The following is a 110,148-nucleotide window of genomic DNA, read 5'->3' on the forward strand; positions in this document are numbered from 1 at the left end:
TCCATTTGAGCTTTAGTGTTTTGGCATATGTAGCTGTTACCTTTCGGCCTGCAAAGCTTTCTTTCATGTGAATCTGAACTTCATGAAGCGCAAGTGCACGAATAAATCTTTTAATTAAATAGGAATTCTCTCTCTCGCTCGCCGATGCTATTGAATCCGCAGCTGTTAGTCAATTCCAATAGGAAACTAAAGTTTCACACTCCTGGAAATATAACATTGTCAACATGAGAAGGAAATCAAGGAATCCATTGATGCAGACACTTATCATCCATTGATGCAGTGGAATACATATACAACAAGTGCAAATACTTTGAAATAAAGTACTCTGGTAATGTGTCAAATAAATTAAAAACCTACACAATTTTAAAGGATAAGTGTTGGACTACACAACTTTGACCAATTGAAATTGTTTTTATCATTCAGTTCGATTATTCATATATATGGGTCCAAATGGAAATCAAATTAGCCTTTGCTTTTTAAGTTCTCATTTTGTTTTCTTTATAGTTATTACAGATTATTTCATCAATTTGGTTATAAGGTGATATCATCCATTGCATAAAATCTAGCCTAGCAATTTGATGCCATGAATGCAATTCAATGTCAAAACACGAGAATAACAAAATCAAAGAATTGGAAACGGAAAAGGGAGTAAGTGTGCTACCTAGCAGAGCCAAGAACGTAGACACCGATGCCGACAAAGATGGAGATGCCAAAATAGAATATTATTGTTTGATTTCAATTTGAAAAAACAAAAACATCACAACTCCTAACTTATAAAGTGATAATCAAGAAGGAACATAATTGAACTACTTGCTCATTACTATCCCAAATACTAATTTTATTCAACAAAGCGCTCATATAAGACATAAGCTCAAATGGGACAATATAGAATCCACCTAAATCATAGACTAAAAAGTCATGCTTACAAGAAACAAAATCAATAACTAACACCAAAAAACTAAAGAAGTAAAGCCAACAAAACAGAACCAATCTATAATCCAAAAAACTAAAGAAGTAAAGCCAACAAAACAGAACCAATCTATAATACTATAAACGAAACACAAAACCTGCAACTAGACTACACATAACCAATCTAATAAAGTGATTCAAATCAGAACAACACATTAATATTAGACAATCTCAGAGGTACTATGAAGTGAGTTATTAAGAATTTAAGAACTGTTTCATAACAAGATTCAGAACAACACCTTATTATTAGACAATCATCAGACCAACTAACAAGGGGATAGAAAGGGCCGAGATGAGTTCTACATCTAAAAATGACCTTTAAGTATATTAACGACCAATTGCAATATTAGACCAAATACATCAAATCATTATAAAAAAGGGATTTTGTTACTCACTTACTTGTAAGCGATTGAGACGGTGAAGGAAAGACTGCAATCGAAACGGCAAAAGGAGGATGACAAGCTAACGTGAGCGAGACAGTCAAGAGGAATCAACACGATATAGCAAGAAATCGTTCTTGATAATTACAGAGACGAAACAGCGCCATACAGAGAGGGATACGAGTAGTTAGGGACTAGGGTTCGTGAGTAGTTAGGGTTCGTGAGTAGTTAGGGTTCGTGAGTGTTAAAGGGTTTCTGAGAGAGAGATTCGAGTGGTGAAGGGTTTCAATCGTGTGAGTAGTGTTCTGGATTAAGGGTAGGTAAGGGTTTCAATTGTGGTGAATGGTTTCAGGTGAATAAGTGTTATGGGTTCGTGAAAGAGAAGAAGTATGAATTCGATGATGATGATGAGGGAAGAGGGTGGTTCAAACAATTTGGGGTTTTAGGGTTCAATTTAAGTGAGGTGAACAAGAGAGTGACTTAGGTGTGGTTTATTGTGGAGTTCGTTTATTGCGTAAACAATTTCAATGGTTTGGCTTTATTTTTTGTCTAGTTATTAGTAATATTTGATTTTTTTTTTAGTAATTTGTAAAAAAAACAACCTTGCGTCAGCTTTGCTGTCGCTAATAATCAGTCTCCAAATTGGTCTCTATAATCACTTAGCGACCGATCTAGCGACCGCAATATTAGTCGCTAATAATCGGTCTCTAATTTGGTCTCTGTAATTATTTAGCGACCGATTTAGCGACTGATTTTTTTTTTACTTTGACGCCCGAAATTCAGTCTCTAATTCGGTCTCTATAGCGACCGAATTATTTCGGTCGCTAAATCGGTCTCTAAAAGCGAATTTTCTAGTAGTGAACGGCTGAAAAATCATGATTTTTTTAGTATGAAATGAAAAAAATAGTGAAATTTCATGAAAAATTATGAAACATTTAATAGTCATATTTTAGTAATTAATCAAATACAATTTAGTATAGGAATTAAGGTTTTAATTAATAAAACTATATTATATTGAGCCATAAATAAGTTGTACTTAGTTTAGTTTTGTCTATTTAAATTTTTTGGGGTTTATTATGCTTTATACTATACGGTTGCAGTAAACGAGTTTTTTTTCGAGTCATACTAAAAGAATCATTTAAAAAAAGGCATAGATCGGCCCATATACGGACTAACTCGTTTTAATAGCTCTGGTTAACGCAATCATAAATTCATTCTAAACATTATTCGTTATATCAAGTAATTTAGTCGGTATAAATTTTATTCTTAAAATTCATAAGTGGGATGAGCGATCGAGTTCGAACCCCAACTTACTGTATATATATAATATTGCAATGTCTCTCCCAACAAAGCTAAGTTTACCGGACCATTCTAAACGTTGTTCTAATAAACTATATATTTTTGAATAAATTGAGTCAAATGTCAGCCACAAGTATATGAAAAAGGCATAGATATTTTTTGGTTACATAAAAAACTAAAAAGACATACAGATATTTTAATGTTACGTGGGTTTGGTTTTTTGGCCTATATAAAGGGATAGCACAAGCTTTGGCTAGGCACAAACCGTAGAGAAGTGAATAGAGAAATGACGATGACGAGCAGCATGAATGAATCAGAAGCTAAGCTGGACATGAGAAGAACTGCAAATTATAAACCCAACATTTGGAAAGATGATTTTCTGCAGTCTCTTGCAAGTAAATATGAAGTGAGATATATTACTTTTCTTATTTAATTTCTTGGCAGTAAATATGAAGTGATATACGGAGTATATTACTTTTCTTATTTAATTAATTTACGATATTTTAGCTAGTATGCATAACACAAATGATGTCATTTATTTTCATTATTAATAAGTATTTTTTTTCCTTTAAGGTGGATAAGTGAAATGTCCGGGGTTCGAACCTCAGCCCTTACATATAAAATATAATGTCATTACCAACTGAGTTAAGGTTACGTGGACTCATTAAGCTACCTGACAAAATAAAATACTCAAATTAAAAAAACTCAATTATAATATTTTTCTTTTTTTGACAAACTCAATTATAATATGTTAAAAATTAAAATTGTTATATTGGATATTTTTCATGATTATTCTAATTCGAACCAAAAATCTCTCCTTTACATGTGTGTGATCGAATTTATTTATTTTTTCCGATGTGTGATCGAATTTTTAAATAGTGTTTTTTTTTTGTTTTGGTTGGATAATTCGTCCCAATAAGTTTACCTCAGTTGGTATGGACATCGCATTATATGTGTAGGAGCCGGAGTTTAAACATCAAATATTCTACTTATTCACTTTTAAGATGCAATTTATAGCCACTTTACTACTTGAAAAAAAATTATCTAATTCTATCATTTCAATAGAATCATATAATTTGTTGGTCTGTACTCGATAGTTTATAAATATCCACTTACAAACAAAGATAAAACATCACTTTTTCTAATATGATATAAATCCTCAACACTAAAAAAATCATATAATAATAGAGTCAAAACACTAAAAATATACCAACTTACCATGAGTTGTCGATTTGTAAAAAAAAAAAAAGACAATGAGTTGTCCAAATAACTAGGGATTTGGGACCATTTTGGAGAAAAATCTATAAAAAAAAAACACAAAATCAATTCCTTAGAAAACAAGAAAATAAATTATGAATAGGATGTTCAACCTGCTGAGTAGACCTGACAGTCTAATTAAGATTAAATGATTCATATTTAAAATAATTTTTTTATTTAAATTATATATTTTGTTAAAGTGAAATTACAATATAATATAACATTATTAGTGTTGTATTGTTTTTTAAGTGGTTAAGTAGTTTCATATATATATTTTTATAAATATTTTGTTTTTTACGCAGAAAGAAGAATTTGCTATGCAATTAAACAAGTGGGTGATTGAAGTGAAATGCCTTTTTGTTCAAGAGTTGGACGTTTTGCAAAAATTAGAATTGGTTGATTGGATTCATAAACTAGGCCTTGCTAGTCATTTTGAGAAGGAAATAGATGAGTTTCTTCAAACTATATTTGTCTCTGCCCAAAATTTTAACAAATTTAAGGTGAAAGATAATATGCACATGTCTACTCTATGCTTCAAGCTTCTAAGGCTGCATGGTTACCATGTTTTTCCAGCAGGTTAACTCTCTCTCTCATAAAATAGGGAAACCAAAAGTGCAATTAAAATAACAATTTTTTTTACTAATGTTACAATATATTGATCTTTTAAATCGCCTACGTGGTTAACAAAATTGGATACATGAACAATTTAAGAGGGTGTCACATGAACAACTTAGACAAAATTTTACGAAAATGACGAACTTAACTATTTTAACATCAATAAAGGACTAGTTTGAAATTTTTTAAATATAAATGATCAACATAAAACTTAAAATAATCGTAAAATTTTAAGACTAAATATGTAATTAAGTCTTTCTTTAAAATAAATGTCATTTTTTAAATACACATATTTTTTCTATAGAATAACGATATCCAACTAAACAACATTGATACCTGTTGTGAATTCGGATTGAATCACACCAATAAAATAATTGATGTGTGGAGCAAATAACGATTAAGCAATCAAATAATGAGATCGGCAATAAAAATCACAAATCAAAAGATAAAGCGATAAAAGAAAAGAACACAAGAGAATTGTTTACCCAGTTCAGTCAATGTGACCTACTCTGGGGGAGAGAGCAGCTCTCCGATCCACTATCAAACTTGTTCCTTGATTATAATGAAATTCACCACAAGAGTTACAAGATTTAGAGTTTTTCCTAAATCTACCCTAAGCCCGAATTTCTTCCCGTGACCAAGAAATTCAATATGAAAGTGTTTCCCAAGGTGATAGAATGTTTCCCTAACCCTAGAGTCTTCCCAAGATGAAATCTCTCAACCCTAGCCTTTTTGTTAGCCTTTGAAACCCTAAAATCCCCTTAAAAAAGTCAGAAAACGCATAACATATATATAGGCCCGCAGACACTACGCCTGGGCGCAGCCTCCCACGCCTGGGCGTGAGCAACCTGAGTTCAGCCCAGTTTTTCACGCCTGGGCGCCAACTCCCACGCCTGGGTGTGAGCAGGCAGAGACTACCAAAACATGATTTTCTGATTTTTACATTATTTCAAGGCAATATTTAACAATACCAAATAATTATTTATGTTCTATTTAATTAGTTATGGTTTACAACCAAACCAACAAGGCAACAACCTAATTTTTGGTTATTTATGAAATTCAGATATACTAAGCAACTTCTTGGATGTGAGGGACAACTCATTTGCTAGTAATGTTAAGAATATTGTGGAGCTTCTTGAGGCCTCACATTTGGGTTTAGACGGTGAACAAATCTTAGAAGAGGCCAAAAAATTTGCAATAAATTGGCTCAAAGATGCTCTCAAGTCAACTTCAAGTTCTATCAACATAGAACTATGTGATAATAACATGGTTGTTCAAAGAGTGGTCCATGCCTTGGAGCTTCCTTCTCATTGGAGAGTACCATGGTTTGATGTGAAATGGCACATGAATCAATACCAAACTATAGAACACATGGACCCCGTTTTACTTGAACTTGCTAAGTTAAACTTCAACATTATACAAGCTAAACTTCAAAAGGAGGTCAAGGAATTATCCAGGTACATATTTTTAGCCATAAAGAGAAATGTGTCCATGTAAAATTTCAAAATTTTTATTTTGGTTTCCACAATAGTTTATATAGAGAAAAAAAAATAACTTTGCCTTTAAATTGAGCCCCTAAAAATGGGCGGTGAAATTTAGTTCCTTTGGATTAGTTGTTTTTGGGCTGATGCCGAGTTTTCAAAAATAAATAAATAAGTGGAGGTTTTATGTAATATTACCAAATATTGCATTCAAACATGAGTTTATGTGTTAAGATAAAATATTAGCAAAATATGACATCAAAGTTCGATTTTGATGTCTCGATTTTTGTTATTTTGATTTTATGAGCTTTTGGGTGTTAAAATTCATATTTAATTCATCTATAGTTTAAAAAATTTAAATTTTCTTTAATAGAGATATTTAGTGTCTTATGATGATGTCAGCAAAAAATCGCATAAAATTTTAAAAAAATATACATGAGATGACTAATTGTGGGGACTTGAAAGTCGAAAAATGTTTTGACAGGACTAAAAATAAAATTTAATAAGACTAAAAACATATTTATATTCCTATTAATTAATTATTATATACTTTAATGATTAAGACAATTAGACAACAACAAAAAAAGCTTTTTAAATAAAATAATTATTTTTAGAAGTTATTATCCTTTTTTTTTTCTTTTTTTTTGGGGTGCGCCAAGGCAAAGCAATAGTGCAACGCATTGGCGACACATGAGAAGCCCAATATCAAGCTATTGTGGTGGCTCCTCCACCTCAAAAAAGTAATTTAATATCGTGTGATCCAATGGACCACATATCAGATATTAAACTGATAAGAACAGATACTACACTTGATCTTAGCCAAAAGGCCAAGAAAGGTATGAAGTTATTATCCATTTGTTATAGTTTAAAAAATAAAAGTAAAGAATCTAAAAAACATATAAAAATGATTTTAAATGAAATTTTGTTTTGAATTCTAGAAAATCATTTTTGTTTTAAGTAATGTTGATTATAGTAAAAATCACAAAGTATCTTCTAATTTTCTTTAGCTTGATCACAAAGTTTGTTTGATCATGAACCTCACAAAAAGGATCCAAAGGTAGAGCTCGCCACTTTAAGTTAAAAAAAAAAAAAAAAAAGTTGGACATTGGCCAAATATTTTAGAGGTACATATTGAATGACATTTTTTATTAGAGACATGATTATTAGTAGTAGTACTCATATATTTGTCGTTAAAAAAAAAAAAGACATTTTTTATTCCTTAAAAATTTGGACAAATTTGTTAGTGGAATATATTTTTTTTTACTGCCGTATTACTAATCTTAATGAACTATATAATTTGTGTTTTAGGTGGTGGGAGAAACTTGGCATAAAAGAAGAGTTGCGTTTTGCACGAAATAGGTTGGTTGAAAGCTTCATGTGTGCAGCAGGGGTTGCTTTTGAGGCCAAGTATAAATCCTTGAGGAAATGGCTTACTAAAGTCATTATTTTCGTATTAGTGATTGATGATATTTATGATATCCACGCCTCATTTGAAGAACTCAACCCGTTCACAATGGCATTTCATAGGTTTGTTTTTCCCAAACCATCTATTTTTTTTATGGAGAATGTTAACTTGTGCCCTTAAGGCACATGTTAAGGAAGCAAAAATAGAAATTATTAAATGCTAATTTGTGCATTTTAACTTTTGAAGCATTAAATTTCTTGTATCATTAAATGATGAATTTCTATTTTGGTATATCTTAACATGTGCCCTAAGGGCACATGTTAACAAGACCCTTTTTTTATTAACATGAAGGAGATTATTAGTTACGTGCATACTCATAATGATAAATAAATAAAAAATAATTGAGGGACATAAAGCCTTCCAAGTAAGTCCACACAAAGTGTAGATTAACCTAAATAGAAAATTACAAACAATTGAAACAACACAAGTTTGAGGTTACATGTTCTATTTTCATGGGTTAAATATGTTTTTTATCGTCCCGTGAGCTTAACTCAGTTGGTATGAGGTTGTATTATATATACAAGGGATCGGGATTCGAACTCCGATTATCTCACTTATCCACCTTAAGGGTGGAATTTCTAGCCACTAGACAACTTGACAAAAAAATATTTTTTATTGTCCCCGTGGGCATAACTCGATTGGTAGGGACATTACATATAATGTGCAGGGATCGGGGTTTGAACCTTGATACATCAACTATTCACCTTAAATAGTGAATTTCTAGCCACCAGACTACTTTAAAAAAAATTGTTTTTTTACTTAATTTCAATAAATTTACAAAAAAATTATGGGTTACATTTTTTTTTTTAAATTATAGTGACATCTGCCTAACAAAAGTCCATGTACGACTATGTTGCTTTGTTTAATTATGATGTGTACCCTTTCTTCCTAATTCCTATATATATTTTTTCTTGTTATCACTTGGAACAATTATAAATCATGTTTATAATATAAACACAGATGGGATGCCAAAGAAATTGATGAACTTCCAGAGTACATGAAGATTTGCTTCAATGCACTTCAAGATATCACAAATGAAATTGCTTATGATATTGGAGGAGAAAAGAATTTCAATATGGTGTTACATTACCTAAAGAAAACGGTACTAATACTAAGTAATTATATACATGCTTAAATATGCAAATAATATGGATCATTTCAGTTATGGTCTCAGAACTAAAAGTGCAGGATCAAAATGAAAGTTTTTTTAAATTTAACGACCAAAATGACTCATATATTTACAGTAGTCATTTGCATATTTAAGCCTTATATATATATATATATATATATATATATATATATATATATATATATATATATATATATAACCAATGATTTTATTGTTTTAAAAATCTAAAAATCATTGAAGAAAATTAAACAATTAATTGTTGCTTATTATAATTTTTTTCCCCGAAATTTTACAGTGGATTGAGTTTTGCAAGGCCTTATACGTGGAAGCAAAGTGGTACCAAATGGGATATATTCCATCGTTGCAAGAATATTTAAACAATGCATGGATTACATCTTCAGGGCCATTAATTTTACTTCATTCATATTTTGCCACAATGTGTGAAGTAACAGATGAGATAGATGACTTTCCAGACATATATGAAGATTTGGTCTACAATGTATCTATCATCATTCGGTTGTGCAATGATCTTGGCACCGCAGTGGTAACTTTTTGTCTCATATAATAAATAAATTAGAGTGAAGAATTATTTTAGTTCCTTACAATTTTTTGACAAGTAATTAATTCAGTCTTTGATAATAAATATCAAATTAGCATCTAACACTTGTATAATTAGCTAGGGAGAAATTAGTCATTGTTTTATTATAACAGAGGATAATTTGTTTCGAATATAAATTATAGGTTTAATTGCAATTTTTGGCCACTCAAATATCATGATCGTTAGATTTTGTCCTCATTCTTTTAGGCTCTTATGTTTTTCTCCTTAGGGATTTGGTAATAGTCACCATCTCAATTTCCTCTTAAATATTCGCCAACTTAACATTATTTATTGATGTGACACATAATTTTCTAACATTTTATTAAAATTTAAACCTTAAAAAAAAAACACTAAAATGTTTGAAACCATAAATAAGGATTTTATTTGCTCTCAATTGCAGGAGTTAATTTTTGTTTTTTTTTCTTTTTAATTTTAAAGAAAGATTGAGAGTTTGGTGTCATGTTCAGTGGCGGAGCCATAAATTTTCTTTTGAGTTGGCTGTCAAAAAATTATAACATGTAAATTAAATACGAGAATCATATTGTTTTTTAATTAAAAATTGTTGTGTTTTTTTTTTGAAAAAATAGAAATTATACATTTTTAATTTTGTTATATACATAAGAAAATTAAATTTTTTAGAAAAATGTGGCTTAAGAAAAATATTGTTTTTGGAATAAGCTTAAGAAAGTTGATTTTTTTTTTTATAAAAATAAAAATAAATAAACCGAATACTTATTAATAATGACCAAACGGAACCGCTGGGCTACACTCACAAACTTGTTGATATTTTGCCCAAACGGATATATAAACTATTTTATACTACAAAAATATTATGGGTATTATGGTAATTTCCTATATTTTTGGGGTGGGTCATGGCCCGGCCGAGCCACCCTGGCTCCGCTATTGGTTATGTTAATAAACTAGCAGGCCATCCGTGCGTCCGCACGGGAGTCGCGGCGTTGCCGCTCCTCACTTGATAACATAAAATAGTAATTTATTGGGAAGTAGATTAAAAGATTGAAAAAATGAAATATATAATATTTGGTAAAAAAAATTAGAAAAGAACCATGGTAAAACTATCACAAAAAAATCTTATGTCTCCGTATTAATATTTGAATATAAATGATAATGTAGAAATTATGGAAAAATAGACTACCTTATTAATATATTAGTAAAAATATAGGCCTTGTAAAAACCACCAAAAAATTAGGTCTCTGTATTAATTATATGAGTATAAATATATCTTTTTAAAATTATTAAAAAATAGATAACCTTGTTAATATGTTAGTGAAAATATAGGTCTCACAAATATCATCAAAATAATTAGGTCACCGTATTAAATATGAGTATAACCCGTAAAATTGTAAAACAAAATAGACAACTTAATTAATAAAAGTATAAGCCCCGTAGAAATCACAAAAAAAAAATCCATATTAATATATGAGTATTTTATAGGTTCCGTAGATGTTATAAAAGAACGGACAAACGTATTAATATGAGTAAAAAACATAAGTCTCGCATAAACCACACAAAAGATCAGGTTATCGTATATTAATATATGAGTATAAATATAAGTTCACAAAAAATAGTTAAAAACTGAAAATTTTATTAATAGGAGTAAAAATATAAGCCCTGCATACGTGTATGATATAAACTGTTGTTGTTTTGTTTGGCATACCTTGTGCCAATCAGGACTCATTATTAATAATAAAATTCATTTTAGTTTATTCAAAAAAAAAAAACACAGGCACCGCAGAAATCACACAAAAGATTATATCTTCTGTTAATGCATGAGTATAAATATATGTCAAGAATGAGCAATCTTATTAATATATTAATAAAAAAAAATATGTCTCGTAAAAATGAACAAAATAATTAGGTCCTTGTATTAATATTTGATCTAGTATAACCCGCAAAATTATAAAAAAATAAACAACTTTATTAATATATGATTAAAATTATAAGTCTCGTAGAAATAAAAAAAAAGTTTATCTTATTAATTCATAAGTATAAATATATATAGGTCCTACATAAATTATTAAAGAACATGAAATCTTATTAATAAGAGAAAAAATATATGCCACTTTTTGCTTTTTCATAGACGTCCCACAACAACAACATAGTAAACCCTACTTTTTACTTTTTATTCTTGTTCATCTTCCAAAGAGGGGTGATTTTGGATCAATTTTTATCTGAAATCACCCCCTTTTGATTGTTTTATATTTTTTTATTTAAATAATTGATTTTCACACATTCTTATGTTTCATTTGAGTTTTCTTTTGTTGTTCTTGTCTGATGTTGTTTTAATCCCGTCTTAGTGCAGAGTTTTTTGTCTTGAGTTCGCGTATTGGTACGGTGTTCGGTTTAATTCTGTTGTAGTACGATGTTTGTTTTGTTCAGATTTGCATATTTGCTTCGATTCAGATTCAGTGCAGATTCACACGTACTCTACTTACTTGAATAAATGAATATTGTTTGTTATTAGTCTAAAAAAAAGAGGAAAAACATAGGTCCCGTAGAATTCACACGAAAGATTATGTCTCCATATTAATATATGACTATAACTCGTAAAATTTTAAAAAAAATAAACAACTTTACTAATATATGAGTAAAAATATAAGACCCGTAGATATATCCAAAAAAATTAGGTTCCCGTATTAATATGAATATAACCCGAAAAATTATTAAAAAAAAATAGGCAACATAATATTTTAGTCCTTTTTTTTTCTCCAATAATTTTCTTCCGCATAGAAAAATCTCATAAGAACGAAAGTCATATCTTTCTCGTTATATCTTTATTGTGTGATTTGTTTATGGTTTTGTTTCTCTGGTTCTTTGTAAACTTTTGTAGTCTACATCGGTACGTCTTGTGTTGGGGAGGTTGTCTATGTTAATATATCTCATTTTGGTTTGTTAAAAAAAATATTAGTCCTTATATCAACAACAAAAAATCTTTCAAAAAAAAAAACTTCTAAAAAATGTCATTTATTTTTCAACTATTTTCAACTTTGTATTTAATTTTTTGTGTTTTTTTTAAATTAAATATATCATTCACGCGCAACTGTAGAGAATAATCCTCTTGAGGTAACTGACAATTTTTATTGAATAAACACTCTAAAGAAAAAAAGAATAAACACTCCCTCTTTCTTCTTTTAACTTAACTCATATTGATTATAGGTTGGTTCCAAAAATATAACAAATTAATTCATATGGCTTAGTGGTAAATGTAATAAGAAGTGTAACTAAAAGGTTAAGGGTTCGAATCCTACTAAGAAAATTTTTAGCATTTTTCTACTAACTTTTTTTAATAAAGACACAAAATAACTCTGAATTGATTATGTGTCAAAAAATAAAAAAGGGGCAAATTGGGAATTTCATATGTATGTTCTTTTCTTATATAGTAGATTTTCAACTATTTTTAACATTGTATTTAATTTTTAGGGTTTTTTTTTAAACTAAATATATCATTCACGCGCAACTGTAGAGAATAATCTTCTTGAGGTAACTGACAATTTTTATTGAATAAACATTCTTATTATAAAAAAGAAAAAAAAAATAAACACTTCCCCTTTCTTCTTTTAACCTAACTCATATTGATTATAGGTTGGTTCCAAAAATATAACAAATTAATTCATATGGCTTAGTGGTAACTGTAATAAGAAGTGTAACTAAAAGATTAAGGGTTCGAATCCTACTAAGAAATTTTTTAGCATTTTTCTACTAACTTTTTTTAATAAAGACACAAAATAACCCTGAATTGATTATGTGTCAAAAAATGAAAAGGGGGCAAATTGGGAATTTCATATGTATGTTCTTTTCTTATATAGTAGATGATGTCACTTCAACCTAAAGTTTTTTTGAAAAAATAACTATGAGAGGACTACCAAATTTTAAAGGAGGAGAACATAAGGGGCAAATATCACTCTTTAAGAAAATAGGGTCAAAATTACACAATCACAATACTTACGAAGTCAAAAGTGCAAATTAAATAAGCTCAAAAACTATAATTTAAGTTAGTTTAAATTGCACTTATGACCTCTTAATTTTCACAAACTTGCGATTTTGATCCATAACTTTTAAAATAGCACTTGTGTCCCCTAACTTTTACAAACTTGTGATTTTAACCCCCTGACCAAGTCGACGCAAATGTGACAAGCCATGTTAATGTGGCATATGTGTCATTGAGCACACGGCAAAACATTATGACGTAGCATATTCGAGTTACTTAGCATATGTACATTGACTTTATCAAAATTAGTGGGGTTACCCTTTAACTTATTTCTTTGGATATCCTTAAATTATAGAAAAATTAATATAGAACTTGTTATGCAACAGGCTGAAAGGGAAAGGGGTGATGCTGCTTCGTCAATTATATGCTACATGAATGAAATGAATGTTTCAGAAGAAGAAGCAAGAAAACATATACAAGACATTATAAACAGTGCATGGAGAAAGATTAATGGACACTGTTCAACTCCAATTTCTTGGATGGGACCATTTTTTAATCAAGCCAAAAATGCAGCACGTGTGGCCCATACTCTTTACCTAAATGGCGATGGGTTTGGTATACAAGATCGAGATATCAAAAAACACATTTTATCACTTGTTGTTGAACCTTTCTAAGGTTTTAAGATTTGCAAATCAGCATTTTAGTGGATGTATTGCATTAGAATTTGAGAATATTTTTAGATTTTTCTATGATAAAAAGTGCTTTGTGTTTAATATTCAAGAATTTAATGTAGATTATCTTTTAGTAAATATGTAGATTTTGGTCAATTCTGTCTATTTGTAAGTATTGGGTTTTTGAGATTGGCTAAAATTTTGCAAAAGCCAACCAGCCAGATGCTGGATCGCGATGCTGTAGCATCATCGTACAGCATCCTGATACTCTGTTTTGCGCAGAATTTCTTTTTCAAATCAAAGGAAGATTTAAGTCGTTTTTATATTTAAGCATGTGCGACTATTCAAGACGTGGCTTGTTCTACAAGTTTTCCTGAAGGCGGTTTGAGAATTATTATTGAAAACAAAAATATAACTTGTTATATTTTTGAAAATAATAATTTATATTTTTTTTTGTTTTTGTTTGGCCACACATGAAACAAAACAAATTATATTTCTGGAAATAATATAGGGTTGGCCGCAATTCTACAGCTGTACATGTCTGAAGACCTAACTTGGACATCAAGACAATTGAAGACTATAAATATGTGAAGCCTCAAGCCTTTACAACTCATGTATTCTAAACCGTGTTGTTTACAAAGTGTGAGTTTTTAAGGTTTAGAGTTTGTGTCTTTTGTCAGCCTTTCTTGTGTCAATTTGATGCAAGTTTAGGACTGTGTTTTGTGTTGTTTATTGTAAGCTACTCCTAAGCTTTGAAGCACGGAGTTAGTGTGTGTGATTCACTCATAAGCTTTTAAGCAAGAGTGTGGTCTAGTTTCTAGGAGAGTGTCTCCATCTTGATCGTTATTATTGACAGCAACATGGTACGTGTTGTTAGAGGGAATTTGGGACGGGGTCTCATTATCTAAGAGGTTCTTAGGTAGGATTGCACGGGTAGTGTCTAGGCGAGAAGTCAAGTACCGGGTGTTGGTCGAGGGCTTTGAACTAGAGCTATTATAGTGGACTCATTCCTGGATTGGTATCCCCCAGAGTAGGTGACGTTGCACTGAACTGGGTTAACAACTATCTGTGTTATTTATTATTCTGTAATTTATTTATTTATTTACTGTGTTCTGCGACTGTCTTGCTGCAACATATGTTATAGCATTTTGTGCAGCATTGTGTTCACTGCGTGCCAGATTTCAGTAAGAGTGAATTTCATCCTGAAAATTAAGAGAAGGTTTTGATCGTAGAATTTATTTTTATTCTGGAACTTATTGTCTAACTTGTGTTTACTATAAATATATGCAACAAAATGATTAGTAAAAAAAAAAATGCAACAAAATGATTTTGTAAGAAAAACGTTTTATTAACTTGATCGTACAAGGAATACTCAAAACCCAAAATAACAATACAATTCAATTACATCGTAAACAAGTGAGTGGATTCGTCCTCAAATTAGCAAAAACGTAATTCTTGTTTTCAAACGACAAATGATATATGTTTAATCCTCTCTATCATCTTCACTATATTAGCCGTTTTTGTTAAAAAAGGACCAAAAAAATCATTTCGCTCCAACTTAAGGCACCAAGCCATGGCTAATCATATTCAATGAGGCGCTTTCTTATTATTCTTACTTTTGCAAACATCTTTATAGAGAAGAATATTATCAATCAGTTCCACTATAAGAAATAATATTTTTTTTAGAGGATCAAAAGTCCACGGAAAACACCATCGTTTCCTCAAAAATGTCATTTTTAAGGACTTTTCCTGGGAACAAAGATTGCCAAAAAAAACTGGTCAAAACTAATGCTTCATACTTTATGAGTTGACTTCCTCTAAGCGTATCTGTGTGCTTACAAGAAGCTCCAAAAACATTAAATAACTACAAGAAAAACCAAGCAATATCACCTTACTTTTTTGCGACCACTTCAAGTGTCAATTGGAATTGGTGAGCAAAACAATGAACATAGAACGTACAATTATTTTCTTTTATAATCAAACTTTTGAGTTATATTTTGCAACTAGCTCCATCATATCCTTATGCACGAACTCTTGACAAGTTGAATTATATTTTGCAAACAATGACTCTAATGCTAATTTTAAAGAAACCAAGAAACCGCTCAATGATGTTTCGTTTCTTGTCTACATAACGTAAAACAACAATCATTTTCTCCATAATTCATCAGTTAAAATGGAGAACAAATCATCATCACCACAAAATGCCAACCCAACTTCAATAAAAGAAGAATAATGTCATCTGTTGTGTTAAATTGAATATGATATTATCTTTTAATGATGTATGATTGTTTGCTAATAGCAACTTAATTCAATATGTTGTTTCTGATTCATTAGTGCATTACATTTTCTCGAATTTTTTTTTATAGACGAAATGGTAAAGTCGTTATAAATTCGAGGGAGTCGGGGTTCGAATTTGAAAATTCGTGTCACAAATGTAGATAAAGAGCCACTCCTGTTTTTCTTTTTCTAATTTGAAAATTCATGTGACAAATGCATCTCAACCTTCGTGTTCTCCAATCTCATATCTCATAAGATAACAACATAAACAAAATGCAACATCTTTTGATGCACTATACATATATTCCAACCAAATATCGAAAATTCAAAAAACCATTAACAATTAAAGTTACCAAAAAAACCCAAATTTTTGTTACGGGAAATTATGCTCATTTGGATGACAATTGTATTAATTAGTTTTTTCGGTAGATAAATGAAATGACAAAACAACCATTATAAACTCACACACAGATAAGTGAATGAGTTGAGGTTTAAACCCCAGATATTATATTGAACCTAATTAACAATTTCTCCATTTTTTTTGTCGGTTGAGCTACGAAAATATTCTTGAAAATAAAAATATTTATTTTTATATATTACAAGTGAAGATTCATTCTCTTCTCTCGTAGTATATTGACCACAAGAACGCTTTGTCTATCACTCGGTTCCCGCTATTATAGGGGACGCTTGAAAGTTTCTTTACATCCCTCATATTGTTTTTCTTTAATTAATAAAAAATAAAATAGAAACAAGAATAACAATAATAACAATGATAGTCATAGAAAGAAGAAACTGATTGTGAAGCTTAGTGAGTGTGTATAGAACAATGGAGAAATACTTAAGAGAGAACTTTTTCGTGCAACCCAAGCGACCACCGGAAGACGCTCTTCGCCGATGGAGATCCGCTGTCTCTGTTGTCAAGAATCCCCGTCGCCGCTTCCGATGGGTTGCCAACCTCGCACAACGCGCGGACGCAGACCAAAAACGCAAGAAGTTACAGGTCATTATTTCATCATTCAATTTTCCATTTCATTAAATAAAACATAAAATATTTTTCTTTGATCATTGTTTATTTTTTGATCCAATTTAGTATGGATTCCACATTCCAAATCTGTTTCTGTTAGAGATCTCAAAATCTAATTAGTTATAGTTTTTTTTTTGTTCCTGTCTCCTTAGAAATCAAGGACACAGTAGTACAACCCTATAGAACAGATCCTGTTCAAGTAAGGTCGTAATTAGTTATAGTTTTAATTGATTTCAAATTTAATTTAAAATTGTTTGTGATAAATGCGGAGCCCAACAAATTGCTATTAAGGCCAATTCAGAGCTACATCGCTGTCACTAGAAGGAAAAAAAAGTAAATATTTGTTCATTATCAATTTTTTTTTAACCAAATAAACTTAATTGAATTGAATTATATTGTAACGAGTTTGCGCACATAAGAACATGTCATTACATCGACAAAAGCAGTTAGCAACTATGTGTGGAGCCGATATCCATGAAAAAACTGGCGTCCACATTGCATTTGATCCATCCAATTGGCGGTTGAATCAACCAAATTATGTCCTATGTCCCTGGCTAACGTATCATGCAAGAACGCACTTGGTTGACGTCATACAAAAAATGCAATTTAGCCAAGAATTTATCACAATCATTAATTTATCATTTTCTACAAAATCTCTCTAAATGATATAAGTGCAAAATTATATCAAGTCATTTATTTGTAATGTATTCGTTCTTTATTTTTTGTTTCACATTGATAATTTATCATTATAAATGTGAACTTTTTTCACACGTATAATTTATCTTTATAAATGTGAACAAATAAGTTTTTATCTTATTTATTTAAAACATATTTGTCATTTATCTTCTTTTTCTTACACAAGTTTTTCATCTATATAAACATGCACAAGTTAATCTTTTTTGAAAAAAAATAAAAATTATTAAAAAATTGATGAAGTGGCAAGCCATATAGGATTATTTTTATTTAATTTTTATTTTAAATTATATTTCAATTGTTAAATTATATATTATAATATAATATTATAGGATAATTACACATAATATTTCCTTGTATGATATAATTGAAAATTTAAAAAAATCAAAATCCTTAATAAACCCTAAATTTACTATACTTCTTGTACGCTATTTTTTGTACAATCTTCTGGTAAACTCCAAAATTGAAATCCCCACCTCTTAAAGTCTTAATAAACCCTAAATTTACTAAACTTAAGTTTTATTTTAGGTTTAATTTAATGTTTTTTTTTTCAATGGGAATCGAACTCAAATTCTTTCGAACAATTTAATGACAGATGCATTATTTTAGGAAGAAATGGATTGCTGTCATTTATGTCTAAACGTGAACATAGGAGTTTTTACTATGAGTATCAATTTGGTTAGCTCAATCTTAGGAGATGTTATTATGAGTCTCTTGTATATATTTGCATAGTGCACTATATGAAAAGCATCAGAGCAATTTTTTGTCATAGGTTCATTTACTATTCATCTTAAGGGAAGCTCGTTAACCATTTGAGTCTAATATCTTGGTTTGTTTAATTAAATATTTCAAACCGTTCACATGAGCTCAAGGTTTTATTTTTAATCAAGTGCCCAAGTTTTGAACACTTTATTATGGTACTAGCGGCCAGACAGGGCGCATTCCGCGCCTATCTGTGTTTATTATGTAAATTTATGTCGGAAAAAAAAAAAACATGGTTTATGTTATAGTAAGTTTGTTAATAAAAGATTAATTTGCTGCTAAAAAAACATGTCTTATGTTATAGTGAATTTGTTAATAAAAAAAATTTTCTACTAAAAAAAAATCAAGGGTATTGTTGGTATTATGAAAAAATCGACACTATAATTTTTTGTATCCTCTTTAAATATAGGTATAGATAAATAAATAAATAAGATAAAAATACGTTTGGTTTACAAAAAAAAAATAAAAATAAAAAATTAACTCGTGAACGTTTATAAAAGATAAAGGACACGTAAAAGAAATGATGAATATGTTACAAAATAAAAAAGTTGTACAAAAAAAAATAAGAGATTAATTGGGGCATGTCTATGAAGATAACAGATTCACATAAAAGAAGAAACAAAATAAAGTAAGAATTTGTTACTAATAAAGATTCTAATTTTACCTACTTTAAAAGATTTCTATATTTTTGTCACTACTTTCATGAGTTCCTCCACTTCAAAGCTCTCTCCTCTCCAAACTCAAAATCAAAGTCTCCCTGCTGTGCTACTTGACTACTTGTTTAACGATCGGTACATGTCCATAAGTAACCGACCATTAATTGAAACTAAACGATAGAACTGTTACAATGTTCCGATTATCAAGTTTTACTAATAAAAAGGTTTGTGGTTTTTTTTTCTCCTTTGCTTTTGTTGCGTGATATAATTGTGAATTTGGTATATAGTAACAATGACTAAGATCAAGTGTAGTATCTGTTCTTATCAGTTTAACATCTGATATGTAGCTTGTTGAGTTGCACGATATTAAATTATTTTTTTGAGGGGAAGATGTCACCAGAGTAACTTGCCTTTGGGTTTCTCCCGTGTAGCCAATGTGTTTCACTATTGCATTGGCTAGTGCATGCCACTTAAATAAAAAATAAAAAAATATATATATTTGTTCATATGCCATATTTCAATCTGTGTTCTGATCTAAATCACATCAACATGATGTTTTAAGCTGATTATAACAGATGTTCTAGTCATTAGATATTTGTAGCAAAATACTACTTATTCTCTATTATAACTTATAGCACTATCAAATTTTGGGTCAACTCATTAAATAAATTGTTATCACAGCCATTATTTCAGTCCAAGCGGTTTAAAATTTGATAATAAAAGCATTATAACAATTTTTAGTTTTACTTTTTATTGGTACAAAAGCATAATGACAATTTTGTTTTGGAAGATTATGACTTTTTTTCAGTCACACTCACACTTCAAGTTGCTCCTGCTTATGAAAAAAGTTTAGTCTGGAGGGAAAAATTCATCTTATGTGCCCCACAAATTCCCCAGATTCCCCACAAAGATTAGTCTCCGCTAACAGTTGTCGAAACTTCGTACCTATAACATGGTAATCTAAACAAAAAAGGTCATCAGCTGATGAAATATTGAGTCAAATAATTTCTTGGTAGCAAAGTTTAATTTTTTTTTTTTATGAGACATTATTTATGATAAAGTTGAACAATAATATTACATGTGCAAAGAAATTATACTTCATAAAATAAGAAGAAGAAAACATACATGAATTGAATGCCATGAGCTTATATTCCCTTATAAACGTTGCATGACATGCATTTATAATCTGTTTTTCTAACACATTATGCATATATATGCTTTAAATTATCTTGACCAGGAAAAGATTCGAGTGGCTCTTTATGTACAAAAAGCAGCATTGCATTTTATAACTGGTAAACTACATTCAATAGCTTTCAATTCATTTAACTTTTTTTCGCTCGTTTTGTTTTGTTCTGTTCTGTACTGTTTTTGTTACACTTTTCCTTTCCTTCTTTTTCACATTCAGCTGGAAGCCGACCAACCGGTAAATACATGCTCTCCAAAGAGACTCAAGAAGCAGGTTTCGGAATTGAACCGGATGAATTAGCATCCATCATTAGATCCCACGACACTAAATGTTTAGATCAACATGAAGGAGTTGAAGGATTAGCAAAAGCTGTCCGTGTATCGTTTAAAGAAGGTGTTAATTCGAGCGACATAAAACATAGACAAGCTATTTATGGTCATAATCGTCATACCGAGAAACCCTCAAGGAGTTTTTGGATGTTTGTTTGGGATGCAATGCAAGACTTAACACTAAACATCCTTATTCTATGTTCTGTAGTTTCAATTGTTGTTGGAATCTTAACAGAAGGTTTTCCTAAAGGTATGTATGATGGAGTTGGGATCATACTATGTATTATTTTAGTGGTTCTTGTCACTTCAATAAGTGATTATAAACAGTCTTTGCAATTTAAGGATTTGGATAAAGAGAAGAAAAATGTCGGCATACATGTTACAAGAGATAGTAGAAGACAAACGGTTTCGATTCATGATCTAGTCGTTGGAGATATAGTTCATCTCGCAATCGGAGACATAGTTCCTGCTGATGGAATATTCATATCAGGTTTTAGTTTATTGATTGATGAATCGTGTTTATCCGGTGAGAGTGAAGCCGTGAATGTTGATCAACAAAAGCCTTTTCTTCTATCTGGAACCACGGTTCAAGACGGTTCTGCTAAGATGCTAGTGACATCGGTCGGAATGAGGACAGAATGGGGAAGATTGATGGAAACTTTGAATGAAGGTGGTGATGATGAGACACCTCTTCAAGTGAAACTAAATGGTGTTGCTACACTTATTGGAAAAATAGGGTTAGGTTTTGCATTGTTAACATTTTTGGTTCTTACCGGTAGGTTTTTGTTGCAGAAAATATCTCACGATAGTATCACTAAATGGTCTCTAAATGATGCATCTAAGCTTCTCAATTTCTTTGCAACTGCTGTTATTATAATAGTTGTCGCTGTTCCTGAGGGTTTGCCTTTAGCAGTTACATTAAGTCTGGCATTCGCAATGAAGAAATTAATGAATGATAAGGCGCTAGTTAGGCACTTATCGGCATGTGAAACAATGGGATCTGCTGGCTGTATTTGCACTGATAAAACTGGAACATTGACTACAAATCAAATGGTTGTCGACAAGATATGGATTTGCGAACAAAATAAGGCGATTAAAGGCAGCAATCGTGATGATAATGTATTAAAGAACTCGATTTCGGAGGAGATATTTGATCTCTTTTTGCAGTCAATATTTCAGAATACTGCCTCAGAGGTTGTTAAAGGTGAAGATGGAAAGACCAAGGTCGTCGGTACTCCAACAGAATCAGCATTGCTTGGATTTGGTTTGATTTTAGGAGGTGATTCTAAGTTTTACAATGACAAGTATAAGATAGTTAAGGTTGAACCGTTCAATTCAACCCGAAAAAAGATGTCAGTTCTTGTTTCTCTTAGCAATAACAAAACTAGAGCATTTTGTAAAGGAGCATCAGAAATAGTGGTTAAAATGTGTGACAAAGTTGTTAATTCAAAAGGTAAAGTTGTTGATTTGAATGAACAACAAAGAAATAGCATCAATGAAGTTATTAATAGTTTTGCTTCCGAAGCACTGAGAACACTCTGCATAGCTTTTACGGATATTGAAGGAGGCTCTGATGGTAATAACACTATTCCCGAGGATAAATATACTTTAATCGCTATTATTGGGATCAAGGATCCCGTAAGACCCGGAGTTAAAGAAGCTGTGAAGACTTGTTTGGAAGCTGGAATTACTGTTAGAATGGTTACTGGTGATAATATAAACACCGCTAAAGCTATAGCTAGAGAATGCGGTATTTTGACAGATGGATTGGCCATCGAAGGACCAGATTTTCGTAACAAGACTCAGCAAGAATTGGAACGGATCATACCTAAATTGCAGGTTGTGTTACCGTTCTTTGTATCTAATTTATTTAATTTCTAGAGTGAAAATTCATTTTAGTCTCTGCAAAAAACACTCGGTACGATTTTAAAAGTGTCTCGCACGGACTTACCAGCTCCAGACATATTATATTAGTCCCTAACAAAACTTTAAACACTCAAAATAGTTTTTGACAATGCAACTATTGTTCTGATTTTCTAATCTTAAGAATCCATATGTAAACTTTTTTCTGATTTTCTACTTTTTATGGAACATTTATATATGGTTGGTCAATGTTTGTAGGTAATGGCTAGATCTTTGCCACTTGATAAGCACACCTTGGTGACCCATTTGAGGAAAGACTTTAATGAAGTTGTAGCAGTAACAGGAGATGGGACCAATGATGCTCCAGCATTGCATGAAGCTGATATTGGATTTGCTATGGGTATTGCTGGAACAGAGGTTTGTCACATGCTTAATCCTTAACTCATATAGTTTATTATCTTTTGTTGTTGTTTTTAAGAATAATGTCAGAACAGGACCACCCCCACCCTTTACTTTAGAGCACATTTAGCATCTGATTCTAGATAGTGGACTTCCGATCACTATTACAACTGACGTATCTGATCTGTATTATAGATCAGATACATAAATTATTCAATGAATTTAAAAAATGGTTTTTGGTTATAATAGTGATCCGAGGTTATTGGTTTAATTAGCCAACAAACAATGAAGGCCGATACGCATACTGCATGCGACATACCAGACAAAAGAACATTGACAAGATAATAATTTAAGAAAATAAAAGTAATTGAATGTAGCTAAATATGCTAGTGTCATATCAATGTAAGAAACCGATACATGTCAAAGACATGACTTCGATCAAAAGTCTAGGTGCTACATAGATTGTAATGTTAGGAATTTTCAAAATATGTTTGGTAATCACTTTATTGGTTGAGAATAATTGTTAAACTTCATCTTGTCCAGGTTGCAAAAGAGAATGCAGATGTAATTGTAATGGATGATAACTTCGCAACAATTGTCAATGTTACGAAATGGGGGCGTTCCGTTTATATTAACATACAAAAGTTTGTCCAGTTCCAGTTAACGGTTAATGTCGTAGCTCTCTTGCTAAATTTTGTTTCAGCTTGTGTATCAGGTACTACATAATACTCTCTCTAGTCCCTTTTATACGTTAGGTTCATTGAATAACTGTAAATCTGATACATCAATTATTCAATTAATCACAGGTTCTGCTCCTCTTACTGCTGTTCAAATGCTTTGGGTAAACATGATTATGGACACATTAGGTGCATTGGCATTGGCAACAGAACCACCACATGATGGATTAATGAAGAGACCACCTATTGGAAAAAATGCAAAGTTCATCACTGCAGTTATGTGGAGGAATATCATTGGTCAAAGTCTTTATCAAACTATTGTTCTTTTGATTCTGAAATTTCGTGGCGAACAAATTCTTAATCTCAAAGGACCTGATGCTGCCACTATTCTTAATACTGTCATTTTCAACACCTTTGTGTTTTGCCAGGTATTTCATTACTTAACTTCTTGTTTGAATTTTATTTACTAACCCTGTTGTAGATCATGAATACACTATGAAGCACGGACACAGACACGACAGATATTGAAATTTAATACTTACTTCAATTCCATATTGAAATTTAACAGGTATTCAACGAGGTAAATAGTCGTGACATGGAAAAGATAAATGTATTCCAAGGCCTATTCAGTAGCTGGATTTTTCTGATGGTAATAGCCGGAACAGTTTGTTTTCAAGTCATAATAGTCGAGTTTCTTGGTACTTTTGCTCAAACAGTGCCGCTGTGTCGTGACTTATGGTTAACAAGTGTGATGATTGGTGCTGTAAGTTTAGTAGTAGCTGTTGTTTTGAAGTGCATTCCTGTTCCTGTCAAGAATTACGTCGCACCGCGTCATGACGGTTATGAGCGGCTCCCAACTGGACCAGAGTTAGCATGAATGAATATGAAAGATAGTTCAGATCACTATTATTTGCTTACATGCATTCTTTTAAACCCTTTCATGTCTCCAATTCAGGAAAAATTTTGTTTTTTTAGTCAAAACATTAGTTTGATAGTAAACATATACAGGAGCTAAATCCATTAATTTGATTTTTTTTTTTTTTTTTTTGCTTTCAATATACGTTAATTTACAGGAGCTAAATCCATTAATTTAACAGTTATGAGGCACCTATAATTTCATCACTTTTTATGTGATAGCTAATGGTTATTGGATACAAATTTAGTTACATTGTTCATTGAATTAAACTAATTTGGTAACAACGTGGACAGCCGTGGGCGGCCATTGTTGCTACCCGCACGGTCTTGATACGTGGCACTTGCTTGCGCTCAAGTGCTCGTACAATGACCGGGATGCCCTCTGAGGGATGTATCTTGGGAGGACTTGATCGCCTTTCGCGGTTCTTTTCTAACGTTCCGCCTTGAGAAAAACAGATAAGTTTTGAAGGGGATCAAGGAAAATTATATGACCCCTATGAACACAGAACTTGGAAATGGGGTTGAAGGGCCCATTGTGATTGATGAAACCAAACTCATGAACCAGGCCCAAGAGAAACGCAAGTCCAAGAAGCCTTAAATAAGGTTGAAGGTTGCAAAAGAAAATCTAAAAAAAAATAAAAATCATATTCTTCCCCAACTATTTCACTTCCCCAACTGTCACAAGTTTGTATATGGTTTTTTAAGTTTCAAATCGATGGTTTTCTTTTGGAGCATAACATATATTTATGATTGAGAGCACCCAGAGAAAGAAAATCATAGATTTGAAGCTTGAAATTCATATACAAAATATGGTAAAATGACTAAAATGTCTTGAAAAAAGATAAAAGACTAAATTGTTACTTAAAATTAAATTAAGGGACCAATAGGATAATTTTACCTAATTTTTTAAAGTTAATTATGGTGAAACTTTGAATGCAAGAAATCCTATTTCATATTAGATCCACAATATTTATTTGTTGTTTTGGTTGATCCATAATATAAAACAAAAAATGGTTGTCAAAAATGAAGGAAAAGAAAAACAATGGTTGTGTTACTGTCATTGAGAAAATGTTAAATATGTATGTTGTGTAGTCATCAAATTTTGAAAGCAACTAACGTCTTAACATCTCAAAACCAATCAACCAGATAGCAATAGCATGACGGCTTGTGCTTATCCAGCAATATTGGTTTTTCATTTTTCCCATTTGAAAATTTCTACAGTTTTCAACATCACTTTTGCAGTAAAAAAACCACACGTTTAAAGTTTAATATTGACCTTTGCATATTTAATTATCACAAACACCTAGGATTCTTGAAACTTGAATGAAGTAAAATGGAGGAGAAATAAATCGAAGTAACTCACACGGACTGTGTCACTCACACAAACTCCTAAAGATTCCAGTAAATTTACTGCCCACTTTTGTCATACGTGTGGGCATCTACCCTTACTTTTAGATCTGTTCATGTCCTTTGTTGTCATCATGAAAAGTTATAGGGAAATTATATTTAATTTTAGGGGAAATAGTCATTTTAGTCCATGAATGTGCAACTCGCTGTCATTCTAGTCCCTGACCGAAGAAAAAATACAAAATAGTCTCTGATTCTGCAATCTGTTAGTCATTTTAGTCCTTAACGTTAAAAATGACCGTTAACTTTACAAAAAAACTGATGTGGCATTTTTTTGGGGACACATGACATGTTGACTAGACATTAGTTGAACAAGTGGACTGATGATATGGCGAGGGACCAAAACGACAATACGAGGGACCAAAATGACAATATATTTTTTTTCACTTCTTCAAAATGTTCACCTTTACCTTTAGCTGTAGAAGCTACTCAAATTCATGAAAGCAAAGGCTCAAAATTAAGCAATGGTAGGAAAAAAAAAAAATAGGATTTGGTGGCAAAGTTGGAATTATCTTTGGTCACTCGTAAAACTAACATGATTAGAGCCAATTGTTTATGCTCTCAACTACACCCAATTTTTATTGATGATTTTTTAAAAAATTTGGGTTTAAAATTATGGATTTTATTGATAAATATATGAAGAAGGAGTGAGAGGAAGAAGATGAAGAAATGAAAAGAAAAAAAAAATATTGTCATTTTGGTCCCTTGTATTGTCATCTTCGTCCCTAGCCATATCATCATATCACTTGTCCAATTTATGTCTACTCAGCGTGCCACGTGTCTCCAAAAAGATGTCACATCAGCTTTTTTGTAAAGTTAACAGTCATTTTTAACGTCAGAGACTATTTTGTATTTTTTCTTTGGTCAAGGACTAAAATGACAGTGAGTTGCACATTGAGGGACTAAAATGACTATTTCCCCTTAATTTTATCTTTTACTAATAAAGATTCTTATTTGTGTCATAACTATAACGTAACTATCATAAATATTATTGAAGTGAACGAAGTTCGAATTTCGGATTTCACGTTTCTCTATATTTAAATATGATAGTCTATCATTAGACTTCTTGACAAAAAAAAAAAAACAAAGATTCTTCTCTTAAATTAATTAAATAATTGATCATAAATCAAATACTATATCATCAATTATTTGATCTATGATTGATTAAATATATATGTTATTTAATAAATTTGTGGGGATCGAATCGCGATCATCCCTACCAAGTTCAACGTCAATCATCAATGAACCAAAACTCTACTTATATTTTAAATTAGTATAATATTGGTACAAAATTTTCGCTGTTATTAGTAATGACTAATCTCCGTCAAAAAATTATGAAATATATAATATAAAATTTCTCCTACCAACCGAATTTTTTCATTCTTATAACTTATAAGCCAAGAATTCAACTTTTAATCACATGTTTAAAAGTTTTACAACTTAAACTAATTTATTATCAATTTTTTACTAAAATCAAAATCTATGGTGTCACTCACATGGTAGGGTGCTGGTGAGTAGGACCATACACAAACACAACCTGGCATTTTATAAATATGTATGGCCCATTTGCAATGTCAGCAACCCCATGTGATGTTGTGTTTTGTGGGCCTCCATATTTCCTCTCTAATAATGGCAAAATATAGACAGACCCCACTAAATATACACAAATTGAAGGAAAATAATTGTAGGAATAAAGAGACAAATTCTCCTTTAAAATCAAAAAGCTCATAATAGTAAGAGGCAAATAGACCCAATTTTTTAGTCTAAAAAAACTCACTTTTAATTCTTGTTTATAAAATCTTTACTCTTTTCTGTCTGGTAAATGGTAATATAACTCCAACATACTAACATCATCATAGATAAAATTCTCCACTTTTTAACTTTAATCTCAACTAATAATAAGATTAACAATTTTACATGATTATCTTATCCCCTCTTGAATCTCAAACTCATATAGTCATATATTACTCATTGGTTTGGTGATTTGAATCATCTAGCCTTGTAGTTAACATCTCTTCATTTACTTTTTTACCACTCCAGCTATACAAAGGGCTTGAAATTATGGTACCTTGTGTAACAACATAGGACTAAACAATCTGGACTAGGTTTGTGTGAAGTCTAAGATTTTGACCGCACTACGGTCAGCCACAGCCACATCTGAATAGTCCGATCTTGATCAGATAGTTCAGATTTTAAATTTGAAGTTTAGGTTTAAAATATAAACCGTCTGGATGTGCTAACTACATGCGGTCACACTGCACTAAGACCAGATCCCTAACAATCTACACTACAGCATCAACCACCAAGAGGTGAGTTCCTAAGACACAGATTGATTAACTAAGATACTTTTATGTGTTATTTAATATAATTTTTTACCCTGTGGTTCAGCTACTACTGAGATATATGAGAGAAAGAAAATGGTACAATAATTGCTAAGAAAAGAAAGGGAAATGGCATGTCCCACTTCCTTTACTGAAACTGCTTTTTTACGTATGGATTTTGTATGGTAGTAAGTAGTATAGTATTGATGATTGATGGTGATGGTGTTGGCATCTTTGTTGATGTTGTGATTCTCTACAAGATTTGTTGTTGGATGTCAATGTTTCTTTAATCATCTTTTGCTTCATTTTCCTGTAAACATTGTACACAAAACAATACAAAACCGACTTCCAAATTTAATAACACTAAATAACAAAAATAACTTGAAGACACTATACAAAATTACAATATTAATTAGACCAATTAATAGTTCTTAAAACCTTTGATCTAGTCCTTAATCCATAGTTCTCAAAGTATATAATAACTTATTTCATTAATTCTTAAAGTATACGAAAATCCGTCCTGATTGGCCCTAACATAATAAACGTGGGGCCTCACAGGATGAATTTTTATTACTTTATCGGAAGATAGATACTAAATTGATGGTTTATTGTTAATAGAAAGATCGAAAGTGAATGAATTTTACCTGAACATAGAGAAAACTAAATGCCGATCGGTCCACCGGTACCGGCAAACATCCCAATAGTTCCATGGCCAGAAGAGAACCTAAGTTCAAATTTAAAAGCAATTAATATATTATCAAAGTTGAAACAAAAATTTATGGAAGCTGAAATTTATTGATGATGTATGTACCTTGGTAGTTGGCAGTTAAAGGATTTAAAAGTGCCCATATCAAGAGTAGATGCTGATGTAGGATGTAATTTACTAGTTCCAAATTTAGAGTTAGTAGATGCATCTGAATCAATGGTCTCATAAGTTCCATTAGAGAATGGTGCTACTAAGTCATTTCCAATAGCTTTGGTAGGTGAAGCAAAAGGGCTATCAGGAAGATTATGCTCTAAGTCCAAACTGCATTTATTCATGATAAATAATTTAAATATAAAGCCCCTTTAATTTTAATGATGATTGAAGTTAGAAAAAATTGGTAAAAAAACCTGAATAAATGACAGAACTTTTTTGTATTTGGCATGGACTATAAAGAGGAATTTTATGCAAAAAAAGTGCTTACTATTATGGTTACCCTTTTAAGAAGTTTTACTTAATCTAAATGAAAAAACAAGTTCTATTTCTATACCATTCTTGTAAATCAAGCTCTTCATCTTGACTTGAGCTTTGTTTGCCATTTCCATTGCTTTCACTATTTCCATTCTCTCCATTGGCCACCACTTCCTTGCCGATATAACCGTTGACCGATTGTTGACCGGCAGAAACCGAAGCAGTGGTAGTACTAGCTGGAACATAACTTGAACCATTCTCTGAAATTAAAAACAGTATGAATCTCAATAATTCAGTTAAAATGCAGTTTCTTGCAAATTGCGACGAAAAGGAACCGAAAACGGAATAGGAATAGAAGAAGAAATACCCTCAGGGGACTCCGAGCTTCTGTGGAAAGGAAGGACAAGACTATGATTGAACATGTTAGGTGATTGAGTAGGTGAAGGAATTGGACTTCCGGTGGAAAGTGCGCGGTGATGTTGCTTCTTGATGTCGAGAAGTTGCAAACACATTAGTCTCCTACTTTGCAGCTCAAGAGCTTGCTGTAAATCAGCTTCCTCTAGCTTTCTTCTCCACAACATGTCTTGAGTGTTATAGAACATTCTTCCACCTAAATAACATAGAAAAGAAAAAACACCCCACATGTTAATTAAGGGGAGTTAGGTTTGAGTTTGACTTAAGCAAATCTTAATTAGTTAATTAAAGCATTAATTAACCTACCAAGTTGAAGATCATATTGGTCTCTAGCATCAAGTCCAGTAGGAGTGCCACAAGGTGAAAATTCTCTATCAATCTGCTGCTGCAGCTGCTTCCTGCAAACCACAAGAATCATTATGAGCAAAGTTCAAAGCATGTTTTAGACTATAAAAGACTAATAGGCTATTACGGACTCTGAAACGGACACTGACAAGTCGACAGTGGTAATGTCAAAAACATAAGAGAAGGTGAATGTACATACTTGTCTGGAATTTTTCCCTTCTCCTTGTAAGGCTTAACAAGTACACGAGCATCGCAAACAAAATGAGGGTTTCCTTTAGATAAAATGAGCTTCACCGTCTCGGCATAAACAAAGGTAACAAAGCCAAACATACGTTTCTGTTGATATGGAATCCTTACATCTTGAACAGGACCATAAATACTTCAACAAAAGTTCAAAACAAAAAGTTTAGTAATTTTTGCTTTTGCTAAAACAATGCTGCAGTATTATTCACCAAACTGAGTAAAGAACAAAACCTGAAGTAATTGGAAACATCTTCCTCTCTAAAAGTACTATCAGCTGGGAAAGTCAAGTAGATCTGTCTAGAAGCTGGATTAATCATTCCAGTAGGACTATTCAAAGAAAAATCAGTTCTTTCAAGTCTTGATCTTCCAAATTTGTGCAAATCCTCACTCATCATTAGAGCTGCAGCTGCTGCCCTGCAATAATTATATCATCATCAAAATTCAGCAGCTTTAAAAACACATGATTGAAATTGAAAAATAATGACAATAGTAGTACTATATAGTATATACTCCCTCCAGTCTTATATATAATTAAGCAAAAATTCATTTTTCAGGTTCATTGAATACCTGATCTATCTAGGACTAGATACATTAGTTATTCAATGAACCTGAAAAATGAATTTCTACTTATATAAGAGACAATAGAGAGAGAGGGAGTAGTTTTTTGTGTACCTTTGAGTATCATTTTGTTGCTGCTGTAAAAGGAAATTCATGCACTTTGGTGAGTAAGGGAAAGAGTTAGAGGCCATGAGTTGAGAAGCAGCAGCCAATCTTTGTTGATGAGTAGATTTAGATCTCAAGAGTTCATGATGATGACACTGATCCATCATCTCAACCTTGTTAGGAGAACCAACAATTGTAGCAGAACCACCATCAACATCACCATGAAGAAACCTACAACTAGTACCATTTTTACAGTACCCTCTAGCAAAATAAAGACAAGGTTTCCATCCTAAACCAGAATTTGGATCCTCAGAACCTAAACAAGCATCATTGACAGAACAACTTCTTCTATGAAGAGAATTACCTCCATAACCATATGAAGGAAAAAGAGTACTAGAATCAGAACCATCATTCAAGAAAGAAAGTTGGTCTTGAAGTTGAAAATCATCAACTGGATCTGAACTTCCATTTGGATAAAAAGGTGAAGTATTTGAAGAAGACCCTATAACTAAATTGTTAGGACTCATAATCAAATCATCATGGTTTTGATATTCAGACATAGTAGCTCCTCCCCAAGAAGGGTTTGGTATGGTTAAAGAAGGAGGAAGATTGAAACCATTACTAAGCCTTGAAGAAGTTGAATTTTGTCTTGAAAGGAAAGGTGATGGTGATGGAGGAGTTGAACTTGAAGGTGTTGGTGATGAATTATTAGAACAAGATAGTCCTAACTCTTTTCTAGCTTTGAAAATCACTGTATGAATAAGTGATTCTGGACCAAATGCTAATCTTATCATTTCTTTCTCACCATGATCTTGAATCAAAAGTACTCCCATGATTTTTGATGCATTTTCAGGGTCCATGTTTTGGATCCTTGAAAACACTATCCTAGTAGCTTCATAACCATCCATGATGATGAATGATGATACTTGGTTTTTTTGTTCAAGTTTTGGTTCAAGAACAAACTATAATAAACTATCCTTAAAAAAAAAAAAAAAACAAAGTTTTATTTCTCACTCTTATTGCTATTACAAGTAAAGCTTGTTAATTTCTCAACCACAAATAAGCCCTACCTACCAAGTTGAGATGAGTATGTTACTTTCTTTCTTTCATATATTCCTGCAAAGCATAACAAAAGAAAGTTAAAGAAGAAAAAGGAGAAGGAGAAGAAGTAGGAAAGTGAAGTGTTAAAAGTAGTATTCTCGTGTGGTTGATTAATAGGAGACTAATAATAACCTGTGATAAAAGGAAAGTGAAAAAAAAAAGACATAATAATACTAATAAGATGGTGGTTGAATTTCTCTATAAAAAGAAGCAATGAGTACAATAGCTTGTACAAACAGAAAAAGAAACAAAACAAAAAACAATAATATTTCACTTAACCATTTTTCTAAATCTTGAAATCCAAGTGTGTTATACATGAAAGGATGATAAATAAACTTTGTTTGTTTGTTACTATATTTGAAGAGAGTTTAGTTTTCACTCACTCATAGAAAATGATTGTGTTGTGTGTGTATTTACTACAAAAGATAGACCACCGGTTTGTTTGCAGAGGGAAGCAGGAGGAGCAGAAGAAGAACCATCAATTGCCTGCCTGCCTCTCACAGAGTACCTCCTGCTGCTGGGTGGGTTTTTATGGGGGTCTGTTATGGGAAGTGAAGTTGAAAGCTTAGCCGTTTCAATGTTATGTTGCCATTTATTTATCTTTCTTTGGGCCACTCCAAGATTTTCTTCTCTCTCTCTCACTTTAATTATAAGAATAAAAAAAAATTATAAGAATAAAAATTATTTTTTAAATGTAACCAAAAAAAATAATTATTTTTTAAGTTCATTGTATAACTAATTTATTTATCTTATCTTATAAAATAATTAGATACATTAGTTATACAATAAATTTAAAAAATAAATATTTTTTTTTATAATAGAGACTTAGAGGGAATAGTTAACTAGTCGTTCTATTCTATTTTATTATTACATGAGTGGATTTGATTTGTAGAAAAGATGTGACACTATTAGTCTATTTGGTTTAGCGGTGGGTGGACAATTGTCACGTCCCAATGACATATTACCGTGATTTTATAAAAGTTGTGAATTGCAGCTCCGACCAAATGTGCGGCTAGCTATACCGTGAAAATAAACATATGTTTTATAGAATAATTTACTTCAATAGTTGTAGTGTACTTAATTTTAAAATTAGGATAATATTAACCTATGTCCCGCTCTATCTCCCCCCATCCCCCTCCCCTAATATTTATATTCATAAAAACCCACAACAGGTAGCTGAAAGCTTAGCCGGTCTTGGGCACGATTTGGTTTTGTAGGAAAGATGCGACACTATTAGCCTATTTGGTTTAGCGGTGGTTGGACAATTCTACGTCCCAATGACATATTACCGTGATTTTATAGAAGCCGTGAATTGCAGCTTCGGCTAAACGTGCGGCTATACAGTGAAAATAAATATATGCTATATAGAATAACTTACTTCAATTGTTGTGGTGTACTTAACTTAATTTTAAAATTAGGATACTATTAACATATGTTCCACTCTATATCCCTCGTCCCCGTAATATTTATATTCATAAAAACCCACAACAGGTAGCTGAAAGCTTAGCCGGTCTTGGGCAATTGCACCATGCTCTACAAGACCCCGCTATAAGAGTTTTTATGGGTTCTGTAGTGGGAAGTGAAGTTGAAAGCTTAGCTGGTCTTGGGCAATTGCACCATGCCCTATAAGACCGACCCTTTCTATTTTTTTGGGCTCCAAATTACGGTTCATTGATAGTAGAAATTTTTTATCTCAAACTCTTATATTTTGTTTTCAGGTTTGTTAAAATAAACATTCTTTCATAAAAGTTTAACCTATGGACAATAAATGACAGATTTTGCTACGAATTTTGGACATTTGGTGAGAATTTTGGTTTGTCTCTACAAGTTAAATTTTCTTGTAACTTAAGTGCAAACCAGAATTAGAAAGAAAAAATAAATAAAGTTTTCAGGTAAAGAACACTGAACCGGATTAATTGAAAAAAATCGATATAGATAAAATAAGCTCTATTCTATATATAAATTTTGGACTTTTAGTGATAATTTTTGTCTATTGCTACAAGTAAAATTTCTAAGAACGAGCTAATCAGAATTGTTATCATCCAATTTCTAATACATGGCCCCATTAGGCCTAAATCTAAAAATCTCTAGGGTTTGATAATTTCCAATTTATCTTAAACTTAAGATGCATGCGAGAAATATTTTTACAATGTTCAAAACAACTGAAATTTGCTCTCTGTTATTTTTTTAAGAAAATCTCCATAGTTTCTGTTTTGAACAAACTCGAGTTTTGTCCGGGGAGATTAAAGAGAGGGTGAGAACTCACAGTGGAAGGATTGTTCCGAACTGAAGGTCAGAATGAGCGTTGGAGGTGACTGGTATCTGCAGAAAACACTTCAACGTCTTAATTAATATAAGTTTGAGGTGGAGGTAGAAGTTAGAGCAATGCACACCTTATGAAGTTGTGAATGATTGTATATATAGGCCAATTGATGTGGTGTTGGGTCGGTAGATGTTACATTGAGCTTGGTCAACCCAAAAATCCAATCGAGAACAATTTCCACCTATTTTTATTGAATTTTTTGAAAAAAGATTTGATTCTTTTTCTCAAAACATTAACATAAGGATTTAATTGATATGAACCGGCGATGTAAAATAATTTTACACTGTCAACCAATATCAATCATGTTTTCCGTCGCATCACCTCAATTCACCCCACTTTCTTGATATGACATGGCAAAATAATGATTGTTTATTGGACGATGGTGTAAAACTATTTTACACCGTCGGTACATATCAATTAAACTCTTAACATAAATATAATGTTTTTTATATAATAACAGAAATACTATAATTGTTTTGAGAACTTTAAGCAAAAAAAATAAAAAATTGAGCTCATAAAATGGCAAACAGTCCAAAAATTAAAACAAGCATAATTAATTAAAAAGAAAAACCAATCATAGTAAATCATAATATAAACTAAATAAATCAAATTTTTAATACTATTTTCGGTCCTAATTATAGAAAAAAAAATTCATTTTTTAGATATATTAAAAAAGGGTCTTGCTAACGAGTGCCCCTGGGGCACTCTTTAAGCATTCCATTTAAAGAAATTTTTTATTCAAAAAGTCTAACACTACAATTTCCAATACGTTAATTTTATGCATTCCGATAAAAATTCTATAAAAAACTTACTATTTAAGGATTTAAAGAATACCCAAAGACACTATTTAACATTTGCCATTAAAAAAATTACGTATCTAATCTATATTATTATCTAGATACATAAAAAAAAAATACTAATGGTAACCAAAAGAAGTACAGTATAATATGTGAAACTAGTTGGCACTTGCATAAGAATGGTCCTACTTGTCATTTGTTTTGTCCTTGGAACTTCTGACATTGTTCTCTAGCATCATCTATCTCTCTAGTTTAAATATTTTGAGATTTATTTATTCATTTCCCGAGTGAGCAGTACAGAACATCTTTACTTCAGTGCTAACTGCTAACCTCTGAGTTTGGTCCTCACGCTCTCAACAGTGACATCTCTCTCATAGCGTCCGTGGGAGGGACCCATTCACCATAACATCATCATCAAATCAATTCATCGATCTTGCATAAACATGTTCATGGAGATTGAGTAACACGCTCCCTCATATTTTTGTATTGATTGGGTCATCATATGTGTACTGTTGAGTCAATGCCACCCCAATCAAAGACCCACTCCAGCTCTCTTCTCTCCCCCCTTCACTTGTACTGTACTACTTATTTTGTCTCATCATACAAAACCAATTTAACAACCAAGATTATATGGAATTGGATTAGTTTCCTTTTTAGAGTGAGTAGTTATTAAATTAAAGGGTAAAAATGGAATAAAGTGTAAAAAGCTATAAGTTCAAACGCTACTTAAAATAGCATTTGGAAAAAAAAAATTATAAATTAATAAGAAGAAAATCTTGTTACCAAATACCTCTAATTTTTTGAAACAAGCTTATAAACTCATATAATAAGCTATAAGCTAGCTTATTTGTATTACCAAACATACCCTTAATAATCATTCTAATCTCTGACTTTGTAAAACATTTTTAAATAGGTCTATGAATTTGTGAATATTTTAAAAAGTTCATTGACTTTATAAATCTCAATTTCGCCCGTGTACTTAGCTACCTACTATCAATTTAATTGCTAGTATACTTTTAAAAGGATTAATGTGAATAGAATTTGACAGAATTAGAAGTCTTTTAAAAACATTAAGAAAATCATAGACCTAGTCTCCTAGAAAGGTAAGACCAATTCGGTGGTTTGTTTCGAAAATGTAAGTTACTTTGACATTTTTACGCATATTAATAAGGAATTGCTAATTTTTGTGAATGTTGTAAAAAATTACTATAATATTATTCCTCTCCTTCACATAATATTTAAAATTTTGTAAAAAAAAAAAACTTAATAGTATCTTCTCATTTTTCTCTCATTGATATGCGTAAAAACATACATGAGAAAGTTAAAACAAAATATGAAAAAAGAGAATAAAAATGATAATTTAGAAAGATCAACAATAATTATACATTAATATTGTAAAACGACTTATATTTTGGAACAAATACTTTTCCCTTGGAATGGAGGGAATAACATCTTATTATGGAGTAAGATGTAAGATGAAGAGAGAGGCTGTTCTTTTGATGGAAGAAAATCACAAATGAATGATAAGAGCATCCACAATGGAGCACTCTATTTTTGAGTACTTAAATGGTCTCACATAGACACATCATCAATTTATTATTTTTTTAATAATAGTACCTAATAGGTACTAAACCTCTCTAATGGAGCATTTCTTAAAAAGTTCTAAAATTGGTCCCATCAATAACTCCACATCATTAAAATTTGAAATTTAATTTAAAATAATATTGCCAAATTAATTTTTTTTGAATATATTAAATAAAGTGGGTCCCATAAAAAGAAGATAGAGAGAGTTCTTATATTAGAAGTGGTACCTATTAGGTACTAAAATGTGTTGTGCTCCAATGATAGTATCTAATAAGTACCATGAATACCTAATAGATACTACACCATTGGAGATGGTCTAATACTGATTTGTACAGGGATAAGAGGAGGAGTGTATATAGCTGCTGCTGCATTTTGCTTTATCACTTGTCGTTTTTTAGGTGCCCACTAAGAAAATGATGACTCAACGCTGCTCCTTACCTTCTTTTATATTTTAACTTAATATTATTTTTATTATATCTTTGAATCCAAACATCCAATTTGCACTAGAAAAAATTCGGTTTCTGCGAATCGAATTTTTCTGCGAAGGCAAAATTGGAATATTGGGGGTATAAAAGAATCACAGGGGGTCGGGAGAAAAAGCATCAACATTGAAATGATAAAGAAATTACGAAATTGCAGAAGGATAAGAGCATAGTTTTGACTTAAGTCAGTTAGATGAAATCTTGCCTCCAGAAGTGTGGTTTTCTGGCTCTTAGACCCCTTCCTCAAGTTGGGCTGCTTATCATTAGTAGGCCCAATAGTAGTAGTTTTGTTCGATCAATGGGATCTCTAGGCCCGTATCGTTGCCTCGGTCTCCAAAAACAACCTTGTCCTCGAGGTTGAGCTCCGAGTAGGTTTCCTTGATCACCTGAGCATCTTCCCGAGCGGCTTCTAAAGCTTGCAACTCTTCCCACTGAATATGCAGTTTCTTGCATATCCTTGTTGCAGTCTACAACTTCCTAGTGTCAATTATCTGAGTAGGGCGAAGAGCGCCGAAGGGATATCTATGTCCCTATCAAATTTAAAGTTCTTTTTTCAGAAAAGAAAAAAAAAAGTATTAATTGAACATTCTTTTCATTAGTTTTATTTATGCTTTTGAATTATTTGCAGATTTGATCTCTTACATTCTATTCGAAATACATCAATTTGGTCCCTAACATTTTAATAACACAAACTAAATTAATGAATTTTATATACTCGAAAGACTACTTAGGTGGCATGGAAGCTCGATTCGATCTTTTTGTATGGCTAGGCACAGGAGGAAGGTTATCAATCTATTATAGTTGGTATTGTTATGTGCATAGCATGTCCTGTGATTTGGCTATAAGGATTTACCTTCATATTTGATTGAAGCTCTCCTAAGGCTTTTTTTTGAAGAAGGAAGCTCTCCTAAGGTTATCAAGAATGTAGGAACATATTCTTTGTATATAATGAAAGAGAAGTTCTTTACAAGAATATTTGTGTTTGATGGTAGTCAAGGCATCAGCACATCGGTAAGCCACGAGATACTGTCAAAAGTGTAAAATTTCTGACAGCATTCCAGCGAGCACAGAAAATATGAAAAGCACAGAAAATATGAGACTTTGATCCTCATTTCTTGATCAATTGAAAAATGAAAATTACAATTGCAATTGCAAGATTGTACTTTTATATATAGAGCTACTACGAGAAGAAGAAAACTACTCACTCAACAACTATAACTAACTCTGACCAAATTCAATAACAGAAAACTACTCCTAACTCACAAACTGGATAACTAAAGTAAAGTTATACGGATCTACACAAGATAAGTATAGACTTAAAACGATACAATAACGCCTTCTCTGAAGCTTGCCTGAACTGAATAACATGGTCTAACTTTGTTTGAGCAATTCTTGCGCAAAACCATAGCCAAACCCATAAGAGAGTAGGATTCTAAAGCTGCTGACCAAGAAGAGATGGCCGGTAAAAGACATGGCTTTGTGCGATCTTAATACGGTCTCGAGGATCGTTCATGGTCTCATCTCGCAATGCTTGAAGAATAGCCTGTACCGAAGATTCCCTGAAGATTTAAGGTCAGCAAAACCCCAGAAAAGGTTAGTTTCATAACTGAATTCGTTTTTTTTTTTTTTTAATTTTGCACGGGATAATTCTACATGGGACGAATATTAAGTGCTGTAATTTTGTTATGTATTGTTCGCATTGGGTCTTTTGTAAGCCCTCATGGTTTTGTCCGTAGTTAAAAGATGCCTTTTAACAATGGACAAAACTGTGAGATTACACATAAGACCCAAAGGGGACATTACCAAAGAATAGCGGTGAAGCAAACTACAAAGTTCGAGAAAGGTTTCCTGGAAGGTGTGAATTAATCACTTAAGCCACTAAAGCTCAGGTCAATCTGTTTTCTCATTCAAAGAGAGGAGCGTTAAACAGAACAGTAGAGAAGCAAAATTAATTACCTTAGTATAAGTATTTTATATAACATCTTCAAGATGGGGCAAAGCTCCACAGGGGCAACATGTTTGTTTTCGTCAGGATCTAAGAAATTTAAGCTGGACTGACTCAGTAGTTCATAGAATGCTTTAACAGCAGAGACTCCCTACAACAGAAAAAAATATACATCACTGATAAGAAGCAGAGTACAAACTTGAATGAAATATGCCGTCTGAAGTAACCTAAATCTTTACCTGAATCATTCCCTTGCCCTTAATGCTGTCACCCATTTCAAGGCTCAATTCTCCTTTGGCCAACTTATGTCCATACCATGCGTTACGACCTTTCAACAAGGTCACATAAGTATCGGCCAAGAGAGGGCCTGCAAGTTTCTCGGGTTCTTCTGCTATAAGATGAGTGATAAAAATCATCTCCGATGTGCAGTGAGCAAAGTAGACTGATTTGCTGGTGGCACTTTCGTTTGTTAATGCAGCTACCATCCCTGTTAAATTTATCATCAAGAATAAATAAGTTGCAAGAATTGAAAATATTAACTTATTAAGAGTGCATTTCGAATTTTCGACCATGCGACGCAACACCAGTCATCTTGTGTGCATCGCGACATGGAAACAGGACTATGTATCGTAGAATCGTACGTTCCTATGAGGGGTCGTGCGACCATGACTACCCTTTGCAACTCTAGCAATTGGGGCTTACCCTCTGTTTGATGTACTATACTTAATTCAAAATCAACAAATCTCTTCCACAGTCCACACAAACCCAAATCATCTAAGTCGAGATTCAATCATATTTTCTCCAATAGGTGCTATGCTACCCCAACTCTCTCTCAAATGCTATCATTTCTAGTCCTATCCCGTCTAGTTCTTCCATACATTTTTTTAACTTGTTAACAAAAATTGCCTGAAAAGTAGGGATTTGCTGAACCAGTAAGTCCCTACAACTGTAGGCTGTAGATAACTCATCCCTAATTTCTAACAACCAACAAATGATATTTCAGAAAAACAAATAAAATAAAATAAACTTAGTTATTTTAAGGAAAAAAAAAAAGATTATAGTAGAATGGAGCTAGCTAGGGAAGTAGAAATTCTGTAAATACCTCATCCCTCAAATCTTTTAAGCCTCCTTTAAATAAACTTGCAAATCTAGTTTACTCTTATGTTTTTTTTTTTTTGCCAAATAATTTTGGAAAAAGAAAATAGAATAAGCTAGATTTGTAAATTCATTTACAAACAAAACAAATAATTGTATGTATATATCTAATAAGGATGTATAAGAGCTAATCATTTATCATGAGCAATGCAAAATATATTCTTTTTCTCTCTTACTAAAAAAGTATGCTCTTATGAGCTTCTTCTAAGAAGTTCTCTACAATGTAACAAGGTAAACTATATTTTACCTGCTCCAATAGCATATACATTCTTTAATCCGCCCATAACTTCATGAGTAACAAGGTCACCATTATCCCACACTATAAAGTGGGGCTGCCTCAAAAACTTTGCCAATGGTTTCCTCCATTTTTCTGCTCCACATATTCGAGCATTTGCATATTCTTTGTTGTAAATCTCAGAAGCAATGTTAGGACCTCCAAGATAGAGAATATTTTCAATGGGGACACCAGCTGCAAAGCATAATATCAAAACACAATGTGGGAATTAGAATCTAAAATCACATTTAGTTGTTACAAAGATGCCACTGAAATTTAACGAAATTAAAAATTCAAGTCAAGTGCTGCGCTACGTCAGAACTATGAAGGCATATTATAAGGGAATGTACAAATTGAAAAACAGTAAATTTCATTATGCGAAGAACTCGAGCAGCATAGACCACAACATAAAGCAAATAATGAAATAAACATAAATGTATCTTACTTGCTCGGCCGATCATTAAAGTAGGTGTTATGATCCTCGGCTCAGGAACCAATTCAGCCTCCACACCCTTTGCCAAAGAAATAATGACAGGAACCGTGATTCTCTCTTTCCAATACTTACTAATTTCTTCAAACACCTCACGAGTTTCCGTTGATGGCAAGCCATTAATCACAATGTCGGCATCCCAAACAGCCTCCTGCAAGTTCGTCACAACCTTCAAAGGACAAAGAGGTGTATCAACCATATTCAAACAAAACCCATCTTTCAAAATCTCATCTGCATGAAGTACCCTATCACCTAACCTTCCTTCAACATATTTCAAATACGCACACCGCCTAATCAACCTCCTCAACACATCCTCCCTCGAATTAATCACCTCAAACAAATGCGTAGCCGTTGCCCTATCAACGGTTCTGCCCGGTCTTCTCCATATCCTAATCAAAACCTTATCTCTAAAACTACCATAAGCCTCTTGTAACATAGCTGTAAACACACTACCCCAAGCACCAGCTCCCACACCAACTATTCTCAATGGATCACCATCCACTTTCCCCATTAATCTTCGAAGCTCATCGAGTTTCTCTTCGAAATTACCATTTACACTTTGAACAGAACCATTTGAGTATCCATGATGGATCACAGATTCACTTATACCATTCATCTTAAATCCCAATGACACCAACTAAAGATCTTAAATTTAAATACCCACAACACAAATAGTTCAAAATCTCATCCAAGATTCAACCTTTATAAGAACAATTCAAAACCCAAAAACAACAATCCTCAAAAATCAAATCTTTAACTAGAATCAACCAACCCCACCAATTAAAACTAACAAAAAAGGGAAATGAAGAAGCTTCTAGAATATTTTTCTACAATTACCAATTGGGTTTGTAATGGAATTATTCAACATGCAATAAAGAAAACAAAAGGGTCACAAAATCTAGTTTAAGTTTGGCAATCTAATCTAATCTAATTAAATTAAATTCCAATAAAGAATTAAACGACAATGGAAAATGAAACAAGCAACATATGTAAGCGTGACATACAAAGCGTGAAGTTGAAACTGTTGGCAGTTGAATTTGTTTTGTTATACAAATAAATGTTTCTCGTGTCAAAAACAATGAGAACAGAAGAAACTGGTATGAGTATCTTGTCGTTTAGTACAAAGCGCAGTATTGCATTTACTGATGATGTTGAAGTCGTGTGATGATAACGAAGCTACTGCTGTTTTCACATCAAGGCTGTTACTTACCGGGACGGCAGGCTTAAATTATGAAAAAAGTAGTTAAAAAAACTTGAATTAAGTACAGTTTAACCCCTATGTTTTACTAAATTTAAATTTTAAACCTTATTTAGAATTTCACTCTTAGTTCTATATTTTTCAAAATTTTGCACCATACACTATTTGATTTCATTTTTGCTTATGTGTACAATTATTTAATTATCTTAGTCCATGTTATAAAATTATTTAAGAATCAAACCATCTCTAATGGTAATACATATTTCAATAAAAAATGGTATCTATTAGGTATTACTATTGGAGAAAACAGATTTGAGTACTGATTCTTATATAAACTTTGGTACTTGTATGTTTCAGCGAGACCTATTTGTAATAATATAGAGTTATTACTGAGATGTAGAGTTTTTAGTGAGACTCGTTTAGAATTTTATAAGAGGTGCTGAAAATGAGTGTTTATTAGGTATTATTATTTGGATAGTATGCATGAGGTTTTAAATTCAATTTTTATCGACTATATTGTAAACCCAAAAAAAAAATCAATTTAAAAAAAAAACAATTGATTACTTGATTTATGATGTTGATGATATTTTTATTTGTCAAATTAAGTTTAAATTATGAAAGGAAAAGAAGAAAATAGTGTAAGTAATCATATTTGGTGTTATAAATACTTTTTGAACCTTCCACATTAACATTAAACAACCACGTAAACTCTTTCTAATTACCAAACGACAAGAAACGAGCTCTCCCCTATTTTTCTCTCTCAATATCTTATGTGGTATGGGTGCACATCGGCTCAGTTGTTTTGAGCTGAAAATTAAAAATTAGTTAAAAATTGTAACTACTTAACTTGGACCCAATTTCTACTGCCTGCATCTTTGGTTTATTCGGGTGTTGGGCATATGGGTGATGGGTAGAGCAGGTCGGTTGTTACGTGCTAGATTGAAATCTTGTTGTTACATCCAAAACCCCGTTGATCCATAAATTCCTAATAGTTCAATACCTTGTACAAAAAGACAATAATAGATCAAGTAGATGCGAAGTAGAAATTAAAATAAATCTAAAATTTTAAAATATCTCGTTCGCATTTCATTCATCAACATCCTTCAGTATTCTAAATCGCCAAGATTTGTTTAGTAAAGTGATGTTCGCTTAGAGAATTTGCTGATGTATGTTTCCTAGAACTCTTCGACTTAACCTCACTATAGCTGACTAACGTTTCACCTTGATTTCCAAAATCCATACTTTATGACTTGGTTCGTTGTTGGTTCATCTAGCGATGTTGCCTATCCTGAAACGTTAATCCTTTCAGACTTGGCTTTTACCTTGTTATGCCTGCTTAGAAAGTATACTCGGACTCAAAACCTAAATTACTTGAAGTTCATAATCCACTTAGCTCAAAAATCCTACAAATGTGATGGAAAATAGGTGAAAGTAGTTAAACTGGCTATTTTACAAATTAAAACTTATATTTACAGTAAGTTGGGTCTTACTTCAAATTACTTGTGAGATAAGTAAATAAGAGTCCAAAATATATATGTAAAATTATTGATTTTTGGCACTTAATTATCAACTCTCTCTGACTTATAATTTTGTTTGTCCTCGAACAAAATGCATTTTCAAGTTAATTTAACTTTTAGTTCAAATTAATTTAACTACCTAACTCTCTCTCTAAAATTTATTATTGCGACTCTAAGTCAATATCATTGAAAATTTTCAAGTTTTAAGTCTAAACAAGTACTAAAATATTCACAATCAAATCATTTGTCGTCTCACATACTCATAAATATAAATCCTCTAAATTAGGATTTCTCGTTCTATTCTTACTCAATCAACATCAAACAAAAGATAAAAACAGTGTGAAGTACATACCTTGATGATTTTTATGAAGTTTTTTTTGAATCAACGTGATTTTTATGAAGTTAACTTTAGAGAAAACAAGGAAGTGGGATGATTATGACTATAAAAAAAAAAGTTTTGTCTAGGTTTTTGCAACAAAAAAACTTTTTGCTAAAAAAGAAAAACTATCAAAACAAGATTGTGGGTAATATTTGTCTATTGCATGTTATAAATAAACGGACCATGGGTGGGCCCATATAAATAAGAAGAATTTCCCTCCCACCTCAATATTTAGATGGTTTCTCTTCCAACCCCCCTCAATTCTTTTCTACCCCCCAAAAATCTAAGTTTGTCCCTTGCGGTTTGAAACATTTTTGCCAAAAAACTTTGGTTCGTATTCACCGAAGCCAAATATTAGACCATTTCGGTAACTGCAAACCGAACATTAGCGTTTTCGGTACACAAAAAACGAACGTCAGTTTGTTCGGTATCTGCGAACCGAAATGTCCTAGATTTCGGTACGTTGGTCGATGGAATTAGGCCATTTTCGGTAGAAGTTTACCGAAATAATTGTTTCGGTACCTGCGAACCGAAATGTCCCAGATTTCGGTAAGTGATTACCGAAATTTATCAGAATGTCAGCTTATTTCGGTTCGTATAAACCGCAGTACCCCAGGGGCAAAAACGAAAATTCAGGGGGTAGAAAAGAATTGAGGGGGGTTGGGAGAGAAACCATCCAATATTTATACCTTTGCCCCCTACAAACAAAACTAATTTTTAATTTTATCCTTTTTATTGTTCGACTTCACCCTTACTAAAAAAACATCCTGGTATAAAAAAAAACTTTCAGTAGCCAAAATTACAAATCAGAACACTTGATAAAATATTTTTGGTAGCAATTTTTTTGGGTGCAAATATTCAATTTAGTCAAGGTGATATTTAGGGTCTGTTTGGTAAAAATAAGCTATAAGCTAGCTGATAGCTGATAAGCTAGCTGATAGCTGAAAAGCTAGCTGATAGCTGATAGCTGAAAAGGTAGCTTATTGAAATTAAAGTGTTTGGTAAAATTAGCTTTTAAAGTGGTTATTAAATATAAAATTACATAATTGATAGTGGGTAGTTTATTTTTTAGAGTGGGTAGTTATTAAATTAAAGGGTAAAAATGGAATAGTGTAAAAAGCTATAAGCTATAAGCTCAAATGCTACTTGAAATAGCATCTGAAAAAAAGCTATAAGCTAGTACAAAAAGCTTGTTACCAAACACCTCTAATTTTTTGAAACAAGCTTATAAGCTCATATAATAAGCTATAAGCTAGCTTATTTGTGTTACCAAACAGAGCCTTAGTTTAGCTGCAGCCAAACCACCCATTTTACAAAATTAATTCGATAGACAAAAGTAAGTTTTCTGCAAATTTTCAATTTAGCCACATTGATAGAGCTTTGGAAGGAGAGCAGGGATTCATGCGGGTGCGGTGGACTTCTTTGAGAATCTGATGGCAGATGAATCAAACGTTACGTTAGGAAGATTGAAATGTGTGATGTTTTTCATGCTAAGATCTGGGGCATGTAACTCGGTTTAGACATCGCTTGGAGGGAGAATATCATTCACCTTATATTTGAGAGTGACTCAAAAATTCTTGATCTGATTAATGACAATTGCGAATTTAATAGAACTATTCCTACTTTAGCTCTGTGTATCCGTAAGCTTCTAAGTTTGAGCCGAATTGTCCAAATCAACCATACATAGTGTAAAGGCAACCAAAGTGCGGATTGTCTTGCTAACTTCAACATTTCACAATGAATTCGATGAATTTTTATGTGTCAGATGTAACACCCAAACCCACAAATAAAATAAATGTAAATAATCAATTAATTACTAATAATTAAATTTGGGTCGTTACATCAGAGACTCCCCTAAACTTCAAAGTCTTATATTTGATGATATTTTCAAAATTTACATGCCTCAAAATGTGTCTTTTTAAATTCGTAACTTTTTTCCCTTAGGTTTCTCCTCTTTAATTTATACAAAAAATAAAACTTTTTTATTACTATACAAATATGTTTTGTACCTCATCATTATATAGGTATCTAGACCAGATACAGCACTACAAGTTGCATGCATATAATATAACTAAAATGTATGTAGCCCATATTGAATTGATTCATTAGTATCTTTGCTGTCTTTCATAAGGGTAATCTCCATGTCCCTTGACGATTTTGAGGGGAGCTATAAGAATCAAGCCGCTTTTATGCATTAAGATTCCTGTCCTGAATAATTATTAAAAATGTCCCTACAAATCTAGCACGACTAGATGTTTCATTATATGGTTGCCCTATATTTTTGAACAATAACAGTATCTGTCAACTACAAGTTATAGATGTTCTGCATTTGATGAAAAATGTTAAATACTAATACTCCCATCATCCTTAATCGTAATAAAAGTTCACTTTTCAGATTCATTTCATTGAATAGTTAGTATTCACTTATCTAATAAATTTGAAAAACTGAATATTGCTTATAATTAAGGATGAATGAAATAATATATAAGTTACAAGATTCATCCATATAATGTTATATAATAGTCCTCGACATTCATAACTTTACTAATAGTTCATAACTTTACCAATTTTTATTAAATAATCAATGTTCTAAATTGACCAAGTGATCATTGACTACATGACACTTAAATTGTGTGATGTCATTGTTCACGTGACACTTAACACTCCACATCCACGTATTTAAAAGTGTTAGAAACCCGATGTAACAGAGAGACCATATTAAAAGACATTTGACAGAAATATGAATTAATTTGAGATATTAAAAGATTCCTAGACCAATTTAAAAGTGAGTCATACAAAGAGATTAATTTGGTGATTACTCTTATCTTAATTAAGTGGAAAAATCCTATGAATCACCCAAAAAGAAACTAATTGCCAATATCAAGAAATATGGAATATATTGAGTTTTGTCAATAGGTCAACCCCAAATCCAAATGTCACATGGTAAGAATATGGCTAGCTCTTTTCATGAATGGTATAAACTTTGGAGACAGCACAAATCTTCTGAACCAATGCATTGTGTTTCCTCTACGTGGAAAGATTATGCTTTATCCCATTTTGTATGGTTTTGGTGAGTGATTTTGAAGCCAGAATCCAAAAGCAACTTTCAATGGATTATGTGTATTCCCGTGAGTGATAGAAATTGGTCTAGAAGTAACTAAGCGTGTGTTTGGTTCTGCGGCGGAGAGAATTGATTTTGGCAGAATTGATTTTGTAAAATTGATTCTGGCCAAAATTGATTTTAAGCTGAAGTGGTTTATGTTTGGATATATTCATGAAAAAGTGAGTTGAACAAAAAATTTGAGTGTAAAAATCAATTCTAGAATCAGAAGCTACGATTTCTAGCTTCAAGTAGAATCAATTCTGGAAGCAGAATCAATTCTACTTTTGAGAAACCAAACAAGCCAGAATCAATTCTACACGTCCAGAATCAATTCTGGATGCTCCAGAATTGAAACCAAACATACACTAAGTATCATTCATTCACCCTCAAATTCTGACACATAATGTGGTGGAATCTTTTGAATAGTAATATATTTATCCTTTTTCTGTTAAACTTTTAATAGGATCTTTTCTTTTATAAGTGATTGGTAATTATCAATTATCAAACAAAAGGAAGAACATACATACCCCACTTAAAGTAGTTGATAAAGCAAGGATAAGAAATTCTTAATGTTATGATTCCTAGAAGTATTAAGGAATAATAATGCAAGACTAGAAAATTTTAGGGAAGGGATTATAGAAAATCTTTTGAGTGGATGTTTTGGCATATTCATTATGATATCAAATATATACATTCTTCTGAGTATATTGTCATTAAAGTCTATGATATATATTAATTTTTTAATTTTCTGAAGTCAACAAGATGTGAGTTCTCACGCCTCTAATTAATCCAACGACTTTATTTAGTTGACTCATTGTAACGACATGAATTATGTCATGACTTAAGCAATAAGAAAAGTCTAACTCAAATGACTAATCCAATAAGTAGAAGAGCTTCATAACATAAGTATCACATTGAACATTTTATTCTACTCAATGTAGAATTCCTAACAAATTATTATTGATCGCTCTTAATTATATTGGAAGTGTTACGTATGAAGTTAATTAGGATTACTTGGATTACTTGTTAGTTTATAAGCTTAGTTTGTATATAGTCATAGTTTGACTCATTTGTGGATGCCATATTTTAAGCTTTGTCAAACAAACTGTTACAATTGAATGATTATAATAAGTTTATGTTAGTTGGTCAATATGAATCCATTTAGTGGAGATAGTTCATGGATTACCATAGAAGGTGGCCTTTAATGTTAGTCAATTACTTCTATATCATTAATTTTCCAGCCATTTGTAAAAGAATTTTTTTTCCCGTGGTGTATATATTAATATTAAGTATTAACAACTATATTTACTTCTATTTCTTGTGCTTAAAGGTTGCTTGAGAGAGATATAAAATAGGGTAAATAGGTTTTTACTCCTGTAAAATACGTGAGTTTTGTGTTACCCTTTTAAAATATTTTTTTGAGATTTCCCTCTACGATGTGAAGATTCCTTGTGTTACCCCTGGTTGAACAAGTTGGCAGATGACTGGATTAGAATTTTGACATGGCGGTTACACGTGGACTTTATTTAGTTTTTATTTATTTTTTATGCCACATCAATTATTATGTTAATACATTAATTTTTTTTTTCAAAAAAGCAACAATGTTCTTGTTCTCTCAAACTCGTTCCCAGGAACCTTCCCAAAATTCATCAACAACATTAAAAAAAAAAGCGACAACAACAAAATTCATCAAATCCGTTACCATAAAACCATTCTAAAAAAACAACACATTAGAAAAAACAAATATATAAAGAACATAGATCTTGTAGAAACTCAGATTTGAAGAACAAAGAAATCAAATGAAACAGAAATCGAACATAGGTCAGGAATCGGTCGAAATCAAACACAGAAATCAAACTGAAATCGAAATCCATATATATATATTTGCAGCAGAAAATCATAAAACAAGAATGTATTTAGAAAATTGACATATAATACTCCCTCTGATTTTGAATAAAATATTGGATCAACAGAAGTTCATGTATTAAAATGTGTATTGAGCTAGCTTAACTCGATCTTACAAAATTGACTTGTAAGGTGAAGATTTCTCTCACTTAACACACTCCCTCGCGCCCAACGTTATTATGTTTGATACGCAAGTATAAATTGAGAATGGTCCATATCAGAAACCTGATAGATGGCGGCTCTGCGGATCGTGGAAGGGACTCTAATACCATCTTATAATTGAGTATTAGATTTAACTCGATCCTACAAAATCGGTTTATAAAGTAAAAATTGTCTTCGCATATAAATATATATTTAGGTTATCTCTCAATCGATGTGAGATTCTTAACAGATACTTTTATTGATCAAATCCTGAGCTGGACCATGCTGTTTGGTATGAAAATTTTCTCCTCAATATTCAATTCAGTAAATTATACATAGACAACGTTCCTAATTTACTTGGCAGACATACAAATCTAATCATTAATATTTTTATAAATCACTGTTTTTTTCCTATTTTTTCTGTACACTATCAATGGTCCTCCTTTCCAATCTACGTGGTCCTGTTTCAAACCAATCTAAGCACATAACATTTTTCATGTGTCACATGTGCCATAAGGAACATTCTAATTTCTTTTTCAAATTAATATTGATAATCAAATATGAAGGCTATTTATTAGAGTGATCATGAGGTGGTTATTGTTTTTTGAAATATTCTTTGGCCAGGAGCAAGTATTGTAAATGGGTCATAATCAAATTTTCTTTGCTTAAAAGCCTCCCATTTATTACCAAAATGGACCCTCCATTCTTCTTGTGTATTGTAGTGGGGCAAATATTGCTTTACTCCAAGATTTTCTCTTTCACAGTACTCTAAAATTCTTTTGTTTTGACTTAGTATGTGTTCTAATCCATCAGTTCCATTGGAAGAAGGTACTGCAGAGGTAAGAAATGCCACTAAGTAGAAAATATCTTCATTTGGAGTAACAACAGAACTTCTATTGTCCCACCTACAAAAAAATAATAATATATACATTATAATTCAATCATGTATTAAATTTTAATAACTATGCCACATGAATAAAATATCAGCTTAAATGCAGTTTTAGTCCCATATTTTTAAAACCAATGTTTTGTCAACCTGTTCCACAACTTTCAGTATTTTCCACCAACTAAATTTCCGAGAATTCTTCTTATGACGTGGCATTATTTTACTAATGTGACAGTGATGTGGCACGTCAAATATGATGCCACATTTTTACGACAAACCACTTCACTGTCACATTATTAATGATGATAGCACATGGTAAAAAAAAACGCCTATCATTGGAAAGGGTGGAATGCTACAGAAATTCTGAAATAGGGGACAAAAGTATGTATTCATTCCGGTTTCATATATAAGTAAAGATTCTTTTTTTATGTTCATTGAATAATTGATATATTTGGTTCATAATATGGACCAGATACATCAATTATTCAATGAATCTGAAAAAAAATAAATTTGCTTATATATGAAACCCCTACTTAAATTCTAAGTATTTTTTTTTTTTACTAAACTTAAATTCTAAGTATTGAAGGGTAAAAGATATATACTTTGATTTGTTAACTGGGTAGATAAGGACAGGGCCATTGCTTGTTTGTGTTAGGATATTCCCAAAGACATTTTCTGCAAAACTGTGTATTTTGCTTTGTGGTATAAAAAGATTGAGCCATGGATGTGGAACATCCCATAAACCTTTTGACCGCAATTTAACTTCAGATACATGCACTCTGTCTAAGAAGTCTACATATGTTACTTCTGTTAGAAAAAGGGTTGATGGAATATAGTTTAACTGTGACAAATGCCTCTCAACTTCCTGCATCAAAATAATTAAAATTGTTAGAAAACCTTTTCTAATCAAAATGCATATATAGTATACAATGAATCTGAAAAGTTGTTTTTTGGCCTCATATCTTTCATAATAGCACTTTTGACCCCTAACTTTAGCCCAATTTGCAAGAGATTGGCTCTCTAATTTAAATGGCAGTTGCATGTATTAAAATACTCCCTCTAGTCTCATATCTGATGTATTCAGTTCATATTATGGACCAGATACATCAGTTATTCAATCAATCCAATTTTTCTTCTTCTTCTTATATATAAGATCAGAGGGAGTATCTATCTATCTATCTATCTATCTATCTATCTATCTATCTATCTATCTATCTATCTATCTATCTATCTATCTATCTATCTATCTATCTATCTATCTATCTATCTATCTATCTATCTATCTATCTATCTATCTATCTATCTATCTATCTATCTATCTATCTATCTATCTATATTTTCGTAAAAATAAAGAATCTCTCAAGATTTATTTAGTTGTTGGTCACACACCTGATTTACTATATCTATTTGTTCAAAGTTGAAATATTTGGCTAATTCTAAGCAGAAGAGAGTTTTTCCATCTGAATTGAAATGACTAGCTTGAACTGGATCTTGTGGATTGAATGATGATCTCCAATTATTTAGCAAACCAGTTCTGTTTATTATAACAAATCCTTCAATGTAATCAAATGCATTTTCTTCAGATATTAATCTCTCTTGGTCTCTAGTGAATGCCGCGAAATCCGAGTATAGTACTCTAATCCATTTTACCTGATACAAACAATACAAATTTTGTTAACAAAATACTAATCAAAAGTAAATGTGCATGATTAATATATGCATTAGTGATTATTAGTAGTAGTACCATGGTTGGTGCTGGTTCAAGGAGAATTCTCGCACGCGTTATAATGCCGAATTGGCCTAGCCCTCCAAGAACACTATGAAAGAGTTCTTCATTCTGTTCTTTAGAACAGTTTAGCACATCCCCTGTTCCTGCATTCATCAAAAAGAGAAAAGATCAAAAAAAAAGAAGACAATTTTTAAATAAAAAAAATCGAAACTCATATGTAACCAATAATTAGATACTACACATTTTCTATGTCAACAAGGTCAAATAAATTATCATTCACAAAAGACAAAATAGTAGTCTCAAGCAGACAACTGATCAGCTGACTAAATAGTAGTAATTAGTATCAACTATCAAACAGACAACTCGATTGTTGAACTGAAGAACATTAAAGAGTTTAAGTAGAAGGTTCAGAGTTCAAATCCTGAAAACTAACATGACCGATTAATTTACAGGTCCTAAAAATTTTCCTACAAAGAGACAAAAATAGTAGCTGCAAACAACTATAGAATTCATCAATTTACAAACCTGTAACAATCTCAAGCTGCTGAACATTGCTAATTTGAGGACCATGCTTAAATGCTTGACCACTTACACCAGCATTAGAGAGAGTTCCACCAACAGTTAGATGCAAATAATCTGTCCATGATCTTGGTGCTAATCCATATCTTAAAGTCTCATGCAAGATATTTATCCACAATTCACCACCTGAGACATCAACATAAGAAGAATTTCCAACATGTATCTGCATTTCAGGCAACATAAGTGATTCCATGTTAATCACAATTCCTCCATGAGTTTGTGATTGTCCTTGAAGTGAATGTCCATGTCCTCTAGCTGCAACAGTGAGATAAGAACTATGTCCCATTTGCCATATATGTTTTATTGTAGTTGAAATATCAGAAACTGATTTTGGATTAAGCACTGCCATTGGATAATATTGATATCTATTACCAAAATCTTTTGAAACTTTGTTAAGACTAATTTCATCAAAACTCAAATTTCCTTTAAATGGGAGTGTTTTTAATGTAAAAGGGATGTTTGAAAGATTTGAAAGACAAAAATTAAACCTTGTAGCTAAACAACTAAGAAACAACAATATAATGAAACCTTTGAGTAATTTAATGTTGTTTTGTTGTTGTTCAAAGAAACTCATTTTGAAAGAATTAAGGTTATGTTGTTGTGTTGAGAAAGTTAAGGTTTTGGTTAGAATTTAAAGAGGTTTTTTTGTGAGTGACTAGGTCAACTGCGTATGAAGACTGACTACTTAGGAGGAATAAGAGTTTTAGGATTTTGTGGTTTGGGGTTTGTTTGTTTTAAAGACAAGAGCTAAGAAAAAGCCATCATTTAGAAGCCAAGTTGAAGTGGAAAAGTAACAACATAAAGAGATTTCATAAATCTTTCAACTTTATTTTTTTCACCATATAGTAACATAAAGGAAAGACGTGTACTTTTAAAATATTTTGTACATTTACCAATTTAAGGATAGGTTTTCCAAATTTAGAAATATAAGTCCTTGCTTGAGATACAGTGAATATATATATGTTTCTTATTTACCATTTGTATGGGTATGGAAATGGATTCCATGTAGATAACACAATAATTAGCTATAACGGAGACTATATCATCGACTATGATAGTACTGTTATGTTGTAAGGGGATAGTCGAGGGTTAGACACTATCTTTACTCAAAATTGTAAGACATTAAGTTTATGAATCTTTCATTTGATGAATGAATTAGAGCCAAGATCGATTACTTCGTGAATCTACGTATCTACTTCAAGCAGTTATAATAGACAATTTTGATCTGTATTGATAGAAAACAGATCCTCTACAATAACATAAGAGTACCTGGGTAAACCATTTGAATCAACTAGATTTCATTAAAATTATTAAACATTATTAAATTATTCAAATTATCATTGGACTCTCTCTACTGATAAAGCCACGGGAAGAATCCCTCCTATTCCTATAGTATTGGTATGGTACCCCTAACTAAGGTAGTGAGTCATACCTAGTTCACACGTATGTGGAAAATGTTGGTATGTTGAGTCCACTACGGTCAGAATGTAAACATCGCGTATCCTGCAATTAGATTGGATGAGAAGGACTCTTGTGCTATGATTTCAAGAAAAAGAAAGAATATTCAAGATTTTAAGGTCCATCAATTAATTGAAGAGTGTACTACTTGGTACTAGTACTCCCTCTCTGACCATAAAATTAAGGACCAAGATTGCCAGCTGTCTAACATTCACACTGTTTTATGCAGTAATAAAATTAGGCGGTTCATTTGAGATTAGACGGTTCAGATCATTTATAAAGTTAAGTAAACTTAAATGTATAACAGATCGAACAGTTTAGAGATGTAATTGCGTCACCAGAAAATCATTTTCCTAAAATTAACCACTCTTTTGACAAAAATAAAATGTCCTTAAGAGTTTTGTAAGACTCAAATTAATAATAAAAATTTTAACGCAACTGTATACTTAAGTTATCGATCAAACTCAAAACTTTTGTTAAATTAGAAATGACTTGGATCGTCTCATTTATGTTTGTACTTAAGTTTCCGTTCATTTGATTGAGTCCAGTCATTTAGTTAGAGGTCATTTGATTGAGTCCCTATTATAATTAGAGTTTATTCAGGACTAATTGAAATAATTAAGAGAATAAATTGGTGGGACATGGATTGGTCCAAGAAACACGTGAAGACTTATTAATTTTGATTTTGGCTATAATTGATTGGTCGTGTAGGGACCTCACTATGATAGGCTAAGAAAGAACAAAGAAAATTGAGAGAAACAAATGAAACAGAGGTACTTACGTATAAGCTCACTCAAGTATATATGCACTACTATACAATCGTAGTATCGTACTTTGGCTGATGTAACTATTATATCGAATCTTCAGTATCAAGCAATATAATTGCTTTCTTTGTTTCTATAGCTACAATATGCTTTGGGGTAGGATTACAATTATAAGCTACAATTTGCCAATTAAAAAAAAATTATAAGCTTAGTACAATTGAAATTAATCATAATTTATTGAAAATTCACACTCACAAAGTGAAGAGATTGAGGTTCGAATCTCAGTGATAACATTCAACTTTGTACTTGAAAAATACAATGCTAGCACCTCAAGTGTAAATGTTTATTTTCTATAAATAAACTATGTTTAGATTTGGTGCGTATACATCATATAGCCAATTAAGTATTTGGATCATCGCTTGTCTTTTCTGTCATGATGTTTGATTTGCGCTAATCTCAACTACTCGTTTGTGCTACCGCATGTAATGAAGGTTATTGTTTGAACGGCGAGGATCAACGTTGAACCATCTGGTCGATCGAGAAGATCCATATATATCCTTTGAATTAGACTTGCTAGTATAACTTGTAGAGCATGGCATGTCATCTTTTTACTCCCCTTTCCTCATATTATGGCCAAATCAATTAGATTGGCAAAAAGGGTTGTGATCTTCTGTAGAAATCATACTGGGTCATCGATGGGATTTATGTGGTCCTGGGAAATCTTCATTGTTCCCCATAGCAAACAATATTAATCAATTATGTTCAATATAGCATGTTGTAGCACCCATGTCACTTGTTTTTATGAAAAACCATAAACGCAATAATTGGTGATGGTGTTAGAGCATCTTTAATAGGAGCAGCATAGGGGTTTTTAATAATAATATAGGCAAATGCGTGTTCTGAGGTACTTTTTAAAACTTTAAATAATAAATTTTTATAAAATTTTGGCTTTAATGCAGTTTTGATCCCCCTATTTTGAAAAACCTGAACTTTTGATCCCCTATTTTAAAACTCAGCACTTTTGATCCCCCTATTTTAGTTTTTTGTTAGTTTTAGTCCCCCACCTCAATTTGGTCAAACTTTTGCTTATGTGTCATGCTCACTGATGACGTGACATTGTACATGTGGACAAACAATTTCCTTAGATAGTGTCCCGAGCCCCAATCTTTTGCTTCTTTGATTGCAGTGATGTAAACACGATCATCTTTAAGGAATCCCATTGCAAAACATGCATCTCTATAGGTCAAATATTGTGTGTCACCAATTTTTCTGACATCATCATAGCAAGTTGTCCACATGTACAATGTCACGTCATCAGTGAGCATGACACATTAGCAAAAGTTTGACCAAATTGAGGTGGGTGGACTAAAACTAACAAAAAACTAAAATAGGGGGATCAAAAGTGATGAGTTTTAAAATAGGGGATCAAAAGTTCAGGTTTTTCAAAATAGGGGGATCAAAACTGCATTAAAGCCTAAAATTTTTATGAAAATTTTTAAAGTCAACGTATTAGAAATTTTAGTATTTAATTTTTTTGAATAAAAAATTTATTCAAATAGAATGCTTAAAAACTATCTCGGGATACTCTTCACATGACATGTGAGGTTTTGTGTTCAGTAGATTTAGTCAAAGTTGTTTAATTAATGCACCTTAAAAATGATTTTCATAGAATTAAAGCATTAATTTCATGTATTTAAAAGAGTAAAAATGAGTATTTAAATATTTATTTTATGAGTAAAAAAAAATATTTTTATTGAATTTGTATTTGATCGATATAGTCTATCAATTTAAATTAATCAATATCGTTTATTTTTAGTAAAAAAAAATAGTAAAAAAGAGAGAGAATATGAAATATGGAATAGAGATAAATGATATTTGTGAGTTAAACAACTTATGGATTAAATAACTCATTGAACCAACTACGTCACTTTTTCAATATAACAAAAAAGTCAAATTTATTTATAATTACTTATTTTTTACCATTAAAACAAAATATATATGAGTCGTAAGAATATGACATAACATTAAAAATCCCTATCCCTAATAGTATATAAAATTTAAAATAGGGTTTTACGATAAAGAGCATACACTTGGGAGTATTTGGATGGCGTTTACTGTTAGAGAAGTTACCTACACGAGTCGCATTAGCTCATAGAGGTGTTGTAATTTCAGGTAGTGATTTAAATTGTGTATTTAGTTCAAGTTTGGTGGAGGACTTCAACCACTTATTCTTCAATTGTGTTCATGTTAGTGTTACTTGGAAGAATATTTTTGCGTGGTTGGGATTGTCTTTCAACAATCAGAGTGTAGGCTGTCATCATTTTATGCACTTTGGATCCACGGTGAAAACTAAAAAGGGAATGAAATTTCGTCATTTGATTTAGTTGGCAATAACGTGGTGTATTTGGCGAATGAGAAATATATAATATCATCTTTAGAGGTGAAGAACCAGATTTTCAAGGCCTTTTTAATCATATTAGATCTATCTTTTGGTTTTGGTTTTGGTTTTGGTTTTCAGGTAGAGCAGGACATCTTTGTGATTGTACTTTTTATGATTGGTGTAATAACCCCTTAACATGTCTTAGTAGCTTTTAAAGTGTGTTAATTGTGAATTGTAAGGGATTGAGTACCTCTTGTACTTTTTACTAATTCCATATTTTGCTTATAAAAAAAAAAAAAAAGAGCATACACTTAAAATCATAAAGTGAGTGAATCAAAATTTTACCATTAAAGATGCTCTTTGGGCAGTAATATTAATTAATCAATCTCCCAAGTGTCTTCCCTGAAATTGCAATGTGATTATTTTTACCATTTTATTTAAGTAATTTTAGTAATAAGCTATTTTATAAAAAAAAGTGATTTTTTTTTCTCCCTAAAATAAGCTATTTTATCATATTTTTTTAAGTAATTTTAGTAATGAGCACTGAACTCTTTTTATTTGTATCCTTAACTTTTAGTCTAGCCCTTTAATTTAGACTTTTTTTTTTCTTTTCTTGTTAGTACTAATAAATGTATAGAGAGTACCAGAAATGATATGTGATAATAAAAAACAAAGAAGAAAAAAAAAATGTCTTTCCTTATGTTTTTATACTCTAATATTTTTATTTTTCTTACAAAAAAAAGGTTTTGTTTATCATGCACAAAAGGAAAATATTGTCGCATCATGCACAATTGTATAGAATTTGTCACAAAATATTCATAAGTCCTAGTTCAACTGACAAAACATGTCGAAATTGTTAGGATGAACGTCATAACCGAGTTTTGAATCCCGAATCCCTCACTTGTGTGTAAATTTATATTGGTTTTTAGCTTTGTCATTTCGTCTATCTAAAAAAACGAATTTGTCACAAAATAAAATAAAAGAATATGTTAAAGTCTTACCCTCGGGCTAGTATTTGACGGCTTCCTTAGTTTGTAAGAAGTATCACACGGAATCTATTATAAGGGATACATGCATAGCATTAGCATGGAAATTGCATAATTCACGACAAGAAGAAGCAACATGATTAAGGTTGTTATAATAATAGTAGTAATACGGCTTAATGCACATGTTCAATGAACATATATTTTATATTAAGGTTGATATAATTGGAATTGGACTAAAACACACGGTTATTATTTGGGTTGGGCATGTCTAGTGTGAAAATGTGAACGCAATTAAGTTACATATATAGTCTTCTCATTTGTGTGGTAGAAAACCTAATCCTATACAAGCTATATGGCATACTTTTTAAGTGGAAAAAAGTGAATATTAAATAAAGATTAAGAGAAAAATTATTGTTAAAGTAGGGGAATTATTATGTGGGAATACTCCATAACATATATAGTAATGTAGCCATATCATGGGGCCTCTAGTGTTCATTTTATGCTTAGATTTTAGGAAGCATAATCACCTTTTTTAGGCAATGAAAATGTAAAGAATTTGTACACAAACAACTGTCATGTTTTACAACAATGGGCGGCGACAAAGAAATCATATTTTACAAAGTTAAATCATTTGATTAACAAAATATAATAAGACAAGAATGCCACGTCAGATTTGTAGTAAAAAGTTTATCTTTGCCACAAATGTTGATATGGCAAATAGGATAAGTAGGAAACAGATTGTATGCCATAGTATCAACCGTTCGATTTAAATGAATGGTCAGGATCATTTTGATGTATATATATTATAATCGTCTGATGTGAAATCATTGGACAAGATTAATTGCGCTATTTATTAACAACAGCAAATTCTGGTCCAGATAAGTGTCCATCGAATTCAAAGAAGTTATAAGACGGGAAAAGTGAATTCTAAGAAATTGTAGCGCAGTTGAAGGCATAGAAAAATAAAAAGAAAAAGGAATGGTCTAATTAAGTAAAAAATATTTTGGAAATAATTTAGAAGGATTTATTGAGAAAAAGTAAGTGGCTCTCTTTTTTTTTTTTTCTGGTACATAAGTAAGTGGCTCTCTATCATGCATATTTATGGGTGGAGTACTGCAAGAAGAACCCTACTCACTTTTCCTATCAATTCAACCCCATTTGACTCTAATTTTGTTCAAATTTCAAAAGTTGAATAAATATCGTTTTCAAATAGTAATAGAAGTGTAGTGACTTGTAAATGCTCCCAAATTTCAACACGTAAATTTCTCTCATCCCTCTAGAATGAAAATGGTCGATACTATACCTTTTGGGAATGACTTCTTGAATAGCTGTTTCTAATAGGTCAGTGTAGTGTATTCCTTCATGGGTCAATTTTACGTATGTTTATGGGCCACATTAGCATCATCTTCTCTAATGAGACTCATATCATGTGCAAGCTTTAGAAAAGGTCTATTAGGTCTAACTCCAACGACTAATACTCGAGTTGAAGCCATATATAGTACTTTCTCCGATTTTTTTTATAAGAAAATTTTTATTTTTCAGGTTCATTCAATAATTAATTTATTTGGTTTATATTATAGACCAAATACATTAGTTTTTTATTAAACCTAAAAAATTGATTATTTCTTATTAAAAGGACCAAATGAAATATATACGTTGAAGTCACAAAATATTGTAGTGGTCGACAAGTTCGCTTTCATGCATCCAATTATTTGTATCTTTGGAAAATGTAACTATGTAGAACTATAGACTTGAGCACTAAATTTTGACCAACATTTTACTAGTACTCTCCACGTGTAATCAATAAAAATGGTGAAGACTTTTGTTTCAAAAAAATAAAAAGAAATGGTCAAAACATTATGACATATTTGGCTATCAGAATTATCTCTATAAAAAGTCATTTCAAAAATATTTTTGTCATTTAAATAGAAAAAACCCAAAATAAATATAGTTGTCAATCAAAATCGACAAATAATTATGAATAATATGAAATAATCGACAACTAATCTTTAGAGTTTGGCTGTGAACGTGTCATCTTGTTGATTGTTAGGCTCATTTTGAGCTCTTATGTGCTCAGGTCTTAGGTGTGCGCCATGCTATGACCGTGCTTTGAGACAAAACACATTTTGCTTAATTAATAAGGTTCATCTGTTCTTCTCGAGCAAAAGATTGAATGTCTTGAATAATCAAGAATGAGAAAAATGAGTAAGGCTCTACCTTTTTTCAAGCAAAGGAATTAATGTTCTTGACTAAATAAGAAAAATGTATCTCAACATATTGGTACCAAATACGTATCTCAATGCAAATATATTAGATTGAAAGTTCCAAAATTACCATAGCAAACAAAAAAGTTTCATCTTTCAAAATATTGGTACCAAACAAAGTCATGGGACAAAACACCTTTTGTTTTTATTAGATTGAATGTTATTGAATATTCAAGAATGAGAAATGAGTATTTGAACATGCATCAATGCAAATATGTGAACGAAAACAAAAAAAAATAGGGTCATGTTAACATGTGCACAAAAGGCACATGTTAAGCTTCTAAATATAGCAAATTGCATTTAATGTTTGAAAAAAATTTAATGTTTAAAAAATTAAATGCACAAATTTCAATATATTATTTCTACTTTTGCTTCCTTAACATGTGCCCTTGGTGCACATGTTAACATTTTCCAAAAAAATATCATATCAAACGAAGGTTATCTTTCAACATATAACATATCAGTTTATTTTGAATGTTCTTGAAAAATTGTGTTTGATTGTCTAATAACCTCCACTCGAGAAATCAAAACATAAAAAATTGAGATATGAATAATATAACTCTTGATGTGACTTTTCATTTTCAAATTTGGGATCGAAAGCTGATCTGATTCGTGCATGAAGCCACATCAACACCAACACCTGAACCATCAACCTTCTCTTTACCCACACCAGCATGCTTTAAACTTCTGTTACAGTCCTCCATTAACAGTTCCATGAGATTTTTCGGTTTCGAAATCACGGTTGAACCTTGGGAATTAACCACCTTATTAGCATGCTAAACCTAAACATTGCTATGTTCACCAATAAAAGGTTTTGTATTTATTAAGCAGAAGATTGAATCTTATTGAATGATCAAGAATGATAAATGGGCAAGGTTCTACCTTTTTCAGTTACTATAAATCCAAGACTTACATCTATAATTATCAACACAAATCTAGTGCTATCCGGTTCTTATACCAACACCCACCAAAAAATTTCGGATTTCGCAATAGGTCTGCAGTAAAAACAAACTAACAGATACCAGATAGATATTATAAGAAATAGTTTAGACTCCAAAGAGTCGGTTTCTTTATACTTTTCTTCAGTTGATTCATTTCTTCCTTAGAGATTTCCTTTGAAACCCTTATCAGTAGGGTAATCAATCAAACACAAGGAAGTACTTCCTTTTGCATTTGAAAAATCACTTCTTATTGTAGTTGAAAAATTGCATTTAGGGCCTAGGGTCATCAAAGCACACAAGATAACATTCATGCCTTATATTATGAATGAAATTTTATATTAATATTGCATTTAAGGCAACAACTAGCTTTCACGTTAAGGCAATCCCTTACAAAAATCATGGAACAAAGTATATCCATCTTATTGTCGGATTTGGAGTTAGTGAGTGAGCTCATCCACACTTAGGGTCATAAAAAGACTATAGACACCATCCACATTATTGCATACAATACCACTAGTGACACTTTCACAATTAGGGTCATAAAAAGACTATAGACACCATCCACATTTTGAATAAAATTTCATATTAAAATTGCTTTGCTTTGAAAGCCACCATCCATGAATAAAGAATTCATAGTACATTTTCCTCAACGGTCATTGAGGCATCCATCCCTTACAAAACTTTTGTAACATTAGGGACAAGGGTAATTAAGTTCATAATGCAAAATCACTTCTAATTACAGTGCAAAATTGAACTTAGGGACTAAGGATCATCAAAGCATAATATATATGTATTCATGCATTATTATGAATAAAAATTCATAACTTTTTCTAATGGAAAAAAGGACAACGATAGAGACAATTGCTTGAGTAGCAATTAAGGCAACAACTAGCTTTCACATTCAGGGACTAGAGTCATTAAGTAATTTATACAGCATTTTTTGGGCATCAAGAAAGCATTCATAATGCATTTTCATCGAAGGTCATTGAAGCATTCATCCCTTACAAAACATATGAAACATTAGGGACAAGGGTCATTAAGTTCATAATGCAAAATCACTTTTAATTGCAGTTGCAGAATTGAATTTTGGGACTAAGGGTCATCAAAGCAGAATATATATATCCATTCATGCATTATTGTGAATAAAAATACAAAAAAAAAAAAAAATTAATAGAAAAGAGGACACCGATAGAGACAATTGCTTGAGTAACAATTAAGGCAACAACTAGCGTTTTCACATTCAGGGACTAGAGTCATTAAGTAATTTATCCAGCATTTTTTGAGCATCAAGAAATCCAATCCCTTACAAAATTTGAAGGTTCAGTTTTTTCGAAGATTAAAGGTTTTTGAATAATCAAGAAGCCCGTCGTCGTTCCCAATCCCAACAAGTATCGATTATAAATCAGATAGGACAAATATGTTGGAATGAAAATTTTAAAAACGTGCGAAACTCCATTATCGTCAGACTTTAAAACTTTCGATTAAAATATTGGTACACCAAGCAGGATCTTGGAACAGAACACTTAGCACAATTGAGGTTTTTTTTGTTTTTCTCACGCAGAAGATTGAATGTTCTTTTTTTTTTGGAAACCAGAAGATTGAATGTTCTTGAATGATCAAGAATGAGAAAAATGGGTAAAGTTATACCTTCATTCGAGCATAAGATTGATGAATGTTGTGTTAATAATGAAGAATGAGAAAATGAATCATAATGAGAAATGAGTATATCTAAAGGGATGCCAAATTAATCAACTTCAGGTTGTTTAAAATCAAACCAAATTAGAAAACTGAAAAATGAGAATTTGACCTTTGCTCACAATTGTTTAATATCTAAAGGGATGCTAGAATTTGCAATTGCAGTTGAATTACCTGAATTTGAAGGGCATTTTTAAAATCACCAATGTCTATCACCTGACAAAGCTGAAGGAGCTTATCAGAAGCAGTTTTGGAGATATCCCCATTGTTCAACTTCGCAAACAACCCACCAAGTTTCTCTGAGTTGTCTTCTATCTCCTGCTTCTTTGGTACATTTGCACGTGGACCTCCTAGTGCTTCCGATGTCTCGTTGAAAAGTCTTGTCAATGTGTTGACAATAGGCACTTGGTGTGCTGACGTGGTAAAGCAAAAATCAAAACCAAAAGATAATCAGACAAGGAACACAAGAAAAGCGAAATAAATTGTATAATTCAAGACTTATGTTTTCTGACTCAAAAAATAAACACCAGTAAATTTAGTTAGTCATTTCATTCAAAGAAAAATCCAAAATCACTGAAAAAATAAAAGAAATAGTACCAGGTACTCTTGAAGTATCAGCAGTCTGCACAGTAGGTGGTGGAGCTGCCGGTGCAGCAGCCGGTTGAACAGGTTGCGGCAGAGGGGGACGAGGAGGTTGACTTGATCCCACCCCAGGTCTTTGAACGCCAGCAGAACTAGGGATTGGCATGAATCCCATTGGATTTGAGGTAGGTGCCGCAACACGTGGCAAGTTGTGGCCATGACCCAAGTTCATTTGTGTTTTGTGATGGAGCAGGAGGCGTAGACTGGTAAGGTGGATTGGTAGGCTTGAATGGTGGATTGTTGTTTGTCTGAAATACAAAAACTTGTTTTATAACCTTGCAAGTAGTCAAAAATACTAGATAATATCATATTAGAATTTAAAGATTAACTCACATTATACAATTGAGAACCCAATGTGGGCTGGCTGATATAACTCCACGTTTTTAAGCACAGGAGGAGTTTGAGGATCAAAAGTTCTCACGGGAGGTGGTGCTACAGCAGTACTTGAGAAGTTCAACTACAAGAAAGAACGAATTAAAGATTAAAAGCAACAGGAGAAGATCATCAATAATAACTCATTCAAATTTTGTTGAGAATATAACATCCAAATCACTCAAACCTACTACTATAAAAGAAAATTGTATACAAGGAGGACTTGCTTGCTACTCAAGCCCACTAAAAGATAATAAGTGTAAGCCGGTGCATGAGCTTTCTCACTTTGTACCTTCCAATAACAAAGACAAAGCAAAAATAATTCATACACAAATAGTACCTACATGTCATAGTAGACAAGAAATTTCAAATGTACTTGTATATAAATGATATGAATGCCACGGCATGAGTTTGGACTTAAATTCCATACAACTTTTTTCCACTTCAAAACCAAACATTTGGAGTCAAAACTAACACTGAATATACGCTACATTAGTTCAGAAGTCAACAATAAATTGACCATAAGAGTGGTCAAGGGGTAAAATTCTTCACAATAAACTAGTTGTCTGTCAGTAATCAACTTAACAATAAGTATATTTTATGGAAATAATCAGGGAATTGCTGAGGCAACTTTCACACTCTAAATATATTCACTTCAGAACTAATTTGGCCAGAGTATTAAAAGGAAAAAAATATGCATCAGATGAAATTTGACCTTTGCTCATAATCTTTTACGAGTAGTTAAGGTAACTTGATGATGAACATTATGTAGGTTCACATTCTGTTTTCCCATCAATCCTAAGGACGACAACTGATAACTCAATCAAACTCATTGACCACTAAACACAACCCCATAAATATCATATCATCCAAATGTGCAACAACTGTTCCTTTTTTATGACATTTATATGATAATGTACCTGGGAGCAGGAGCATTGTACCCACTCCCATATCTAGGATCAAATGGATGTTCATAGCTATCAGGATATTGAACTCCAGGAACACAATGTGGCACTTGAGGGGATGCTGACTCCTAGCAACATATATAGTTTCAAATTGCAGAGACACTATGCTTTGCACCAAAAGAAAAATGCCAAGGAACAAAGTTAAAGTAACTACCTGATAATAATTCATATTATAATTGGAATTATCGGCCCCATAAAAGGATCCACCGTGTGATTGAGAATTTTCAAAAGCAGTGGTTTTTAAGTCTTTCTCCGCAACCATAATTAGTAAGGGGAAAAAAGTGAAGAGAAATCTAGGTGTGCAGAAAGTTTCATACACTGAACAATAAAGGAAACACTAGACAGCTGAAGTCATTGTCAGATAACCGATTATCCCAAAAGCTTAAACTGTTAGGATAGAGCCACATCAATGGTTTTATATTATTTCTAACACGCCCCCTCACGCAAGAGCCCACTTGGGCTTGAAGCGTGGATAATACATAGGCCCACCCACCATATGCTTAAATTCCACTTTTTAATTAGAAAGTGAGGGGTGCGGGGATCGAACTCTAGACAACTTAGTCATGGAGGCTCTGATACCATGTCATATAACCGATTATCCCAAAAGCTTAAGCTGTTAGGATAGAGCCACATCAATGGTTTTATATTATTTCTAACCGTCATAAAATAATAATTAATTAATTAACAAAACCATGAACATAGACTTCTCCAATTGAGAGCCCTTCATATCGAAATGATTATGTTCCTCCATCAAATGAAAATATCTGAAGAGAACTGCAGTTCTACACGGCAGATGTGACTTACACCAAATTATTTTAATAAAATAAAAATCTTTCCGAAAAGGATTTAGTAAAATTACTTGGTTTATGAACCATTAACCACTCTACTAGTTATTAACAATGTTACAAAAGTGGAAGTCCAATTTATAGTCAAAGGTCAGTAATTAAAGGGAAATTATAGAGCAAAAAACAAGAATTTTATTGGGATAGAAAGTTGCTCTAATTTGGCATGAAGCCACATTAACACCAACACCTGAACCATCAACCTTCCCCTTATCCACTAGGATGCTTTTAACTTCAGTTACAGTCCTCCACGAACAGTTCCATGAGATTTCGGTTACCAAATCACCGTTGAACCTGAACACCGCTATGTTCAGCAATAAAAGGTTTTGTATTTATCAAACAGAAGATTGAATCTTATTGAATGATCAAAAATAATAAAAATGGGTAAGGTTCTACCTTTTTTCAGTTACTAAATCCAAGACTTACATTTATAATTATCAACAGAAATCTTATACCAGTGGCAGAGCACCCACCATATTTTATCAAATTTTATCAGATATAAAACCTAATTATGGATTCCTCCATTTATCATAATGCCATATTATAAGAAATAGTTTAGACTCCTAAGAGTTGGTTTCTTTGTATTTTGCTTCAGTTGATTCGTTTCTTCCTTAGAGAATTCCTTTGAAAAATCAAACACAAGGAAACACTTTCTTTTGCATTTGCAAAATCCCTTCATACTGTAGTTGCAAAATTGCATTAAGGGACCAAGGGTCCATCGAAGCACAATATATAAGCATTTACCGACTAAGGTCAACAACTAGCTTTCACATTAAGGCATCATCCAGCATTTTTCGGCCACCCGTACAAAAATCATGGAACAAAGTTACTTTGCTTTTAAAATGACAGCAAAATGAATATATACTTCCTACCTTCTGCTAAACAAGTTAAAGACTCTAACTCCGTAATATATATTGGAAACATGGTAGCAGAGTATGTTTGATTGTAGCACGTCGCATGAAAAATATCTTATGCATACAAAAGTGGTATTCTGCTATCTCCTTCCATGGAAGCTAACTATAGGTACTTACAGTTGCCTTACACATTATACATGATAATTTTAGTTAGTAGAGATATCTTTGTCAAATTGGAATTAAAATTATAAAATAAAGCACAAAATCTCACCAATCTCACTAATTGAAATAAATCATTGAAAAAAAATAGACAAATCACAACTTGCAGTAAATCTACAAGTAAATTAAGAAAGAATCAACATTGCACATCCTAAAAGGCATCTTAAGAAATCACCTTTTTAACAGTTGTGCCCTTGTTATAATCATAGAATATGTGACTTCATCAGACTTTATCAAATGACTTGACCATAATGATGAACATAAGGTAAAAGTAGCATGCCTTTGGATAGTCTTAGATGGACACACCAAGATACTTCCATGTCAATTTTTAATCTCCAACTCACATTTACTTGCTCTGATAAACTCTGTTATAAAAAAAACAGAACTCATGCAAATAAATGGGAGAACAATACAGTGATACACTCAAAGGTCAAAAACTGAGTAATCTAATTTTGCCACTACAAAAATCACACAATTATGTTGTTTTCAATTAGTTAATGGCAGCTTACATTACTTGATAGCAACTCAATTACTCATATTTGATCTGAAATGTTGTTGTCAACAATGATCTGCAAACGAAATTCTCTTTAATAGCTCTATTGCTTCCTTTTTCATCACAATCATGATTCCACCCCCAAGTACTTAATCAGTGTTTATCTGGTGATACTTATTAAGTTCAATTTATTAAGGCAACAACTAACTTTTTCACATTCAGGGACTAGAGTCATTAAGTAATTTATTCAGCATTTTTTGGACATCAAGAAATCCAATCCCATACAAAATTACTTTTCCATTATGAATAAAGAATTCATAATGCATTTCCCTCAAAGGTCATTGAGGCATCCATTCTTTACAAAACTTATGTAACATTAGAGACAAGCGTCATTAAGTTCATAATGCAAAATCACTTCTAATTGCAGTTGCAAAATTGAATTTAGGGACTAAGGGTCATCAAAGCAGAATATATATTCATTCATGCATTATTATGAATAAAAATTCATAATATTTTTTAATAGAAAACCGGACACCGATAGAGACAATTTCTTGAGTAGCAATTAAGGTAACAACTAGCTTTCACATACAGTGACATTTAATCTCTTACAAAAATTGAAGGTTCATTTTTTTCCGAAGCAGAAGATTGAAAGTTCGACAACCCATCATCATTACCAATAGGTATTGATTATAAAGCAAATCGGGCAAATATGTTGGAATGAAGTTTCCAATAAGCAGAAGATTGAAAGTTATTGGGACAGAACACGTTTCATCAATTAAAGTTTCCTGTTTTCAAGCAGAAATTGAATGTTCTTGAAATATCAAGAATTAAAAAATCAGCATCACAACATGTATCGATCGTAAACATGATATTGGCACAGAACACATTTTTGCACAATTAAGGTTTTTTTTTTGTTTTTCTCAAGCAGAAGATTGAATGTTCTTGAATGATCAAGAATGAGAAGAATGGTTAAAGTTATACCTTTTATCAAACAGAAGATTGAATGTTCTTGATCTAGGTTTATACCCTCATTTTCATCAAAAATGGGTAAAGTTATACCTTTTATCAAGCAGAAGATTGAATGTTCTTGATCTAATGCTAATTTTATCATTTTCGTACATTCTCATTGTCCAAAAACCATAGCTTCTAAGTCAAATTCAGCAAGGGACAACTCTACTAATTAAATAAGTCAGTGGCCGCCACTATATTGAATAAGATAATGTACCTCTCCACTCTCTCACAACCATGGCGCTTAGTATTTTTCTACATTTCCTCAAAAAATGAACAAAAGAGTATGTACTCTAATTTTCTGCTCACAGCATGATAAAGAATAAAGCGGCGGAAAAAGCTTTAAGACAAGATTTTGGAAATGATATCGCTATCAAAGTATCGATGAAGTATATCTGAAACATAAGCCAATAATTTTCTTTTGAAATATATAAAATTTAGAGGGAACTCGGAGCATATTTTGTGGAATATGGTAGGCATATTGGTATCAGATCAGGTATACCACCGATGCTTTAGCAATTTTGGAGTATGTAGGCTCCATATCACATAACTAATAAAATCCAGGTTCCAATGAGACAATTGAAGGAAATAATGTGACACGACACTTAGGAAGAGGGTTTTGAAATCATAACTCACCCGTAATGCTGTATTCCCAGCAACTTCCATGGCAGTATCGCCAGCATTCGCAAACCTATTAACCCAACCTGTCATGAAATGAAAGCTGTAAGAATACACAGTCGAAGCTAAAAAGTAATGTACAGAAGCGATAACTCAAAAATGGATTGCATCAAAAACTTCAGTCACTTGCCATATAAATTTAAAATGAGTACTGACACATATCATTACTCTCCACATCAAAGCATTCAACAATATAATCAAAACATAAAAAAATGAGACAGGAATCATATACCTCTTGTTCTTGATCTGACTTTTCATTTTTTTGGGATAGAAAGTTGCTCTAATTTGGCATGAAGCCACATTAACACCAACACCTGAACCACCAACCTTCCCCTTATCCACCAGGATGCTTTTAACTTCAGTTACAGTCCTCCACTAACAGTTCCATGAGATTTCGGTTTCCAAATCAACGTTGAACCTGAACACCGCTATGTTCAGCAATAAAAGGTTTTGCATTTATTAAGCAGAAGATTGAATCTTATTGAATAATAAAAATGGGTAAGGTTTTGCATTTATCAAGCAGAAGATTGAATCTAACAATCAACTGTGCACGTGTGTATAACATTGCACTGTTGTTGACTAGTTGTGGGAACTTAAAGCAGCTTAATCTGTCACATAGTGTTCATATATTTTGTTTCAACTAGTACTAGACTCTCATTGATAGATAGAATCATACATGACCATCACAACACTCAATAAATTACTCTTAAAATTTCTTTTGCATTTGCAAAATCACTTCATACTGTAATTGCATTTCCGGACTAAGGGTCCATCAAAGCACAATAGATAATAGCATTTAGGAACTAGGGTCAACAACTAGCTTTCACATTAAGGCATCATCCAACATTTTTGGGACACCCTTACAAAAATCATGGAACAAAGTCTATTTCATATTAAAATTACTTTGCTTTGAAAGCCACCATCCAACTTTTCCATTATGAATAAAGAATTCATAATGCATTTTCCTCAAAGGTCATTGAAGCATACATCCCTTACAAAACTTATGAAACATTAGGGACAAGGGTCATTAAGTTCATAATGCAAAATCACTTGTAATTGCAGTTACAAACTTGGATTTAGAGAATAAGGGTCATCAAAGCAGAATATATATTCATGCATTATTATGAACAAAAATTCATAATTTTTTTTAATAGAAAAGCGGACCGATAGAGACAATTGCTTGAGTAGCAATTAAGGCAACAACTAGCTTTTTCACATTCAGGGACTAGAGTCATTAAGTAATTTATACAGCATTTTTTGGGCATCAAGAAAGCAATGAAATGCATTTTTCTCAAAGGTCATTGAAGCATCCATCCCTTACAAAACATATGTAACATTAGGGACAAGCGTCATTAAGTTCATAATGCAAAATCACTTCTATTGCAGTTGCAAAATCGAATTTAGGGACTAAGGGTCTCCAAGCAGAATATATATCCATTCATGCATTATTATGAATAAAAATTCATAATTTTTTTAATAGAAAAGCGGACACCGATAGGGACAATTGCTTGAGTAGCAATTACGGCAACAACTAGCTTTCACATTCACATTCAGTGACATTTAATCTCTTACAAAAGTTGAACATTCATTTTTTTCCGAAGCAGAAGATTGAAAGTACGTTCTTGAATACTCAAGAATGAAAAAGTCGACAACCCATCATCGTTACCAATAGTTATTGATTATAACCAAACGGGACAAATATGTTGGAATGAAGTTTCCAATAAGCAGAAGATTGAAATTTCTTGGGACAAAACATGTTTCCTCAATTAAATTTTTGTGTTTTAAAGCAGAAATTAAATGTTCTTGAAATATCAAGAATTTAAAAAATCGGTATCAATCGTAAACATGATCTTGGCACAGAACCATTTGCACGATTAAGGGTTTTTTTTTTTCTCAAGCAGAAGATTGAATGTTCTCGAATGATCAAGAATGATAAAAATGGGTGAAGTTATACCTTTTATCAAGCAGAAGATTGAATGTTCTTGATTTAGGGTTTATACCCTCAATTTCATCAAAAAAAAGAAAAAAGGGTTTTGATTTGATGAAGCAGAAGATTGAATGTTGTCGTTTAATAATCAAATCAAAATGCAAATATGTGGAAAGAGATTACCGTTGCAAACAGAAGAGATTATCGGCACAAATCGAGCAACCAGTTTCTTGATCTCTGAGCGACCCAGCCAACACCACAATCTGTGCGTGTTTCTTGTTTCTTGAAAAGAAAGAACGAGTTTTTATTTTCTTTTCACAAAACTTAGCGTAAGATTGAAGCACACACATATTTCTATTTCACAATGCGTGTCTAGTGTGCCGTTTGTTTTATAGGTATTTTTAAAAAAAATAATTGTTATACTGTATTTTTTATTTTTAGGGTTAAATATATAATTTTTTTTGTTGAAGGGTTAAATATTTTTTAGCTCTTATAAAATTATTAAATTTTATTTTTGATCTCAGTAAATAAAAAGTGTTATATTTTGGTCTCTAAAAAAATTATTATGCACGTACTTTAAGTTTCTACTATTAAAATAATACGTAGTTTTGAATGATTATTTTGCAGAAAAAATTCTAAAAAAAAAAAGAGTAACAACATTTCATACCTAGCCGACTGCTTAGACCAAATCTTACAATAACTACGGCTTGGCGGTGGCTTGAAAATTCTTGTTAGTACTTGATCAAAAAAGAATTCATGTTACTACTTTCCCGCCTTAAGTCACGTATTTAGGTATTACCAGCTCTTTGAAGTTTCGCTTGCAAGTCTTTACAGGTTTGTTAAATAGTATCGTAAGAAATAACTGACATAAATTGGTTTGGTGGTGAAGGTTTGTAGTATTTTAAATTTGACTGTGTTACTAAGTTGTTTTTTTATGCGGTCGTGCAGTCACTACATTTGTGGTCGTCCAATTAAGATCGGACAATCTAAAAAATGATATTTTATTTAATATTTTTTAATACACTACTTAAATTAAAATAGTCTGATCTTGATCAGACACCATGTACTGATTGCATTCAATTTTGATCCTGATAAGTAATTAAAGGGTTTGTCATCCATCATTTATAGATTAGATCATCAGTTCTCACAGACAACACCAATAATCCAAAACGGGATTAATGACGAAAAGTGAAATTTATTGATTATGATGGAAGAAATTGCTGCTAGTCTGCTAATACTCCACAGGAGGTGGACAGAAGTAAGTGAGAATTTTAAAAGAGACAAAAGTTTAACTAGAATATAGAATGTACATTTAACTAGAGGCTGAATTTTTAACTTTTATAAGTGAGGAGTTGGGAATATGAAAATTTGAGACGGATTAGATGGTTGTTTGCATTTTGACTTGATTCACAAGTAACCGGATAAATATTGTGACTTGATTTAAACATGGAGATTTGTTAAAATATATCAATTGTAAGTTAAAGTCTCCTCATAATCCAACAAAATTTATACAGTGTGACTTGATCCAATCCAATACTCTAATCAATACATTTACCTAAAGAAATTGAGAATCACACAAGATAAAAAAAGACTTTGGAAAATTGTGTTTTAATATGGCTTCTTAAAACATACAACAAATTACCTAATTAATGAAGGAATCATCTAATTAATTTCTGCAACACTGTCAATTCTCAACCAAAACAAACATTTAACCACATATAATATACATCATACTCATACATAGTTTATAAACAGATTTTGTACTTCAAACCCTTGTTACAAGATATTATGGTATCAAACAGTATAACATATTAGCATCATTAGCTTCATCTGAATGAACTTTGTCTATCCCAATTAGGCAATGAGCAATCTGAATTAATGCTAAGATCCTTTATGATAGTCCTGCTTGATTTTATAGGCACTGAAATACCCTTCAGACTTGGTGATCTTTGTTGATTACTACCACTAAGCTTTCCCATTCTACCACCACTATTAAGCACATCACTGTTAACAGATGAAACAATTGATAACTTTTTCTTGCAAGGTGATAAATAGCTATCTGAATTCATGTCATAATTCCATGACCTTGCTTTTGGTGAACTTGTTGATCTTGCTTTTGCTTTTGCTGATTCAGTAGCAGCCATGTATGCTGGTGTTGCAGGCGAGCTTGAAAATGATTGATCTTCTATTGAACATTGTCGCCTATGAGGAAAAGATTTTCTCGATAAAAGTATTGGTGAATCCAATCCTTCAAGTGGATTTTGATTTTGTCTTTGAGTAGTATTTCGCAGCTTAAGTTGTCTTGTTCCAAATTCTTCAGCAGTTTTAGAATTTGAGCTGAAAACTGAGTCTAAATCTTCAAGTTCTTTGCTTTTTGTAAGTTGTGTATCTACCCATTGCTCCAACCAGTATCTCCATCTTCCATTCACTTTACTTCTTTCTGACTCGGCTGACCTCTGAGGAGTTTGATTAAGTTAGTTCGACAACACTTAAGGCATGTTTGGATTGACTTGTTAGATCTTAGACTAAATTGCACTTTTGGCTTCCTAACTTTTATAAATTTGCTATTTTAGCCCCTTAACTTTCATAATAGCCCACTTTTGCCCATGTGCGTTTACTTGGTCAAAACCAGTCGGGGGCCAGCCTTTTGCAAAATGAGCTAAAGTTAGGGGATCAAAAGTACTATTATGAAAATTATGGGATTAAAATCGCAAGTTTGTGAAAGTTAGGGGGCCAAAAGTGCAATTTTGCCTAGAACTTATATACTAACTTGAGTATTTGACAGAGCTTGTGAAACGGTTTATGACATGTCATAAGCTCTCCGAGATATAGCTTATATGGAAAACAGCTTAAAACTTATACGAAAATAATTTGACTTTGTTTTCCCTTTGGTTATATACCAGCTTATATGTTTAGTAGTTATGCTAAAAACACTTAATTAAGCTGTTAAATGTGCAAAACAATCGAGCAGAAATATATGAAAGACTTAGAAGCTTACTCTATGATTAAATGTGTATTCTTTTATTCTTTCTCTCTTAATAATGGCTTCTTTCTTGATCATGCAAGAAGCATCTACCTCTTCCTTCAATAAAGTGCTGTCATCCCACTTTCTTTCACTGTTTGAGTCCATCTAAAAATGTGAAAATTTTATGTTTCAAATATGGAATTGCTTCTTGAACTTTGTAATTTCAATGTTAATGGAATAATGTAACATGTTATATATGCTCACCCTAATTATCTTGTCTTTAGAATAATGCATGTCTTCATCTTCAACACAATCCTCCCATCTTCCTTCAACCATTTGCATTCTCCTTGCACATATCTTCGATTGGATACTTACAATGGACTGTAAGCTCTTAAGAGTACTCATAGCTTGGCGTCTCACTGCTCTTCCGCGAATGATAGCTTGAAGTTTCACTATTCCCTTCAATGCCCTCAAAGCCTTCTTTGCCTGTAATGTTATACAAGTCAATAAACAAGAGAATAATATTGTCACAAGTTTGTTTGGACTAAGGTTTCTTTTACTTACTAATTTCCATTACTACTTTCTTTCTCAATTTTCTCTATTTGTTTTTACCTACCCTAGAGTTTAATTTGAGAAATTTAGTAAATTGGTGGCTGCCTGGCTTTCTAACAAGCTTCTGCTTCAAAAAAGGGTCTGCCTTCGAGATTTGGGCAACCGCTTCAAAGTGTGATATCTCTACGGCCTCAATATCAGCCACATCTGATGGCCGTTCTCTTTAATATTCTACCTTTGTAATTACATACCAATTGAGGCCATATCAGCCACATTTGACGGCGATGTACTACATTCGTCTCTAAATTTACGAGACTCTTGATATTCTCTTTACTTAATTTTTGTGATTTAGTTAAGAGACATGTGTCCTACATTCAGGATGGAGGTAGTAATGATTAATTTATGCGACAGCGTTTTAAAATTTTCTTCTAATATTCTAATAACATTCATAATATATTTTAATTTGTCGGATCAATTTGCAACTTATAGCACAAACGCCTGTTATAATAAGAGCTTAATTATATATAAGCTCAAATAACTTATAGCTCAAACAGCTTATCTATAAGCTCATTATAGGAATTTGGAGAACTTATAAAAAAAAGTTGAAAAAAACTTATGAAAATTGTCCTAAGCTATTTTCGTAAGTTCTCTCAAAATAAGCTTAAATAAGTCCATCAAAACAAGCCAGTGTTAATCAAACTAATCTAAACCCATCAATGAGAAACTTAGCAGTAAAGATTGCAAGGAGGATTAAGAAAACAGCTTAGACAAACTTACTAGATAACCCCTAAAGGCAGTTTGAATTTTAATGGCTGCAAATTCTTGAATCACTTTCTGGCACTGATATATCGATTGAGAAACACCATTCACAGTTTTAAAAGTTTCAGATTCTGCTGTGTTATCTTTTGAAACATCACTGAGAATAACAACTTCAGGAGCTGTAACTGCAGCTTCAGAATTCTTGGTTTTTTCCTTCTCTGCTTCATTTGGTTTTGTTTCTTTTAAGGTTGTTGGTGGAGCTGTTATTGAAGGTAACTTCTTGGTCTTTAACTTTCCAAATATCCATTTTCTTCTTTTCTCCTTCTGAAATGAAGTTGTTCTTAATCATTAGAAATAAGCATAATCTTACAAAAAAGAAATTAATCATATACCTCACACCCGAACTCTGAATTACCGAACCCCTTCTCTGGGAAGTGAACCAAAAAAAAAATTACCTTCTCTTGTGTTGAATGTGTATCCCATATGAAAAGCCTCTTCACTAGATTAAACCAACTCTTCTTCTTCTTTGCCATTTAACAATATATCAAAAGTTTCAACTTCAAATCTTCAATGTCTTTGATCTGAAATATTGAACCATAAGCATATACCTTATATAGAAAATATAAATCTAAATCTGTCACATAAATGTGAATGAGTAAATGTGAAACATACAAGTGGTTTGGTTACTAAGCATTGAAACATATATTTAAGTCATGAAAATGTACAACTCAAACATTAGACTTTTTTGCTGAACTTGTCATAAAATTTGATTATTATTTTGCAGAAGTAAATAAATTATGCATAAATGCACACAAGCCAAGATAGTTGAAAAGAAAAAAAATGAGATCCAAGTTAATAAGCACTTACTCATTTTTTTTTAAAACTTAGTAACATGGTTATAAAAAGACAAGAGGCACCGCTTATAAGAGATTTGTTGTGCATGGGAACAAAGGGCACTGAAGTCATTAAATTCAGATGTAATAGCTTTGAAACCAGCAAACATTCTTTATAATATCAGTTACCAAAAATCAAGAATGTGGAAAAAAAAAAAGATTAAGTGGATAATTTCATTATTGAAAAAAGTGCACAGTTATCAAGATTCCTATATCATTCTCAAGATATATTGTTGTGAAATGAAAATTGTAATATGATGAGTTAGTACTGGTCATGAAGATAAAAGCATATGAAACTGAATGAATAATGAGAAATTCTTCTCTTTGGCTTTATGGGTCCTATTCATTTTTATTTTTTTCTGTTTTCTAACTGTTGCTGGCATGTTCATGTGTCTGTTGGGTGTGAAATGACAGTACTATCCTTCACCATACTCTGATGTAACCTTCATTTATGTGTGTCAATTTTATGCTAGAGGGTCACCGTTTGCCTAACAAATAATAACTAGTGAACTAACTACGAATTGGTTTAAATGGTAATATTTTTAGGTTTTTTAAGCAGGTGATCATAAGCAATAGGTTTTATAACTATCTTGACGAAAATTAGTCATCATTATCAAACTTCCATCATAGTTTAGTTAGGAGTGATTAATATTCGTCAAGAAACATATAAGACATATAAGATGAGTTCTCCCTATCTAATAGAGTTTACTATATACAAAAGTTAGAGATCCAACTTCTAATCAATTACTTAAAACATCCAAATTCATTACCACATAAATAAATCAAAACTTATTATGTATAAGAATTAATTAGGTATAAGTATGGCATGGCCTTCCACTACTTGTCATTTATTTATATATAATAATATACCAAGTCAATGGTCTTTCTTGATTTTATATATACCAAAAAATATAATACTACTATTTTTAGTCATTTTTATAAAAAACGATAGATTTTTTATGTTGAATAATTGATGTATTTAAATACATCAAGTATTCATTTGTGATATTTGATCACACAAATTAAGTGTATACAATTGAGTATGAACATTCATTTCAAAAAGAAAGAACAAGCACTCAAAGATAGAAAAAAATAATTTAAAACTCAAACCATGGTAACTCGTGTCTCTGGACAAAAGTTATGTCCTAAGAACACTGGTGTTCCGAAGACCACGGTTAGCATTTTCTCTCTATGAGCTCGGGAGAAATAACGGGGTTAATGTCCTAGAAGTACAAAAGAGAAAGACGTCACATCTCCACTCAAAACCTTAAGGTATTAGGTTAATGGGTGACTTCTCTTGTAAATCCAACATTTTTCTCATACATAATCGATGTGGGACTTCACACTTGAAATCCAACATTCTCCCCAAGTGTGAGTTATCACATCCTATAGTTGATCCAATATCAGGATCCACTCCTGCTCCCCCACCAAGCCGAATCACGGCTCTTATACCACTTGTTGGAGAGTCTATGAGAGCTCAGAAGAAACAATGGATCAATACTTCGGTAACACAAAAGACGTAGACGCCATATCTCCACTCAAAATTTTAAGCATTAGATTAATAAACTACCTCTATTATAAATTTAACATTCTTCTATAATAAAACTTACCGGTCACACTTCAAATTCAACAACATGTAGAGTACATACTCATTTATATACACAATACACTCACACTTTAGTTCTTTAATCCTGCACAGTTAGCATGTGCACAGAGTGGTCACATCAACTACACCAATATGAATATGTGAATATGTACGAACTAACATCAGTGTGACAGTGTTAAAAGGTATTGTATTAGGAGACATTGTTACAGGTTGTTGTAGGGTGTGTGGTGGGGAAGTGCATAATTGAAGAGAGTATGAAAACACTAGACACCTAATGTGCAAAGGGTAAGGAATGTGAAGATAAATACAAACAACATTTGTGTTTTAACAATGGGAAGACAGCTGTAAAAGGACCCAAAATAGAACCATTGTTATCTCACCTAAATTTGTCACACAATATGTCAATATGTTACTTAAAATGACATAAATGTATTCAATCAAGCTAGTCACTTTTTGTGCAGTCCAAGTAGTAATCAGCAGCTCTCAACTGTTTGATTAATATTAGGTTGTTCAAATTTTAATGTAGTTTAGTTTTTAAAAATTTGAACTATCCAATTAAAATCAGACGGTTATGATCGTTTTGATTGTATACGGTCACAAGTGTTGATTGCATGCGATACATATCCAAAAATGAATCTTAATTTTATGAAAAAAATCTAGTTTAAATTTCAAAATAGACTAATGAAGAATGGTTTTTGTTAATATTGTCTATTAGAACTAACTTTCATGCTACAAATAGAGTGATTAGGGAACCATTTTTCAAGAAAATGTATGGTTCAAGAATATAACAACAGACAACAAATGCTGCATGAAAATGAAATTGTCTATATAGTACAAATTGGTTTGTTCCATATCATTCCTAGTGGCCAAAAGTAAGATATTTTATGTTTAGGCTCATGGTTCTTTTTCCTCCATTGAAATTTACTTTTTTTGCTCTTCAATAAAAATTTCAGTTATTACGAACTGAATTTTTTTTGCCTTGAAAAAAAATTTGGTTTCTGTTAACCGAATTTTAGTGAATTTGAACTAGAAAAACCGAAGTTTTTAGCAAGGATAAAATTGAAATATTTGGAGGTATAAAATATACATGGGAGGCCTAGAGACAAAACATCCAAAAGTAGTTTACTATTTTAAGCCACAAGTGCAACATGTGCTACTTTAGCCCATACATTATTTATTTAATTGATGTGAAGTATTCTTAATTTCTACTCAACATTTGGTAACTAACGATTACTAATGTTGATGTCTAATTAACAAATTTTTCGGTCATTTGGCAACTATGAAATAAACTTAAACAAAATTTGGTAATTGAAAATGTAAAGATGAATTCTAGCAGTTTGAAGTCACTATGAAGCCTTTGTTAAAAAGAAAAAGTAAAAGAAGGGTTAAAAGAAAATAGGGATAAAGAGAAACGTTTGTGCTATTGGGACAATAGAAGACAAAAGTTAAACTTGTGAGCTTTAATGAAATAAAGACATTCACTATTAGAGAAAATCGAATTAACAATGAAAATAAAAAATAACACTTTCTACCACAATAAAAAATAACTTGTGAGCTTTAATTTTCTTCTCAGTATATTTTCTTCTCAGTTTCTCTTCCCTACAATTATGTCTACGACAATTTCCAATTATTTTAACAAAAATTGCAAAATGAAGGAAGTTTCTCATATTCAACATCAACATTAAAGGCATAGCCTTCCCTTTCTACCAAAATAAGGTTTGGTAGATAATCTAAAATCTAAAATATCAAGATTCACCAATATTCTACCAAAATATCCAACCTTTTTACTCCTACAAATTTAAAGATCTCATCCAAAACTTACGACAGCTTGCCAAACAAAAGCTAAGAGTGGCTTCATCTACGGCTAGAGGAATTCTATACCCCTTGCAATAGCAAAAAGAATTTTAGGCCTCCAATATTCAAGAGGAATGCCATGAATCATAATGCAACACTGAACATTAGTGTTCTAACCATGTCAGAGTTGAAATTCAAAGTCCAAGAAAACAAATGACCTATTTGTTAAGAAGTCTCACATATGTGAGATGGTATGGACAAGGGTTTATAAGTAAGAAGCAATTCTCATCTTACAAGTTGGTTTTGTAAGGTTGAGTTAGTCAACTCCTAATTCTAAGATGGTATCAGAGTCTCTCAATGATCTGTTGGGCCACCTGCTATCAGGTTTCCGTTATCGGGCCACCAGTCGTTTATATTCACGCACCAAGCCCAATAGTGTTGGACGTGAGGGGTGTGTTAAAGAAGTCTCACATCGGTTGCGAGATAACCTGAATATGTCTTCATAAGTAAGAGGCAATCCTCACTTTACAACCGATTTTGTAAGAATGAGTTAACCTAATATGAGTATTCCCGGCCCAAGGTTCCAAGCCCCCCCACAACAATCACCCAACGTAAATCCTCAATATGAAAAAGTGATAACAATAAACCCCTTACCAATATGTGTGAGAGACCATTTGTCAAACACCTTGCAAAGCATTTAAAGTTGGAGGAGTATCCTTTTCTTCAACATCAATCTTCCATGAAGAAGAATCTTGCAACTGTTAAACCTTTCACCGCAGCAACTCCCTCAACACATTATCATGGACTTGAGTATTGAGTAGCACACATTACCACTTGCTTGAGGACTTGATTATTGGTGAAATAGAAAAACATTGCAATCAACAAACCTTAAAGAATCGCCGATTGCAAGGAATTGAATAAAAGTACCAATCTCATAACCACACGCACGAAGTGACACAAACAAAGAATTGAAATGCAATAGTACTCAATGGTTTGTCACTTTATTGTATCATCAGCAATTGATCGATGAAGGAGATAAATTGAAAACACAGTGCAATGGTTTGGTCATCAAATATTTTCTATTATGATTATGATTTTTTTCCTCTGCTTTTAAAAAAAATTATATTTTGTTCCCGGTAGATGGATGGAAGGGTAAGTGGGGTAATCTTGACCAAAAATATGTTTCTTTTTATTAAAACTTTTTTAAAAAAAAACGTTTTTTTATTCTTGAAAAAAAACATTAAATTTTTTAAAAAAATTTGTTAAGAAAATATTTGTTTTTGTTTTTAAATTTTGTTTTTTTTAAGAATAAAAAACGTTTTTTTTTAAATGATTTAATAAAAAGAAATTTTTATTTGTCAAGATTATCTCGCACCTCCTCTTCATCTACCTCGAACCAAACAGACGTAGATTATATAAATCTCTCTGGTCAAAATTTAAATTTTTTAACAAAAAATAAATTAAATATAATTTTTTTAGTTTTTTGCACTTAAAAATTCATAAATAATTCGTCGTTAAAAAATTCTAATTTTTGTGGGAAAAGTTTTTATAATATTATAAGCATGAGTACAAAGTACACAGGACTACAAGAGTTGATATAAAATTAGAGATAAAAGATGTGATAAAAAATATTCAAAGGACTACAGTTTGTTACTTTGTTATCTTTTGAATTACACCTTGTAATTGATTCTTCCATAAATACAATTCTAAGTTTTCCTCCACAATTCCATATACTCAATAATTACTGTTTCATTGATTAATCCATATACATACTCATTAGATATCTTGCTATGTGATGTTAATTAGCGTCACCTTTTTTGAAAAATAAAGACACATAACGGTATGTTGTGGCTGAAGCAATATGGTATCCCTATTGCCATTAAATCTTGATTAGTCCCAACAGTAAAATGCTTGTATATTTTGGAGGGACCAGCGTTGGAAAATAAGGAATCCGTCGCTACAAGTTCTCGGATCTTGGTTTCTTTATGTAAAAGTAAGTGGTCAAATAGAGATTCGTATGAAACTATGGTAGTTTGGCACAAAAAGGTGATTGATAAAGATGGTGAGGAGTCAAACTATAATATGGTGGATGTTGGCAGAGTGGCAGTTGGATAGGGTTTAGAGCATGGTGATCGGTCTCAGGAGGTGGGGGTTGATCGATGCAAAGAAGATAAAGAAGGGGTGGGTAATAGTGGCAGTTGGAGAGGCTTTAGACGATGTTGATCGGTCTCAGGAGGTGGGAGTTGATCAATGTAGAGAGAAGAAAGAAGAGATGGATAACATGTGATGGAATGAAAAGGTTAAAAAGACTTTTAACCCGAGTCATTAACTATAATACATTCATCCCACTCTTATTTCTCACTATATTTGTCTCTGATTTTGTAATTTGATGTACTTGGACATTAATGAAATTTCATGAAATGGATTGTTTTACGTATACTTGTTAAGTGGATATTTGTGAATATTCAGACATAAAAATTATCAGCTTTAAGTTTTATCATATCACTTATTTATCATCTTAATTGCTTGGAACTTTCATGTGCCCTTGTGGGGGTGAAAAAAGAGTTTTACCTAATTATGAAATAATAATATGTTATGATGTGTTTCTACATTTAATGCATATGATTATGATTTTCCAAATAAATACTACATTCGTCCCTAAATATAAGACTTTTTTGAGAAAAACACGGAGATTAAGAAATTTGATTGTAGTATTAAATTTGTTGATAATTGATATTGATTTTACAATTTTATTATTTAAGAGAGAAAATAAGTTAATGTTTTTTAAGTGTATTTATTAGAGATTGTAGAAAAAGATGCACTATAATTAGGGGTATGTTGGTAAAAATAATAATTAATGCCCTTGGAGATTTGAAAGGTGTCTTATAAAAAAGGAGAATGAAAAATTTAAAAATGGTCTTATAAGGAAGGATGTAGTATAAGTGTTCTAAGGTGGTTTACATATTCTAAAGTTGTTAGAGCCCGGTTAGGAACTCCCATCAACATAGTTCAATACATTGAGTTGGGAAAATAAGCTTGTTGAGAATATCATTTTCACTCATAGAGAAACGGTAGAACTGCCATATAAATAGGGTTGGGAATAGGCCAGGCGGCCTACAGGGGCCTTCGGCCTGGCCTGTATAAGCCTGGCCTGGCCTGGCCTGTATAAGCCTGGCCTGGCCTGGCCTGATTATTAAAAATGACAGGCTTAGGCTTTGAAAATGGCCTGTTTACATAAATAGGCCAGGCTTAGGCTTCTAAAAAGGCCTACGAAGTCTGATAGGCCGGCCTGTTTATAATAATTATTATTTATATAATATTATTATTTATATCTTATAAAAAATCTTATTTATAATAATTATTATTTTTCGTAATCGTATTTGTTATTTTATTAGTTTTTAATTATTGTGTTAATCATATTATTAGTTTTTTCTTAATGTTGTAGAAATTATAAAAATTTAAATGTGAACTTTTTAAGGCCTGTTTAGCCTATTTAAAAAAACTATATAGAGAAGCTTTAATGTAACACATGCTTTTAAACAGGCTACAAGGTCAGGCCAGACTTTTAAAAGGCTCAGGCCAGGCCAAAAAAAATAACATTTAATAGGCCGCAGGCCAGGCTCAGGCCTGAAAAAAAATCATAGGCCAGGCTCAGGCCTGTCAAGGCCTGGCCTGGCCTGGCCTGTTCCCAACCCTACATATAAAGTTAGCATTGAAGATAAATTCAGCGGTAGAACCGTCATTTCAACCATTTAAACAAATTAGGAAATGTAATTAATTTTGCATGAAAAAAATTATGAGTTATTTTCCAAATTTATTCTTCATTAATTGAATGAGAAAAATAAATTAAATAATTAAAATAAAATAGATTAATAAATAGGTAAAGGTATAATGTAACTTATAATTTGAGATGAACTTTTTCTTTAAGCAACTTGTAATTTGATACATAGGGTAGATAATATATCCATAATATATAAATGCAATGAGAGTTAGAATTTAAGATAATTTTGTATTTCTAATATATATATATATCCATTATCATATGATATGTGTATAACTCCAAAAGTCAGATTTTTTTTGGGTACAACTCCAAAAGTCAGATTTAATACATAAAAACTTATATAGAAAATTCAAAGTTTATGCATGTAATTGATGGTGGTATTTTTTATGATTGATATGCATGACTTTAAACGTCATATTTAATACATGAAAATAAGAAAAAATTGACTGTGCATGATTTATGTAATATTAAAAAATTAATTTAAATTTAATTATATATTATTTGTGTTATCTCCTTTCTTTAATTTAAATTTATGACTGTTAAATTTATAAATTAAAAGTGAAATTCTCAATTTTAAACAAAATTGTAAAATAAATTCTATCTAATCTCTAATTAGAATTGGAATATTATTTTAGAGTGGTGGATGACGGTTGAAGAGTGTTAATTTTATGTTTTCAAATGAGTCTAAAGGTGACACGGTTGTGTCCCCTCTAACACGGGTCGTTTGAGCTACAAGGACAATGCATGCTGAGTTTTTTATTTTTTTTTTACTTTCTTGCTTTTGTGTTATCTGAAACGGCCGTGTATACATCCCACACAGTCGTGTCAGCTCCAGCCTTCTGCACTGGGTTGTTTTTTGTGCATTTCTCTTCACAGTTTGACTTCCATAAGTGCATACATGTTTGCATACCTGAAAATCATCTTTATTATTTAACTGCAAAAAGTGTAAAAACATGGTTTTGGCTAACATGCACCACTTGAGCAATTACACTATAACGAATACGAAATTAATAAAATCGACTGTTGGATTGAAAGTTTATATCGTATAGATCATCCATAATTTTTTTAAAATAAATTGAAAATTATTTGATATGTTATTGAGACTCATCAAAATTAAAAGTATTCAATAAAAACTTATAAACCGTTAATCTTGATGAACCTCAATAGCATATCAAATTTTTTTAAATTTTTTTTTACAATTTTTATGGATGATCTATACGATATAAACTTACAATCCAACGGTCAATTTTGTAAAATTCGTATTCGTTATAGTAGTACTTGTAACTTGTGCATGGTGAAAGACCTCATTTCACCCTAGAATTGGCCTAAAAACATTGATAATAATAATGATTGATTGCCTCTCATAATCTCATTATAAAACATGCTTGTTTAAAGTTGTTGACTCGACTGCTTCTATTCTTTTTCTTCAAGGTGTGGGCGAATGATCCACTTTGCCTCTCTCTTCTTTGAAATTTCTTTCTCATTCTTATGATGTGTTGGAGGATTTTCTTTGAGCATCAGCCATCTCCTTAAACCTAACTCTCTTTGTGACATCATTGAGTTCTTAGAGCAAACAAAGATTTACATCCAACGCTGTCATACTTACCAACTCCTTCACGAGTACCTTTATTTCTTTTCAACATTGGGCAACATATATATAATTTGATAAAATGAATCTAAAGAATATTTTCAATAGCAAAATCAACAAGGTTAGACTCATTAGAAAAATGGTTACAAGAAGAATAGTTCAATGGATTAGCTAGTTTATACTTAATTTCTTTTCTCACAATTTTAGCTCAATTTCTTATCTCAACTTTCTTCCTACCCATGTGTTTTTCTATTCTATAAAAAAAAAAAAAAAAAAAAGTATTGTTATACTCCTTTCATAATTTTTAGGATAAAGCTTGGGTTCTTTTTGAAAAAAGGGTTTTTGATTGCTAGTAATTAAAGGATTACGTCCTTCCGATGAAATTGTTGTTACAATATCATCAAACTTTCTTTTATGTAATAAAACTTCTTTTGAAAACTTAATATTTGATGGTAATTGCGACAAAGTTTTATTGAAAGAAAATCTATGATTCACCAAAAGATTTCTAAACCATCATTTATTTTTCTTATTGATAAAATGAGAAAAAAATTTATCTAGTTGACATAATGTATCTTGGTCCATTCAAAATGGGAAATATATCAGGTTTTGGAAAGATAGGTGAATTCATGATACTGCTCCTTTGTTGACTAATTTTGCATATAGTATTCATGTTGGCCAAACATCCCTCTTTGTACTTATGCCAACGACACTAATTGGAAATGAGAGATCCTTAACCCAATTGTTGCCCAAAGATGTTCACACTAAATATTTGTCAAACATCTTTCACCGAGTTACATTCTGATTTCCTAAATTGGTGTGCTTCTAGGGATGATGAATTTTCTCTCATGAATAAAAATCTCATTGAGATAAATGATTCCTACTTATTCAAGGTTTAGAAATGGAACGATCCTAACAAGATATGCTATTTTCTTTGGCAAATAGATCATGGTAAACTTATGACTAATGTCTAATGAGAATAGACACAAAATCAATATGATAGATAGCAATAGTTGTTCTTGTTGCCAACATGGACCAGAATCTACTATGCATGCCTTAAGAGATTGTAAGGAAACAAATAATTTTTGGTCTTATGTGTTGGCTTGAATGGAATCTCGGCAATGAAAATATTGACAATACGCCCTGAAGTTTGTCGTCCTTCTTTGGCCTTTTGTAAGTGCTTTGTGAAATGATCATAATGAATTAATATTTAACCAATACTCCAATCTCCGGCAAAATTAACTCTTTCGGATAGATAGTCAAGTGCAAAATGGTTGTTGAGCGTATGACTAAACCTGAGACTCATATGGAGAAGTCTAGTTCCACTATTCATATCAAATGGAAACCCCTCCTGCATATATTTTTATGTCTTTTATGTTTAAAATGTTGATAGAGTTCATAGCAAAATGATTGATTTCTTAATTTGTGACAGATTACTTAAAGATATCCATGACAGTCTTATCCAAAGTTTTTATTGCAATATTGGTCGCCGTAACTCTCAAGGTGCTGATATATGGAGTTCAATTCACATTGCTCGCCATCTTCATCACAACAATTTCATCTTTAAAACATATTCTAACCTTATCGCTTGCAGCTGCTATCAATAAATCGTTCTACCACAATGGCACCGTTTGGTAAGTCTAATAAGCTAACTTATAATTTATTGGACTAGTTTTTAAGCTTGTTTCATAAAAATATGAAGTGTTTGATAACGAGCTTCTCTAACTAGCTTATAGCATTTTTTGATATGTTATTTCAAGTAGCGTATGAGCTCATAACTTATAACTCTTTACATTTTTCTCATTTTTACCCTTATTATTTTTATTAATTATTTTTTTTTTTTTTTTATAAATATAATAACTACCCACTAACCATACCCACTAACTATGTACTTTTATGTCATTTTATACTTATAACAGCTAAATTTGCCAAACACTTTAATTTTATTCTATTAACTTTTCAGCTATAAGTAGAGCTATCAAAGGGGCCAGCCCGGTCTGGCCTGGCCCGGCCTGGAGGGGCCCGGTCAAATAAAGGGGCCGGCCCAGCCCGCCCCGTTAAATTCATTAGGCTTGAGCATCGGTCGGTTTTCGGTCGGGTTCGGGCTGAAAATCACTAAATCAATAAAAACCGCAACCATTTAATTTGGACCCAATTCCGACCATCTATATCTTCGGTTTGTTCGGGTCATACGGGTGGCGGGTTGAATGAGTCGATTATTACGGGTTATATCGAAACTTTGTTAACATCTAAAACTCATTCATTCTCCAAAAATTTCTAATTTTCGAATAGTTTAATACATCGTACACAATGCAACAAAAGATAGACGAAGTAAATTAAAAAACAAAGAGGGTTAGATGCAGTTACTTTCTTTCAATATGTAGATCTAAAGACAATAAAATATCAAGTAGAAGAGACGTAGAAATTAAAATAGATCTAGAATATATATATATTAGAATATTTTTCCCACCTTCTTCATCACCATATTATTAATTATAAGCTTTGTAAAATATAACATTTTTATCTTATATCAAAGATGGATAAAAATAACAAAGAGAAGAGTATATGAGATTGAGAGGGAGAGAAGGAAAAAAATTAATTTGCATATAATGGTTGTTCGGTCGGTTTCAGTTATGGAGACTAAGAATTTTAGAGACCCGCATCCGCCCGTATGCAAACGTTCATGCCCGGTTTTTCGCAATTTGTTGACCCGAGACCCGACTCGTACCCGACCGAATGCTTCAATATGTTGTCGGTTATATCGGTTTCGAGTCGGGTCTCGGGTTCATGCTCACCCCTAAAATTCATGGCCTGGCCCGCTTAACCTGGCCCGATAAGCAAAAGCCTACATGGCCCGATGGGCCGGCCGACTAATTTTCATAGTATTTTTTTTTTTGAAAAAAAAAACATATTGTACTAAATTTATGTTATATTTTTCAACCAAATCTTCAAGAAGGTAATTCGTATCCCTATATTTTCTCACATAATCTCCCAAACAACAATATCTTCCTCTTTATCCTCATCAAACAAACAAACAAATCTCTAACAAATAATCTCATTCTAATCCAATAAGTTTTTTGTCATATTATTATTATTACTAAAAAAAAAATTCCAAGTTTTATGTCTTTCATTCATCCATTGTAATTTAAGTAAAAAAAAAAAGAATATAGAAAGAATATAAAATAAATACAATAAAAAGATAATAGGCTTAAAATAACCATATTCCAAGTTTTATATCCTTCGTTGTAATTTCACAAAAAAAAAATTTAAAAAAATATAAAAAGATGATATGCTTAAAAATAGGAATAAAACAGATTATAAATAGGAACAAAACACAAATAATAACAATAAAACAACAAAAATAATAAAAAAAATTATATATTAATTTATGCATAAAAATAGGACCAAAATATAACAATAAAATGATTATAAAATTTTTTTAAATATTTTTTTTAATTCTTTAAGGGGCCGGCCCAAAAGCCTGTGGGCCGGCCCATGAAAAAGCATGACCCGATAAGGTCCGACCCAATAAGGCCCGACCCCCTTTTTATGAACCTGACCCGTGTAAAAGGATAGGGCTAATGGGCTGACCCGATAGCCCGACCTTTTTTGACAGCTCTAGCTATAAGCTATCAACCATCAACTATAAACTAATTTTTCGCTATAAACTAACTTTTCGGTTATCAGCTAACTTATAGCTTATTTTTACCCAACAAAACCAATTTCTTACCTCAAAAACCTCTCTTAAAAAATTTAACCCACTAAACATTTTAAATTTATGTTGTTGATTTTTCTGCTATATATATCAACGGTGTTGATGTGATTTACATATAGTGGGCAACACAAAGGATTTGCCCACATAAACATCACCCTACAATATCATAAACCAACAACACAAAACAAAAACATAACCTTTCATTTTTCGTAACCCTAACTTCTCAACCAAAAAAAAAACCAATAGTGTCTGTCTCATCATCTTCATCAACATCGAATATCATCAATAATACACGCAGCCTTTTTCTTCTCGTCGATGCTCCGTCTTGGTGATAACAAAGCTCAAACGGGGAGGGTTCCTTTGTTAACTTCTCTCTCTTTTCTTCTTCTTCAAACCCTTTTCCCCTTTCATGTCTTCAATTACCGTTTTTTCTCTTTCAGGGTCTCCAAAAACCCTACCTTTTGATTTACCTCCTTTCTCTATACCCAAACCTTCTTCTCTTTTTCATACTTCTCAACAATTCATATTTAATTTTACTTTTTTCCCTCTTCCACTCAGATCTCTTCAGCAACATGAGTAATTCTAAGGTTAACTTTTTATTTAATTTCTTGTTAGTTCAAGCTGTTGTTTTTATTGTTAGTTATAATACTTGTTACTTGTGATGAATTTAGGAATGCATAATTAGGGTTTTGTAATTATTAATCTTTTGTCGATGAATTTTAAATTTAATGTAATGTTTTTTTTGTTGCTTTTTTTTTTTGGTCAATTAGTCTGGTGTCTAGAATTTCAATTTTAAAGTGAATTAATGGGTCAGTAGAGTTTAACCACCAACAAGGTTTTAAACAGGGTCACGTCAAGGATTTTGCAATTTCGGTTGTACCTTTTTGTAGCGGCTTTTTGTAGGCGCCTATACCTTTTTGTCGCGGCTTTTTTCGCGGCTTTTTTCGCAGTAACCTTTATTTAAAACCTTGACCAGAATATCGAACCATGAACGAAGTAAAGGCATGAGATAAAAGCATATTGATTATTCGGAGGTCTAATTCTTGAGACACCAAAGGCCTCTGCCCTTCCAATCCTATAGTATTCAAGGGATGGGGGACATAGGTTTTGGTTTTTTCATGTTGTATGCAGGATCGAGAGTTGTTCGAACCTGTGACACTCCACTTATTCACCTTTTAAGGTGCCACTAGCTAATTGACCAGAAAAAAGTGGGTGTACCGGGGTTTGAACCCGGTCACTATGCAATGTCCTACCACATGGATATTTTTGCTTCCCTTTTAATATTTTGTTTGAATTGGTTGTTTAATTGTTTTAGAAATTTTGTATTTGTTGAAAATGCTAATTTTGTTTTTGGGTTTGTGAGCAGGTTCTACTATTTGGCTCATTTACTGAAGATGAAACTAGATCATTGAGGGTAAAGAAGTCTTCTGGAAGAAATGAAAAGTCTGTCGATAAGAATCAGTTGCAATTTGGTTCTCTGAATTCTGCTAATGTTGTTGAATCAAGCAACCTGCCAAAGTCACCAAAAGCACCAAGTAATGCTGCTCTCCCCGATTCTCAGAAACTTAACGGAGTAAACAGTGTTGGTGCTAATTTGCCTAGAGTATCAGAAAGTGCTAATTTGCCTCGAGTATCAGAAAGTGCTAATTTGCCTCGAGTATCAGATAGTGCTAACCTGCCTCGAGTATCAGAAACTATAAAAGAGAATGGCAACATTACTAATTTCTCTCTCAGTACTCCCTCAAGTGTCACTATTGCAAGTAAAGTTAAAGAAAATAGTGTGTGTTCGATTCCATTAATTGATGAAAACGGTACTGCAAACCAGTTTACAAATTTGAGCCTTGATGCTTCTGAGGCTGAAAGTGTGAAGAACGGCTTCACAAATGGAAGTCATGACGATTCTTCATCGAAGTTATTTGATGAAGACTTGAAGAAGGCACCTAATGGGCATGCTGTTATTCTTATTAAGGATCTGCAGCCTCGAGGCCTTATTAACTCTGGGAATTTATGCTTTCTTAGTGCAACCGTGCAGGCTCTCTTGGCTTGTTCTCCTTTTGTTCAGCTTTTGCAGGAATTACGAACCCGCAACGTTCCTAAGGTTAGTTTGTTTGCTTCTGAATGTATCAACTAATACTGCTGTTTGAAAATTTAGCTCAACTCATGGGTGTGACGTGACAATCAACATAAAAGCCGAATTGAAAAGTTATGGTTAACATACAAATAAATTTCTATATATATATATATATATATATATATATATATTAAGTACTAGAAAAGATCAGAAACTGATATTGCATGCTTATTACTTTGTAATTTTTTAGGTTGGCTATCCCACGCTGAAAGCATTTGCCGAGTTCGTAACTCAATTTGACATGCCAAGCGGAATAAAATTAAAGAAGAAAGATACCGATTCTTTTGAGTTTGGACGGGCATTTTGCCCTGTTATGTTTGAAGATGTTCTAAAAAATTTTACTCCGGATGTGTCAAATAGCATTTCAGGAAGACCAAGGTTGGTGAAAATTTGATTTTTAATTTAATGTTATTTTTATGTAACTCTACCCTGCCCCAGAATTAGAATTTTCATATATGTTCATTCCCTAACCTGTTTTTTAGTTGAATCATTGAAATTCTTGACATCAGTATATTTCTGGTCATGTCATGAAAACCTATGTGCATGCTAATTGTTCAACTTTCTATGGACATATTTGAGCGTTTTAAACTGTAAGCATATTACAGGCATAGTTTTTCTTCATGAAAATAATTGAGAAATGGTTATGTTTATAATCTTCAACATATCTATATAGCCTATAGGAGCTTGATTGTAGTTTGCTATGCATGGAGAGTTACGATTTTAGCAGCCCTTGTTTTAGGAGTTTGCATTTATAGATACAAGCCTTCAATATCTTTTCTTCTCAATTCTCATCGTCCTCTTCCTCTGTTTATATATTCCTATTATTTATATTATTTATACAAGTATACAATTATTTAATGAACCATCATGTCCTAAAATTTATACACCCTATAAAGGAATTTATTTGGTCATTTGTAAGTGGGCAATATGCAAACATGCCTAGATATGATGTAATTGGTTTTGTGATATTAGCTTGTAATTTTTATGATATTCATGGTATCAACGCACTTCTTTCAGGCAAGAAGATGCTCAGGAATTTCTGAGCTTTGTAATGGATCAAATGCATGACGAATTACTGAAGCTTGAAGGACAGTCCTCAAGTCTTAATGGTAGCAAATCTTTTCTAGTTTCTTCTGTGGAAGAAGATGGATGGGAAACAGTGGGGCCAAAGAATAAATCTGCTGTTACAAGGACTCAAAGCTTTATTCCCTCAGAATTAAATGGTATTTTCGGTGGACAACTCCAAAGTTTGGTGAGAGCTAAAGGTACAAGATATACCTTTTATATGGTGTGCTTAGTGAAAGAATTCATTTTGTCTTTACATGTCATATACACATCAAGATGATGTTGAATTTCATCTGGTCTGTCCGTCATTTCCTTTCTGTGGCTATGTTTTTGTAGCTGTGTTGTGACTTGTGATTTTGAAGTTCCACATTTTTCCCCCTTGCTGCAAGTCACCTTCATGGGCGTATAATGATTTTTTTTACTTTTCAGGAAATAGTTCTGCTACTAATCAACCATATCGCTTGCTCCATCTTGACATTCACCCTGATGCTGTTCACACTATTGAGGATGCTCTGCACTTGTTTTCTGCACCAGAAACTCTTGAAGGGTACCGAGCATCGGTCACTGGAAAGGTATTTGCCCTTTTATTTGTTTTTTGATTGCATTTTAAATACATAACTATTAAAGATAGAACTTACAATTTTCACAAGGAATAAGGATTGTGGTTTTGATTAGTGGAATATGATGCATGCATGAGTTATACTAAATAGTTGGCATTTCCTACTCGGGATTGTTAGTTAGTTGTACATATTTGATATGTAGCACACATGGCCACCTACCTCAATTTAAACATTAACTTTGACCCAAAACCCAGTACCTGAATTCATACCTTTATCTGCAATGCAATTTAAACAGTCAGTGGAATGACAACTGGTTTCAAAATTATGTATCCGCAATGCAATTTATGGAGGAAGCAAATGAAATAGCTGTGATGTTGTAACTACTGTGTTACCTTTTATGGGGGTCTTATTTGTAAACATTGTTGTCAAACTCAAGATCCCAGCTTAGAACGTTTAAGTATAGGAAAATCGTAAATCATGAGATCGTAACACGGGTCCTACCAAATTCACTATATGCATAAAAATAAGGAAAATGCTAACTAGTGCTCCTATGGTACTAGTTAAGAAACCAAATATGGTAAAGTTAAAACAGCAAAAAGAAAGTAAGGATGGTAACACGAATCCTACCATATAAATATATAATGACCTATGGTTGTGCTGGATAATATAATATCTATTACTACTACACTGCTAATAATATTTGATATTCTTTTCAGGCGGGGACTGCAAAAAAGTCTATAAAGATACTGACACTTCCTAAAGTAATGATATTGCACCTGATGCGTTTTGGTTATGGAAGCCAGGGAAGCACCAAGTTGCTTAAGCCCGTGTACTTTCCTCTTGAGCTGGTATTGGGTCGTGACCTGCTTGTTTCACCATCTACCGAGGTAAACACGTATCAATATTCCAGTCCCTACATTTTGAACATAAATCAAATAACTTTATCTAGGATTGTGATGATAAATGCTGGCTTCCCTTTCTGGTTGCTAGAATGCAACCTGCTTTATTCTCAATGATGCACTTCTGATTTTTTTGTGGGAATTAACTTCACAGGAATCAAATTGTCCAAGATTATTGTAATTTTGCTTTACATACCATTAAGATTTATTCTATTATGAATGCAACCTGCTTTATTCTCAATGATGCACTTCTGATTTTTTTGTGGGAATTAACTTCACAGGAATCAAATTGTCCAAGATTGTTATAATTTTGCTTTACATACCATTAAGATTTATTCTATTATGATTGCTTTTGGGGACTTAACAAAATAATTATGAAAACCTTTATTTTAAATAATGTGACACATCATTGTGATCATTGCTTACACTAGACTGCTTTTTAGTACACCTCCCATCATGGATGGATAGCTATTTTTCTATTGCATTTCTTTTTCTCTTACCATAAAAATCTTTATAGTGCATCAATTGAAACTAAATTGGCCAAGGCTAGAGCAGTTGTCACGGTTATGAGTTATTTACTGGGCCAAGTGTTTCAATGACTTCAGACCACAAGTTTTTTCATCAAATAGAGTATTTATTTACTTTTTGTGATTTTTGAAGGCTTCCTTAGACTGTTAACTTGATAACTTACACTTGTTAGCCCAGTTGATAAGTTGCTTGAGCTACGGCTAGAAGGAGTCAAATACTTGGTTCAAACTCCGGCAAAGGAGAAAATACTAACATAACTAATATACCAAAACATTTTCCAATCTAAACATAAAATAAAAAATACTGCCGGGAAAGTTCACCTCTCTTAAATGGGTGACTCAAGACTCAAGTTAGTCAAAACCAAATGCAGTTTTCAGATGCCGAGGATCTGCTGTAGTAAAGACCAGTTAGTTTTTAACTGTCAAACATTTCTAAAGACAGTAAAAAAATGTTTGTGAAACCAATATGATAATGATTGAAGAGGGAAAAATGATGACTGTTGACTGATTTTTATGTGTCTGCAGGGTCGAAAATATGAACTTGTTGCTACAATTACTCATCATGGAAGGGAGCCTTCAAAAGGGCACTACACAGCTGATGCTCAGTACCCCAATGGTCAGTGGCTACGATTCGATGATGCATCTGTCTTTGCTATCGGAGCAAATAAGGTGCTGCATGATCAGGCCTATGTTCTTTTCTACAAACAGATATAAGCATAAACATATTTACCCTGTTGATATCTACTCTCTTCTGCACTTTGAGAAAAACTACCTTGAATTCTTGAAAGATGGGGTTCAAAGTTGATTAATGTTGTGCATGGAGAAGATGTGAGTGATTATTTATGAGATGGTCATACTCAATTCCCATTGCTTGGGACTCAAATTATTAAGGTGGTCATATATGTTTGTTCCAATCTAGGTTGTGAAAAGAGTAATTGTTGTAACATTCATATTCTAAAGTTTTGTATTCCTAGTTTAGGACGTGAACATGTGATCATGTTACAGTTAAAAATGCGTACAAGAAATGCTGCTTATTGTAAAGTTTCACTAGATCACCAGAAAATTGGGATTTAAAGCTATGATTATATAAAGCTTCACGTTTGACATGTTTTTGAGCTCAGTTACTTGTTAACCTTTTACGTGTTGATTTTGTACATGCAGTTTTTGTTTGATGGGTTATTACTTACCTCGCGGCCGAACTCTGGATTACTAGGGGCCCCTTCCTTAGGAACTGGAGGGTTAACACCAAAAAAGAGCAAAATTCAGTTTTAGTCTTGGCAATTTAGTTTTTTGTTTTAGATTCTCATTGAAATGGCGATGATGTTATAGCGTGGAGAAGTGATGGATCCTTTATTCTTCGCTTCTGCTTATGCATCAATAGCAGGTTATGAGAATGATGCCTGCCTTCTTATTTATCGTGTCATTTGGACTTGGAAAGGCCCCCATCAAATTCAATGTTTTCTTTGGAAACTTAGCCACTTATGTCTGCTTACTAATGATGTGCGCTGCAGACAAAGAATGACTCAGCAACGGTGTGCCCCTTATGCAACAGCGAGCCTGAATCTTTCTTTCATGCTTTCAGAGATTGCTCGAAAGTGAATGAGATGTGGATGGGCATCGGTATTGTTATTGGTACGAAGTTTTTCAGCGAGCAAAATTTGCTGGACTGGTTGTGTGTCAATTTGAAGTCCATGGTTGTAGAAATGAATGGAAACTGGAGCCTAAGCTTTGGTGTTAGACTAGACATATTTATTTTCAACAATGAGTTCGTTGAAAGTGCTAAGTTAAAGGACAAGGCAATGGTTTCGGTTAGAGCAATCATGAATAGTTTTGCTCAATTGAAGATAGCAAGTTCTAGGATGAGGGCTCAATTGAAGACCTCACCGGTGGACCACTTTTAATAACAATTAAGAGCCACTAGATTAATCCAACTCATACATTCTATTATAAACTGTATACACTAGATTACACTCACTCATCTTTTTCCTCTTCCTATATAAATTGACTTGTTATACTGGAGGAGGAGCGTAGTGTAAAATACTTAATTTAATGTGGTCCAAACTATTGAACGGTGGCTTTCTAGAAAATTTGAAGCAATGACTTTCACGTATTTAAGACTTTCACCGGTTTAAATAGATGAATATAGTTGTCGTGAGTTTAACTCAGTTGGTAGAAACATTATATTATTTTAAGGTGAAATAGTGGGAGTATCGGAATTCGAATCTCAGTCCCTGCATTTTATATGCAATGTCTCCAATCTCAGTACTGGAGTTCGAATCTCATATTATTTTATACGTAAAGAACGAGGTTCAAATTTCGTATACTCCAATTATTGATTTTAAGCTTAAAATTCAAGCCTCTAAACAGCTTGATATAAATAAATAAATAAACATAGTTGCTTTAAGTTTCTTTGTACCAAATGGACGGTGAAAGAACATAGGGTCGTGTCTTCTACCAAAAAGTGAAAGGTACATACGGGTATTTATTCTTAAATTTAGACCTAAAGAATGTCATTGTAGTTAAATAATCACACTTATGCTTCACATATTTAAGCAATCGGATTGGTATAGCTATTGCATTCATACACCTATCAAATTGTCTAGAATAACTCATTACCCTTACGTAAACAAATAAATACTCAAACACACTAAAAATACAAGAAATATTCAAACCCATTAAAAAAGAGTCAAATTAAATATATTCGAATCAATAAAGTGGTAGACCAATAACAATTTTTAAAAGCTCTAGTAAAAAAAAATTAAAATACATTTGAATCAATATAAAGTGGTCCCTTATCTTTCCAAGTGTGATTTCCGTTTGCCACATGTCCAAATTTAACGGTAATAGCGAAAAATTTGACGGGAGGGACCAACATGAAACCTGCAGAAAAGATAAATGACCAACTTAAAACCTAAAATAAAGATAAGAGACCAAAAATGCAATTAAACCTTTTTTTTGGTTGCTTTCCTAATAAGTGGAATCAGAGCAAAGATTCTAATCAAAGGAGGACGAGAAGTTGCGCTGCACAATTCGTTCGAAGAGATGATAGTTATTATCTTATTTGTGTTTTTCTTAATTAGTGTTATGACTACTTTGAAGTTGAACGTTCCTTTATTTGATAGGAGGATGAACTTCTTATGACAATGCACAATCCAAGACTATTTAGTTCAACGAAGTCTTGATTGTGTTTTGGAGAAAGAAAAACCAAGTGAGATTGATGATTCATAGTGAAGTACAACTCATAAAAAGCCAGTAAGCACAATTCAATTGACACTTGCTCTACAAATTAAAGTTATTGTATTGAAAGAAACTTGCCTAAAGAAATTAAAGCACAATTCAAATTTGCAATGACCACATTAACCAACTAACTGATGATGAAAATAAACTCGTAATCTCTAAAGATGAAAGATGAAAGTAATATGTTTGATCATATTAATAAGTTTAATGAGTTGATATCTAAACTTATGAATGCACAGGATTATATAAATGATAAAATTCAAATACAAAATTTTCTACCTATTCATCTTAAATGATGAATTTTTAGCCGGTAATAACTAAACTACTTGACAAAAAGACATAATTGTCTGTGTCCTTTTCTTGTCAAAATAAATAAATAATTGTGTTTGGAGTCTTTTTTTTTACTTTTTCCTTCTTAATTGCGCAAAGTATGGAAACAAAGTGCCATATTCCGCAGGCCTTTTCCTTTTCCTAGTATAATAATAAAAAATTAATAACACACTTAAAAAATGCAACATGTTCATTAAGCTACAAATGGATTCAACATGTAAAACAACAAGACAACATAAATTATTCCATTGATTGAATCCTTTATAGTCACAACAATTACAATTGTATAGAAATATTAAAATGAATTTTGAAAGAAATGTATAACCAAACCACTCTGCTATATCCCCCTAATTTCTTTACCAAGAAAACTATAAAAACACAAACCATAACCCTTCAATTTTACTCTACAATCAACTCTCACAAAAAAAATTAAATAAATAATGGCATAAACACCAACTACAAACCAAAAAAAAAAAAAAAAGAAATTTCAAGATGCATAAAAAACAAAGCCTTCAATTCCAAAATGTATCAAAGAAAGAAGCACATTAGACACAACAAAAACAGATCATGTACTTCTTTTCTTTATAAGCCTTCATTCCTCAACCATTGACCCGAGGACTCGACCAGCACCCGACTAGGATCCGACCGAATGCTTATTGGCGGTTATGTCGGTTTCGAGTCAGATTGCAGGTCATGCTGGGCCCTACCTCAATGTGCTACCAAGTGCTGTAATTTTTTCTCTTCCACTTGTGTTTTACCATACTTTGAAACCCACCAAACTCTCACACTTCTATCAAGACTTCCACTATACAACAAAAATCCATCACCAATTCTATTAGATAATGAACCTTGCAAACACTTCACAGGTCCTTCATGTCCAATTATAACCCCAACTTTACAAATTTTACCAAAAGATTCTCTTTTCCAAATACCTATACTTTTATCTGCTGAACCTGTGCACAAATAATCACTCATCAAACACATACACAAAACAGCCATTTCATGTGCTTTTGTCTCAAAAACCATTTTCCAATTCTCAACATTTTCATTAATCTTTTCATAACACATTACATAACCATCTGAACCACCTCCATAAACCCATTTCCCGTCATCCGAAACAACAACAGAATTAAACGAAACATCGTTATGACCTTTCAGGGTACCCTTTAACGAATGCAAATTTTTACCGTCTTTTCCCCAAGCTTTAATTTTTCCATCTGCAGAAGCTGAATAAATAATCCCTTTACATGCTACCAACCCATTAATAGCATCATCATGAGCTTTAATTGATTCCAAACACTTCAAATCAGAAACACTCCAAACTTTAAGTGTCTTATCCCATGAACCTGAATAAATCAACCCATTATGAACAACCAAACAAGAAATACTATCAGCATGTTCAATCCATAATCTCTTATGATGTCTTCTAGTTTGAACATAATTACTATGTTTCATAAATCTCCCCAAATAGTCCTTCGTTGTTGGAAGCGTGTCAACGAGTCTGAAAACATTTTCAGAACTCCTCGACACTTTCCAACAACGAATCCTACTATCTTGATGAGCTGTGAAAACCTTGTTACCGACGGTAGCAAGTGCTTTCACAGATCCATCGCCTTGTCCGAATTTGGCAAACAACCTTAAATCTGGTTGTTGCCATACTATGATGTCTTTACCCTGTGAAGCACTCAATATGAATTCACCACATAAAGCTAAACATGAAACTGATCCAACATGTCCCGAAAGAATCGCCAATGATCGATGTGAAAATGATTGACATGTTGGTGGTGGTGGTTCATAGTTGATATGTTGAACTTGAAGTTCTAATATGTTATAGCTTTCATTGCTTTCACTGCTGCTACAGCTACTTCCACTGCTTCTAGAACTTGATGATGGAGTTGAAAGTTTGGATTTTGAAACAAGGGTATTCATTGGATTTGGTTGAGGAATGCACAAGAAAAAATGGGTTGGATGGAGAAGAAGAGGAGCGATGGAAAGAGAAAAAGAAAGCAAAAGGGAGAAAAGGGTATGGTGGGGAGAGAGATTCCTTGATGAAGAGGGAAACGTTTGTTTAGTGTTAATAATACAAAGAGGGGGTGATGTGCAACGGCTATCTTGACTTTATAGAGAAAGAGAGATTGCAATTACCAACAGCAACTTTTTGTTATAAGACAACGGGGACTAACTTTATGTGGACCCTCATAGAAGGTGGGATTAGTGTATTTTATAGTATTTTTTTAACCAGGAAAATGCTAAAAAATGTTTCCGGTGCAAGATATATACGTATATTAATAAAGAAATTTTATCTTTGAAACTTATACTTTTTTTTTTGGTTTATAATGAGATAGGGATTGAACTAAGGACCTATGACATATTATTCAAACCCCTCAAGCAATTTGAAAGCCGCTCAAGCAATTTCTTTAAAGAAGAGCAAGACAAGATAAGGCTCGAAAGTTGCAAAGAAAGTTGAGTTGCTCTAATCGAGCTGTGAAATCAGTGTGGTGAGGTATTGGAAGTGTTCAGCAATATAGATAAAGAAACTATAAAAGAGCACCGTGCTATACTGGCAGAGCTCCAGCAGAACTAGGTAGGTAGCTTTCGCTAATGAGAGATGAATTTGAGATTTGACAAATATTGACCGGTTTTTGCACTTCCACATTTTGTTACTACCCCTATGGCTATATCACACTCACACCTTTTACTTTCTTCTATTTTAAGCTTGTCTATTTAAACAAAGATTAAAATTGAAAAACCTTGTGTCAAAAAAAAATAATTGAAAAACCAATAGTTTGCATCAAACGTGGGGTGAAAAAACAGCCTCCTTAATTAACAAACAATTGATGGAAAATGGTCGGCTGCAAATATATATTCTTTGACTAATAAAAGAGAAAGTAAACATATTATATATCCCCTAGCTAGTTTAATCTTCCATGCATCATCCATCATTACCACCAAAGCATCTTATAAGAAAAGAATACATTTGTGCTACCATATATAACTGTCACATTTGTGCTAGCATATTCTAACCATCAAAAAGTTAAAAGGTTATTAAACACTTATCTTTATTATTCATTTTGTTTCATAATTATCATATATTTGTATAAAAAATGAGTTCAAGAAGAACGTCACTTCAATTTTCAATTGTGCTACCATATATAACTGTCACATTTTCTCTAATTTAATCACATAAAGTATATATAAAATCAAAAGTACTATTCCAATATAAACTATAAAAAAAAAACGTTTTATTTTGACGAGAAAAAGAAGTCATATGGGGTCACACCGGATAAATTACTTTATAAACACATATCCAGTCTCTCTCGTAAGTGATATGTGACTTCTTAACATACTCTCTCTCGCCCAACGCTGTTGGACTCGAGGTGCGTATATAAATGGTGGATGACATGATCAGGAACTTGATAGCAGGCGGCTCAGTGAATCGTAAGAGACTCTCATATCCAGTGGCGACTCCAGGAATAATATTAAGTCTGGGCACAATTTTAACCACAAATGCACAAATGTTTATTGGTTTAAGGTTTTCGGACCGGGGTTTAACCGGATCAGACCGTTTTTATTAATTAACTAATAATATATATAATTTATATACTGAAATTATAATAAAAGTAATTAATTTTAAGGATTTAATCTAAATAATTGATTCATAATAACTACATAAGTAAATGTCATAAACTCCCCACAATCCTACATATGAAAGAAAGTAGAATTACAATATATTTTACATATTTGAGATTAACACAAAAGCAATCAAATATATATATATATATATATATATATATATATATATATATATATATATATATATATATATATATATATATATATATATATATATATATATATATATATATATATATATATATATATATATATATATATATATATATATATATATATATATATTGGGTTATATTTAAGCATGAGGTAAAAAATTAAAATCAAAGAAAAACAATAATAATATATTTTTTACTATTTTTACCATATATAAAAAGGAAACAAAGATGATATTTTTAGTATTTTTGATAAAGAAAACAAAGAAATATATATTTTTGAAATTTTTAGATATTTTTTATGTTTTTAATAATGTATATAAACAAATAAAAGAAAATGAAGTGAAAAAACAAAAGCGTTAATAATGTGATATAAAAATAGCTTTACTAATATATGTATTAAAACAACATTTTGTTACACTGTTCATCATCTTCAACCTCATGCTAAAAAAATATATATATGCCGAGCCCGAACACGTGTCCAGACTCGCCGGGTGGCAAAATCGCCCCTGCTCATACCATCTTAGAATTGAGAGTTGAGCTTAACTCAACTCTACAAAACTAATTTGTAAGGTGAGGATTGCATCTACTTTATGAACACATATTCAGACCATTTTGCAAACGATGTGAGACTTCTTTACACACACAAAAAATGAAATGAAAGAAATTCAACTGAATAATTTGAATTATCTAGAATTATAAATTCTCCAAAATTTCCAATTATCTCATCCAAAAATTGACACATACATTTGGATTGATATTTTTTTTTTCAAGTAACCTATTAGCTTAAAATTTCACATTTTAAAATGAATAAGTGAATGTTTGCCAATATGTGTTCACGTGGTTAAAGAATCAGAATTAAAACTCACTTTTTTTTTTCTTTCTCTTTTTTTCTTCCTGTAGCAGGATTGATTTCTCTTGAAGTCATTGCACGCCTTTGCTTAATACGACCATATTTCTAACAAAAAGAAAGCATATATCTTTTCCTGTAAATTTATGCCAAGTTATGTACAATATAATTATATTTTTGTATTATTGTTACAAGAACCTAATCACTCTATAAATATATAAATTGTTCAAATTCATCCTATATTTTTTCTTCTATTTTATTTATTTTTATATAATCTCTTTCCTTCTATTATTGTTTTATAAACCTTACAAAACTATCTTGTAAGATAAGAATTGTCCCCTTCATAGCAGACGACCCAACAGATCATGAATAATTGATCGATAATACACCATCTAGTTCTTATTATAAAATAAAACTTTGTTTTTTAGGTTTATTGAATGATTGATCTACTAACCTAATTTTTTTCTTCCTTATAATAAAAAATAGATGGAGTACCATTTTAGAATTTGAGTTGAGTTTAACTCAAACTAATAAAACCAGAAAATTATATATCCAGACTTATAAACATTTATTCAGATTATTTCTCTTTTCAATGTGAGACTCTTTTCATAATATCTTCCCTTCTTAGTATGAACTAATTACTTTTCTTAATTCTTTTAGTATGCATGCTTAAGTTTGTACAGTAGGTGGATTTGGTGAGTTGGTTGGCTCTTTTAGCTGGAATTATATATAAACTCAGGTCTCTTAGTACATGCAGAAGCTGTCATTCTCAGGCTTTGTGACTTGAAGGCAGCTCCAATAGCTACTTCAAATTTAAGCATATTGCAAGTTTCCTATACTAAAGAATATAAGAAGTAAAATCATATGCATGATTAAAATAACACATAATCACTACTCCCTTCTGCTTTAATTATAAGTAAATTTTCACTTTTCAAATTCATTAAATAATTAATGTAAAAAGTGAAAATTTGCTTATAATTGGAGAAAATAGTTACCAAAATAAAATTAGTGACAAATTAATGACCCTAAAAAAAAGATAATTGCATGTTAATTTCCTTAATTTTTTTAGACTTAAATGTACTTTTAATCCTCTAAGTATCGCGATTGTACCCTTTAGAACTCCACTTTTTTTGTGGTGATTTTAACCCCTAATTATATTTTTTCCATTTATAACTTGGTAGTCCCCATCAGTTTTTTCCTAAACTTAGGTTGATGTGCCGTTATTTATTGACTCGACAACAATTTTTTTGATAAAGTAGTTTAATGGCTAAAATTTCACAAACATGTGAAAGTATCAGAGTTCAAACCCCAATTCCTACCTATTACACGCAATATTTCTGTCAACTAAACTATGCTAATAAAAATTGCCAATATTCCTGCACTATTACATGAAAGATAATTAGAATACTTGGTCTTGAAGTGACAAAAGTGCCAATACTCTATTGAACTACTTTGTAACTCACTGATTAATAAATCAATATATATAGATAAATAGAAAGTTCCAAATAGCTGATATGATTTAGATTACGAATATTAAACAATACAATCATACATAGACCTATATGAGAACAATGCATGCATTTGGACATATTCATTCTTGAAAACGTGAATATAAACTTTTTAATCAACATAACATGTCTATATATGCTTCTTGTCACAACATTACTGGTTTAACCATTGGGAATTAGTTTAAAATTTTAACAAATTGTTCAGTGATGGCCACCTGGTAGAGCATAAACATTATAGTAAATTAATTTCATGAAAAAGGGTCAGAAAGTGCAACATAATTAATATGATTTGGTAGAAAAGCAACAATTAATGTTGTTGTTAGCTAGTTCACATGAATCACATCATCAACACAACAAACTTGACTTTATTTAATTTTGTTATATAAATTTAAACTAATGTTGATTACATGTGAAAGAGAGAGAGTGAGAGATGCCATAATTTCTTTAGGATTTTATTGTTTCATTCATAGGAACCTGATGATTTTTTTGATTAAAAAAAAATACTGACTGAATTCAGGTGTTGTTTGGTGGAAGCATCGTATTGGTTCTTTCTATTAGTATTATATATTTATATAATAGTACAAGGTATATTATGGTTTAAGGAATCAAACAAATGTCTAATTAAAGATTACCTTAAAACAAGAGATCACACACAAGTCAAGTAGAAAAAATAATCAAAAGATATACGACAAAATGAAAAGAAAATTCCTAAATTTTTATTAAGAATATAGATAATTAGTTAATCAACTAGAGCTAGTTGATAGGTTACTAAGTTAGTAAGGAGGGTTAGAAAGTTAGTTAGAGAGTTAATCACTCCAAATAGATTCTATAAATAAGCTACTTCATTGTACATTTTATTCATTCTTTTATCAATCTATATTCATTCAATATGAATTTCTATGACTATCTTCCTCATGAATACTCTTATGCTCTCTATCTTGCTTATGAGTATGATCTTCATCCCTATGATTCCAGGATTCATAACAATTTCCGATCACCCTCTCCCTCTCCCATGGTTATGTCGACATGTCGGTCAAGAGTAAGTAACTAAGTATACAATATAATGTAAAATTAATGTATTATGTCTAAAGTTTATACGAAATACATTAATTTTTGTTGATTAATTTTTGTTTATATTTTAAGATGAAAAGAGTACTCTCTTTATTTCTTAGTGTATCTTTGATGATTATTTTGTAAGGAATTCACTTTGAGTTTCATAAACAAGTGATCCCTACAATCTTATGCCATATTCATGCAACTCTTACACACTTTACTCAAATGATACAAAATCAACAACCATTAAACAACTCATACTTCTATACATAATTATTTAAACGGGCCCACTTAAATAAGTTAACAACATTAAATTATGATATAATAGCTTAAATAAGATACTTGAACCATTTATTTGCTACCCACCATGCACATAGTTTCTCCAATGACAAGAAATAATAAAGAACGAATCATCATTCTATAAAACTCATTTAGATACTCCAATCGGAGATGTTTATATAGGAATTTTTAGCAAAAATTAAGTGTAAAAAATTATTAGAGTAATAAATTTATCTGAGACGTGCGTTAGTTGTATATATTTACTCCTATAATTATTAACAAAACATCATATGAACTATTCATAAGCCTAAAAACTAAACACAAACGTTTCTTCCCTTCTAGCCGTAGTTGTTACCACTTTTTTCTTCTTTTTCTTCTTCTTCTTAGTCTAATGGAGAGGGGTGATTTAAGATCAAATTTGATCTGAAATCACCCCTTCAAATTGTTTTTTATTTCTCATTATAATAATTAAGTGTGATTTTTACATATTTGCTTGTTTTGATTTTCCGTCTTTGTTCGATATATTTTATTGTCTCGTCTTTGTGCGGTAATTTTGTTTTCCCATCTTTGTGCGGTTTTATTTATTTTAGGTTGAATGATTAGTTCCAATCTAGTGCAGATTCAATCAATGTCGACTTGGTGTCATCAAAGCTACAGATCCGGAGGCATGAATATTCTGGTACTTCAATATAGTCATATTTGTAGACTTATGCAATTTTACTTTTTATACTATTAACATGAATGTTGGGATTTTGTTCGCAGATTTATCCTTTTTGTTTTTAGAGACTTTGAATTTGTATTGCATCGATGTACTCTATCAATTTAAATGAATGAATATCGTTTATTTTTAGTTTAAAAAAAATACATCATAAGAGAAAGATAACGTATCTATGTTTGTCAATAGTAAATTAAATAGGAATTTGCTTTTTCGTAAGAAAATTGCATTTGAAATTTCTTAAAAAGTCTTATATTAAGAGGAAAAAAATGTTTTATAAAGTAGAGAGAAAGGAAGTAATAGTTTGGTAAACTCATACCCAAAATAATAGAGATTGAATTTGATTGGTCATTAACCAAGCCAATTTAATTGTTTTGAATCTTTTGGATTTGTTGGGTCATTAATTCGTTGAGCAATATTTTCCTAATACTTATAAAAAGTGTAGTTAATTGGTCATTTTGAATCTATGTTAAAATATACTATATTTTTTTGCTTATATTTATGTCTGGAGCAATGTTTTAAGAACCGGACCGGAGATCGAACTGTTGTGACCTCCGGTTCAAGGGTCAATCGGTCTAACCGGTTCAATCGTTATTGGACCGTTTCCATTGAACCGTTCATATAATTATTCTATAATAATATGGAAATGAACTAATTAGTAATGTTTTTGTTTTTTTTACTAAATTAGTAATGTTATTATTTGGGCTTATTAGTGTGATATATTCTAAGCTTTTATTTTTGGGTCTTGTTAACATGTGCCCTTAGGGCACATGTTAAGATATACCAAAATAGAAATTCAACATTTAATGATACAAGAAATTTAATGCTTCAAAAGTCAAAATGCACAAATTAGCATTTAATAATTTCTATTTTTGCTTCCTTAACATGTGCCTTAAGGGCACAAGTTAACATTCTCCTTTATTTTTATCAAACATCAATACTTTTAAACTCAAGCCCACTTATGTAACTAGACAAACTACTACTACTAAGTACTAACAAACCCTAGAATTAATAAAATGAAAAAGCAAGTAGCAGCATAGTGAACAGCCGCCACCCACCTTTTCCATCTTCCATTCCTTGTTTTCTTTCTTTTTTTCTTTTTTTGGTCCTTGTTTTTTTTTTTTTTTTTTTTCTATCTTTTCTTCTCCTCCCAATCCTTCTTCTATTTCCTCTAGTTTCATTGTTGAGTTATCCTCTCATGAAATATGAATCAAAACATAATCATCTTTTTCAAGAACAAAAACAATGTCAGCTTGTATTATTTGTGGATGAAAGTATGTAATATGTTTTTCTTTCAAGATCTGATATATTTTTCTATCATTATTTTTTATCTTTTTCTCTTAGGAATCTATTATGCTGAAAAGAAACCATAAATAGGGAAAAAAATGATTTTTTATTTATTTTTTAAAGTAGATTCCGAACCGGCCGGTTTTTTAAAACCGCCCCCGGTTCGACGGTTTGGACGGTTCTGGACGGTTCCGAACGGTTCCAGACGGTATTTTCCGGTTTTACAGACTACCGGTTCTTAGCACTCATCCGAACCGCTGCAGTGTTCGGTTTCCGGTCGAACCGGTCGGTCCGGTCCGGTTCTTAAAACATTGGTCTGGAGAGAGTATTGTTTTGGAATGGGTCAAGGTTTAATCCAACTTGCTCGGCCAAAACACACTTAGTCCAAGACAATGGTGTTTTCTCCAATAGTGATGGGCATACGATACTTGTAACGATCAACCCCAAAATCATGGTCTTTCAATGTTGATCAATGCATTAAAGGCCAAAATGCTTCCTCTCATCAATGGTGAGGCCGCCACTTTCGCCCTCTCATTGATAATTGTGGTTCCGCGTTGGTAACCTATGTATACCCCTTAAAGTAAAGGGACCGTGTATCAATCTCTCAACTCAAAACATTTCACTTCACGCTTATTCTTACTTGGATGAGGAGTGTCTTGTAGGTAGCTCTCACCTCAAACAACTGGACATACACAATGTTTTCATCATTAATTAATTGGAACCAATTTTATAACACATGTGACATCTCATTATCACTTTGGAAATGCAACGATGTGCATCAATTCATTATCAATTGTTGAAGGCAATGTGCTGGCTTATCAATTGGCCCAATTAGCTCCGACCGACCCAAATTACTTTTCGCACACCCTTTGTCCTTCTCACACACCTCCGGGTTTCTAATTTTATTCTCCTTGCGGGTTAAATAACGAATGTGAAAAAATGCATAATTTGGAAAAACACATTTCACTACTTAAAGTGTGAGCTCAGTTTACAATTTAACAAGTGAACCTTATAAAAATTTAATTTTTTTGTCTCCCTCACCCTTCTCTCACTCATGACAATATTTTGATAAAACATTGTTCACAAATTAAAATGTGAACTCTTCCGTCACCCCTAAGAAAAATATTTTGAATAAAATACTATATGAGTGAGTGATTGAAAAATGAAAAAAAAAAAGGTTTCAGTTTATATAACCTTAGGGTGTGCGTGATTGGTCAATGCTATGTCACACCTGCTCTAGTGACCAAATGACCAATTAAAATATGATCTTGGATCATGGATACTTTTTTGCACTTTAACTAGTGCACTGAGTTGTCACTTTAAGTAGTGAATTGTGTTTTTCTAGAATATTTTTATGGGGACGTGACAAGTGCAAATATTGGGATTGAGATAAGAAAATATTGTCATTCATAACTTAAGATGCGAACATGAGTTTGCAACTTAAATAGCAAATGGCATATTTTAAAAAATTCGCACAACACACCAAAAGTAATTCTCAAAAGGTCATGAGTAGAACAATTTCTTAGCTATGTTTTACAATTATCTCGCGGATGAACTCTAGATTATTAAACTCACTTATCCTTGAAATCGGAGGTTAACCCACAAGAAGAAAAAAAACAAGAAAAAAGTGGCGCATGCTATGGGCCAGCACACTCTTGTGAACCCAAAATTTAGTTTGGTTAGAAGACAATCCAAGCTTGTATCTCATCAATTTTCCCTTGATTCTCTTTTCTTTTTTTTGTTACAAACCTAAGTAAAAAGAAAAGAAGAAAGGCAAATAAAAAAAAAGAAAACGAACTATTCTCTATGGGAAAAATTTCAGCCGAGTCGCTTCTGAGAAGATCAAGAATGTCTTTCGGAGGAGAAGCGTGAATAGACAGATCAACATCTGAAGAGGCTCCAAGTTTTGCGAAGAAATCCGCGCATTGATTTTCCTCTTTAAGGTTGTGGCAAAGAGAAACATTGTTATGAGAAAACAACTCCTTTATATCTTAGATCAACACTGCGTGGACGTGATAGTTGACATTGGGACCTGTGATGAGGTTGATACATTGTAAGGAATCTGAGTAGCAGACAAACTCTTCAATTTCCATGTCTTTAGCTAATGACACTACTAGAAAAAGTTTAAATACCGACGAAATTTAGAGACGAAATTTATTTCTTCTCTAATAGAGACAAAATTGGAGACGGAAAAAAGTAGTTAGACACCGAAATTAAAATATATGTATTAGTCACGGATTTTAGAGATGGAAATTTCTGTCTCAATAAAGTTTTGTCTCTAAATCCGTCTCTACTTTATCATTTTTATAATTATAATTGAAAATCAATAGTTGGAGACGGAAATTAGAGACAGATTTTTGCAGTGTCTAATAATTTCGTCTCTATATCTGTCTCTAATTAGTCAACTTGATATTAAAATAGTCAAACATTTGTCAGAGACAGAATTTATTCGTCTCTGAATTAATCCGTCTCTGGAATCCGTCTCTATAAATGAAATAACATTGAAAATTCATCCCGCCAAAAATTTCACGCCAAATTTTTTTTGTGCGCCCAAAATTTTAAACAAAATGATTTTTCTTATAATAAGATTTTTTTTAATGTTTCAAAACACATTTTCCTGAGTCACAATTTTCCTTTTCTCTTCACAATGACTTAACGCTCACGAACTCAGTCTCTTTTCTCTACATTGTCTCCGCCACTCAAACTCAATCTTCCAGTCACGATTTCAATTTCCACCACACGTTATCATCACCGCCAGTCACGATTCTTACCTCCTCCGATCACAATTCGGAGGTAATGCTTTTCTCTTAGGTTTCTTGATGTTTTGTTTTTCACCTTCTCTTATAATTTAGAGATTTCTAAAAATTTTGAAAGATACTTTTCATTTGTTTACCATCATAAAAATTATCTATTACTAATATATTAAAATCGATTACCAACAAAGTTACTAATTTATCCTTATTACTTTTAACCACGTTGCAAGTTTTATATCTTTTATTGTAATTTCCCTAAAAAAATAAAAACTTATAAGATAA

The 110,148-nt window shown here is 32.0% G+C and overlaps 8 protein-coding genes, 2 non-coding genes and 2 pseudogenes across 16 annotated transcripts; 4 read left to right on the forward strand and 8 right to left on the reverse strand.

Annotated features, from left to right (window-relative positions):
* Positions 1 to 2,909: 2,909 nt before the first annotated feature.
* On the forward strand, positions 2,910 to 14,138 carry LOC123924643 (alpha-farnesene synthase-like). Its single transcript, XM_045977597.1, has 7 exons — positions 2,910 to 3,054; positions 4,208 to 4,481; positions 5,584 to 5,977; positions 7,310 to 7,528; positions 8,427 to 8,568; positions 8,891 to 9,139; positions 13,529 to 14,138. Exons 1-7 carry the CDS (start codon positions 2,935 to 2,937, stop codon positions 13,814 to 13,816), a joined length of 1,686 nt encoding a protein of 561 aa, XP_045833553.1. The 5' UTR covers positions 2,910 to 2,934; the 3' UTR covers positions 13,817 to 14,138.
* On the reverse strand, positions 6,646 to 6,841 carry LOC123882621. Its single transcript, XR_006799937.1, has one exon. It is a non-coding gene; the product is annotated as a U2 spliceosomal RNA (small nuclear RNA).
* Positions 14,139 to 17,221: 3,083 nt separating the features above from the next.
* Positions 17,222 to 17,323, reverse strand: LOC123882600 (annotated as a pseudogene).
* A 2,183-nt stretch (positions 17,324 to 19,506) lies between these two features.
* Positions 19,507 to 19,695, forward strand: LOC123882626. Its single transcript, XR_006799941.1, has one exon. It is a non-coding gene; the product is annotated as a U2 spliceosomal RNA (small nuclear RNA).
* An 833-nt stretch (positions 19,696 to 20,528) lies between these two features.
* On the forward strand, positions 20,529 to 25,142 carry LOC123923204 (putative calcium-transporting ATPase 11, plasma membrane-type). The gene is made up of 5 exons (XM_045975882.1): positions 20,529 to 22,579; positions 22,862 to 23,020; positions 23,546 to 23,717; positions 23,809 to 24,107; positions 24,248 to 25,142. The coding sequence occupies exons 1-5, from the start codon at positions 20,657 to 20,659 to the stop codon at positions 24,554 to 24,556; spliced, it is 2,862 nt and encodes a 953-aa protein (XP_045831838.1). The 5' UTR covers positions 20,529 to 20,656; the 3' UTR covers positions 24,557 to 25,142.
* A 2,858-nt stretch (positions 25,143 to 28,000) lies between these two features.
* Positions 28,001 to 32,940, reverse strand: LOC123920588 (zinc finger CCCH domain-containing protein 22). Of its 3 annotated transcripts, none has more exons than XM_045972874.1 (10): positions 32,646 to 32,940; positions 31,171 to 32,277; positions 30,730 to 30,912; positions 30,455 to 30,634; positions 30,217 to 30,308; positions 29,864 to 30,106; positions 29,576 to 29,756; positions 29,134 to 29,349; positions 28,967 to 29,046; positions 28,001 to 28,632 (listed from the first exon to the last, which is right to left on the reverse strand). In XM_045972874.1, exons 2-9 carry the CDS (start codon positions 32,067 to 32,069, stop codon positions 28,983 to 28,985), a joined length of 2,058 nt encoding a protein of 685 aa, XP_045828830.1. In that variant the 5' UTR covers positions 32,070 to 32,277; positions 32,646 to 32,940; the 3' UTR covers positions 28,001 to 28,632; positions 28,967 to 28,982. The 3 variants fall into 3 exon arrangements, with proteins under 3 accessions (XP_045828830.1, XP_045828832.1, XP_045828831.1); XM_045972876.1 differs by having other exon boundaries at positions 32,697 to 32,884; XM_045972875.1 differs by having other exon boundaries at positions 32,542 to 32,874.
* A 5,584-nt stretch (positions 32,941 to 38,524) lies between these two features.
* Positions 38,525 to 42,553, reverse strand: LOC123920589 (probable glycerol-3-phosphate dehydrogenase [NAD(+)] 1, cytosolic). Its single transcript, XM_045972877.1, has 5 exons — positions 41,268 to 42,553; positions 40,796 to 41,017; positions 39,633 to 39,880; positions 39,405 to 39,544; positions 38,525 to 39,007 (listed from the first exon to the last, which is right to left on the reverse strand). The coding sequence occupies exons 1-5, from the start codon at positions 41,926 to 41,928 to the stop codon at positions 38,881 to 38,883; spliced, it is 1,398 nt and encodes a 465-aa protein (XP_045828833.1). The 5' UTR covers positions 41,929 to 42,553; the 3' UTR covers positions 38,525 to 38,880.
* Positions 42,554 to 49,843: 7,290 nt separating this feature from the next.
* LOC123920590 (cytokinin dehydrogenase 6-like) lies at positions 49,844 to 53,479 on the reverse strand. The gene is made up of 5 exons (XM_045972878.1): positions 52,696 to 53,479; positions 52,186 to 52,313; positions 51,831 to 52,091; positions 51,044 to 51,306; positions 49,844 to 50,460 (listed from the first exon to the last, which is right to left on the reverse strand). The coding sequence occupies exons 1-5, from the start codon at positions 53,321 to 53,323 to the stop codon at positions 50,139 to 50,141; spliced, it is 1,602 nt and encodes a 533-aa protein (XP_045828834.1). The 5' UTR covers positions 53,324 to 53,479; the 3' UTR covers positions 49,844 to 50,138.
* A 7,571-nt stretch (positions 53,480 to 61,050) lies between these two features.
* LOC123920592 lies at positions 61,051 to 71,586 on the reverse strand (annotated as a pseudogene).
* Positions 71,587 to 72,887: 1,301 nt separating this feature from the next.
* LOC123920593 (protein IQ-DOMAIN 11) lies at positions 72,888 to 76,735 on the reverse strand. Of its 4 annotated transcripts, none has more exons than XM_045972879.1 (6): positions 76,381 to 76,735; positions 75,969 to 76,094; positions 75,532 to 75,837; positions 74,467 to 74,688; positions 74,236 to 74,367; positions 72,888 to 73,693 (listed from the first exon to the last, which is right to left on the reverse strand). In XM_045972879.1, exons 2-6 carry the CDS (start codon positions 76,044 to 76,046, stop codon positions 73,064 to 73,066), a joined length of 1,368 nt encoding a protein of 455 aa, XP_045828835.1. In that variant the 5' UTR covers positions 76,047 to 76,094; positions 76,381 to 76,735; the 3' UTR covers positions 72,888 to 73,063. The 4 variants fall into 4 exon arrangements, with proteins under 4 accessions (XP_045828835.1, XP_045828838.1, XP_045828839.1 ...); XM_045972882.1 differs by having other exon boundaries at positions 75,532 to 75,834; positions 76,381 to 76,704; XM_045972883.1 differs by lacking the exon at positions 76,381 to 76,735 and adding an exon at positions 76,186 to 76,362 and having other exon boundaries at positions 75,532 to 75,834.
* Positions 76,736 to 89,000: 12,265 nt separating this feature from the next.
* Positions 89,001 to 95,175, forward strand: LOC123920595 (ubiquitin carboxyl-terminal hydrolase 24). Of its 2 annotated transcripts, none has more exons than XM_045972884.1 (7): positions 89,001 to 89,474; positions 90,254 to 90,985; positions 91,209 to 91,396; positions 92,036 to 92,283; positions 92,513 to 92,655; positions 93,360 to 93,530; positions 94,595 to 95,175. In XM_045972884.1, exons 1-7 carry the CDS (start codon positions 89,460 to 89,462, stop codon positions 94,781 to 94,783), a joined length of 1,686 nt encoding a protein of 561 aa, XP_045828840.1. In that variant the 5' UTR covers positions 89,001 to 89,459; the 3' UTR covers positions 94,784 to 95,175. The 2 variants fall into 2 exon arrangements, with proteins under 2 accessions (XP_045828840.1, XP_045828841.1); XM_045972885.1 differs by lacking the exon at positions 94,595 to 95,175 and adding an exon at positions 94,003 to 94,020 and having other exon boundaries at positions 89,066 to 89,474; positions 93,360 to 93,625.
* Positions 95,176 to 97,706: 2,531 nt separating this feature from the next.
* On the reverse strand, positions 97,707 to 99,826 carry LOC123920596 (protein JINGUBANG). The gene has a single exon (XM_045972886.1). The coding sequence runs from the start codon at positions 99,563 to 99,565 to the stop codon at positions 98,345 to 98,347; it is 1,221 nt and encodes a 406-aa protein (XP_045828842.1). The 5' UTR covers positions 99,566 to 99,826; the 3' UTR covers positions 97,707 to 98,344.
* Positions 99,827 to 110,148: the final 10,322 nt, after the last annotated feature.

This window comes from Trifolium pratense, linkage group LG4, assembly GCF_020283565.1.
Source record: "Trifolium pratense cultivar HEN17-A07 linkage group LG4, ARS_RC_1.1, whole genome shotgun sequence".
NCBI classification, from domain to species: Eukaryota; Viridiplantae; Streptophyta; class Magnoliopsida; order Fabales; family Fabaceae; genus Trifolium; species Trifolium pratense.

Coding starts and splice junctions, on each gene's coding strand:
- LOC123924643 (XM_045977597.1), top strand. CDS start 2,935: ATGACGATGACGAGCAGCATGAATGAATCAGAAGCTAAGCTGGACATG. Junction 3,055..4,207: donor CTCTTGCAAGTAAATATGAA/GTGAGATATATT, acceptor TTTTTTACGCAG/AAAGAAGAATTTGCTATGCA. Junction 9,140..13,528: donor ATGATCTTGGCACCGCAGTG/GTAACTTTTTGT, acceptor GTTATGCAACAG/GCTGAAAGGGAAAGGGGTGA.
- LOC123923204 (XM_045975882.1), top strand. CDS start 20,657: ATGCTCTCCAAAGAGACTCAAGAAGCAGGTTTCGGAATTGAACCGGAT. Junction 23,718..23,808: donor TGTTTCAGCTTGTGTATCAG/GTACTACATAAT, acceptor AATTAATCACAG/GTTCTGCTCCTCTTACTGCT. Junction 24,108..24,247: donor ACACCTTTGTGTTTTGCCAG/GTATTTCATTAC, acceptor GAAATTTAACAG/GTATTCAACGAGGTAAATAG.
- LOC123920588 (XM_045972874.1), bottom strand. CDS start 32,069: ATGGATGGTTATGAAGCTACTAGGATAGTGTTTTCAAGGATCCAAAAC. Junction 30,635..30,729: donor GATGTTTCCAATTACTTCAG/GTTTTGTTCTTT, acceptor CTTTTGTTGAAG/TATTTATGGTCCTGTTCAAG. Junction 29,350..29,575: donor GAGCTTGATTTACAAGAATG/GTATAGAAATAG, acceptor GAATAAATGCAG/TTTGGACTTAGAGCATAATC.
- LOC123920589 (XM_045972877.1), bottom strand. CDS start 41,928: ATGAATGGTATAAGTGAATCTGTGATCCATCATGGATACTCAAATGGT. Junction 39,881..40,795: donor TGTATATGCTATTGGAGCAG/GTAAAATATAGT, acceptor TAAATTTAACAG/GGATGGTAGCTGCATTAACA. Junction 39,545..39,632: donor AGGGCAAGGGAATGATTCAG/GTAAAGATTTAG, acceptor TTTCTGTTGTAG/GGAGTCTCTGCTGTTAAAGC.
- LOC123920590 (XM_045972878.1), bottom strand. CDS start 53,323: ATGAGTTTCTTTGAACAACAACAAAACAACATTAAATTACTCAAAGGT. Junction 52,314..52,695: donor GCAGCTTGAGATTGTTACAG/GTTTGTAAATTG, acceptor TGATGAATGCAG/GAACAGGGGATGTGCTAAAC. Junction 52,092..52,185: donor TTGAACCAGCACCAACCATG/GTACTACTACTA, acceptor TGTTTGTATCAG/GTAAAATGGATTAGAGTACT.
- LOC123920593 (XM_045972879.1), bottom strand. CDS start 76,046: ATGGCAAAGAAGAAGAAGAGTTGGTTTAATCTAGTGAAGAGGCTTTTC. Junction 75,838..75,968: donor CACATTCAACACAAGAGAAG/GTAATTTTTTTT, acceptor ACTTCATTTCAG/AAGGAGAAAAGAAGAAAATG. Junction 73,694..74,235: donor AATACACATTTAATCATAGA/GTAAGCTTCTAA, acceptor CAAACTCCTCAG/AGGTCAGCCGAGTCAGAAAG.
- LOC123920595 (XM_045972884.1), top strand. Junction 91,397..92,035: donor AGCATTTCAGGAAGACCAAG/GTTGGTGAAAAT, acceptor CACTTCTTTCAG/GCAAGAAGATGCTCAGGAAT. Junction 93,531..94,594: donor TTGTTTCACCATCTACCGAG/GTAAACACGTAT, acceptor ATGTGTCTGCAG/GGTCGAAAATATGAACTTGT.
- LOC123920596 (XM_045972886.1), bottom strand. CDS start 99,565: ATGAATACCCTTGTTTCAAAATCCAAACTTTCAACTCCATCATCAAGT.